This window comes from Aquarana catesbeiana, linkage group LG01 (assembly GCF_042186555.1).
Source record: "Aquarana catesbeiana isolate 2022-GZ linkage group LG01, ASM4218655v1, whole genome shotgun sequence".
Taxonomy (NCBI): domain Eukaryota; kingdom Metazoa; phylum Chordata; class Amphibia; order Anura; family Ranidae; genus Aquarana; species Aquarana catesbeiana.
In genome coordinates this window covers 374,463,053-374,607,231 of record NC_133324.1, presented here as the reverse complement: position 1 = coordinate 374,607,231, position 144,179 = coordinate 374,463,053, and the positions used below count along the sequence as shown (strand labels likewise).

Sequence of the window (144,179 nt, the reverse complement as noted above, 5' to 3'; positions counted from 1 at the left end):
TTTAATCGACAATACAATGTACCGCAACAGTGGCATGAACCAGGGGCGACCTATCCATTAAGGGCGTACGGGCACTGCCTCCCCCTATCCATGCGTCCAGCCTCTTTCAGGATGCTGGGCGCATGGATTCCAATGCGGGGTGGATTTTTTTTGAAGCACTGATTAGAGCCAGAGGCTCTAATAGGCTTCAAAATAGGGTGGGCTCGGGGCACAGAGAATGCGCTCACAGCCCACCCAGGTGTTTTACAACAGCGAATTAATATTCACTATTGTAACACTGATCCTCCTCCCGGGCCAATCAGGAAGCGGGTTTTGACACCCTTCACTTGATTGGCTGAAAGGACAGGCGATCCTATTGGATGCCTAGGAGGAGGGGAGGAGCCACACGCCGGAAGCCGCCGATGGGGGAGAGGACACAGAGCTGCTGCACACTGCCCGCCACCTACTATCTGCCTAGATGGGTTAAGTGCGGGACCAAAAAGCAAACAGCGCGAGGGGAAAGGGGGGTGGTGCTTGCCAGACGCTCGGGGGGGTGGTTGTTTGCCCCCCCAAAAAAAACACCAGCCGCCACTGGCATGGAATGAAGCCTCATTCTATGTTCACCCAAGATAGATGTATGGTAGGCATCAGCCTTTGTCATATTCCTTCATGAAATTAAATGAATAAAGCCGCAGCTTAATCACCTTGATTTAAAGAAAAGGCTTGCACGATATTACTTCGTTGAGGCACGGTGGAATGGTGGCATTAAGCCCCTCAATCTACAGGGTCTCACGTTGCAATATGGCCCGGTCCCAATCACCTCCCCTGGAGTCCTGGGGGACTACGCCCAGGACCATAAACTTAACTACTTGGGGATTAAATCTGGTGCATAATCCAATATGGCGGCCTACAGTGGTGAATATACCGTTTGTGGAATAATACAAGTGATCCCCAATATGTTGATGGAGCTCACAGATTGTTTTCCCCCGCATAGAAGAACTTGCAAGCACACATAATCAGGTATATGACTCCATTCGTGCCACAATTGGCAGGGGTACGTGATGAAAAAGTTTGCCATTAGGTAATCTATATGTGGTGCCTTCAAGCATCCAGGAACACCGTGGGCATTGACCGTACCGGAAGGTTCCGTGGGGACCAGATGGGGGACATGTGGTGATTTTATAGTGGCTAATGATTAACCGATCTTTAAGTGAAGTGGCTCTTCGAAAAACTAGCTCTGGGGTTGTTTTGACATATTTGTTAAGAATATGGTGATCAGTTAAAAGGTGCCAGTGATTCGATAAAATGGTTCAGAGTTGGCGGTGATGATTTTAACGGAATCAGATTGTTTTTATTTCAGGGTAGCATAAAGCAGAGAGGTTCTAGTACGAAGCACTTATTGTGGTTCCGCTTTTCATTTTTGTTCAGTGAATGCCATTTCCAGGGGAGGGACATACCCTTATAGTGGACAGTCAGTTAAGTTTTGCTGTTACCCATATACTGCTGTTATGTTTAAAGTGTGGATTTATTGACTCATGGCCCCTCCTCCTCCTCATGTGGGTTTGGGGTCTGGCACACACTATAATAAACTTATTGTGGTTCCCCTTAGATTTTCCAGATCTTGTGCTCCAGCTTATGGCTCTAGTTGAAGCCCACAGTTGCTTCGCTTGGCTGTGCAAACCATAGGGGATTATATGTACATTTCAAACCTTGTTCCCCTTGCCTGCCTTAACCTCCCTGGACCTATGCAAGTACTTTTGGTTACCTGAGGTTAGTCATCTAGGTACTTAGCTAATCTTCCCTTCCCATCCCTCCCTTTCCCTCCCTTCCCTCTGTCCCCACTTGTATTTGTCCCCCGCATCCGCCGTAGGGGAATACTGGCGGTGCTTCGACTCCGGCTGTGTGTGGGTCCATTGGTAAGTGGCAGTGCTTTCCCCTTGTTTCCTCCTTATAATGATCACTGTATATCATTATTTATTTATAAACCTTGATTACCATGTATATTCTGTTAATTCTTTACAGATAATATTCAATCAATACATGATTTGTGAGGACCCACTATACCTCTGTCCTACTCCTTGGAGTACATCAAGTAATAGTGACACACATGTATTCTTAGGATGTTTTTCCAAATAATGTTTTGGCATGTATTTGTATAGTATATTGTGGTGTGTTGGGATATCCTTATTTTATCTTTTGTATAAATAAAATTCAAACTTTTTATAATCCTTTTGTGTGTTTTGTCAAGATAGTCCATGCCTTTTTGCTCATGGGTGACCAGTTGGGGACTGGTCTCCATTCTTCAATTTCCCTTCAATACTTTTTGGATAATGGTACCTTTGAATGGTTTTTTACAGTATACCCTATGTGAGGCCAATCTTTCATTATCCTCTGGAGGTATAGTTAAGTGAGTCTCTATTGATATGTTTTTTGAGCTTTCCTCAGGACTTGTGAGCATGTGTCTATGTCTCAGCCACAACACAGGGTTGTCAGCATCTGTAAGATTTGAAATGCGTCAACCTTGCTGTCTGTGTGTGCAGTTGTCCTGCTTTTAACTTAAGGAAATAAAGAAGATGAGGTTTTGGCTATAAATTGATGTGTGCAGTCATCCATCTTTATTTTTGATATTACATGTTGTTTGACCTCCTCTGGTTCTTTCTCGGTGTGTTTTTAATTCAGGAGGCATAGAACTCAGGATATTCTGCAGTTCAGATTCCAGAGGCTCATCAGAACCCAAAAATTTGCCTTGGAGAAATCTGAGCTGGAGGGTGAGTTTGCCTTAGGAAAGGCTGGAGTGTGGATCAGAGAAGCCTGAGGGTTCACAATGTGGGTCTGTTAGTTACTGCCAGCATTATGTGAGACTTGATGTTCCTCCTGGCACCTGTATTTGACAAGGCATCTCGATACCCTGCTATTTGACATAGGCGCCTTCTGAAAAGAATCAGAGTGTGTCCAGCTGTCCAGTCTACTTGTTAGTTTTTGTGTTTCTATCTTTTCTGGGCATGAACTGACTGTAAGAAAAGAGAGCAGTGTAGGTATTGCCAGGGTTGAATTATTTATCCACAAGGAATCCTTACTCCTCCATAGTTCAGCCAAGCCCCCCATTTAGCAATATTTGAACCTAATCCTATGTTTCAGTATGAGAAAATAAAGTGGAGCTTACTGACACAATGTTAATAAATCTACAGATATTTGTCATAATTGCTTCTTTTGTAGTACAATATTGAATATTGATCTCTCACAAATGTGAATCTTTCAGCTTTTATTATAATCATATATTTAAAGTGGCACATTGTCAAGTTATTTTCAGCCACCAATGTCAGTGGCAGACGTATGTCCATAGTGCCTTTAATTTGTAACCAGGACCATAATACCAAATTACATATGGTATATTTTGCGATCTGCCAACAGCTTTACTGCAGCAGTTTTTTTTTTCACTGGATTCCTTATTGATCCTTGCAGTATATCTGTTATTTTTCCACTTATGGTAATTGGGTGAGAACACTGTTTGTTCTGCAGAGAAGGTTGTCACCCTGTGGGACACAGCAGTCATAGATAGACATGTAGCTTTAAATGGACTTTAACTCATTGCTGCTGCCCCTTTAAGAAGGCCTAAATGCCAGGAAGCAAATGTGGGCTTCCCAATCATGTGACCGCTGTGATTGGCTGTCATGGTGATCGCAGGATCATGAGCTCCTGATCACAAACTATGACCAGAAGTTGTCTGTGACAGCTCGGTAACTATACTGGGAGCACAGTAAGCATGCTTTCAGCAGAAAATTATGGTTCCCTTTGGAAGCATATGTGCAACAGTTGGCCCACCCATCCTAACACTGCATATAAATGCATATGGCTGCCTGGAACAGGTTAAATTAACCACTTGCTGCCCAAGACGCTTCTCACATACATGTAAAAATCTGCATTTTTTTACTAGAACATTACTTGGAACACTCAAATATTATATCGTTTCTGAAAGCAAAGGCCCTGGAGAAAAAAAATGGTGGTTGTTGGAATTTTTTTATGGCACATATTTGCACAGTGGTTTCTCAAGTGCAAATTTTCTGGAAAAATACAATTTCATGAATTTTACACACATGTTAGATACCTAATATGTCAGGCTTTAAAATTTTGCACGCCCATGGATTGGTGACACACTACAATACCTACAAATCCCCATAGGGGACTCTTTTAAAGCCTTTACAAGTTACCAGTTTAGACTTAAACAGGAGGTCTGTTGCTATAATTATTGCTGTCTCTCTGACAGGGCCGATCCTGGGCGGGTGCATGGGGTGCACCGCACCCAGGCGCAGCAGGGGGGGCGCCGAAATGCCAGAGTTCTCCCCTCCTTTCTCCTCTCCTTGTGTGTATCACACACATGCAAGCCCCGACTGTGTCTGCTCTCCCGCCCCACCAACGATATCATGCTCAGTTGGTGATGACAGAGAAGGAGGACAGAGGGTGCAGAACCGGTGGAGATGTCAGTGTCCAAATGTACGGAGAAGGAGGGGACACATATGGTCATCCAATCATCTGGGTGGCTTTTTGGAATATTCTTTCAACCCGGCCACTGATCCCCAGCTGACTGAACACTGAGGAACGGTAGATGTCTGGAGAGCCACAGGCCCTGCCCCATGTATGTGATTGGAGCAGTCATAAGCCCCACCCCCTGTGTCTAATCACTGCAGGCTCCTCTGGGTCTTACAAACAGTGATTGTTTGGAGGGGCGGAGGGCCGAGCTGGATCCCAATGTGCTTTACACCAGTTTACATGCCCGGGTGACATTTGAGGCACAGGGGATTTGAGTTCATGGTTAGGGGCCGAACAGGGTCTGAGTTAGTCTGGAGGATCAGAAGTTGAGTGTAGTGGATGTTAGTGTATATGAGTGTGGGTCTGTCAGTCTGGGGGGGGTGAGGATGTCAGTAGTTTGTGGTGAGGGGAGTCAGTCTGGGGTAGATGGGGGCAGGGGAGGTTAGTCTGAGGTAGATGGGGTGGGGGGTCAGTCTGGGGTAGGTGTGGATGGTCAGTCTCGAGTGGATAGGGGTGGAGGGTCAGTCTGGGTTAAATGGGGTTGGGGGTCAGTCTGGGGTAGATGGGATTAGGGGGTCAGTCTGGGGTAGCTGGGGGGCAGGGGGGCAGTCTGAGGTAGATGGGGTGGGGGGGTCAGTATTGAGTGGATTTGGGTGGAGAGTCAGTCTGGGTTAGGTAGGGGTGGTCAGTCTCGAGAAGATAAGGGTGGAGGGTCAGTCTGGGGTTTGTGGGGGGGGTCAGTTTGGGGTATATGGGGGTGGGGGGGTCAGTCTGAGGTAGATGGGCTGGGGGTGATCAGTCTCAAGTGGATGGGGGTGGAGGGTCAGTCTGGGATAGATGGGGTTGGTGGTGATTCTGGGGTTGATGGGGTTGGGGGGGTCAGTCTGGGGTAGATTGGGGCAGGGGGGTCAGTCTGAGGTAGATGGGGGTGGGGGGGTCAGTATCAAGTGAATGGGGTGGAGGGTCAGTCTGGGGTAGATAAGGGTATGATCCGTATAGTGCATGCTTTTACTCTGTATAGATGTGTAGACAACCATGTGAGTAATAATGTGTCCAATTCCTCCACCTCCCATGAGGCTGTTTTATTAAGAAAAAGGCTGACTCCTTACTCTGCTCTGCAGAAGATATGACTGTGCAGAGGAGGCAGAGAATAAAGGGGTACACTGTGAGTAGAGAGAAAAGGGGAGGGGGGCATGACAGCAAGGGGCACTGTGATGGGGGGTTGTGTTTGCTAGGGGCACTGCACTGTAGAGGGGCTGCAAATTGGCTGCTCAATATAAAATGCCCGGGCCTAATTTTTGGCCCAGTCTGGGCATGCACACACCACACAAGCTTTGGTCTGAAATGACCAGTGGCGCTGTAACAAAGTCCCGCCTTCTAGACCAGTTCCTGTGAGATAGACGGAACACTGATCCAATGCAGTGAAATTTTATCAGTGTGACCTGTATCATAGGAGCCGCGAGTCGGTCCAGGAGGTGGGACTTTGTTACACTGGCCGACCGGGCGATTCAAATCCAAGCTCTGTGACAGTAGGAGATCCTTGATGCTCTGTGTGATTCAGGGGGCACTGGCAGGCTGCAATTGTTGGGCACTGGCAGGCTGCAATTGTTGGGCACTGAAAAGCTGCATTTGATGGGCACTGATCAGCTGCATTTGGTGGGCGCTGGTAGGCTGCATTTGGTGGGCGCTGGTAGGCTGCATTTGGTGGGCGCTGGTAGGCTGCATTTGGTGGGCACTGGCAGGCTGCATTTGGTGAGCACTGGTAGGCTGCAATTGATGTGCATTGGTAGGCTGCATTTGATGGGCACTGATAAGGCTGCATTTGGTGGGCACTGGTAGGCTACATTTGGTGGGCACTGATGAGGTTGCAATTGGTGGGCACTGATGAGGCTGCGATTGGTGGGCACTGAAAAGCAGCATTTGATTGGCACTGGTAGGCTGCATTTGATGTATTGATCTCTTGTATCATTTCTGCAGTCGCTGACCATCTCTCGTATCATTTCCGCAGTCTCTGACCATCTCTTGTATCATGTCTTCAGTCTATGACCATCTCTTGTAGTATGTTTGCAGTCTCTGACCATCTTTTGTATCATGTCTGCAGTCTCTGATCATCTCCTGTAGTATGTCAGCAGTCTCTGACCGTCTCTTGTATCATATCTGCAGTCTCTGACCATCTACTGTACTATGTCTGCAGTATGTCTGGGGGCTCTTTCTAACAGACTCTCTAACAGAAGCCCTTTAATGGGCACTGATAAGCTGCATTTGGTGGGCGCTGGCAGGCTGCATTTGGTGGGCACTGGCAGGCTGCATTTGGTGGGCACTGGCAGGCTGCAGTTGGTGGGCACTGGCAGGCTGCAGTTGGTGGGCACTGGTAGGCTGCAATTACTGGGCACTGGTAGACTGCATTTGATGGGCACTGGTAGGCTGCATTTGATGGGCACTGATGAGGTTAAAATTGGTGGGTGGACCATCCCTTGCATCATTTCCGCAGTCTCTGACCATCTCTTGTATCATGTCTGCAGTCTCTTACCATCTCTTGTATCATGTCTGCAGTCTCTGACCATCTCTTTTATCATGTCCGTAGTCTCTAACCATCTCTTGTATCATGTTTGCAGTCTCTGACCATCTCTTGTGTCATGTCTGCAGTCTCTGACCATCTCTTGTATCATGTCCGCAGTCTCTGACCATTTCTTGTATCATATCTGCAGTCTCTGACCATCTCCTGTAGTATGTTTGCAGTCTCTGACCATCTCTTGTATCATGTCTGCAGTCTCTGACCATCTCTTGTATCATGTCTACAGTCTCTGACCATCTCTTGTATCATGTCTGCAGGCTCTGACCATCTCTTGTATCATGTCTGCAGTCTCTGACCATTTCTTGTATCATGTCTGCAGTCTCTGACCATTTCTTGCATCATGTCTACAGTCTCAGACCATCTCCTGTAGTATGTTTGCAGTCTCCGACCATCTTCTGTATGATGTCTGCAGTCTCTGACCATATCCTGTATCATGTCTAGAGTATCTGACCATCTCCTGTAGTATGTTTGCAATCTCTGACCATCTCTTGTATCATGTCTGCAGTCTCTGACCATTGCTTGTATCATGTCTGCAGTCTCTGACCATCTCTTGTATCATGTCTGCAGTCCCTGAACATCTCCTCTAATATGTCTGCAGTCTCTGACCATCTCCTGTAGTATGTCTACAGTCTCTGACCATTTCTTGTATCATGTCTGCAGTCTCTGACCATCTCTTGTATCATGTTTACAGTCCCTGACCATCTCCTGTAGTATGTCGGATGTCTCTGACCATCTCTTGTATCATGTCTGCAGTCCCTGACCATCTCCTGTAGTATGTCTGCAGTCTCTGACCATTTCTTGTATCATGTCTGCAGTCTCTGACCATCTCTTGTATCATGTCTGCAGTCTCTGACCATCTCCTGTATCATGTCTGCAGTCTCTGGCCATCTCTTGTATCATGTCTGCAGTCTCTGACCATTTCTTGTATCATGTCTGCAGTCTCTGACCATCTCCTGTATCATGTCTGCAGTCTTCTGGCCATCTCTTGTATCATGTCTGCAGTCTCTGGACATCTCTTGTATCATGTCTGCAGTCTCTGACCATCTCTTGTATCATGTCTGCAGTCTCTGACCATCTCCTGTACTATGTCTGCAGTATGTCTTTGGGCTCTTTCTAACAGACTCTCTAACAGAAGCCCTTTCTGTGTCCATTAGAGAGACACCCCCCCCCCCCAGTCCCATTAGTATACTCTGCTTCTCTTTCTGTATTTTGTTTATTGTTAAGAGATCGTGGGAAGATCCCAGGGTAATGAAGACTCCTTAGGGGAGCATCTCTGTGTTTGAGTCATTGCCATATAAACATTTGTAAAGGGGAGGAGTTAGTAAGATGACCAAGTCCACGTTGGGGCGCCAGAAATATTTTTGTATCCAGGCATCTATGACCCCTAGGATCGGCCCTGCCCTCTGACATAAATGGCAATACCTCACGTGTGGTGCAATCACCATTTACATATGCGCGTGGGACCTAGGTATGTGTTGGCATTTGCGCTTCAGCAAGGGGGGGGGGCACAATTTTTTAAACATTTTATTTATTTATTTTCTTACACTGTCTCAATCAATTTTTTATCAACTTTATTGCTATCACAGGTATTCTTTACTAAGAGACCCCAAATCTCTCCTCTGCCCTCAAAAGCATTTGATCAATCTGAGAGGTTTGATCAGATGCTTTACAAGCCAGAAACGACTTTTAAAGAACAAACTGAAACCAAAACCCAAAGTGACAAAATTGTTGTTGCTTCCGGTTTCATACATCATAGAGATGATCGGGGAATGAAAGTTCCTCCTTCATCTCTATGGTGTGCAGACCCGACTGGCCACTTCAGTTCTGGGCTCCCCAGTGGAATATGAGAGCCTGGCAAGGCGAGAGGTGGCCACCTATAAAAGTGATCCAGCAGCTAAATAGCTGTTTGGATCGCTTTTACATTAATCACTTCAATATTGGATACTTTCACCCCCTTCCTGCCCAGTCCAATTTTCAGATTTCAGCACTATCAGAATTTTAATTACAATTACTCAGGCATGCAACACGTACCCATATGACATTTTTATCATTTTATGGAGACAGATGGAGATTTTTTTTGTGGTATTTAATCATTACTGAGTTTTTTTTATTTTTTGCTAAATAAATAAATAAAAAAAATAAATTTGGGGAAAAAAGTTTTTCCTAGCTTCTGTTATAAATTTGTCTTCTTCACTGATGTGCGCAGATGAGGCTGCACTGATGGGCACTAATGAGGCTGCACTGATGAGACGGCACTAATGAACACTGATGAGCTGCACTGACGGGCACTGATGGGCACTGATGAGGTGGCACTGGTGATCAGTGCACTGTGAACCAATGTAAAAAAAAATTGTACTCACAGATCTGGCTCTCTTTCCATCACACATGGTCTCTGTGTGAGGGAAAGAGCCGCTAACAGGCAAAGACCTGTGTTTACATCTATGATTGCTTGTGATTGGACACAGTGATCATGTGGTAAAGGGCCACTGTGTTTGACCCTTTACCTGATCTGTGATCTGCTGTGTCCAAAGCACACAGTGGTCCCAGCAGGTTCTCAATTCGTTCCCCATGGACACCCTCCTAGAACTAGAGAATGTCTGTCACTGGTAGCATGGGTGGGAAATGGTTAAAGAGCACCGCTGGCCCCCAAAAAAACATACCAGAGTTACGACTGCAGCTGTAGCCATGACCCTGATAGAAATCATTGAAACCCGAGGACCTACGGGTACATCCATTTGCAGAAAGTGGTAGCTACAACAACAGAATAAAAAGGTTTAAGCCATATAAATAATGGTGACCATTGTAAGCACCTCTATTATTGATAAATAGTTGCGCACAAGTCCTGTAATTGAAACTTTTTCTGGACAGCTTGGCCTCTTAAAGAAAGTGGAAAATTAAAGGATGTACTGAGGTTCAACAGCTATGCTACAGCAGTGACTTAAAAACTGCTGTGTTACTTCTAGTGACAGGCTACAAAACATACAGTACATCATTTTTAGTTTTGCCTATCATTACACTTTAGTTAGTATAGTACTGTTTTATACAGATTTCTAACATACAGATGGAAAATAACGACCAGCTCTATTTCTGAATCAATTTTTCCTTTTTTTTGTTGCTATCGGCTTTCCCTATGTTGTGTTAAAATAACAGACTGGAGTACTGGCACCATCTAGTGCCCATATTATTAGAATACAGAGACAGCTAGAATATATAGGTAGATATACAGATACAATTGTACAACTAGTGCTTGAGTGAAAACATACAGTATAAGCAGACGAGAGTGGAAACATAGAAACATAGAAAAATGATCATTACTTACATCTTCATATCTTAAATTGCTTATAAAGCAAATACATTTTTTATCTTTCTGCATTCACAGGACAAAGAGGCAGCAGTGTGAGCCATTGGTTTCTGCTGCTATCAATCATATCCTATGAGTAGAGCACTGTGTGTGTCTAAGGATGCACGCAGCCTGGCTCAGGAGCAAGCCCACACGTATGCCCCCATAGTAAGCATCTTGCTACGGTGGCAGACAAAAAAGAAGAGGAGCTGAAAGCACCAGCGGGAGACCCCAGAAGAGGAGGTTCGGGGCCGCTCTGTGTATTTCCTTTGCACAGAACAGATAGGTATAACATGTTTTTTTTTTCTTAACATAACAAACCTTTATAACCGATTTAAGCTTAGAGATGTATTGCCAAGCTTTGATTCTGCTGTTTCCACCTCTAACTTTCTAAGCTGGGCCCACAATAGGGAGCTGCTACTGAAATTACTGATCCCCCATTCTTCTTCATTAGTAAACATATCTTCCACTTCCCCAAACTGCAAAGTGGGAGCAGTGAACACTCTTCTCACTGTGCATGTCCCTGAGCAGAGTGTTATTTGAGCTTAGGCACAATTACAGCCAAGCGAGGGAATGGTCCAACCTACCTACTGTGCATATGCAGTAAGGGGATACGTCACCACAAGGCACCTGCTATTAGGGATGAGCGGAACACCCCCAGTTTGGTCCACAGCAGAACATGTGAACAGGCAAAACATCTGTGCGAACGCGTCAACACCGTTAAAGTCTATGAGACAAGAACGTAAAAAATCAAAAGTGCTAATTTTAAAGGCTTATATGCAAGTTATTGCCATAAAAAGTGTTTGGGGACCTGGGTCCTGCCCGAGGGGACATGTATCAATGCAAAAAAAGTTTTAAAAACTGCAGAAGCAGTGATTTTAATAATGCTTAAAGTGAAACAATAAAAATGAAATATTTCTTTAAATATCGTGCCTGGGGAGTCTCCTTAGTCTTCCTGTAAAGTACCGCATCTTTCCCATGTTTATAACATGCCACAGCAAAATTACATTTCTAAAGGAAAAAATTTCATTGAAAACTGCTCGTGGCTGTAATGTATTGTCGGATCCTGGCAATATAGATGAAAATCATTGAAAAAAAAACGGCGTGGGTTCCCCCCAGTCCATTACCAGGCCCTTTGGGTCTGGTATGAATATTGTCACGGACACTGGCTGCAGGGACCTTTTCTGTCCACATTCACCCTATTATTTTTATTTGTTTTTATTTGGTATTGCTATATTAATCTTTTTTTTGTTACATTTTTGAGAGACTGTTTTCTTGGACTTGCCCAAAGACTATTCTTGGTAGTTAATTCTGAACAATGCATGATCCTTGAAAGAGCTGATCACATTGACCTGCGGAGATGGACTGTCAGGTCACCTAGGCTGTCTTAAGTGCTGTGTTAATTAACATGTTAATTATATAATTGTCTGCTAAGTTGTTGCTAGAAGGAAGGGGGAAGTATCCATGAGCCAGCCCTACCTCATTATCTAACCCCTTGTAATAAAAGTGTATAAAAAGGCTGTATTCTGCCCAATAAATCATTCAAGATTCTACAAGCTGTTTTCGGCTAGACTTGTATTCAATGCAGCTATAATAATATATCTCTCTGATGGTCAGACTGGAGGAAGCGGTATTACTGATGGAAGCACTCAGCGGAGTGTGGGATAAGATCCGTCACAATTGGTGGCAAGTTGTGGGATGCTTCCTTTTGCCTAGGCACACCCAAACCACCACCGGGACCCCCTGCTCCTAACAGCAGATGGAACATCACTACGCTAGACTCAAGCGCAGCACCTTGAAGGATCTCTTGGAAGCCTGTGGAAAAGTCTCCAGCAACAAATCCAAAGATACTCTCATCACCGAACTAATGGCCAGCAACCCACCAGCAGATACTTCAGAGGCGACAGAGTTCCAGCGTGACGTCCAGTGGCGACTGGCCTTGTATGGTACTTACCCCCCACAGGAGGTTATCAGTCAAGTGTTACGAGATGTGTCTGAGCTGCGAATGGCTGAACTCCAGCAGTACCAAGGAGCGTCAGTTATGTTCAACCGGGAAGCTCCAGCGGCCCGCAAAAAGCTACCCTATGTCGTCTTTCACATGTGTCAAGATGGGGAAGATTAGATGGATGTTTACCTGCAAATGTTTGAGCGGCAATGCGGGCTCTAAGGTGTCGATAAAGCAGATTGGGTCACGCTCCTTGTCAGCCGGCTCACAGGAAGGGCTGCAGAGGCGTACAATAATGTCCCAGACAAGATCAGCCAGGACTGTGACCGGGTAAAAGAAAGACTATTGGCTTGCTTCGGCATTACTCCAGAGGCATACTGTTTGAGGTTTCACAACCTCCGCCAAAAGGAGAGAGAGCCTTACACAGAATGGGCTCAGCAAATGACCCAAGCAGCGGAGAGTTGGATGACTGGGCGCCAAGCTGTTACTATGGCAGATGCGCTCCAGCTAATACTCCTGGAACAATTCTAAGATCATACCCCACTTGAAGTTAGAGACTGGGTAAAGGATTGGCGGCCAGTAACAGTAGATGAAGCTGCCACCCTAGCTGACCAATAAGTGGATTCAAGGCAGACTGTACAATCAGAACCTAAGACCGCAGCCCGGCATGTCCTCAACATTCCACGGAGCGTTGCCCCTCCATACCAGCCGTCGATTTCCGGTCCCACTCAGATACCATCTTCACGCGGGAAAGGGGACCTCTGCTACAGATGCAACCAAGCAGGGCATGTTAGGAGGTATTGTCCGCAGAATGTTTCCCAGGACGTGCGGAACAACAGGCCCCTTGGACCTTCCCAGGCTGCTGCACACTGTCTGGAGAGAGATGATGTGACTTGCCCAAGTGAGGAGAATATTGGAATTCTACATGAGGCAGACCCTGTGCAAGCTGCCGCTACAGATAATCGTTTGCACCATCGACAAGCCCTGTGGATTAATGGTCGGGCTGCCCAGGGAGTGCGGGACATGGGAGCTACTATTACCCTGATAAAGTCCTGGATGATAACCCCGGCAGAGCAGATGGGACGGTCTGTGGCTGTGCGGGTGGCCGGGGAAAATGTTATGCAGGTCCTCACTGCTAGGGTTCACCTTGATTGGGGTTCAGGGGCCAAAGAAGTGGAAGTTGGAATAATGCAGAACTTACCTGCAGAGGTTTTATTGGGCAATGATTTGGGACGTTTAAATTCAGCCTTCTCCCTGGATGTATCCCCCGGAAGCCTGCCCTGTTACAACCCGCCAGCAAGCCTGGATGAAGGTGCGCTCCCTCGAGGACGGGACCCAGGTAAGACCTGTCACCCCTGATCTAGACTGTACTACCCCAGCTATTCCTACCCCGACTTGGGCTTTTCCCCAAGACTTTGCACAGGCAACTCTCAGCGACACTGCCCTAGCTAGCTATAGGGAAAGAGCAGGATTGGACCCAGGGGGTTGGAGGGGGAGTGGGTAGAGTGGGTCCAGGGATTACTCTATCGGGTTACTGAGGGAAAGACAGCCTCCTATCCACCCAAGTGGCAGCTGGTGTGACACGGAAATATTGGCATGACCTGCTGCGCATTGGGCATGACATACCTCTAGCCAGACACCTGGGGATGTCCCGGATCCTACACCGTCTGACTCAGTCGTTTTTGGCCAGGGATTACAGGGAATATCCAACAGTATTGCAGGACCTGTGACACATGCCAGTGGGTGGGTAAGCATGGGGGGCCCACTGAAAGCTCCCCTATACCCTTTACCAATAATTGATAAACCAGTTAGCCGTATTGCCGTAGACCTGGTTGGACCATTGCCCCGACCTAGTCTTTCTGGGAAGAGATATATCCTTACTGTTGTGGATTATGCCACCCGGGACCCAGAGGCCATTCCCCTAGCAAATATCCACGCAGAAACCGTGGCTGATGCCTTGCTCCGGATCTTTGCCAGGATTGGTTTCCCTCGGGAAATCATCTCCGTCCAGGGGACCCAGTTCCCTGCTGAGCTCACTCAGCAGTTATGGAGGCTCTGTGGGATAAAGCCCCTACAGAGCTCTCCTTATCACTCCCAGACCAACGGACTGTGTGAGAGGTTCAATGGAACACTGAAACAGCTGCTTAGGACATTCGCAACCTCTCACAGAGATTGGGAGAGATAGCTGCCGCGCCTTCTCTTTGCTTATCGGGAGGTGCCGCAGGAATCTACCGGGTTCTCCCTGTTTGAGTTACTGTATGGGAGGCGGGTGAGGGGGCCCCTAGATCTAGTCAAAGCCCACTGGGAAGGAGGAATTGATCCCCAAGGGTCCTCTATCGTAGCATACGTTTTTGAGTTTAGGGACAGACTGAAGGAGCTCACGGACACTGTCCAAGAGAACCTTCGGGCTGCCCAAAGGCAGCAGAAATGATGGTGCGATCGTACTGCTCAGAACTGCACTCTGGAGGTTGGGCAGAAGGTTCTTGCCCTCAGGCCAACCAAGCAGGACAAGTTACAGGCCACTTGACAGGGACCTTACCGGGTTGTGGCAAAGCTCTGTGACACAACCTACCTAGTGGCTGAATGTTCGGATGAAAGAGTCCGACGGACCTTTCATGTGAACATGTTGAAAGCATACTGGGAAAGATCAGGAGAGGTAGCCGCTATATGTGCTCCAGCTGTGGAAGATTGTGAGAACCTTCCCCTGCTGGTGCTCCCAGAGCTAAATATTACTGCAGGGATAGAGACGATAAAGCTTGATGACCAGCTAGGGCCGACGCAGAGAGAGCAAGCTAGACAGGTCCTTAGTCAGAGAAGGGAAATGTTCTCCATAGTCCCTGGGTACACTACTATGGCAGTGCACCGAGCAGAGACCCCGGGACAACTGCCACTAAGACAGGCGGCTTACCGGATACCTGACGCAGTGAGAGAGGGAATGCGTAATGAGATTATGGAGATGCTTGAGTTGGGAGTCATTGAGCCATCCAGCAGCTCCTGGGCTTCCCCGGTGGTCTTTGTACCAAAGCAGGATGGCACAACTCGCTTCTGCGTAGACTACCGCAGATTAAATGAGTGCACCACCACTGACGCTTACCCTATTCCCCCAGGTGGATGATCTGTTAGATCGCATTGCTCGGGGAAAATTCCTGACAACCCTTGACCTGTGCAAAGGGTACTGGCAAATTCCTCTGGATGCGGAATCTATTCCCAAATCGGCGTTCATTACACCATTTGGCCTATACCAGTCTAAAGTAATGTCATTTGGGATGAAGAATGCACCGGCGACTTTCCAGAGAATGGTAGACCAACTCCTCGATGGCCTCCAGGACTATACTTGTACATATCTGGATGACATTGCGATCTACAGTGATACCTGGGAGGACCATCTGGATCACATGGGTGTCGTGTTAGACCGCATCAAGGCTGCAGGACTAACCCTTAAGCCAGAAAAATGCAGCATAGGGATTTCCGAGGTACAATACCTTGAACATTGAGTAGGCAGTGGACAACAACGACCCGAGCCTGCTAAGATTGAGGCAGCTGCCAAGTGGCCGACCCCCCCGTACTAAAACCCAGGTCCTGGCATTCCTCAGCACAGCTGGGTACTATAGGAAGTTTGTGTCGCAATATAGTTCCATCACTAAGCCCCTGACAGACCTGACTAAGAAGCACCTTCCCCAACAGGTACTGTGGTCCCCAGAGTGTGAAGCTGCCTTCCAACGATTAAAGAATGCACTAACTTCAGCTCCTGTTCTAGCTGCCCCTGACCCAACCAAACGTTTTTGTGTCCACACAGATGCCTCTACATTCAGGCTGGGGGCAGTACTGAGCCAAGTAGGACCTGATGGCAGTGAGCACCCAGTGGCCTACATCAGTCGGATGCTGCTACCAAGGGAAGTCGGTTATGCAGCTGTGGAGAAGGAGTGTTTGGCACTGTTGTGGGCTCTCAAGAAATTCCAACCTTATCTCTAAAGACGATCTTTTACGGTGCTCACCGATCACAATCCATGGCTTAATCGGGTCTCCGGGGATAATGGATGTTTGTTACGATGGAGCTTGGCCCTGCAGTCTTACAATTTTACCATCCAGTATCGGCCAGGAAAGCAGAATGGAAATGGAGACTCTCCCGGACAGCCCCAAGTTGTCCCGTGGTGGATCTAGTTGGGTCTGCTGGACTATAAGACGGGGGGGGGGGCTCACTGTCGCGGATACTGGCTGCAGGGACCTTTTCTGTCCACCTTCACCCTATTATTTGGTTTTGCTATATTAATCTTTTTTTTGTTACATTTTTGAGACACTGTTTTTTTGGTCTTGCCCAAAGACTATTCTTGGTTGTTAATTCTGAACAATACATAATCCTTGAAAGAGCTGCGGTCACATTGACCTGCGGAGACGGACTGTCTGGTCACCTAGGCTCACTTAAGTGTTGTATTAATTAACATGTTAATTATATAATTGTATGCTAAGTTGTTGCTAGAGGGGAGGGGGAAGTATCCATGAGCCAGCCCTACCTCATTATCTAACCCCTTGTGTAAAAAAGTGTATAAAAAGGCTGTATTCTGCCCAATAAATCATTCAAGATTCTACAAGCTATTTTTGGCTAGACTTGTATTCAATGCAGCTATAATAATATATCTCTCTGATGGTCAGACTGGAGAAAGCGGTATTACTGACGGAAGCACTCAGCGGAGTGTGGGATAGGATCCGTCACAAATATTAAGGGGAACCCCATGTCGAAATAAAAAAAATGGCGTGGGGTTCCCCCCCAAAATCCATACCAGGCCCTTTAGTAAAACAAAAGATTCGCCCTTGGACTTTAAATGAAGTGGGTACCGTTTCTGCCATTAAACTTAACAGTAGTAAATACAGTATATGGTTTATTCAAGTAAAATTGTTTACATGCATAGATAACACCAACAGTTGCCAAAAAAATATATAAAACAAGAAATATTGGTACATGGATGTAATAGCAGTCATCGTACTCGGGTATCATACTACCCGACTAGTTTCACGAGATCCAGCTCGCTCTTCAGGGGTGGGTGTGTGTAACATTGTACCTAAGATAAAAAAGTATATAGTTGGCAAAATGGCACAGTATTAGTTATAAAGGCACAGGGTAGGAGGGGTTGTGGGTCCCCATACTCACCACTGAGCTTGACCATGGCTACAGGTGTGCGCCTCCAAGATAGCGGCAGCAGGTGCCTCACCAGGGAGCTGAGGGGGCGAAGTCAGATGGAACCCCACCAGGGGCCAAACGGCGAGCAGGCATGGCATAGGTGTAGTGATGAAACCCTAGCTAACTCGTTAGTTCATAAAGAGTGTAGGCTGTAAACATAAGTATGTTTGTCAGGCATCTAAAGTAATAAAGTAGAATCAATAAGTACTAGTATAAAGATATATGTGCATGATATGAGAGGCCTGGACCCAAAGATGGTAGGGAACATGGAGATGGTAGGAAACATAGGATAACAGAGGGATACTAACAGGTGCAAAGATAGAAAAGGAAAGGAAGTGAAAGAGGTGGACTGTGATTGTGTAATAGTAGGGTAGTGATGTATCCCTAAAAACCTCATTAGTCCATAAAGATTATAGGCTATAAACATGAGTATGTTTGTCAGGCATCTAAAGTAGTAAAATCAATGAGTATTCACATACAGATATGTATATATAAGTAAAAGGCCTGGGCCACGGATGGTAGGGACATGGAGATGGTGGAAAACATAGGATAGCAGAGGGATACTAACAAGTGACAAGATGAAAAAGACGGAGAGGAAAGAGGGGTGAATTGTGATAGTGTAGTGAGATGTGTAATATCAAAAATAAATAAAAATAAGTGCTCAAAAAATAAATAAAAATGAATAAAATAAATAAAGCTATGTATGAGGTATGCAAGTATGCCTAAAGGTAACAAGTATCAAAAGGTGAAGATGGTAAATACCTGAGTGTGGTGAATATCTTGAATATAAGAGTAATAAGACACAGCAGGCAACCTCCACAGCTGTGTATGTCCTCAATGAAGAGTGAAATTAAAATGCAAGCCATGCCTGACCTCCAATTTAACCCCGGGAGAGCCCAGGAGGCTCCGCCCCCAACACCATGTGTGGATGGCTGACATGTGAGCACAGGAGGCGCCCACTGTCATAGGGAGGCACACAAATGCGGACACATCCCCCAGCCATCAGATGATATAATGCGTCCAGCTGCGCTGACGTCCGCAAAATCGCAGACGCCACACCTCCGGAGCCTGAACATGGTGCCGATGTGTAGGTGTCCCCATCCACCCGAAAGCAGATGGGGACAGCAGGAGACATGAAAAAGCCTCCCTTTGTACACATCGCAGCCCCCAATGCGAGACAGAAAATGCCAACGCCAACCAAAGAATCGCACAACAAGGAGCCAGGGTATAAAACAATACTGGGATAAAAAAATATATGTTGGAGGATGAGTAGCTAGTATAGCATCAAAGTGTAGAAGTTGTTTATACATGTATATACTGGCGGGGGTGACAACAGACCAGGTTTGGGCTAGTGGGTGTCTTCCAACCGGGTTCAATATAAAGAAAAAAGAGAAAGGTCTGGTGTCCCCAGTAACACACTTCCATCCCTATAACATATAGTAAAACAAAGGATTCGCCCTGGGACTTTAAATTAAGTGGGTACCGTTTCCGCCAGTAAACATAACAGTAGTAAATACAGTATTTGGTTTATTCAAGTAAAATTGTTTACATGCATAGATAACACCAACAGTTGCCAAAAAAATATATAAAACAAGAAATATTGGTACATGGATGTAATAGCAGTCATAGTACACGGGCATCATACTACCCGACTAGTTTCGCGAGATCCAGCTTGCTCTTCAGGGGTGGATGTGTGCAACATTGTACCTAAGATAAAAAAGTATATAGTTAGCAAAATGGCACAGTATTAGTTATAAAGGCACAGGGTAGGAGGGGTTGTGGGTCCCCATACTCACCACTGAGCTTGACCATGGCTACAGGTGTGCGGCTCCAAGATAGCGGCAGCAGGTGCCCCTTTAGGTATATTATGAGGAACCCCATGCCAAAATTAAAAAAATGGCGTGGGGTTCCCCCCAAAATCCATACCAGGCCCTTCAGGTCTGGTATGGATATTATAGGGGACCCATACCAAAATAAAAAAAATGGCGTGGGGGCCCCCCAAAATCCACACCAGGCCCTTCAGGTCTGGTATGGAATTTAAGGGGAACCCTGCACCAAAATTTAAAAAAAAATGGCGTGGGGGGGCCCCAAAATCCATTCCAGACCCTTATCCAAGCACGCAATCTGGCAGGCCACAGGAAAAGGGGGGATGAGAGACCCTGCCCCCTCTGCCCCCCTCTGTCACGTGACATCACATGACATTGGGGGGCAGGGTCACCCATTTACATCACCGGGTGGCCCCGCCCTCAGCTATATAACAAATGTCATTGTGAAAAGGCTGTAGTCGGCAGGAGTTTTTCCGTTTTTTTTTCTTGGGACTGTCGGCGCCGTGATTGAAGATGAATGGACATCTCGGGACACTTTTTTTATTTTTTAATAAAGGAATTGTCCAAAACTGTCTCCTGTCATTTTTACTTTTTTGACACTTTTTTTAGTGAATGTGTAGGGGTACAATGTACCCAAAACCTATTCACAAAGGGGGCCCCCCTTGTTAAAGGGGGCTTCCAGATTCCGATAAGCCCCCCTGCTCGCAGACCCCCACAACCACCGGGCATGGGTTGCGGGGAAGAGGCCCTTGTCCCCATCAACATGGGGACGAGGTGTTTTGGGGGGACCCCAAAGCACCCTCCCTATATTGAGGGCATGTGGCCTGGTATGGTTCAGGAGGGGGGGCACTCTCTTGCCTCCCCTTTTCTTGCAGCCTGCCAGGTTGCGTGTTCAGATAAGGGCCTGGTATGGATTTTGGAAGGAACCCGCACGCCATTTTTTCTTAAATTTTGGTGCAGGGTTCCCCTAATATCCATATCAGACCCAAAGGGCCTGGCAATGGACTGGGGGGAACTCACTCCATCGTTTTTTTTCAATGATTTGTATGTATATTGCTGGGATCCGGCAATACATTACAGCTGCAAGCAGTTTTAAATGACAGCAGCCTTACATAGTGTGGGGTGTGGACTTAGCCCCCTGAGCCATGATTGGACAAAGGCACCTTGCCTATTGGCCAATCATGGCTCTCACAGCAGAGCGCACTGTGATTGGCCAAAGCATGCAGGCCAGATGCATGCTTTGGCCAATCAGCAGCCGTCAATGCACTGCGATCTCGCAGTGCATTGACAGTCTCGCAGTGCATTATGAGGCATTCTGCGGGCGCTCGACTTTCCCGCGAAAGCCCTATAATGTTCTAAATTCGGTGAACACCTGATGTTCGACTCGAACTTACATTCAAGTCAAACATCGGGCTCATCCCTACCTGCTATTACCTTTATTAGTCAGGCTAAGCCCTATCAGGCATCCTTTTGTTCAAAGGGAGTGCCTTTGCACACCACTAAAATGCTCTCACTAGATAGAGGGTGGCAGCTGGTGGGCTTTGCCTTAAAGTCAGGGAAGTCAAACCCTAGTAAAAAAATGAAATTAATTCAGAGATGCCTACAGGAAATAAAGGTAGTACAAGGAGAAGGTGCCTTCTGGTATCTGTTTTTCAAGCTGGACCATTATTAGCTTAAAATGGCTAAACAGTTCACATTTTTTCCCAGTGACACAACAAGTGAAAATAATTGATGGTATGCCTTGGCCCTTAGAAGACATCCTTTGATGATGAAACGCGTCGGCTGGAGCATCGTACTGACGTCACCGTGTTCTTAGAACAAGGAATATCTGCCGGTTTGTGACATTTGTACATGCGCATAGTTACATAGTAGGTAAGGTTGAATAAAGACAATAGTCCATCCAGTTCAACCTGTGTAGGTGTACGTGTGTCAGCGTCTATAATTATTTCCCATATCCCTGTATGTTGTGTTCCTTAAGATGCATGGCCAAGAGTCTTTTAAAAATATCCATACTCTCCGCTGCCACCACCAGTTGTGGTAGAGAGTTCCACATCCTTATTGTCCTGACAGTAAAAAAACCCCTGTGCAGTTTAAGGTTAAACTGATTCTCCTCCAATCTCATTCTGTGGCCCCATGTCCTCCTACACTCCCTGATACTAAATTGTTTTTTTCCTACGCTTGGATTACCATTGAGGTATTTATAAATTGCTATCATGTCCCCTTCTCCAGCGAGAATAAATTTAGTGCTTGTAGTCGTTCCTTGTAATTGAGGTCCTCCTTCCCCCTTATTCATTTCATTGCCCTTCTTTAACTCTCTCCAGGTCCAGCACATTCCTTCTGAGGACTGGTGACCAGAACTGGACAGAATACTCCAGATGTGGCCTAACCAGAGTTTTATAAAGTGGCAGGATCATAGTTTTATCCCTGGAGTATATCCCCTTTTTTATGCATGCTAAAATTCTGCCAGCTTTGGTAGCTGCAGCTTGACATTGCATGCTATTTCTCAGTCTGTCATCTACTAGGACCCCCAGATCTTTCTCCATCCTTGATTCCCCAGAGGTTCTCCCCCTAGTTTGCATTAATGTATTTTGCCCCAAGTGCATTACTTTACATTTCTCCACATTAACCCTCATTTGCCATATAGTTGCCCACTCCATTATTTTATTCAAGTCTTTCTGTAAAATTTCTATATCCTGATGTGAATTTATTGCCCTGCTTATTTTTGTGTCGTTTGCAAAAACAAAAACAGCTAGAGATTGAGCTATTTATCCCATCCTCTATATCATTTATGAATAAATTAAACAGAATTGGACCCATGGCAGAGCCTTGGGGTACCCCACTTACCACTCCTGACCAGTCTGAGTACACATTATTTATTATGTTTACTTTATTACTGTGAGTGTATCTATATCTATTATATAAATAAGGTATCAATCTTTTATTGCACGTAGAGGCGTATTTTTTCTTTCTTCACATGGTTAACCATAGCTTGAGTCTTGGTTGACATGTTCAGTGGTGGACTCCGGATGATTAGGGAGCATTGGGGTCATAGAGTGACAGCCTTGGAGTGACCATATATAGGGTACATGACTTCTCTTGAGAAAGGGGGGTCATGTTCATTTGGTAAACAGGCACTTTCTCACACACTTGATGATGGTGACTGTTGGTGTTGAATTCATTTAAAGGAGCACTTTAACATGGATTTACTGAATTTGAGCCTTGGGACTTTTTTTTGGACTATTTAAAATTTTCTTTGATTTTTTTAAGGAATGTAATCACTGTTAACTGTCTTTTGATGAATTTTGGTCTTAATGCAACACTTTTTGTGTATGTTTGCTTTTAGCGCAGAACTTTTTTAGATACATGCTTAGTGGGAGGGATACTATCTCTTATGTGTTTGTAGCTTTACATATATTTAAATGTAAATGTGTAGCACCTTTTTTTCTTTTGTTTAAACTTATGATATGCACCTATGATTTTTTTCTTTTCATTTTTTGAAGTGGAAATCTTTTGTGATTAGGGCTCTGCCCAAAGGACTGCTTCAGGTATTCTCTTTAAAGCAGTGGTCTGCCCGCCACACGAAAAATTAAAAATCAGCAACTACAAATGCTGCAGCTGCTGACTTTTAATATATAGACACTTATCTGTCCAGGAAGCTTGCGATGTCGGCACCCCAGCCGATCCTCAGGTTGGCTGTTGAGTGCAGCCGTCGCCATTGCCGGTAAGGGAACCCGGCAGTGAAGCCTTTTGGCTTCACAGCCGGTTGCCTGCTGTGCATGCGCGAAGCGCACTGCACTTTCTAATTGGCTCGGCGGCAGAAGGAAGGAAGAAAGATGCCGAGCTTCGCCTCGGGGCACCGTCTCCGGAAGTGGGGAAGGGGGCCTGTCAAAAACAGGTCCTCACCCCCCCCTCCCCCCTGAAAGGTGCCAAATGTGGCACCGGAGGAGGGGAGGAGACAAATAAGCGGAAGTTCCACTTTTGGGTGGAACTCCGCTTTAATACATTTGTGGAAACTTCAAGCACTGTGTAAACTATATGGTTTAATAAATATTACTTATCAATAGGAAAATAGAGATCTTTGTTGATTTTATTGTACTATTTATGACATATAAATAACATTGACATATTTCAAGTTCGTTTTGATATTTCAGTAAGGGTAAAAGGTACCATTTAACAAAATTCTAATATGTACTCTTACTTAGGAAATACAAATTTCAGTATAAAAATATATATACAACTGTTGCAAGCAATAAAAATATTACATTAAAAATTAAGTTCAAGTCATGATGTTAACATTTGTATACATGCAAGAAGACTGTGCATTGATATAGGAATATTTTATTAGTCAGTCTATGCAAACGAGGAACAGTTAAAGGACGGTGAAGCTACTAGTTGGCAGCAACCAGACAATGAAGCCATACTGTAGTTCCCTGCAATGGTGACATTTGATAGACCATTGATAACCACCCTAAAAATGAAAAAGGCAATAAGATTAGTGAGTTCTTATGTCATTATTTCTAATTTATAAAACATGAAAGCCAACCAAAATATTTTGTTAGATTTAGATAGGATAGACATAGGTTAGAAACTCTGAAATGTAACAAAAATAGTAGCTATTTTTGCTCAAAACCACTTAAGGACCGAGCCTCTTTCTGAGATTTGGTGGTTAAATGTTAAAAACATTTTTATTTGCTAGAAAGTTACTTAGAACCCCCAAACATTATATATATATATATATATATATATATATATATATATATATATATATATATATATATATATATATATATAAACACCTTAGAGAATAAAATGGCGGTCATTGCAATACTTTCTGTCACACCACATTTGCGCAGCGGTCTTACAAGCGCACTTTTTTTGGAAAAAATACACTTTTTTAAATTCAAAAATAAGACAACAGTAAAGTTAGCCCAATTTTTTTGTGAAATTTAATGTTATGCCGAGTAAACTGATACCCTAAAAAATCTCCACAGGCAACGTTTAAAAAAATTCTACAGGTTGCATGTTTTGAGTTACAGAGGAGGTCTAGGGCTAGAATTATTGCTCTCGCTCTACCGATTGCGTCAATACCTCACATGTGTGGTTTGAATACCGTTTTTACGGGGCCATCTTCCCCTCACTCGTCTCCATACCAAGCCAGGGAGAGGACCCGATTGCCTCTGCTGCTATCGACGGCTCTGGTAAGCGGCGGAGGGCACCAGAGAGCGGCGGGAGGGGGGGGGCCTTTTCGCCGCTGATAAAAGTGATCTTGCGGCGAATCTGCACAGAAACCACTTTTATCTGAAAGCAGACTGCTCACTGAAGAAAAGGATACTGGGGTTATGGTAGCTAGCTGCTGCCACAACAACGATACCCCTCTTCAAAGTGCCGATGTATATAGGCATGAGCCGGTCCAGAAGTGGATAAAATAAAACGTCCATCCTAACACATAAGTCCATAATAAATATTCATATTTACATAAGTAAAAATTATATAAAGTCATTCTTAAACATGTAGTAGTTCCAAAGAAGTTAAAGGAGTTGTAAAGTCAGAAGGTTTTTCTATCTTAATGCATTCTTTGCATTAAGATAAAAAGCCTTCTGTGCGCTGCAGCCCGCCTCAGCCCCCCTAATACTTACCTGAGCCCCAGAATGGACACACAGAGCTTTAAATCGGCTCGGGTGCCCCCATAGCAAGCTGCCTACTGTGGGGGCACTCAACAGGAGGGAGAGGCCAGGAGCACAGGAGAAGGACCTGGGAAGAGGAGTATCCAGGCTGCCCTATGCAAATCCACTGCACAAAGCAGGTAAGTATAACCAGTGGCATCGCTATGGGGGTGCGTGGGGCGGACCGCACCCGTGTGACACCCAGCAGAGGTATGACACCAAGGGCCTCTGCTGGATTGCCTCCACCAGCCACTAACACAGTGGAGCAGGAGAAACACTCTGTCTCCTGTACAGGGGGAGAGAAAGACAGCAGTGCTGAATACACAACAGGAACTGCCAGTGTTGAACACCGGAGTTAACTTTCCAAGTTCACCAGCAGTTGATTGGTTGCCAGGTAGTCCTAGCAACCAATCATGAGCTTCTTAATATGAAAAATTAACTCCAGCAGCTCCCACCCTCTGTTCAGGGCTGCTCTGTCTCCTGCTCTGTATCCACAACCGCGAGTAAGGTAGGAAGGGGCAGAGCTGAGGAGGGGCTATGTACTGACACTATGCAGGGGTGCAGAGCTGGGGGGCTGTGTACTGACACTGTGCAGGGGTGCAGAGCAGGGAGGGGGACGTGTACTGACACTGTGCAGGGGTGCAGAGCTGGGGGGGGGGGGGGCGCTGTGTACTGACACTGTGCAGAGCTGGGAGGGCTGTGTACTGACACCGTGCAGGGGTGCAGAGCTGGGGGGACTATGTAATGACACTGTGCAGAGCTGGGGGGGCTGTGTACTGACACTGTGCAGGGGTGCAGAGCTGGGGGGGCTGTGTACTGACACTGTGCATGGGTGCAGAGCTGGGGGGCTGTGTACTGACACTGTGCAGGGGTACAGAGCTGGGGGGGCTGTGTACTGACACTGTGCAGGGGTACAGAGCTGGGGGGGCTGTGTACTGACACTGTGCAGAGCTGGGGAGCTGTGTACTGACACTGTGCAGGGGTGCAGAGCTGGGGGATCTGTGTACTGTGCAGAGCTAGGGGGCTGTGTACTGTGCAGAGCTGGGGGGCTGTGTAATGTGCAGGGGTCCAGAGGTGTGGAGCTGTGTAATATGCAGGGGTCCAGAGGTGCAGGGGTCTGTGTAATGTGCAGGGATGCAGAGCTGTGGGGAGGGGGGCTGTGTAATGTGCAGTGGTTTGGGTTGGGGGGAGGGGTTGCACAATGTAAAGGGGTCCAGAGGTGCAGGTGGCTGTGTAATGTAAAGGGGGGTTTCCTACATTTTACCCGCAGTTATAGCTGCAGTCCTATATTCTATTAGGTTGCGTGTGTTTTATGAATTTGCTGAAAGCGCACCAAAAGTCCTCCATGCTGCATCTTTGGCGCATTTTCAGAAAACCGGAATATATATTTTTTTGGGGGGGTGGGTGACACCATGTTTTACTGCACCAGGTGACACCAACCCTAGTGACGCCACTGAGTATAACTTGTTTATAATGTTATTTTTATTGAAAAAAATTAGACTTTACAATCACTTTAAGCTCAAGAGCAGGGGAAAAAAAAGTCTCCACTCTTTGTGTGCCTCCACCCATAAATGAAAATATTAATGACCACTGTTTATCCACTTTCAACAAACATCACACTGTGCACCTTGCCAGATTCTAAGATCCCACGTGCTGGACATATCCCCTGCATGGAAAGCAACTTGCTAAAACTTAATGTAGCCCATATCAATGCACCCCATCGTGGTTTTGTAGTTGACACTTTCTTTGTGGCAATGGGCAGATGTTGGGGTGCCACTTACGCAATGCACTTATGTAGGCATAATGCAGTACTGCCTATTGCTGTAACATGTGTGATAATGTGATTAATGTGATAATTCAATAATGTGACCTCGGCCATACACAGGCTTTGCACAACTCTGCATATAGTCATCATCCATTTAATTTTTGTGTGCTTAAACTTTTATATCATGATCCCAAGAGTAAATACTAAAATTCTAAATAAGTAAGCACATCAAATGAAGCTAAAGCCAAGCATGAGAAAGGTGGATTATTACCACCAAAACATACTATATGTATTTCTTTTAGAGAGTCCACTTCTGGGATTTCTTGACACTATAGGGGGGATTTATAGTACTAAAGCTAATGCACATATAATCTGATGCAGCTGTGCATAGTAACCAATTAGCTTCTAGGTTTTAGCCTTCGTTCACACTGAATGCCGGTTTGAAATTGTGCGAGTTCAGCTGATCCCGCACAATTTCAAACCTGCATTTCAGTGCAAGTTCGGGGGGGGGGGGGGGTTTGAAAGAGATCTGTGCGGGTTCATGCACAGATGTCTATCGAAATTGCCCCCGAAGGCTCCAAAAGTAATGTAGGAACTACTTTTGGAAATCGGTGCGTGGCGCCGCAAAATCGGCATCGCACCGATTGGGACAGTGCTGTTGCCAGCAATAGGCTGCAATATGGCATGTCAAAGCGCATGTCAGATTGCGCAGATGTTAATGGGGGCTCATTGTCAAAGCTTAATTGAACAAGTTGAAGTTAGAAGCTGATTAGTTACTATGTGCAGCTGCACCAGATTCTGTGTGCATCAGTTTTAGTAAATCCCCCCTTATGCGACACCACCATAAATTTTTTATGGTCACTACGGGTAGGCAGAAATCCATGTTCTGGGAGTATCTGCCCTCTAAAAGATTATATAAGACATCATTTGGTTCAACATTTGTAATGCTGAAATGGAAAGAATGACCTTTATGAACACAGTCTTTACCTACGTAATTTTTCAACAACATTTTATTTTTACTTTCCTGTGTTTCTTCACTGATAACAATCACTATTTGCTTGAGAGGACAAGCATCCTTATCATTGTGGAAAGCAAGTATTATCTAACTAATTTCACATACTTACTGTTTATATAAAGTCAAGCAGCAGTCAATTATTTCTGGTGAGCTAGCAGGCAAAGCTGTGGAATTGAGGAAGGAATTTTCTAATATATCCAAACATGATCCTTGTGCTACTGGTGCAGATAATATTCCTGCAAATGTCAGAAAAATTATAATTGGATAACAGCTAATAAAATGTGTATACATATAGACATAAAAATAGGATTTTTGACCTATTGTAAAATCCTTTTCTTGGAGATCACAAAGCCCTGGTTCACACTAATGCAATTTCCTATGCGTTTCAGAATAGTCCTGACTATGGTGTGGTGTGATGTGATTTTCATCTCCATAGAGTCTGATGAAAACTGCATAGAAAACACATGGGTGCTCAAAGACTATGCGATTCCAGTGAGCAGGCTATAGTGTCTTTCTGAGCTGATTTCCAGAGAGCAAGATGGAGAGAATCACAACTGCATCCACATTACATTGGAATCACACCTGAATCGCATGTGAACCTGCATGAAGTCGCACTGGACATTATCCTTGAAATCGCACTAAATACCTAAGTCAAATCACACCGGATAAGTGTGAACCTAGGATTGGCGACGCATGGTCATTAGGAATTCTGAATTGTATGAGCTATGCTGCTGTTTACAGGACAACTGGACATTGGTAAACAAAAATGCTGTTAGTCATCCAGGTAAAACCACTCGCGCTCACCTCATAACGTTATGTGGAAAAGCGGTAGAAGGATCTTAAAGAGAGAAGAGTGGGACCTGCGTCCCTCAATGGACTACAAGTAAACGATTTTAAGATAAGTCTTATTTTTTACTCATTCAGGCAGGGGGTCAGAAGGAATTCCAAGATGTATGGGATGTCAAAAAAAGCTGCCCAACAGGGGGGTGGGCAACACAGCAAACAAAATACTAACGAGCCCAAAAAAAACAACTAGGTGAAAAGAACTGGGAGCTCAAAGCACTGCCTGAAGGTACTTATATCCATAGCTGGCATCAGATGAGGTCTAAACATCTACCTGATAATTTGTAAAACTTATAGAATGTGTGAACAGATAACTAATTAGCATTGGTGTGACCCTGTAATTACGCCATGCCGACTTTAAGACTGAGAACTGAGCTATCACATGACCTCTGATTGCTCTCCGTTGTGCTCCTCCAGAGCTTCCTAATACCAGGCTGCAGGGGCAGATCCAGAGTCTAGTCTCGGGAGGGGCACTGCCAGGAAATAATTTTTTTTGCGGGTAATTTATCGGGGAAATTTGCTGGTGTTGGCGCCTCAATCATCCTGGCACCATGGTTATTATGGTGTCAGGATGATTGAAGGACATTATTTCTATTATTACCTTGTAATATAAAATGAAATAGTTCAACTCACCATAATGCAGAATCAGTGGGAGCCCTGAGTGTGTCACTTGCCACGTCACCTGCCACATGTTGCAGATTGTCACTTGCCACATCACCTGCCACACATTGCAGATTGTCACTTGCCACGTCACCAGTCACCAGACGCAGATTGCCACTTGCCATGTCACCTGCCACAAGTTGCAGATTGTCACTTGCCACGTCACCTGCCACACATTGCAGATTGTCACTTGCCATGTTGCCTGTCACCAGACACAGATTGTCACTTGCCACATCACCTGCCACAAGTTGCAGATTGTCACTTGCCACATCACCTGCCACACATTGCAGATTGTCACTTGCCACGTCGCCTGTCACCAGACGCAGATTGTCACTTGCCACGTGACCTGTCACAAGTTGCTGATTGTCACTTGCCACGTCACCTGCCACACGTTGCGGATTGTCACTTGAGAGATGATGTAATCTCTCTGCTGCCCGTGCCTGCAGTTCCACAGTGAGAGTGGAACTGCAGGGATGCAGGGTGGACACCGGGCGGTGAGAGATGATGTAATCTCTCTGCTCCCCTGCCCGCAGGCCTGCTGATTGGCCAGCCACCCGCTCAACTGCCGACTGGCCTGCCCGCTCACCCGCAACTTGGCGGGGGGGGGGATTGGCCCGTTTCCCCCCCTGGATCCGCCCCTGCCAGGCTGGCAAGGGGGGCGAGTGCAGCTGGCTCCAGCTCTCAGACATGTGCTGAAAGGCAGAGCCAGCTGTCAAAAAGGTAGCAGGGTGACTCCAAACAATGTTGTCGAGATTCTTCCCGAGCCTGGCAAGGTTCTGCCCCATCAGCTGATAGCAGGCTGTAGCCTGTTATAGGCTGACTCTAGGTCACAGGGGTACAAACGTAAATGTACTCCTGTAACTAAGAAAAGAAGTATGGTCATACTTCTTTGGCCATACTTCTCTTTTAAGCCTGTACTTAAGCTTGAAGAGTAAGTTACCCAAGCCACCTAGAAATGGTAGAAAAATAAGCAGTTTTCCCATAGGCCAACTGGAATGCTGAAAAGGTCAGTCTAAAAGATGTAGCTCAGAGATAAACTTGAATAGCTCATACCACATACAAGCAATGGAGCAAAAATTTTCCTTAGGATGTACCAGTGGAGGACACAAATGCAAATGCCTGATTAAGGCATTTGTAGGCCTCAGGACAGCCTTGTCTCTGCGTAGAATGGGAAATGGTTTCTTTGCAACACAAGGCCACTATTTCAGAAACTCCACTCCCAGAAGTGATAGGAATATAGAAGGCCACCTTGTGAATGAGAGTTGACAGAGAAATAATTATAATAGGTTCAAAGGGCAGTTTTTGAAGAGCAACAGAACCAGTAAAGGTTCCACAGAATCACAACTGGATGTACAGGTGGAGCTATATGAGCCACCCCCTTTACCATAAAGGGAGAGCAAACCAACCAAGAGTTGATCCAAACCAGATTGTAGAAAAATCAGGATGGTTTCCCATGGAGTCCTTCCTGGGATGAAACTGCCTTGTCGCAAACAATGTGAAGTGTGTTTTCCAAGTGTGGCAGACCCTGTGAAACGTGGGTTTTCTAGCTTAATGAGCATAGGAATAACTGAATCAAATAGGCCTCTATCCCTTGGGATGTAGGCTTCAACAGCCATGTGGTCAAAGCCAGTGTATGCATTACAGGGTGGTAAACGTGTCCCCTAGAACATCTGGGAGATCCTACAGGGTGCCTGCCAGGAGTCTGATGAAGTCTAAGTACCACATTCACCTGGCCCTGTTTGATACAATGATAATCTTCGGTATACCCGCCACTTTGATCCTTGAGCAGATGAGGCAGAAACTTCAGGAGGAAAGGCGTAGATTTAAATAAACAGATCCCACAGTCATTAGAGCATCTACTGCCATGACTAGGAGATCCTTGGATCTGGAAACAAACTTGCTCAGCTGGTTGGTGAATCCCCAAGGCAGAAGGTCCATGTCCATCCTTCCTCATCTGCAACAGAGTTCCTGAAACACTTCTGGGCGAAGAGTCCAGACGTTGTTGACTGAGGTAGATTGCCCAGCAATATTAAATGTGTCACAAGTCAGAAGCTGAACAACTTCTCTGAGCTGTGAAACTCATGGTTCCTCCCTGGCGATTGATGCATGCCACTTCTGTAGCACTCTCCGACTCTGAGACCGAATCAGATTACCTTGCAGTTGAGAAGTCCAGCATTAAGGCATAAGCCAATCTCTCATAGATCCAGAATGTTGATTGGGAAATGAGTTTCTCCAGCCACCAAATCCCCTGTACCAGGAGGGTGTCTAGGACTCCTCGCTAGGCTGTCAGGCTGGTATCAATAATGAGAATCTTCTAGACCAGTGGAAAGAAGGATTCCTCTGACTCCAGGGCTGGACCAGGGCCAGAGACAACCATGTCCTGAATCTGTGAATCCAGAGACTGCAACTGCTTATCTCACACAGAAAGAATGTTGAATTGTAATGGTCTGGAGTGGAATTGGGCATAAAGGTTTGCCTGGAAGGAGGTCACAATAAAACCAAGATGCCTCATGCAAAGTAAAGAGATGAACAGTTTCTGGACTGCAGAGCCTGGAATTTGTCTCAAGGAAGAAAGACTCTGGACTGAGCAGTATCTAGGAGAAAACCTAGATACTTCAAGCAATAAATCGGTTTGAGCGCTGACTTCTGAAAGTTCAGGCTCTATGTAGAGCTTGAAGAGTCTTTTGGACATTGACTGATATAGTCTGAGCCAACTGTTCTCTTATCTGTGCTGTTCTGATATCTCACAATGGGAACAAACCTGTGAGTGTAACAGAGCAAATAGTGCGGCTAGCGCCGTGGTGAATAATCAGGGTGCAGTGGTCAGATCAAAGGGAAAGGCTACAAACTGGTAGTGTTCTGTGGCTAAATTCTGGGTTGCTTTGATGTACTACAAAGGAGGGAGTGGGAGGTAGTTAAACCTAGTTGACCAACAGCTTTTCTTTGTTTTCCAGTATCTGATTTCCCTGTAGGCAGCAGTATGACCCATATATCTCAGAACTTGATTTGATGTTTCATCTTTTAATGAATGACTGATTGAAAAAGGGACATTTCTAATATTTACCAGCCTGGTTTGTGAGAAACACACAAAAAAGTCCCTGACCCCTTCACAAAATTCCACTGCGCTGAAGTGCATGATGCTGTTGCACAAACAAAAAATGTGTATGTTAGAAGACGCGTGGGAGTGCCATTAGCAATTAATGGTATTGCCGCTCATCTGCAAAAGGGCAGCACCTTTCTGTGCATAAGGTAAATATACTTAAGCGCTGATATGGGATGGTGATAGTACATAAAAAGGGGGGGGGGGAGCTGCAGCTATTCACAAGTGATCTGAACACCGATAAAAAATATTGTATATAAATAATAGTGCGCTAAACTCAAAAATGTATAAAATATAATACAATAGATGATGCAATAAATATGCAATGATAAAAATATATATAAAAATTAAAGTGCAATAGTCCACGTGCAAACAAATATAAAAAAACTTCAGTGATGAAAAAACGTGAATTCAAATATCTCCATTTTCCGTGACACACTCTGAAGAATACAGGTGATAAAGAAGATATTAATCACCACCACCTCTTTGTGCAATGCCTGCTCACCTCAAAGGAACACCCCTTTGGGTCTAATCACGCTTTTTTTGTATAATAATCCAGAAAATCAGACGAACAAGGCACGACAAACATCAGCTGTTTGGTTGAGGAAAGTTCTCCTCATCTAATGGCATCAAAATCTATAAAATTTAAAATGCCGGTTGCCTGGCTTTAATGCTCATCCTCTGGCTTCATATTTAAATCACTGACCCAGGAGAAGGGCAAATAACTGCCTAAAGCTTATACAAAGACTTTCAGTTTTACATCCTTTTGAAAATGCCAGTTTCTACCTAAAACTGCTTCTGCAGATACCGACACCTGACTCCAGTCTCTTCCCAGTCAGGTGTTGGTATCAGCAGAAGCAGTTTTAGGTAGAAACTGGCAAAATTTATACTTGCAGAATTTGCTGCCAATATATGGATCTTTGTCGCTCCTTGTTCAGCTGATTTTCTGGATTATTATACAAAAAAGCGTGATTTGACCCAAAGGGGTCTTCCTTTGAGGTGAGCAGGCATTGCACACAGAGGTGGGGGTAATTGATATCTTCTTTATCACCTATATTCTTCAGAGTGTGTCACGGAATATGGAGACATTTGAATTTACGTTTTTTCATTACTGAAGTTTTTTTTATATTTGTTTGTACGTCGACTATTGCACAATAATATATTTTTATCATTGCATATTTATTGCATCATCTATTGTATTATATTTTATATATTTTGGGGTTTAACGCACTATTATTTATATACAATACCTTTCTGTGCATGACTGGAAAGCACACGATTTTGCCTTAGTAAGTAAAAAGTGGGTTCAATTTATCTTATTTTAATTGTTAAGACAACATATGATATTACAATAATAATAATAGTAATACTAAAAAACTAAATAAAAAAACTACTGTCAGTGTTGTTGCCATATACATACATCCGTACACTTAAATCAAGATAATCTGCAGTGAAAAAAAAAAGGGGCCCATTCACACCTTTGCGGTGCACTATGGTGCTGTGTTAAGGCAACACATTTGTTTAACTGGGGTGCCAATATATTTATATAGTAAGTCTGGTTGATAAAAGACGCAAGTCCATCTAATTCAACCAATAAAATGGGAAAAAAAAATATATAATCATACAATCCCATATACACAATCCTATACCCACAGTTGATCCAGAGGAAGAAAACCCCAGCAAAGCATTAACCAATTTGCTCCAGCAGAGGAAAACATTCCTTCCTGATCCACAGAGAGGCAATTGGATATTCCCTGGATCAACTGTTAATTTACAGTTTTATTATGTACATTTAGGAAAGATTCCAAGTCTTTTTTAAAGCAATCTACTGAGCTACCCCAGAACATCGAAAACTGGACTTGACCCTTTTGTCACTAACGCAGTGCACTGCAATACACAGCAGTGTGTTACCCTGTGTTGCGGTAAGCTGCAACACATGTCTGTTTTCTTAGTGTGTTAGGTGCATGCTGCAGTGCCATGCAACGTGGTAATGCATGCATTATTGCAGCACAAAGCTGTGTAGCCAGCCTAAGTGTGTTTTAGTTTTATATGCAAAATGGACCTCTATTTCCTAACCACTTGTACAGTAACATTGATTAGTGGTCCTATTTGGCAATGTCTCATCTAATAGATCAGAGAGTGCCAGAAAGCAAAAAAATACTGAGGGTGGGGCTTTCTCATTAGAAAACCCAGCATGCTTGTCAAATACTACACTATTTTGTCAAAAGTATTGGGACGCCTGCCTTTACACGCACATGAACTTTAATGGCATTTCAGTCTTAGTCCGTAGGGTTCAATATTGAGTTGGCTCACCCTTTGCAGCTATAACAGCTTCAACTCTTCTGGGAAGGCTGTCCACAAGGTTTAGGAGTGAAACTATGGGAATGTTTGACCGTTCTTCCAGAAGTGCATTTGTGAGGTCAGGCACTGATGTTGGACCAGAGGGTCTGGCTTGCAGTCTCCAGTCTAATTCATCCCAAAGGGGTTCTATCGGGTTGATGTCCGGACTCTGTGCCGGCCAGTCAAGTTCCTCCACCCCAAACTCTCTCATCCATGTCTTTATGGACTTTGCTTTGTTTACTGGTGTGCAGTCATGTTGGAACAGGAAGGGGCCATCGCCAAACTGTTCCCACAAAGTTGAGAGAATGAAATTGTCCAAAATGTCTTGGTATGCTGACGCCTTAAGTGTTCCCTTCACTGAAACTAAGGGTCCAAGCCCAACCCCTGAAAAACAACCCCACACCATAGTTCCCCCTCCACCAAATTATTTGGACCAGTGCACAAAGCAAGGTCCATAAAGACATGGATGTTTGGGGTGAAGGAACTTGACTGGCCTGCACAGAGTCCTGACCTCAACCTGATAGAACACCTTTGGGATGAATTAGAGCGGAGACTGAGTGCCAGGCCTTCTTGTCCAACATCAGTGCCTGACCTCACAAATGTGCTTCTGGAAGAATGGTCAAACATTCCCATAGACACACTCCTAAACATTGTGGACAGCCTTCCCAGAAGAGTTGAAGCTGTTATAGCTGCAAAGGGTGGGCCAACTCAAAATTGAACCCTATGGACTAAGACTGGGATGATATTAAAGTTCATGTGTGTGTGTAATGGCAGGCAACCCAATACTTTTGGTAATATAGTGTATGTGGCTGGTATCTGCTGGAAAAAATGTTTATTTTGTAAGATAAAGATTTTATGCAAATAACTAAAAATATAAAACCTCAGTTTAAAAACTTGCAAACATCCTAAAATTTAAATTGAATTGACTAAGAGCTTAGAGTAAACCGGTTTCCACTGAAAGTGAACCTGTTAACGTTAAAGACAGCCCCTGCAGCATGGTATACCTACCTTTCCATCTCTTGCCAACCATTTCACTCATGACTAGAAGAAGCCCTGTGTAAACTCCAAGTTGACCCCCTACAGAACTTACAGAGTGCTAAGTGCCCCCATGTGATATTTTAATCAACCTTCTAGCTTCAGAAACAGAGATAAAATTGTAAATTGTAGACCTGGATATACTATCAAATATAAACTTCAAGGCTTTGTTTTACTTAGTGCAGAATTCTTCTTTTAGACAGTACCTGCAATACAAGCTGTCATAAAGCAAGCCACTGTACCAGCGATCATAGCTCTGATAGCACCTGCGGCAATGTCACCTTTTCTGCTAGGGGCCATGGAGCCTAAAACAAATAAGCAAAGCCAACATGAAAAAAAAATAATATCAAGCAATATGACATTTGGTGTATTATATGTCCAAATACTAAACAATTGGGCTGCAAATCATGCTTACAAGTTCTGTGATGTAAATTGGCCTTTAGGCTAGTATCACTTTGAAAATCTTTAACTTTATAGGATTTTTTTTTACACTTATCATTGTTTCTAAATATTAGCTCTTTGACTAATGCCCTGTACACACGGTCGGATTTTCCAACGAAAAATGTGTGATAGGACCTTGTTGTCGGAATTTCCGATCGTGTGTACACAAATCCGACGCACAAAGTGCCACGCATGCTCAGAATAAATAAAGAGATGAAAGCTATTGGCTACTGCCCCGTTTAGAGTCCCGACATACGTGTTTTACGTCACCGCGTTCAGAACGATCGGATTTTCCGACAACTTTGTGTGACCGTGTGTATGCAAGACAAGTTTGAGCCAACATCCGTCGGAAAAAATCCATGGATTTTGTTGTCGGAATGTCCGATCAATGTCCGATCGTGTGTACGGGGCATTATAGTAGAAGTGTTGTGCACACAAATTGCTCTGTACTGTAAACAATCTTTTTTATAGTAAAAAATGGCTGCCTCAAAAAAAGATCTTCCAACTAGCTGGAATATAACTTTGGCTGATGTCTCCTGTTCTGCTTAGTTGTTAGCAATTGTAAAGCAAATGCAAAGGTGTGATAGAGGATCAACACTCATGAAATAACAATAAAACGTATTTATTTATTTATTGCAGTTTATTCAGTTTAAAAACATCACAGAATATGTGTACAGATACTGCATTGCTGGACCATAATACATTCTGACCTTTTTAGATTCCCAACGCAAAAGACACAGAAAGTATTTAAATACTCTGTACATTTATTTGAACCCCTCTGCTCCTTAAAGTTACCCAATCAAGTTCAAGCTTCAAAGGAGACTAAGGTTAAATAAACATTATCACATAGGAGGGTAGTATTTCAAAATATTCAAACCACAACTTGTAACCTTAGTTTCACAGCATATGCCTAAAAACAAGAAAAAAGCAAAACATAGATGCAAACGACATAAACATCAAAATAAGAACAGACCTGTTGATGTATAGACAGATCATGTGAATAAAAATTGTATACTCCATGGAAACGGTTGACTTTTTCCTCATAATTAAATGGACAAACATTACATCTTGAGTCAGTTGGATAAAGGTGATATACTTGACCAAATAACACATAAAATTAATGTAGTATATTTATTTTTATGATCTAAATAACCAAATACACAGACTTGTCATATGGAATAAGTAAATACACTCCTGTATTTACCATAAAATTAATGAAATTACAATCCAGGGTTCAAGATTAGGAGCCTAGATTAGAACCTCCTTTGGTTCTATTAGAACCTAGTTAATCCTAACTAAGCCATCGATGGTTTGGTGTTATCTTTTATTATTGATATTTGTGGTGTTAATGTGCCAAGATCAATAGCACTCTCTAAGATCCTCATAAAAAAAATGTGGATGCCTCTGCATCTGGCAAGGGATTTAAAAAGATTGCCATATGATTTGAAATTAATAACACTGTAAAGCAGGCCATACATGGTGCATATTTATTTCCTGCAACCACGGGTTGCAGGAAATAGATTTGCATGATTCCCCCATCAACACAGACAGTGCTGACAGGGGAATCTCTCCTGCCCAGCTATAGTCTGCTTCCAGTGCAGGGGGGGAAGCCGTCCCTGCCGGGAGAAGACGGTAATTATCCCTAGCGGCTATAGCAGTCTCTAGCGATTATCGTAAGAGAATCAGTCAGGCTGGTTGTACCCAAGTTGATTGATCGATCAACTTGGTACATTCAGCCTGCCCATTAATGGTTTGAATCTCGGCCAGTGAGTGTCCAGGACTGGCTGGACCAGAAAGTTCAACCCAAGAGCTGGCTATTTTAATGCTAAAAGAAGCCTCCTCAAAATTGCATTGGAGGAAGAGGGTAGGTATTCAGATACCTCTATCAGCAGTTGGGGTTAACGTGCGTGCATCTACAAGCAGAATGAGACTGCACCAATTCAATGAAAAGTGTGTTAGGAAAAAGCCATTCTTGTCCAAAAAGAGCATGATTACAGTTTGCTATTGAGTTCATAAGCAAAGGCCAGACCTTCTGGAACAATATCCTGAAGAGTAATCAAACAAAGATAGATATGTTGGACAACAAAACAGTAGACCTCTTTGCCACAAACCAAAGACAGTATTTCAAGAGGAGAACCGCATAAGAACTGTGAAGCAAGGTGGTGGGAATGTTATGTTTTGGGGTTGCTTTGCTGATTCAGGGCTTCAAAGGGTGCTTGATAGACATGTGCATTCGTTTTCATCCGAATGCATTTTCGTCCAAATTTCAGGTATTTTCGTTAATTTCAGAATCCGAAAAACGAAAGATCCAACATAAACAAATGCTTTATTTTAGTTTTCGTTGCTACAACAGTTCGATATACATAGGAGATTCAACATGATGATGACAATAACAATCTGTGTCCATCAAACCTGTGGTCGAATGTGCCTAACCTTAACTCTATTAGTCCAAGATTATTCTACATAGAGAGAAAAGATTTGACATAGAGAGAAAAGATTCGATGTAGGGGAGAAAAGATTCGACGTAGGGGAGAAAAGATAAATAAAAAAATGATGATGATGAATGTTATTGGCTGATTGTAACCAAAGAGAAGGAGCAGTAAAATAGCTAGAACTAAGTACACACGTACTTTGTCTTATGGTGTCTGTTGAAAGTTCTAAGAAGATTTGACGGAGCAGGTAAACTATACGGCGTCGTACAGTTTAGCCGCTCCGTCAAATCTTCTTTGAACATTCGACAGACACCATAAGCCTTCAATGACAGATTCGACCTTAATTTGAATTTTCGGACGAATGCAATTTTTAACGAAAAACGAAATAAATAAAAACAAATTTCGGGAGTAACTAAATACATTTATTTTTCGGACGAAAACGAAATTCCGAAACGAAATATTTCAGTGTGCACATGTCTAGTGCTTGATGAGAAAGAATGTGAGGTCGTCTGTCCAAAAGCTGATGCTGAAATGAGTCTTTCAACATGATAATCTGAAGCATACTAGCAAATCTACCAAGGATTGGCTCAAAGAGTAAACAAAGGATTACAGACTAATCTAGTCATAATCCTGATTTAATTCTCATTAAAATTTTGTAGAAATTGTTGAAACAGACAGTTTTTGCAAGAAAACCCACAAAGATCTTGCAAATGAAGTTGCATGGTCTTCTTCTGAAGTTGCATGGTGATTTTGCAGGAAAAAGTTGTCAAAAAAGTCACTGCGTTTTTGTCAGATTTGTGGGCAGTTATACAAAATGCCTTCATAAAGTAATTTGTGAAACAGAGGTCAATATCAGCTTTTGATGCCAATGGAATACCTACTTTTTCACAGCACACTATTACACTATCTATTAAATTTTTTGTTAAATAAATGACTGAAAAGGCAATTTTTCTCTTGTGTTCTTATTGAAGAATATCACCTCTATCTGTAGGCACCGGTTGAATGAGGATCCAATGATGTCCTGTTCAGATATGTTGAAAAAGTCAACAATTTCCATGCGGTGTATCTAATTGTTCATATGATTGCATGTGTGAGTTGAATAGTCGCATTAGAAAGTGAATTAAACTATTATCTATTCCAGAAATACCTAATAATAGAAAATTATATCGAGGGCAGGAGGCGGAGCCTAGCAGAGCAGACATGCATTGTTAGAGCTCCACACCGCTGAGGAGAGAAGAGAAGGACAAAGCGGAGCCTGCAGGCTCAAAAGGTATCCATTTGAACCTTTTTGCCCCAGGGAACAAACTGTGAAAGTTTGGGCAGGAAATATGGTACTGGGAGGAAACCGTGGCAGAAATAAAAATCACCTCACAAAGAGCTCACAGGCACTCACTGCAGCTGAAGCAGCTCCAGTCACCTCACAAAATACAGCATCAGGGCACTCTCACAGACAGAAAATGTCACAGCAAGACTCTCCATTTGAGTCAGATACAGAACAAATCCTCTCACAAACTTCTCCACAAGCCTCCTCAGCATCCTCAGTAATATTATTACAATTTGAAAAGATGCTTCATAAGGCTTTAAAACAAACCTCAGACCAAATAACAAAAAGCCTAACCAAAGAAATAAGAGAGCTGGGAAACCGCACCGCAGCCTTATGCCGCGTACACACGGTCGGACTTTTCGTCTACAAAAGTCCAACGGACGCCGACGGACTAAAGCTGGCTGGTAATCCGATCGTGTGTGGGCTTCTCCGGACTTTCAGCAGACTTTTTCAGCCTCAAATCCGACGGACTTTAGATTTGAAACATGCTTCAAATCTTTACGTCGTAACTACGACGGACCCCGAAATCCGCTCGTCTGTGTGCTAGTCCGACGGACAAAAACCCATGCTAGGGCAGCTATTGGCTACTGGCTATGAACTTCCTTATTTTAGTCCGGTGTACGTCATCACGTACGAATCCGTCGGACTTTTGTGTGGTCGTGTGTAGGCAAGTCCGTTCGTTAGAAAGTCTGCTGCAAGTCCGCCGAAAGTCCGCAGGAAGTCTGTCGGACAGGCTGTCGGACTTTTGTAGACGAAAAGTCCGACCGTGTGTACGCGGCATTAGAAATAAAAATGGATGAAATTGAAATTACAACCCAAGAAAATATAACAGAATTGGAACAATTAAAAAAAGAGAATTTAATACTTCAAACTAAGCTCGAAGATTACGAAAATAGAGCCAGACGTTCAAACTTGCGCATAAGGGGAATACCTGAAACTGTGACAGACCTGCAATCTACTATTACTGCTCTATTACAAGACCTAAAGCCAGATATCCCTATTGAACGTTTAGAACTGGACAGAGTACACAGAGCCCTCACAGCCAAAAAGAAAGATGGACCCCCACGTGATATAATCACAAAATTTCATTATTACAGAACGAAAGAACAAATACTAATCGCTGCAAGAGAAAAAAAGGAACTTAATTTTCAAGGACACAATTATCAAATTTTTGCTGACCTATCCCAACTTACTATTACTAAAAGACGATCCATGAAACCCCAACTAATGGAACTGCAACGCCACAACATTATGTATCAATGGGGCTTCCCCTTTTCAGTCAGATTTAACTACCAAGGTACAATTTACAGAAGCAGATCAGCAGATGAACTACAACAAACCCTTTTAAAATTAAATCTGACAGAACCCACAAGCAGCAACACTCCCACACGCAGAAGAATGGCATCATCTTCACCTTCAGGCAGCACCCAGAAAATTTCAGAACAAAATGGGAATCATCATTCTCACAAAAGAGGCCGTTATGCCACATCATCCATGGACCAAGAAGATTCAATGGACTGACATCCTAATTCCTAATATCTCTTCATTTATTATACTAAGAGATGGTTCTCTATAAAAAACCTATATTTATAACTGAATGTAACTGCATTCTGATAGTCACACATTCCAGTTATATTTCTTATTACTTCTGATTCATATAGCCTTAGAATATATAAGTGAAATAAGGAAATTCTTGTTCAGTTATATATTATCAGGTAATAACAATAGATTTATTACTTTTTAGGACAAATATGTTCAATAATCCAGAAGTAATTTTCTTAAAACAAATATATTATTACCTAACTAGTTCCTAGAATTATGTTTTTGTTTATTCTAATCTGAAGCAATACAACCTCAATTTTATGAGTTAACATATCTAAACAGTTACATATGAATAAAATATGTAATTGTTTACTCTAAAAGGGTTAAAATCCCAAAATAATTCAAACTATCTTCATCAATACCAAAGTTATTAACAGTACCTTTCTAACTGAATTATTTAGCCTAGGGCAAGACTAACCATATACAACCACCCTGGAATAAATAATTTCAACAAAAACTATATTCTGCACTCCAATTAATGAAACATCATTTTGATGTCTTTTGACATAGCACTTCTCTCCTGTAAGCGGAAGATCCGTGTACCCCCATTAGCCCTCCTCATTCTCCCAACCATATTATGTGGGAGTGTGACGAAGGCACTTATTCCCCTGAGAGAGATATTTATTCTCTTTCACGGGTAAATTGTGATTACTTGCAAAAAATAATTTATACAATGTATCATCTAATCTCATATGTTTTTTGTTTACTCTTTACTCCAGAATTCACTGGTTTCTTTTCTATCTATTCATCTCTTCAGTCCACACAGGTTGATCTGCGCAGTCAGCTCTGCATAACAAAAAGTAAGTCAAAACTATTTGATCTATTGCCATGGCACCACTGAATATACTTTCCCTGAATGTTCAGGGAATAAATGTCCCTCAAAAAAGGACCAAAGCCTTCCGTACTTTCCATAACAAGAAGGCTCACATAGTAAGCCTCCAAGAAACACACTTCACCAAAGATTCTACTCCAAAATATATTTCTCCTTTTTATCAACAAATTTACACGGCTTCTGCCTGTACCAAGCAAAGGGGAACTCTAATTGCATTTCACCGATCCACACCATTCACCTTATCATCAGAAATTAAAGACCCAGAAGGTAGATACCTGATACTCATGGGTTATATAATGGATACAGCAATCACGTGATTTCCTACTATGCTCCTAACAAACAACCTACACCATTCCTCTCCCATATATTACAAGTGATTAATACACACAAAATAGGAACAGTGATAATGTGTGGGGATTCGAACCAGGTCCTCCTCCCATTTCTAGATAAATCACCTTTTACACCATCCAAAATAACCTCTAGATTACCTTTTTCTCAACTTCTTTCCAAATACAATCTGGTAGATTCATGGAGAGAAAGTAACCCAATGAAAAAGAAATTCACTTATTTCTCGCACCCTCATCAAACCTTCACCAGAATTGATCATATTTTTCTAACAATAGGAATGATACCAGAAATTATTGCATCAGATATAATTCCGATTCCGTGGTCTGACCATAATGCAGTATACACTACTATAGCCTCAGCCATACCAAAAGCGCATGACCCAACGTGGTACTTACCGGACATAATGCTGAAACACCCACTACATCAGATGGCCATTGAACAAGCTTTAAAGGAATACATATCAATTAATAATACAACAGACATCTCCCCAATAACACTGTGGGAAGCTCATAAGCCTGTCTTGCGTGGTACAATACAAAGACAAATGGCACTATTTAAACGGGAACGCAAAAATCTAGCAAAAAAACTAGAACTCAATTTTAATGCAGCCTACATATCATTTCAATATAATCCATCTCAGAGTACAAAATCTCATCTGGAAAAATCTAGATTGGAATACGATCTATTTCTCACTGAGTCAGTTGATAAATCCCTCAAACGCTCCAAACACAATTTCTACATGAATACAAACAAACCAGGTACATATTTGGCTCGGGCATTAAATTCAACTAACAAATCTTTCAAACCAATACGTTTGAAATTATCAAAAAATGTTTACACTTGTAATCCAGTTAAAATAGTCCATAAATTTCACTCACATCTCGCAACTTTATACAAGACAAACAATGAATTTAATCCTACAGAAGCTGAATCCTTCTTCTCAAAAATAACCTTACCTGAGTTATCTCAGAATCAAAAAAGCAGTTTGGATGAGCCTATAACTATAGATGAAGTTGCTAACGCCATAAAAGACCTAAAACTTAACAAAAGACCAGGCCCAGACGGCTACTCGGCTTTATACTATAAAACATTCTCAGAAATACTCTCTCCCATTCTCACTGAAACTTTTAACAAACTTCTAGATGGACATTCTTTTTGGCAAGAAACACTAATGGCAATTGTTTGTATGATCCCAAAACCCCTTTCTGATGATACTTCCTGTGTAGATTATCGGCCTATCTCTGTTAAACCTCGATATTAAATTATTAGCAAAAATAATAGCAAAACGCCTCAATAGCATTATAGGAAAATTAATACATAGAGATCAAGTAGGCTTCATGCCAAATAGACAGGCAGGCGATAATATACGCAGGGCAGTGTTATTGGCACATATTGCTAAAAAACGGAAAATCCCTTTATGTTTTCTATCTCTCGATATTAAGAGGGCATTTGACACAGTATCCTGGCAATATATGCAATATTCATTACAAAAATGGGGTTTTGGACCCCACTTTTTAACATGGATCAAAGCATTATATAATAAACCCAAAGCCTATATAAAATATGCTGGATACAAATCTGAAGCCTTTAATATCGAAAGAGGTACCAGACAGGGTTGCCCATTATCTCCCTTATTATTTGCCCTTATACTCGAACCCATGGCCCAATACATCAGAACAAACCAAACTATAACTGGCATTGAAGTAGGAGGTATTACACACAAATTATGTATATTTGCAGACGATATATTACTTTTTCTATCATCACCACAGGTCTCTGGTCCTAACTTAATACCAGCTCTTGATGGATTTGCAGCCCTATCCGGCCTTATGATTAATCCTAAGAAATGCCTAGTGCTTAATATTTCACTCACAAACATGGAATTGATCCCGGCTAGGGCTGCACTCCCATTCACATGGGCAGAAAAATCAATCCCATATCTTGGAATTCATTTAACAGCATCTCATTCTGACTTATTCTCAACCAATTATCCTCCTGTATTAAGACAGATCACAAATCTAATAAAACAATGGTCGCAACTTCCTTTATCCTGGATAGGGAAGATTAATGCAATCAAAATGACTATTCTACCCAAATTGCTTTATCTATTCAGAGTCCTCCCTATTCCAATTCCTTCCTATTTTTTGAGAATAGTACAAAAAAGAGCAACTTCGTTTATATGGGGCTCTTCTAAACCACGTATACCTATACACACACTACATCTTCCCAAAAATAAAGGAGGCCTGGGATACCCTAATTTTACTAACTACTACAGAGCAGCACATTTGGCCAGTCTGTCCAAATACCATGCAAAACAGGAAATCCCATTATGGGTATTTATAGAGGCTTCAGAAAATGACCCTCTATTAATATCAAATTTATTATGGCTTGATCCTAAAGACCGCTTTAAAATTCATAATCCCATAACTAAACACTTCTTATCTCTCTGGGATAAACTAAAAACCAAATATCAGTTACAATCTCCACACAATCCTCTCCTTTCTTTTATCAGAAATCCGGCCTTTTATCCGGCATGGATCTACCCAAATTCTTTTAAAGCTTGGACAACATCAGGCATTCAGACACTAAATGACTTCATAGCATCTAAATCATTCCTTTCATTCCCATCGCTTAGAGAAAAATATGATCTACCAAACTCTGAGATATTTAGATATCTCCAAATCAAAAATTTCTATACACCATTCCTAAAAGGGGATACACCATTATCCCAATTATCCATTTTTGAATCAATCTGTACAAAAGATCCATTTGCTAAAGGTACAATTTCATCACTTTATAATCAATTATATGGAGTAGCAAATCTTAATAGACCCTCTTACGTTCAGAGGTGGGAGGAGGACCTGGGACGAACTTTAGAAGACACGGACTGGTCTAATATATGGCTCACATCTAAGTCATCTTCACCCAACATCTTGGCACTGGAGACAAATTATAAAGTCCTAACTCGCTGGTACCTTGTACCTGCTAGAGTGGCAAAATATTCACCTAATACCTCAACTCTTTGTTTTCGAGGATGCCCAGAAATAGGCACATATTTACACATATGGTGGACGTGCCCAGTAATCCAAACCTTCTGGAAGGAAGTCTTCGTGATTGCATCTAAAATATTTTAAAAAATAATACAACCAGATCCATATTTAACTTTACTTAATCTAAAACCGGAATGGTTAACACTCTCTCAATTCAAACTTATGATCCAACTAATAACGGCTGCAAAACAAACAGTGGCCAAGGCATGGAAATCTCCTACATTGGTACTAGCAGAAACAATTCACAGAATGAATAATACAATGTCCCATGCTAAGATGGTAGCCATCGATCAAAATCAAATTCCAAAATTTGAAAAACTTTGGCATCCTTGGATAAAACAACAGTTCCTGTCAAATTTCAATGACTCTGTCCTGTTGCCATGGTAACAGATTAAATGACTTACAGAGACACCCATGCTAAGGCTTCAAAGAGAACTAAAAAGAATAATAAGCTGACGAACGGGACAACCTTGTGGACCATACCTCTACCTTTCAACCCTTTTTCTTCTTTCTCTTTCCTTTTCTCCACCTTACGATTAAAGCTCATTATCAGAATTTATTTGACCTATATACACTCTACTTGTAAACAATATGTATAGTAGGTATAAATCATTTAAATACCTACAAAAGTAACTAAGGAAATGATATATATCTTTAATTTAGGTTTACGTGAACCCAATGTTTAATATTTGAAATTTCATGATATTTACCTATATAAACCCTACTGTAAAACAATGAGCTTACTTTATAGATCCTTGTAAACTTACTTTATGTATCTTTATGTATCTTTATAACATTGTATACTCAATAAACTTCTTTTGACAAGGAAAATTATATCAACACGAATGCTTTGAAATTCCATCATATTTTGTGATCCTGTTCATTTAACTTTAGTCTCCTTTGGAGTTTGAATTAGGTGAGCAAGTACATACAAAGCAAGTTCACTAAACGTTAACTTGTTATTAGTTGGGCATTGTTAATGCCTATTCACTCATTCTTTTTTAAACAGATCCAACATGTAATTTTTTTCATGTTTAAAACAAAAAACTTGAATACATACTTAGTCCTCCAATTGTTATTCCCAAAGAGCCAAAATTTGCAAATCCACATAAGGCATACGTTGCAATAGTTTCTGATCTAATCTGTTACAAATAAGAGAACATGTGTCAAAAAACATATAACACTCTATCAATAGCCTGCTAACAAAATAATACCACGAAACATGAATGTTTCTAGAAGAAGATACATTGATTTTTACTTTCTTATTCTACACAATCAAACTTTTGATTTAAATGTGATATTGTGGCTATATATGGAAAGATTAAGTATAAAATGCAAAACAAAAAAATGAAAAATGATCCTTTTTACTTGATAATTAAAGCTTATTTATTTATTTTTTAAATAGCAAACATATTATACTTACCTGCCCTGTGCAGTGGTTTTGCACAGAGAAGCTTGGATCCTCTTTTCAGGTGCCCTTCCGGTGCTTCTGGCTCCTCCCCCTTGAGCAGTGCCCCAGAGAAAGCCACTTGCCCTGGGGCACCGCTGCGTGACCACTTCCGAGCCGCTGCTTTATGTGCCCATAAGATATATAGAGCCATGGCTCTGCCCCCTCCCCCACTCTCTCCTCATTGGCTCACTGGCTGTGATTGACAGCAGTCAGTGAGGAGGGAGAGTCCTGGGACAGCCGAAGCTTTCGTGAATATCGCTGGATCAGAAGGAGCGCAGGTAAGGATTGGGGGGCTGCGAAGGGGAGGTTGGATGCATGAAGGTAAAAAACCTTCAGCCTTTAGAACCCCTTTAGATGGCTATCTGTATGCTTACATATTGCTAATCAGTATAGTAGTATTGAACAAAAGTTACATTTATAAATATGGCAACACGCTCTCATTACATTTATTCAAAATTATAGAAAGATCCCACTTACTGACATATACTGCTTCACTCCATCAATGAATAGCGGCCCATTGTTCCTCCTCTTGGTAATCAGTCCAGCAAGGTATTCATATGCAACAAATTCATTAAAAAATGTCTTGTATCCTATAAGTTTGCCAACTATGAAGCTGTCCTCCCAATCCACACCCATCATGAAGGAGAATGGCATGAAGATATAGGAGCATATTACCTGATAAATGACAAGAACAATGTACAATGTTATAAAAAATAACAAAGTTAGCTTACTTAAAAGTATGAGGTTAGAACATGGAAATGCTGAAACATTTAAGCTAACAGTGAAAAATACAAATAAACATGAGTAAACCTTGCTCTAGAGTCAAGTTCCTTCCAATAAAGCTATTTAAATAACTACCTTTTGAATATAAGAGCAAGTCTCCAATTGATAAATGACTTAGAACACATTAACAAATTGAAAAAGAGACTTTTAGAAAGTAGTTGACATTTACAAGCCCCTCAGTCTGGTTTACATGCTATGGCGCTGTATCTCCTCACTTGCACATGTCTGAGTTCTGCAGTGGGAATACAGGGACATGGGGTCATGCAAGCATGCTGGCTTGTATCAAATAATGTCCAATTTGACTCAAATGTTGTTTCCCTATTTCCCAGGTTTATAATATGGTAGTGAGCTGTAAGGCATAAACTACATTTAAAGACCTATACAGGTCAGTCACAGCCTGTTAGATTCTTCTTTGGAACAGGTACACTATTGCATTTCATGAAATTATTATAGTATTTTTTTTTACTATGCCAGCCCATCTTTTTTCTATAGAAGCTGTCCTTTGAAGAAATGTTTGTAGTTTCATCCATTATCATAAATTATGTTTTTATATTGGAGATTCTACAGAACACATTTGCGCAGGGATGAGCAAATGTGTCTGGGAATCATGGTAATTGATTTACTAAAACTGGCACACACAGAATCTGGTGTAGCTGTGCATTGTAGCCAATCAGCTTCTAATTTCAGCTTGTTCAATTAGGCTTTGACAATAAACCCTGAAAGCTGATTGGTTTCTATGCAGAGTTGCACCCGATTTTGCACGCTGCAGTTTTAGTAAATCAACTCCAAGGGGTCAATCAATGGACCTATTGTAGAGTCTAAAAACCGCAAACTTAAATCTCTCTATTGAAGTCAATGAGGAGAATCCTAACAATTTTAGCAATCAATTCTGGCCACTTTCAATGCTAATAGGCAAGAGATTGTCAAACAAAAGACAAGGGGAACTAGACAGTGTCACTGTGGACATGTAAAAAAAAAATGATAGAAAATATCGGACAGTGGGGAAAAGATCCTACATTTTACAGGACTTTAAGGAAAACACCAATTAAAATACATGTTTGGTAGATGCCTTTAACCACTTGAATACCAGCCTGTAATACCCCTTCATTACCAGGCTATTTTTTCAGTTTTCACCGCTGTGATATTCTGACTGACAATCACCCTGTTATGCAACACTGTACCTAGATAGGTTTTATATACAGATCAAGCTTTCTTTTGGTGGTATTTAATAACCGCTGTTTTTTCAATTTTTTACTATAAAAGAAAAGACCACACATTTAAAATAAAAACTGTCCCACTTACTTTCTATTTCTAAACTAAAACTAAAAATGGCAGAAGAGTACAAAAAGCCCCAGAATGACCCAAGATGAATTTTTGGAAAGAAGACACCCCAAGGTGTTCTCATTTTTTACCACAATTTTTGAAAAATTAGAAAGCATGATGGTACTGAGAGGTTTAACAGGAAGCTTGAAAGTGGTGCACCAGATACATTAATGTAAAGGTCATACACAGGAAAGTGTAAGTGAAGGGGTTAATGTACTGGTCACATACAATGGCAGGGTGGAGATAAAGGGGTTATTGTTCAGATATGCAGGATAAGGGATGTGAAAGGGTTAATATACAGGTCACGTGAAGCTAGTACAGTATGTGTAGGAGAGGAGGGTGGCACAAATGGATTAAAATGATCCCTGTGTTACTGTTACTGAAAATTACTCAATCTCTCTCCTTCCCCTGTTGTAAGGGGAAGGGGAGAGATCAGCACTATAAAAAGTACCATGTGATCGCTGTCATTATTACCATGATCACATGGTACTAAGTACCTCAGATCGGCTTGATAAAGTGTCTCTCTGTACCAAGTTGTCTAATGACAGCTCAGTACACAATGATTATTCTAAAATGACATTATTTGCATGTGTAATAGATTTTTTTTTTTTTTACTCTTACATCATTGCTTGGCTTAAATTCAGCAGCAGCACCCCAATCTGATTAAATTTAAATGGAAAAATATTATTTTTTGGTAGTATTGGCTGTGACACCTAAATTTTTATTCAGCCATAATAGGCCTGAATTGACTGGTGGAGCAGCCATAAAAGATCTAAAAGCTATGTACTAAAATAAGAAAATAAGGCTTAACTTCATTCCAAATGGCCAGTGGCAAAACAGTTTCATAGTATATTTTGTGAGTTTCTTCTTTTGCAGCACCTCTTTTTATTGTCTTAAAAGTTTAATAAAATGTAAAAACAAAGTACACAAAACACTTCAAAACCACAACCCCACATTCTAGAGATGTTCTCTTTTTTCAGAGACAATAGTCAGAAATATTGTAAGTCACTGCACAATATATAAGCAGCTTTATTTGCTGTAAATTAAAATGGAGAGACAAGGCAGGATTTTTCATAAAATTAAAATTAGCTACCAGTTTTGTACATTTGCTGGAGAGTATGTAAAGCTTGATTAGGCCACAATGTAAGAGGAGATGTGGAGGAGTATTTATCTTGAAATAAACGTTTGAGTGTAATTTTTCAGAAAGACAACAGCTACAATTTGTTTTGAGTGGTGGAACACTGAAATAGGCCACAAACTAGGAGACACGGGGCATGACGTACCCTACAGAAAACATTTCAAATTTTGCAGTTGAAGCCCAGCTGCAGGAAAAAAAAGGTAGCCAACTAAAAATGGTCACTTGGGGATCAAATCCTGAGATCCTTGCTCAGGCATTTCATCATGAATGAGCCTATTTGCTACAAATTGCCTGCAGCTGAAGTTCTTCACGTGACTTCACGTCACTGAGGAAACATTGTGCCCTCAGTGATCTCACCCCACCCATTTAAACTCCCAAGGTTTCGGATGGGTAAAACATACTCCAGAAAGTCTGCCCATTTCCTCCTCCTCCTCAGTGCTGGCAACTCACACACTCTTCCTCCTTGTACTCTTCCTCTGCCAGCTGCATGACAGGGATGGAGACAAAGGTCTTTGCTAGCCACAAAACCAAGGGAAGCCCTCTTCTTCCTTCTGCTGCTCTGCCTCAAATGCCCAGTCTTACAACACACAGTATGTGCTCAAACAGGTACATCAGAGGAATTGTATAGCTTATCTTTGCATAGTTGCAGCTGACCATACTTTGAATGGTGATAAGATAGTACACACATTATGAATCAGGAGCCACTGAGGAGATGAAACCTCAGATTCCCAAAACCTGTCCTTGTGATGTATTTGCAGAAGTAATCATTTATGACCTGCTTTTGCAGGTGCAGCCTCTGCAGCATAGCTATCCATGAGGTCCAGTGCATGGGTGTATCGCATACCAAGCAGTTGCCAGGCAGCTGTGATACACTGACCGACAATTGTTTTACTATATATAGGAAAGAGGACCAAAAAAAAAGTTTCCCTTACTTGTCTTAAGTAGACACCTTAAGATTGATTTTTTTTTTGCCAAAGTTTTTAGAAATGTAGAAACATGCCAGGATTGAGAAGGTTAAAACATGGAGCAGGCTAATGATGCCCTAGATACATTAAATTTACAGGTCTTTCAAAGAGGTGTGAAGAAGTGAATGGGTATACATACAGGCAACATACAATGGGAGGATGGAAATGAAGCGGTTAATGTATAGATGTGCAGGCTGGGGAAGGTAAGGGGTTATTATACAGGTCAGATCAGGGACAGGATGGCATTGACACATACTGTAGAGGGTGATTCTGTAGAAGGGTGTGCAACAATGATTCCGGGACTAGTTGCTTTTATTTTTCATAGTGTGCTGGCTGTCATCAGCAACTTTTTTTTCATCTCAAACAGCGATTACTGTGTGTGATGAAAGTGAAAGCTGCTGCTAACCACAGCCAGTGTAAACAATGTGTGATTGTGGCTCTGTATGTTCATTCAGTAAGCTGCACTGGAGTCCAATGGACAGTGTGCTCACATTAGGTTGCTCTTGTGCTCATCAGATGGTTCACATGAGCACCTAAAAGGAGAGGCCATCTTAACTGCACTTTAGAAGACCTGTGAAACATAAGGTAGACAGTAAGTGGTTAACCAAGCTAGCATTAAGATACCGGGCATGAGGTTGGTTGGAAAACAATATTTTTCATCCATTCCAGCAGCTGGGAGGTGACACTTGCTTGAACAAGGATGCTGCTGGAGTGGGGGTTGGGGTTAGGAGTCTTATGACAAGGTTTAATACCATTCCTGGCCCTACTCAACGAGGCCCTGTGCTGACCCTTTTCCCTGCTTGATGTGCTGTAAGTTAAGCCTCCTAAACCCCTTTGTCAGACTTCTATAATAACTTTAGGCTGCAGATGTTTCAGCAGATGCTGACGGAGAATCTTGTGTAGTTAATGACAAAAAGGATGGAACAAAAAGGAAGAAGAGTTTAGGCCTTTTGCTGTTGACCTGCATAATTGATGTTCTTTTCCCCCAGAGATTTGTGGTGAAGAATCACGTGTCTCATCATGACTGTGATACCCATTTGATTAGTATATTTGCTACGCTTGGCACACTGCAGGCAGGGGTTACAAATCACTATGATGCAGATGGCAGCAGATGTGTTGAAAAAAGGCCCAGACTGTTGAACTATGTATGTGAAGTGGACCTAGAGATAGCAATGATCTGCACTTGTGGGGCAGTGACACCTAGTGGAATAGGATGGCTGCTTCTTCCACATCTCTGCAAACTGATCCTGCCTCTGGACAAAATCCCACTATGCTGCTGTTATGCCTCTTCCTCACTTTCTACCTCTATAATCACAGGCACCCAGGTTAATGTCTGCCACCTTGTTGTCCCCACCCTCCTCATCACTCAAGTCCACTTGGCAGTAAGATGAATCTGCATGAACATTGTTGATGGCAAAGAAAGGATTGCTGGGTTTATGCACTGAGAACTCAAGGGGGGTGCACATTAATAATAGCTCACCACACTGCAATTCATAGAAATGTAGCACAATACAGCATGGTATACCTCTGTATATATTGCTTTAGCAATGTACTGTATATCATTAGCAGTAAATATAATGCAGCGCTTCCACAATATTACCATATAACAATATTAACTGCTTCAGCCCCGGAAGATTTTACCCCCGTTCCAGACCAGAGCACTTTTTGCGATTCAGTACTGCATCGCTTTAACTGACAATTGCGTGGTTGTGCGACATGGCTCTCAAAAAAAATTGACATCCTTTTTTCCCTACAAATAGAGCTTTCTTTTGGTGGTATTTAATCACCTCTGCGATTTTTATTTTTTGCGCTATAAACAAAATAAGAGCGACAATTTTGAAAAAAACACATTATTTTTTACATTTTGCTATAATAAATATCCCCCAAAAATATATAAAAAAATAATTTTTTTCCTCAGTTTAGGCCGATATGTATTCTTCTACATATTTTTGGTAAAAAAAAATTGCAATAGGCGTTTATTGATTGGTTTGCGCAAAAGTTATAGCGTTTACAAAATAGGGGATAGTTTTATGGCATTTTTATTAATAATTTTTTTTTTACTAGTAATGGCAGTGATCAGCGATTTTTATTGTGACTGTGACATTATGGCGGATATGTCAGACATTTTTGACACATTTTTGGGACCATTGTCATTTATACAGCAATCAGTGCTATAAAAATGCATTGAATCCTGTGTAAATGACACTGGCAGTGAAGGGGTTAACCACTAGGGGGCAGGGAAGGGTTAAGTCACTACTAGGGAGTGATTTTGAACTGCAGGGGGGATGGGCTAGCTGTGACACGTCACTGATCTCTGCTCCCGATGACAGGGAGCTGTGATCAGTGACACTTGTCACTAGGCAGAACGGGGAGATGCTGTTTACATCAGCATCTCCCCATTCGTCCTCTCCGTGAGGCGATCGCGGGTATCCCCGCGGCGATCGAGTCTCACGGAGCTCCTGTGCATGCTGGCGGCGGCGCGCACGCAATGGCACGGCAGGAAATTCAAATGGACGTACCTGTACGCCCATTTGCCCAGCCGTGCCATTCTGCTGACGTACATCGGCGTGCGCCGGTCAGGAAGGGGTTAAAGGAGAAGGATGGTCAAAGCTTTTTTTGGCTATACTTCTCCTGTGGCGAGCAGCTGAAAGGCTGAGCCAGAGACTCCCGCCCCCTCCACAGTCCAGCACTCCAGTGAACGCTGGAGGGGCAGAGCAGGGAGCCAATTACTGACAGTCACCAGCTTCAGTGCCTTGAAAAAGTATTCATACCCCTTGAAATTTTCCACATTTTGTCATGTTACAGCCAAAAACGTAAATGTATTTTATTGGAATATTATGTGATAGATCAAAACAAAGTGGCACATTCAAATTTTTTTTTACAATTAAATATTTGAAAAGTGTGGTGTGCATTTGTATTCAGCCCCCTTTACTTTGATAAAATCTAGGGGAACCAATTGCCTTCAGAAGTCACTTAATTAGTAAATAGAGTCCACCTGTGTGTAATTTAGACCCCTTAACATGGAGGCGCTTTTTAGGCACTTTAAAGCTAAAAAAAAAACCCTGAAAAGCTCACAAAAACCTATTTCCAGTAAAATCAATGAATGCTTTCACACTGGGGCAGTGCGCTGGCAGGGATTAATGGAAAGCTCTTCAAAAGCACCTGAAAAGCTCTTCAAAAGTGCTCAGTGTTTTGTTGGCAGTTTAGAAGCGCCTCAGTGTGAAAGGGGCCTTAATCTCAGTATAAATACAGCTGGTCTGTGAAGCCCTCAGAGGTTTGTTAGATAACCTTAGTAAACAAAAGCATCATGAAGGCCAAGGAACACGCCAGACAGGTCAGGGATAAAGTTGTGAAATTTAACTGCTTGCCAACCAGCCACCGCAGTTATACTGCGGCAGAATGGCTGGGCTGTGCAAATCCCTGTACCTGTTCGGCGGTCCCTTTAAAGCCTATAGCAGGCCCGCGGTACGTGGCCAGAGCTGATGCGTGTGGCCGGCGGCCGCAATGTCCTCGGAGAGCCTTCTGACAGCGAAGTAGAGAGAGATCTGCTGTTCCTAGTGACCAGGAACAGCGATTTCTCTCTACTCCCAGTCAGTCCACTCCCCCCACAGTTAGAAACACCTACCTAGGGAACACTTAACCCCTTGATCGCCCCCTAGTGTTAACCCCTTCCCTGCCAGTGTCATTTATACAGTAATCAGTGGCTATTTTTAGCACTGATCACTGTATAAATGTCACTGGTCCCAAAAGTGTCAAAAGTGTCTGATTTGTCCGCCACAATGTCGCAGTCTCGCTAAAAAATAACTGATCACCGCTATTACTAGTAAAAAAAAAATAATAATGCTATAAATTTATTCCCAATTTTGTAGACGCTATAGCTTTAGCGCAAACCAATCAATATATGCTTATTGAGATTTTTTTTACTAAAAATATGTAGAATACATATTGGCCTAAACTGATAAAGACATTTTTTATACTTATTTTTTTGGGGATATTTATTATTTCAAAATTGTCGCTCTTTTTTTGTTTATAGTGCAAAAAATAAAAACCGCAGAGGTGATCAAATACCACCAAACGAAAGCTCTATTTGTGAGAAAAAAAAGGACATACATTTTGTTTGGGTACAGTGTCGCATGATTGCGCAATTGTCAGGTAAAGCGACGCAGTGCCGTAATGCAACAAATGGCCTGGTTATTAAGGGGGTAAAACCTTCCGGAGCTGAAGTGATTAAAGCAGGTTTAGGTTATAAAAAAAATAATCCCAAGCTTTGAACATTCAACGGAGCACTGTTCAATCCATCATCCGGAAATGGAAAGAGTATGGCACAACTGCAAACCTACCAAGACATGGCCCTCCACTGAAACTTACAGGCCAGGCAAGAAGAGCATTAATCAGAGAAGCAGCCAAGAGGCCCATAGTAACTGTAGGGGAGCTGCAGAGATCTACAGCTCGGGTGGAAGAATCTGTCCACAGTACAACTATTATTCGTGCACGCTACAAATGTGGCCTTTATGGAAGAGTGGCGAGAAGAAAGCCATTGTTGAAAGAAAGTCATAATATGTCCTGTTTGCAGTTTGCGAGAAGCCATGTGGGGGACACATCAAACATGTGGAAGAAGGTGCTCTGGTCAGATGAGACCAAAATCGAACTTTTTGACCTAAAAGCCAAACGCTATGTGTGGCAGAAAACTAACAATGCACATCATCCTGAACACACCATCCCCACTGTGAAACATGGTGGTGGCAGCATCATGTTGTGGGGATGCTTTTCTTCAGTAGGGACAGGGAAGCTAGTTGAGTTGATAGGAAGATGGATGGAGCCAAATACTGGGCAATCTTAAAATAAAACCTGTTAGAGTCTGCAAAAGACTTGAGACTGGGGTGGAGGCTCACCTTCCAGCAGGAAAACGACCCTAAACATACAATGTAGCTACAATAAAATGCTTTGGATCAAAGCATATTCATATTATAATGGCCCAGTCAAAGTCCAGACCTAAATCGAATTGAAAATCTGTGGCAAGACTTGAAAATTGCTGTTCAGAGGCTCTCCATCCAATCTGACAGAGCTTGAGCTATTGTGCAAAGAAGAATCGGCAAAAGTGTCCCTCTAGATGTGCAAAACTGGTAGAGACATCCCCAAAAATACTTACAGCTGTAATTGCAGCAAAAAGTGGTTCTACAAAGTATTGACTCAGGGGGGGCGGATACAAATGCATGCCACACATTTCAGATATTTGTAAAAATAAAATTGAAAAACATTTATCATTTTTTTTCTCCACTTCACAATTATGTGCCACTTTGTGTTGGTCTATCACATGAAATCCTAATAAAATACATTTATGTTTTTGGTTGTAACATGACAAAATGTGGAACATTTCAAGAGGTATGAATATTTTTTCAAGACACTGCATCTACAGACTGAGGACCGAGAGCTGAGAAAACAGCAATGTTTGATCGCTCAGTTCTCGATCTTAGAGATGGCGGGGGACAGCTGCAGCTGGGATCAGTTCTCCAGCCATCTAGGGGAGTATTTTTTTTTTTTTTTTTTTTTTTAATGATTTCCATACTTCCCTTTTAACATAATAACACATTGTGCAAAATAACTCTAAGTTGTCCAGTGAAGTCCAAGTATAACACTGTGTGCATCAACACCATGCAGAAGTGATCTTCATGTGCAAACCCATCACTGGCAATTAGAAGGCTTACCAGAATAAAAATACAATCCCATAATTCTAGTTTGTTTTTTTAATGTACCGTATATACTTGAGTATAACCCGAGTTTTTCATCACATTTTTTTGTGCTGAAAGTGCCCCCCTCGGCTTATACTCTAGTCACTGCTGTCTGCCTACCTGATCTCCGTGTCATGCAATCAGACAGGAGCCATTCCAGTGTACAAAAGCCACGCCTCCTCCTCGTCCGTGATAGGAGAGCACTCAGTCTCCCAGCAGTGAGTCAGTTTTCAGTGTTCTGCCTATCACGGACGTCCTCTCGTCCTCATCCCACGGACGAGGATGTCCGTGATAGGCGGAACACTGAACAATGACTTAAATAAAAAATTGCGTTGCGCTTAAGTGTATAGCAAAAGATGAGAATACCAAACTTCGCATAAATAAATAAAAATAAACAATAAAAAACAAAAATTATATGTGTTTCCACGCAAATTTATACACAATTCTTCCTAAGTGCAAATGGGTATATAGATATTATTCCAATCCACACTTATATATTACTGTGCACACAGTATTTATAATGACTGGTGAGAAAATTAATGCAAACGTGCAATAACTCACATAGAGTGCAACATGCAAATATTCTATTGAAAACAAAATTGGTTTACATAAAAGTGCCCAGTGATCCTTAAAGCAATTAATGCAATCTTTTTCGGTGAGATATCACCCAAACAATTCTTATAATAGTGTCCACAATATTCAAGATAATATTTCTGTGTATGTCCGTGACCAAACGAGATATCACATCTTAAGTTATCCAACGTGTAGAATTCAAACCATGCTGTGATGCGCCTCAGTGACCCCCCCAAAGTGATTGCGCTCACCTTAGAGCGTGTGACACAGTGATTAACTGTGTCAAATCACGCTGTGTAGCCACCCCCTGGGCTCTGTATAGCAAGCTAGATGCGATCTCCAGTTTGGGTTAATCTGGCTCCATAGACATCATACCACAATCTGTTTTTATTTAATAAAAAGCCTCTTCCCACAAAGGGATACTCACATTTCCGTGGTGCTGTTGTGCACCAAACAATAAAAGTTCTTTAAAAAACGCCGATCGGCGTGCTGCGGGGTATAAGCTTCTCCTAGCTCGGCTCTATGCTGCTCACTCCATCCTGGCCCCTCCCCTACGCGTCTTCGACACAGGGAGTCACGTGTCTTCATCAAGGGGATTCCTGAAGACACGTGACTCCCTGTATCGAAGACGCCTAGGGGAGGGGCCAGGACGGCGTGAGCAGCATAGAGCCGAGCTAGGAGAAGCTTATACCCCGCAGCACGCCGATCGGCGTTTTTTAAAGAACTTTTATTGTTTGGTGCAGAAAAGCAACAAGGAAATGTGAGTACCCCTTTGTGGGAAGAGGCTTTTTATTAAATAAAAACAGATTAACAGTATTACGCTATATAGTCTCTTTTTGTTTTATGGTATGATGTCTATGGAGCCAGATTAACCCAAACTGGAGATCGCATCTAGCTTGCTATACAGAGCCCAGGGGGTGGCTACACAGTGTGATTTGACACAGTTAATCACTGTGTCACACGCTCTAAGGTGAGCGCAATCACTTTGGGGGGTCACTGAGGCACATCACAGCATGGTTTGAATTCTACACGTTGGATAACTTAAGATGTGATATCTCGTTTGGTCACGGACATACACAGAAATATTATCTTGAATATTGTGGACACTATTATAAGAATTGTTTGGGTGATATCTCACCGAAAAAGATTGCATTAATTGCTTTAAGGATCACTGGGCACTTTTATGTAAACCAATTTTGTTTTCAATAGAATATTTGCATGTTGTACTTTATGTGAGTTATTGCACGTTTGCATTAATTTTCTCACCAGTCATTATAAATACTGTGTGCACAGTAATATATGTGTGGATTGGAATAATATCTATATACCCATTTGCACTTAGGAAGAATTGTGTATAAATTTGCGTGGAAACACATATAATTTTTGTTTTTTATTGTTTATTTTTATTTATTTATGCGAAGTTTGGTATTCTCATCTTTTGCTATACACTTAAGCGCAACGCAATTTTTTATTTATATCTTTTTGCACGGCTATGAATACATGAACTGCGTTTGCTGCTAGATATCTACATCTGTGTTTGGTATTTCACTGGGCATTGAATTATTGTGTCTCGCAAGACGTTTTTGCCTTTGTACTGAACAATGACTGCTGGGAAACTGAGTGTTCCGCCTATCACGGACGAGGACAAGATGCAGGCGCGGCTTTTGTACACTGGAATGGCCCCTGTCTGATTGCATGACACGGAGAGCAGTTATGCAGATCGGCACAGGGAGGCTGCAATTAACACAGGGAGGCAATGCGGATCGGCACAGGGAGGCTGCAATTAACACAGGGAGGCAATGCGGATCGGCACAGGGAGGCTGCAATTAACACAGGGAGGCATTGCAGATCGGCACAGGGAGGCTGCAATGGACACAGGGAGGCAATGCAGATCGGCACAGGGAGGCTGCAATTAACACAGGGAGGCAATGCAGATCGGCACAGGGAGGCTGCAATGGACACAGTGAGGTAGGCAGATTGGCACAGGGAAGCATCCAATGGACACTGAGGCATGCAGCTGCAGATGGGCATTGTTGACCCTCTTTTTCCACTTACAGTAGCTGCTGCATTTCTCACCCTTGGCTTATACTCGGGTCAATAAGTTTTCCCAGTTTTTTGTGGTAAATTAGGGGCCTCGACTTATACTCGGGACGGCTTATACTCGAGTATATACGGTATATCGTCAACGATCTCACCCTGAAAACACACTGTCAGCTGTCCCTATCTACTCCAAGGGGTCCATGTAAAAACATTGCCATGAAAATGTGTCAATTATACAGGCGCAATAATTCTTCACTGAAATTTGCCTTATACAGTTGCTTCCTAGAATTGTCAGCGCCATCTAATGCAGTATTATTTCTTATTTAGGCTCCATGCACACTAGTGTTTTTTTAAGCTAAAAAAAACACTGGAAAAATGCTGGTAATAGCTTTTTGTAGTAGCGCTTTAGGAGCGTTAAGACCCCTTTCACACTGGGGCGTTTTTCAGGCGTTTTTCAGGCACTTTAGCGTTAAAAAAAGCGCCTGTAAAGCGCCTGAAAGAAGGCTCATCTGCAATACCAATGTGAAAGCCCGAGTGCTTTCACACTGAGACCCCTTTCACACTGGGGCGTTTTTCAGGCGCTTTTAACGTTAAAAAAAGCACCTGTAAAGCGCCTGAAAGAAGCCTCATCTGCAATCCCAATATGAAAGCCTGAGTGCTTTCACACTGGGGCGCTGCGTTGGCAGGGCGTCAAAAAAAGTCCTGCAAGCAGCTTCTTTGCAGCGCTTTTTGCCACCGGGCTGTGTGTGCCAATGGCCCGAGCCCTTTCACACTGCCAGCGCACGAAAAATGCCCCAGTGTGAAAGGGGTCTTAAGCGGCGCTTTACCAGCGTTTTTCGGGCGCTGGCAGTGTGAAAGGGCTCGGACTTTCACATTGGGATTGCAGATGAGGCTTCTTTCAGGCGCTTTACAGGCGCTTTTTTTAACGCTAAAGCGCCTGAAAAACGCCCCAGTGTGAAAGGGGTCTAAGAGCATTTAAGAGCATTAGGGTTTTAGTAGCATTTTTGCAGTAAAAGAAAAAAAAAGCTAAAAAAATGCTATTAGCATTTAGGAACATTTCTGCTGGAAAAACGCTCCAAGAAACTCTACAAAAACTATTTTTTTTCTGCTCCTAGACGCTGAAGATCAAAATATGCTAATAGCCTAAAGTAGTGTGCATGAACACAGGATAACACTATTTAGCTTCTAGGAGCAGAAAAAAATGCTAATAACAGCTTCTAGGAGCTTAAAAAAAACGCTAGTGTGCATGGAGCCTTAGGTGTTTCAGGAAAAAATACCTGTGTGAATGATTGACATATTCGCACAGCAAATCTTTTATACATAGACATATTAGGCTGGGTACACACTTGCTAAAAGTTGGCAGGTTCAGCAAGAGCTGGCTGACTTTCGGTAATGTGTGTATTCTTCTCTGCCTCTGTCGACCGGTCATACTGGAAGACCAGTATTTGATTAGCTGCAAGCGCTGATCAATGTATTCTGGTAGGAGGGTAGTGTTGATTCAGGGAGGTTTTTTTTCATTCAATCTGCTGATTGAACAAAAAATAACTGTGTGTTTTCTCAGCTTTAGTCTCCACACACTCTGCAAAAGGCTGCTGGGAATGATGACTTTTATAGGGAGAGGGTCGGCACCTAAGAAAACAACCATTGTTGACCCTTCTTAGCAACTTGGCCACAGTTCAAAGGCCAGGCTATACATTATTAGTACATTACAGTGTAATTGGTTCATGTTAGTTCTTTGTTTTCCTGAACAGCAAACAACTTGAGTTCATGTTGAACTCATGGTTAACCTAATCTCAAAGCTCATCCTTCATGATAACATTTGTAGTAGTGGTTAATAACCACTTCAATACCAGGCACTTAGACACCTTCCCGCCCAGACCAATTTTCAGCTTTCAGCGCTGTCGCAATTTGAATGACGATTGCGCGGTCATGCTACACTGTACCCAAACAAATTTTTTATCATTTTGTTCCCACAAATAGAGCTTTCTTTTGGTGGTATTTGATCACCTCTGCGTTTTTTATTTTTTGCGCAACAAATAAAAAAAGACCGAAAATTTTGAAAAAAAACAAGTTTTTCTTTGTTTCTGTTAAAACTTTTTGTAAATAAGTACGTTTTCTTCTTCAATGACGGGCGCTGATATGGCTGCACTGACGGGCACTGATATGGCGGCACTGATGGGCACCGATGAGGTGGCACCAATGAGGTGGCACTGATGAGGTGGCACTGACGGGCACTGATGATGGGCACTGATAGGCGACACTGATGGGCACTGATAGGTGGCACTGATGAGCACTGATAGGTGGCACTAGTATACGGCACTGATGGGCACTCATAGGTGGCACAGATGGGCACTTATAGGCGGCACTGATGGGCACTCATAGGTGGCATTGATGGGCACTCATAGGTGGCATTGATGGTTACTTATGGGTGGCACTGATAGATGGGCACTGATGGGCACGGATGGGCACTGATAGATGGGCACTGATGGGCACGGATTGGCACTGACAGGTGGCATGAATGGACACTGATGGGTGGCACTGATGGCACTGCTTGTTTGCAGTGATGCCCCTAAGGGTGGCATTGCTGGGCATCACTGCAACATAATGGTGCCAATCAGTGCCCATTTGTGGGCACTGATTGGCACAGATTTGGCACACTGGGCACATGTGGATGGCCATGGGGTACATACCTGGCCATCCACATGTTGCCCCTTCCCTGTTGGTCCTAGTGGCGATCCCTGGTGGTCCAGTGTGGTGATCTGCGGGGGGGCTGCGCTGATAAACAATCAGCGCAGACCCCCCCTGCCAGGAGAGCCGCCAATCGGCTCTCCTCTACTCGTGTCTGTCAGAAGCGAGTGAGGAAGAGCCGATCAACGGCTCTTCCTATTGACAGCGTGATCAGCCGTGATTGGACACGGCTGATCAGGTGGTAAAGAGCCTCCGCCGGAGGCTCTTTACCAAGATCGCCTCAGCCAACATGCCTCAGCGCGCCCCCAGGGGCACGCATCGCGGCGATCGGTGGAGCGGTGTGACACACCGCTCCACCGATCGCCGCGATGCGCGCCCCCGGGGGCGCGCTGAGGCATGTTATCCTGCTGGACGTCATATGACGTCCAGTCAGGATAACAGAACCACTTCCCGGACGTCAATCCGCTATAGGGCGGGCGGGAAGTGGTTAAAAATGTTATACATTAACCGCTTCAGCCCCACAAGAATTTACCCCCTTCCTGACCAGAGCACTTTTTGCGTTTCGGCACTGCGTCGCTTTAACTGACAAGCAAAATTGACATCCTTTTTTTTTTCCCACAAATAGAGCTTTCTTTTGGTGGTAATTGATCACCTCTGCGTTTTTATTTTTTGCGCTATAAACAAGAAAAGAGCGACAATTTTGAAAAAAAACGCATTATTTTTTACTTTTTGCTATAATAAATATCCCCCAAACATATATAAAAAACTATTTTTTTCCTCAGTTTAGGCCGATATGTATTCTTCTACATATTTTTGGTAAAAAAAAAATCGCAATAAGCGTATATTGATTGGTTTGCGCAAAAGTTATAGCGTCTACAAAATAGGGGATAGATTTATAGCATTTTGTTATCGTGACTGTGACGTTATGGCGGACACATCGGACAATTTTTACACATTTTTGGAACCATTGGCATTAATACAGCGATCAATGCTATAAAATTGCATTGATTACTGTAAAAATGTCACTGGCAGTGAAGGGGTTAACACTAGGGGGTGCTAAAGGGGCTAACTTTGTTCCCTGGGAGGTGATTCTAAATGAGGGGGGGAGGGGACTGACTGAATTGACGGATCGTGGTTCCTCGCTAATAGGAACACACGATCTGTCACTCCTGTCAGAACCGAACAGGGAAGTGTGTGTTTACATACATACACATACACTCGTCCCTGTTCTGTGTCTCCTGGTCATGATCACCACGAGCATCGGCACCCCCACTGTGCAGCAGGCGCACGCCTGCAATCCAGACCTCGCAAGATCACGTACAGCAGGGATATGCAATTAGCGGACCTCCAGCTGTTGCAGAACTACAAGTCCCATGAAGCATAGCAAGACTCTGACAGCCACAAGCATGACACCCAGAGGCAGAGCATGATGGGACTTGTAGTTTTGCAACAGCTGGAGGTCCACTAATTGCATAACCCTGACGTACAGTAACGTGATTTCGCGCAGGGGAGCCAGCCTGCCGCAGTAAAACTGCGGCGGCTGGTCCGGAAGCGGTTAAACAAACCAAAATAAGCATTTTTCAAAAATATTTGTGTCAGCTCATTTTATATTAATAATACACATCTAATAATAACTATACACGTGAGGGAAATAATAAGCTAGTGGGTCCCAGGAAAAAAGTGTTAAAATGAAAGTGTTACGAAACCCACAACAGTAAAATAAGTTTGTATAAACATTAAAGTATGCTTGTTATATTCAGGGTGAAACCTAAGGGGTTAATTGTGCAAAAAGGCTGTTTTATATCCTGTCTTCTCTGATCCTCCCCTTCTTCCACTATCCCCAATCCATCTCCTGATAGTACAGAGCCTTTAGAGTCACTCTGCACATACATAGTTTGGTGAGTTTTTTTTTCCTTGGGTGAGTGCATGTGATCAGCACTGTCCAGACAGAGGGTCAGGGTCAGGGGTCCCACAGCCTCATAAGAAAGTCAGAGGAGAATAAAAAACTTCTTCTACACACTTTAACCAGACACTGATAGAAGTCCCAAGACTGCTATAAAGTATATTGCTGTTGAAAAAAGGTATTTAGCAGTTTTTATTTACTAAAATAATTGCACTTCCATGTTCTGTGTACTGTGAGAGACCAGATATAGTGAATGCAGGGTCTTTAGGTACATTAACTGAGATCTTTAAAATAAATTTCATGTTTAAAAAATAAAAATTCATTAAAAATGCATTAAACATTTGTGTCAGCTTGTTTTCCAATAATAACAAAATACATGAGGGATATTTGTCTATGATATAATAAGCCAGAGGGGCCTTAGAAAATAGTGTTACAATTATATACATTAAACCGACATCTGTAAAATTAATTTACAACTAAACACCTAAGCCCCATACACACTATTTGATTTTCTGCAGACTTTTGTCTTCGGATTTACCAAAACCATATAATATGAGGTCAAACCTTAAGAGTTTCAATTTGTATGCAATCAGACAGGCCCTTGCACTACATGGTTTTGGTAAATCTGAAGACAAAAATCTGCAGAAAATCTAATAGTGTGTATGAGGTCTTAAAAATACAGTTTTCTTTTATTAAATAAACTCACTTTGATTTCATAACTGTACCTTAGACCTCTTTATATACCATAGTACAATTCTTACCTCAAAACTCAACTGTGGATAATCAAACATATTTCCCAGCCAGGAGAGGGCAGCATTGAAAAAGGCTAGAAGTGAGAGGAAAGCCATCAAATTCACTGCTATATTTGCTACCAAAGGGATTGATGCAGAAGCTCCTTGACTTGCAGCTTCCAGAATGTTTCTTGCATCCCTAAGGCAAAGAAGCCAATATCAGTATTTACATACAGTATGTACCAATTATTCATCAAAATGTAAACTACATATCATCAAAAGCAGATTCTCCTGGTGATGAATTCTGACGCATAATGCAAAGAGGTTTACAGTGCCGGATGAGATGGGTGTGCAGCAAATGAAGGCTTAAATGTTGACAGATGAGAAGTGGTTGGGAGGAGGGGGTAGTATTACAGGAGATGTCACTTTTTATAACGCCAGACAAAATGTTTTTCATAGTTTTGGATAGAGTGCTATAAAGACTAGAATACTTGTCAACTTTTTGTACTGTCTGAGGCCTCAGGGAGATTTCCCCTCACTTCCTGTCGTAAAAATGATGTTTTCACTCAAAAAGGAAGTGAGAGAAGCTCTCCAAAGAAGACAAAGACAGCAATAAAAATGACGATGGTTCATGGAATCCCCTACTCTGCTACAAAAATGTATATGTTTTGCAGTCCGTGTTCCTCTTGGAATTTTTTCTACACTTTCACAGCTGGTGATAAGTTGCAAATATTTATTTTTCTGGTAACCTTTTCACCAGTTTATTAGCTATATTACCAGGTGTGAGTATAAATTATACAAAGGATTTTTTTTACAGTAAATGATACATACTAAATATACTGAGATTTAAAATAACGTGTTTATAGCTGAAAGTGTCACCAAATTCAAAAAGGAAAGATTTTAAAAAAGGCCCTAATAATAGCTTTAATGTTTTTTGTGCCCTTTGTTTAGGGCTAAAATCTTTATTAAGAATATTTTTTGGTAACTTCCTGGTTAACTGTTGGTGGCAACAATCAGCAGGCTCATATCACCACTGCCACCAACACTGCATGCTCCTCTTCTTCTAAACGCCCAATTAATCTCTCTGCGGCTGGTTTGGGGGCAGGGCAAAACTAGAGTCGGTCACATGTACTGTGATGTCCCTCAGCTATTTCAGGCTCTCCCCCCCAAGCCATGCAAAGAGGATTGGAGCCATCAGTCAAGTAGTTGATCAGACCCCAACATGTGGATATGTGACTGGCTCTGGTTTAGCCCTGCCCCCAACCCGGGCCGTAGTGAAATTAATTAGGGGGATTAATCTCTACAGTAAGCTGTGTGTACGCACAACTTACTGTAGATGAAATCCCCTAATTTCTCTATGCTCTGGCTGGAGGCAGGGCTAAACCAGATCCAGTCATATGTTGTGTGATGTCCCTCATCTTTTTTAGTGCCTTTTAGGCCTTGTGAAGTAGACTAGAGCTGTCACTCAAGGATGCCTTAGGGCAGATCCGACCCTTGACTGACAGTTTCACTCTACTTTGCATGGCCTGGGGGAAGGACCTGAAAAAGCAGAGGTGACATCACAGGACACACGACCTGCTTTGGCTTATCCCCGCCCTAAGCCCAGCTGTGCTGAAGAAATAAAAAAATAAAATAAGGTGACCCAATTTAAACAAATAATAAAAAGGTATTTATCAATGAATTATAAAAGTGTTAACTCTTGTGAATCAATGGATGCTTGTGTGCCCCATCATTTAGATGGAGCACTACTGCCAGGTCTCAGAATCATTTTAAAGGGATAGTTAACCTTTACCACAAAACTGCCTATTCAAATAAGGGGCATCTGTAGATAAAAATAAACTGTGCAGCTCTGACTAAAGTTAAATAAAGCCCTATAAAGCTATAGGTGTAGGTAATTTACATACTTTATGAAGCCTGACTGGAATACTCCCAGGATGTTGCTAAGTACTCCCAGGATGTTGCTAAGTGAGGCCTAGTCAACACCACTCACCTCCACCATCACAGGAGTGAGCTCTCAAACGCTGAGCTCCGAGCTACTGCATCAGGAGAGAGAGAGAGTATGTGAGGGGGTTTGAATCAGAGAAAGAGCTCACTCCTGTGATGGTGGAGGTGAGCAGTAATGACTAGGCCTCACTTAGCAACAACCTCGGTGTACTTAGCAACATCCTGGGAGTATTCCAGTTAGGCTTCATAAGATATGTAAATAGCCTACACCTATAGCAAGGGTATTATTCATTTTAAGACAGAGCTTCACAGTTTGTTTTAATCTACAAACATCCCTTATATGCTTAGGCAGTTTTTTTGTAAAGGTGAACTATCCTTTACAAAAAGTTGACCACAGACTTCAGAGGGCAGTCAGGTTTGCATGCACAATCCAACTACCCTCAGGCATCATTGCACAGATGGTAATGCTTGGTTTGTTTCAATGTTTAAATGATTAAGCGGTTGCAGATGTTACCTGTATTTACTTATCTCAAACAATTGTGTTTTGGACAGGTTTTCTGCTCCCCCACACAGTACCTGGTCAGCGGCTTTGGGGAGTGCCATGGACATGAGGTTGTCAATGAATGTGGAAAATTACTAGACTGGTTGATTGTAATGTTATTTCTATGGGTACCTTAAATATAATGTCAAATCCCTGTTTTCAGAATATCTGCTTCAGTTATACACTTATGATTTCCTATGACATGCCTCTTACCCTTTCTCCAGCTGGAGACCTTGTTTCATATTGATTTTTACAGTCTCTGTTTCTGGCCAAAATAACTTGGCTACAGCAAGTGCTGCTGGTGCAGACATGACAGAAGCGGTTAACAAATGTGAGGACGACACCTGCAATAGACCAGAAAAACTATCTTTGTTGGTTGATAGTTAGTTACTTGAAAACAATTTAATACAATGATACAAGCATTATCCTTTTACCATCATGAATATCTCTACAAATGGTCTTTTATTATTTAGATTGTCCTTTTGCTTTGATTTGGACTTTGAGTTATACTGTATGTCACAACTGAATCTTAAAGCTGAACTTTACCCATAACAACTTGCTTCTTGCCAGAGGCTGCCATTTTGCTGAGGCACAGAGCCCCCAAACAGCAGTAAGACCCCTTTCACACTGGGGCACTTTCAGGCGTTTTAGCGCTAAAAATAGCGCCGGTAAAACGCCTGAAAAGCGTTCTCATATCTCCCCAGTGTGAAAGCCCGAGTGCTTTCACACTGGAGCGATGCGATAGCGGGACATTCTGAAAGCAGCATCTTTGGGCGGTTCGGGTGCAGTGTATACACCGCTTCTAAAACGCCCTGCCCATTGACATGAATAGGCAGTGCTGCCGAAGCGCCTGCAATGCGCTTCAGCAGTGCCGCAACACAGGTGCTTTTAACTCTTTGTTCGGCCGCTAGCAGGGGGTAAAGGCGCCCTGCTAGCGGCTAAAAAGCGATGCTAAAACACGGTAAAGCAGGTCTTAGCGGCACTTTACCGCTAACACGCACCCAGTGTGAAAGGGGTCTAAATCATAAAGTGGAATGAAACCCATCGATTTAACAGTTTCAATTTCCTGGAATGGATTGCTTAACATTTGCTTGTGCCCTCAACCAAACTGTCAAACCATCAAATGGCTGGTATTATAACTGATCACATGTGCAGCACTTTGGCAGTTGTAGTTTAAACAGAAGCCGTTTCCTTGGCTGTAAAGGATAGGAGGGTTTAATTCTGCTTTAGGGTCCTTACATACGGGACGGATCCGTGATGATCTGCCCCGTGAACATCTTCTTGCTCAGCGGGGTTCGCTCCATTGATTCCTGCTGAGCCAGCAGATGACAGTGTGCAGGGACCACCCTGTCAGATCTCTGCTCTCCCCTATGGGGGGATCGGATGAACAGGGACCGTCTGTCAATGTTTATCCGATCCACTCTGCAGACGGATAAAAAAAATAGGATTTTCCTCCGTCTGCAGAATCAGACCATAGCGGGACGGATGATATTGGGCGTCAGCGGATGTTCATCCACTGACACGCGCTATCCCATAGGGATGCATGTATGTCCGTATTTCATCCGAGAACAAATGCATGAAATATGGACATACTGTCCGCACGTGTGAAAGGGGCCTTAGGCCACTTTCACACATGCCTTCAGTTTGTTTAATCAGTTCAGTCACGTTTTTTCAAAGAACGGATCAGTTTACATTAGTTTTTACATCAGTTCTTTACATCCACTTAACCACTTGAGTCAAATTTTTGGTTTACATTAGAGCTGTACGATTCTGGATAAAGTGAGAATCACAATTTTTTTGCTTAAGATAAAGATCACGATTCTCTTACGATTCTCATGGCGTAAAATCATCTTTCACATTATACAAAAAATGTTTTCAGCCTGAAGTGATCAGGACTTAATTTTCTGACTAAAGTTCCACTTTAAATAAAAAAAATGGAACTCCCTATGCATAATATTTTAAAAGAATCACTTGTTTAATTACTGCTACATCCATCACCACCCCTTGGAAATACTGCAGACTATACCTACAATGTTCTAAAGGGAAATTGTAATGTATAGTAACCTTTCAAAAGCATAAGTCATGCCGAAGAGCAGACACCCCAAGATGCCTGATATTACCTTTGCTATCCAGAAAACATATCTCTGTGTCGTGCTTTAGGCTAGTTTTACTTTATTAAACATTTAAAATTTGCTATTGACCTGACTTTTCTGACTTCTGAGGAAGCCCAACCAACTGCTTATATAATGGGTGTATCTGTGTAACAGGACTTTACTATTTAGTATGACTTCTAAAAGGGAACTCATGTTAGCACCAGGAGGAGAGTTGTAGCACCCAATATTTACTATAACAGTTTTCAGTCTAAATTTTGTTAGGCAAAATAATGACTCTGCTGCCCCTATTTCTCATTAAAGGAATGTCCTATGCTTTCTTTCAAAGGGAAGGTGTTACATCTTGCCCCTACATCATGGCCCAGGAAATCTTCATCCTTCTGGAAAACAGGTCCCATTCCACTAGCTCTGGACTTAACTTTTTTTTCACACCCTCTGCAAAATTCCTCCATCCCCTTGGGTATACTTTTTATCCCTTGCTAAGTTAAGTTAATGCACAGAAAGAGCCACCTAGCAGCCTGTGGATGGAACTAATGGAACTACTATAGAAAGGGGATGTACACCCTGTTACAAGCCCCAAGAATGATCTTCTAATTACCCTCCCTGCTTCCTGCATAACAGTTGTTAAGTTAATCAGAGGCATATGTAGTGTATCACCTTTATGAGTGAGAATGCTTATAGACTTGCTCTGTCATAGACATCAAGCAAACCCCCCTCTCCTGCAAACCTTTGACCCAACCCTAAGCTAACCATAACCTAATCCCAAATGCTCATTTATTCCGTATTACACCTTTATCTGGTGCGGGAAGAATCAGTACCAAAAGCCATCAGTCCCATGTAAAATAACACAGTTCTGGTGCGGAAAAGTACTGATTTGCTATATAACTGTTTTTTCCCCTATTTATTTGTCTTTGGTAATTGTTAGAATGCACAGTATGATACCTACTTTTGATATTATTAGTAAGAAAAAAACAGATCTTAACTGTAAAAAAGAGGAGGATTTCAAAAATAGTGCCACAAAGTTAATCTTTATTAAAATAGAGGCCATCTTGGGATATTTGCTTGGGAATGTAATATTGTATGTGATATGTGATTTACCATTCTGCCTGCACCATCCCTTTACATCTTTGGTACTCTTTTTACTCTTATAGACATTTTGTCAGTTTTTGGTATATGACCATCTGGTACTGGTGCATTGTCTTAAAAAATCCTAATGAAATGTATTATTATTATTATAAAGGACTTATATAGTTGCAACAATTCCATCAGTTTGCACGGCACTTTACAATAAAATAGAAAAAAAGGGGATCACTCCCATTATGTGTTAAAACCGAATATTTTATTCAGAAGAATAAAATCAACAGACATGTACTGTATAAATAGCACTGGAGTAAAAATATACTACTAAATCTTCAAAGGGGACATGCATTGTCGACTCTGCTAAGCAAAATAATTAGAATTTTTGGACATTAACCCACTCACTGTAACTGAATGCCAATACTCACTCCAAAGGAAATGTATGCTCCCAGCACACTCCCTGCAATGGTAGCAAAACCAGCAGTCATCACAGCATGGATTTCTGATTTGGTTAAATGTTCCAGGTATGGCTTTATTAAAAGTGGAGATTCAGTCTGAAAACGAAAAGAAGCACCAGTATTATTGAGTAAACATTTCTTATTCAGTAGTTCACCACATTGATTGCAAATCTACTCTAGCAGAATCTGGCACATAAAGTGTTAAGTAGGCAAATTACACTGGAGCAGATTATAAAATACTTCGATATTGATGAGCTCGGATGCTGTGACTTATGTAAAGCCACTTCAGTTATATTTGGAGCAAGCTGTAAAAATAATTAGCATACTGCTCCCCAGGACCTTGGCAGGGGAAACTTCTTTTCCTCTATCATGGCTCAGGAGTCAGACTCCTTGGCGTTCCACAGACTGTAAAACTTGCCTTTTAATTTTTTCTTTCATTGTTAATTGTTTAAATCTTCTGCTTGTGGTAAAAAGATCATGATAAGGCATGATAGCCACATGCCAATTAGAATAAATGAATTATTTTGATCAGGACTATTTTAAGTCTAATAAGGGATTTTTCCCTTGGCTTTTTAGCTAGGTTTTCAATGTCTATATATTTATAATGGGAAAACCTCTAAAACCTGTATATTGAGCTCAATATTGCAAGTTTAAATATTTAACTGTGATAATGGTGCAAAAAAAGAAAAGAAAAATGGTGCAGGTTTGTGACCTGGTCTACAGGCTCATATAGTACGTAAATACTTCCCTGGAGAGAGGTTTTGGTTTACTACAAAATGAGTGCTAATATTGTTTTTATTTATTGGTTGTTTTTGCCTCTTCCAAAACAGGCTGCTGTTAAGTAAATCTGAAAAAGTTTGTGGCCTCCCCAAAATGATTGGTATGTCTTTCGGTTCTTTTGATTTGTAACAATATTAGTGTTTCCATCAATCAAACATTATGATCTTTTGGGTTTTCTCAATAAAAGCTGCAATCAGGTTAATTAATCAACAGACATAACACTTTTATGTTTGTTTTGTCCTATTTTACCACACAATGTAATAGATCATTTCTTGACCTCCTTCAATTCAAATGTTTAAACTCGTTGGAGGCAGAAAGGCCACACAGAAGCTTAGAATAGTTACAGCAGAAAAAAAGACCAAGTGGCCCATTGAGTATGCCCCATTTTTCATATACATATAAACATATATATATATATATATATATATATATATATATATATATATATATATATATATATATATATATATATATAACATTTATTTTTATGTGTTTTAACATTTTTGTCAGAGTGTAGATCTATGCAGCCGCCCATAATACACTTGACTTGTTTGGCATGTTTACAGTACAGGTACACAGAAATGCTATATCCTTTAAATCTTATGGATATATATATACTTGACTGGGTGCTTGGCAGAGTTTGGTCTGTGACAGCCATTCAGGGGTTGGTGGCGGTTAGCTGTGAGTACATGGTCAGGTATCAGACCCTACCCAGTTGATCAGTTTTAAAAGAAACCTACGGTAAGAGAAATACAGAAGCTTCCTCTGCTGATCTTATAAAAATGGCATTTGCTGTGTTTGTGTCAATGACATCCATTTGAAATCAGTTTGAGATGCATTTCAGTGCATTTCACTTGCAGCTGACCTCTGTAGGACCTACATTTGAAATCCTTTAAGTGGGCTTCACTTTGACATAAATTTGTATGGGAATGCAAACCTGTTCGAAGTAAACAAAGTGATCTTTAAAAGCCCATCAGCACTGGCCCTTTCAGTATTCTGCCCTCTGGCACTGACCTGGAACATGCATGTAGATCATGAAATTCATAGTGGAGTTAGAATTTGCATACTTGTTTAAGGTAGTGAAGAACTATTTTAAGCATTGGGTCAGCCTGACAGCCAGGGAACTGGTATTTTAAAAAGGAGAGGTCAACAATGCAGTCTCAATACTTAATTAGTACAGGTTTTCTTTAAATGTGATGTAAATGTTACATTAAAGATAAATAGGTAAGATGTAATAAATTATTTAAAAAATAACCACAAATGACTTACCTGGCCCACAAAAATATTCCCTGCTGCAACTAGGGATTCTGTTGGAGTCGTTGCCATAGTTATTTGCATTATCCATCCAACCTTCAAAAAGAAAAAACAATTAAGCTGATTTTATTCAATTTTTCTATCAGCCCAGAATAACTGCAGTTCATATATATTGTTAGGAATTTACTAAGACTGGAGCAGCCAGAATCTGGAGTAAATGTGCATGGCAGCCAATCAGCTTCTAGCATTCATTTTTAAAGTTTAACCTGAAGTTAGAAGCCTATTGGTCACTATGCTCCCGATTCTGTCTGCTCCCATTTTAGGTAATTCCCCTCAATGTAAATTTACCCCTACCCAGTCTTGGTACCAGAATCCAGGTGGCACTTACAACACATTACCATTAGAATAGAAATTTTACAAAACAACTAAATGATTTTCTGAAATGTGTGACCATTAAACATTTTAATTTACCATCGTCCTAAGCTTAAAGTATAAGGTAATTAAACTGAACTAAATGTTCCTCCAGAAAAGATATACAGCTAAATAACAGAAATGAATATTCACCTTTTTAATGAGCCATTGCATGAAGCCAAGAAAATATAGCATTGACATGACCGTGCTGAAGAAAATAACAATTGGTAGGACCTGTGATGACAATCACAAAACAGAATAGTAAGTTATGTTTTGCTCCATGTACAATATGTCATCGGCTTTAGTATAAAGGAATTTGTAGTCTTTTTAATAACTTGTTTTTTCAAAGATAGTACAAAGATTCATACATATATGAATCTCAAAATGTATAGCTACATTTTCACATTTCAGTTACGTGCTTACTCATTTGGAAATAACTTTGTTATGATACAGAAGTAATACATATATTGCTTCAGAATAATATTGCAAAAGGAAGTTAAAAATTAAAAAGCTAGCTTTCTCTATGACCCATGATTTTCAATGGCTAATGTTACTACAGATATACAATAACAATTTTATTCTGACAATTTTTTTCTGTATCATGGCAGTAAAGTTATACTTTAGGTCCAAAGTTTGGCAAAGTTACATTTTATGCTGCCACAAACGAAAAAATAAATACAATTGTATTAACTGTTTAAAAAATATATATACAATCTGTGGAAAACACTAGCTATGTAGATAGATAAAGAAGTACATTTGGTATGCTAGGGATAACAAGAGGATAATACAAACGAAAAAAGGAGGATTGTATAAGTCTCACCTTAAAAGCAAAAAAATGATCCAGATACTTCTCACCAAATACAAATTTTGACCCTGTATCGGAATATTCCAAGAAGGTCTAAAAATGATGAATAATACAGTTTATACGAAGTATACTTAGATGTTCTGATTTAAGTGCTTTTAATTTCACTTTTTACCATCAATTGATTTATGTAACACAATATTAGGTCAGATTTGCATATCTTCACTTTTTAAAGATACACTCCATTCCAAATGTAAAATAAGCCTTGATGTACATGCAGGTATGTTAATTACAGCATCATTGTAATGTCTTACATCCTTTTTTCTGTAACCTGGTGATCTGAGAACTGCTGCAGGTCATATAGGAATTCTGCTCCCAAACACTCCTACTATAGGCTTCTTGCTGTCTCTCTCATAAAAAAATGAGTTACATTGTTACACTGTGCATATGTTGGCCTTGGGATGTATTGCGTTGCTATATTTGTATTTGTTCTAGAATGGGAGAGTAAAATAAATAGACTTTAAGGCTCCGTTCACATCTAGGCGTTTTTGGGTGTTTTTCTGCTGTAAGCCTCAGATCTAAAAACGCCCAACAATACAAATTCCATTCATTTCAATGGCCCCTGTTCACATCTGAGCGTTCTGTCGCTTATAGCAAAACGCCCATCGCTCAAAAAAGTACATGAGCTTTTTTTTTTTTAGCAGATTACAAGCATTTTTATTGCTTTTCATTGGTGAACTTTTGAACTTCAAAACGCCTGTTCAAAAAACGGTGCAAAAACTCTGCAATAACGCCAGAAATACGCCTGTAAAATAGCAATGCCTAGATGTGAACAGATCCTAAAATCTATGTGAAAATATTGTATATACAAAGTACATATATTTGGGGTTTATTTTGTTTGTATAAAAGTGTTGCGTGAGCTGACATGAAACTAATTAGGGCGTTCACTCAACCCCTTCCCATCTCAGACAGTAAACTTTCTCATTGAGTTCATAAAGTCTAAAAGTTCTTTATACTGTAATGTTTCTTAATTAAGATCGCAATATAGGAAAGAACTTTGCATTAGGTATACACATATTAGTATACGTAATATTTTTTTCAGGTGATAGATAAAGTTATATGGTATTGTGTATATTGTTACACACACTTGGCAATCCCCATCCCCCTAACTTTTGTAAGATGCCAGCATGCGCTTAAGAGACCCCTTCTAGGGAGAGTTGAATTTCAGAAGTCACCTCTGCCTTTCCTTATGTAGGAAACAAAGCCAGCCTTCCCAGACAAGGTGATGGTAAGAAGCTGCTCCTCGTAGAGAATTTCAAGAATACACCTATACTTTTTAACACTGTTTTATATTTTGTATTAGAATATTTATCCTGTAATCGTATGCTGTTTTATTATTAGATCCATTATGATTTATGGATAAGAATGGAATGATTTTTCTATTTGAATATATCTCACCAATAGTTATTTCTGTAAATGTACAGAATATCAATATAATCTCATTCTAACAAACCCAGGACAAATGTGGTCTAATACAGCTTACAAGTCCTTCAGTGTGCTGGTCGTATTAGTTTACATCTTTTAGGCTTTTTCAGGTGTAATAAAACAGCAAATATATGCCTCTAATAATGGATGGGTTCTTACAATAAAAAAGAACATCACCTTCCTGCGGTTAAAGTGGTGTTAAACCCAAAAGCAAACATTTATTATTATTTTGCAGCAATTACCAATTGTTAGATGTGATGGTTGCATTCGTTTTCTTTTTTAGGCTTTCTTTCTTCTATTTTCATCTGGTAATCTGGCAAGTAAGTCTGTTATTTTCAAACAGAACAAGCTTTCTTGCTTATTTAACAGTTAAGAGGGCTGAGACAAACCATTTACTACTGACAGGGGTGCGTACAAAGATCAGTTTTATTTATTTATGTGAAACCTTTATCCCAAAAGGAAAAAAAACTGTTTACGATAACTGCTTTTAAAGTGTTAGAATATTAAAATCCGCTAGTACCCACCCTCCCAGACTAATAATTCTGCTGTCAAAATGTGCCCCCTGTTCTCCTTCATCCAGAGTGGGGGCAATCTCATACAAGGAGGTGTGTTACTGGCCAGATCGCAAGGTGAATGCAGAGGGAAAAAAGCCTAAAAAAAAAAATGCAGCTACCACATCTACGCTGCAATATTTTACATTTTTGGTTTTGGTTTTAATGCCGCTTTAAATTTGTTTTTAATCCCTTTCCACCTTTAGTGCTAGGTTATGCTCAGAGTTATGAACTGACACTGAACTCAATCTGAACTGGAGCACCCAGTTTGTTACCTACTCCTGACTCCTGCACTACACCCCTGACCTCTATACTCATATTGACAAGTGCATTATACACAGTATCTCACAGAAGTGAGTACACCCCTCACATTTTTGTAAATATTTTATTCTATCTTTTCATGTGACAACATTGAAGAAATGACACACCTCCAAGACGACCACTGCCTTGCTAAAGAAGCTGAGGGTAAAGATGATGGACTGGTCAAGCGTGTCTCCAGACCTAAACCCTATTGAACATCTGTGGGGCATCTTCAAACAGAAGGTGGAGGAGCACAAAGTCTCTAACATCCACCAGCTCCGTGATGTCGTCATGGAGAAGTGGAAGAGCTCCAGTAGCAACCTGTGAAGCTCTGGTGAACTCCATGCCCAAGAGGGTTAAGGCATTGCTGGAAAATAATGGTGGCCACAATATTGACACTTTGGGCCCAATCTGGACATTTTCACTTAGGGGTGCACTCACTTTTGTTGCCAGCGGTTTAGACATTAATGGCTGTGCGTTGAGTTATTTTGAGGGGACAGCAAATTTACACTGTTATACAAGCTGTATACTCACTACTTTACATTGTAGAATGTAATTTCTTCAGTGTTGTCACATGAAAAGATATAATAAAATATTTACATAAATGTGGGGGGTGTACTCACTTTTGTGAAATCATGTAAATTATATTGTACATTACATACTTCACGTACTGACCAAAGTGTCCCTTACTATTTTTATTACAGTCTTATTTAAGGAAGGCTCAGACAAAGTGTTAGCATGGATAATAAAATGGACAGTACCTCAAGAGTAAGGGACAAAGAGGTAAATCAACTAAAGAAATTAAAAAGAACATTATATGAACAGCAACTAATAGACCCTTGGAGAATTCAGCACCCCAGCACAAAGGACTACACATTCTACTCAACAGTACACAAAATTTACTCCAGATTGGATTACATCATGGTCGAACATAGAAACTTGGAAGAAATAGAAGAAACAAAAATAGGCATAATAACCGCCTCAGATCACAGCCCAGTAACCTTGAGAATGAAAATAAAAGGAGAAGTCGTTGAAAGGGGTCCATGGAGAATCAACGAAACTTTATTAGAAGACAGTGAGACCGAAAAAAGCATCATAGAAGAAATTAAAAGATATTTTGAGGAAAACGATACACCAGAGGTATCGAAAGCAACAATATGGGAGGCGCATAAATCTGTTATTAGGGGCAAGTTAATAGCCATAGGGGCAAGAAAAAAACAGGAAAGGAAAACAAACATGCAACAAATAATTAAAGAAATTTATGAATTGGAACGAAAACATAAAAATCAAGTAAACAACAAAATCTTCGGCCTACTATCTCAAAAGAGAGAGCAATTAAAAGACTGGATGGAAAAAGAAGAAAGGAAGGACTACAACAGAGTAGTACAAGAAAAATATAAATGGGGTAATAAACCAGGAAAATACCTAGCAAATCTGGTAAAAAAAAAGAAGTCTTTGAATTACATTGAGAAGATCAAAAATGAAAAAGGAGAAGTGGTAAATAAAACTACAGATATTGCGATAACATTTCAAAAATACTTCAGCTCCCTTTATGCAATAAAAGGACAGGAAAGTTGGAAAGAAGCGAATACAAGAACAAAGAAGATACAAGAATATTTAAAAAAAGCAAACTTACCAAAACTAAAAATAGACCAACTAGAAGAATTGGAAAAAAATATTACGCATGAAGAGGTAAAACTGGCATTAAAGGAAACTCCCGTAGGAAAAAGCCCAGGACCAGACGGGTTTACGGTCAAATACTATAAAAAATTTGAAGAACAGCTGACTCCAAAACTATTAGAATATATGAATTCCTTAGGGGAAGATGAAGAAATAAGAAGTGAATCGTTATTAGCTCATATTACAATACTACCAAAAGAAGGGAAAGACAAAGTTAACTGCTCAAGCTACAGGCCAATAGCCCTATTGAACGCCGATACGAAGCTGTACTCCAAGATCCTGGCCACTAGGATAAAAAAACTAATCCCACTGTGGATCAACCCGGACCAAACTGGTTTTGTCCCGGGGAGAGAGGGGCGGGACAACAGCCTAAAATCATTATTGATGTTGCACAAGAAGGTGCAGAATGAGACCCCAGTTCTATTCCTGTCATTGGATGCAGAAAAAGCATTTGACAGGGTAGACTGGGGTTTCATGATGGATACATTGCGGCAATTGGGTATCGGGACAAAAATGATGAAGTGGATAACAAATTTGTATAATGGCCCGACAACAGTCGTAAAAGTAAACGGTAGACTCTCTCCAAAAATTAAGATGCAGAACGGAACACGGCAAGGCTGTCCACTGTCTCCACTATTATATGTATTGGCTTTAGAACCACTATTAGCAACACTCCGAAATAACAAAGAGGTAGAAGGAGCGAAACTAGGAGGAAAAGAGCATAAGATCGCTGCTTACGCGGACGACATCTTGATGTACGTATCCAACCCAAGAGTGTCACTCCCAAACATACTGAAAGAAATTAAAAAATACGGAGAACTGTCAAACTTCAAAATGAATCCAATAAAAACGGAAATATTAAACATAGGTCTAGAGAAAAAGGAAGTTCAGTTTTTACAAAAAGAATTCCCATTCACTTGGGTAAAAGAACTAAATTACCTTGGAATTAAAATAACTCCTAGAGTCGAAAAAATTTATCAGGCAAACTTTATTCCACTGATCAATGAGGTCAAAGAAGAAATGAAAAAGTTAAGAATACAGCCACTTTCATGGATTGGAAGAATAAATATGTTTAAGATGACGATATTACCTAAAATAAACTACAGATTACAGATGTTACCAGTAAAAATCCCGCAGAGCTTTTTTAAAATAATTAAAACAATCCTGCTAAAATACATATGGCTTAATAAAAAACCAAGAATTAATTACACGCTGATCACAAGGAAAAAGGAGCAGGGAGGTCTTGCCGCTCCAGATATAAGTAGGTACTATAAAGCCATAGTTTTAACACGAATGTTAGAGTGGACAAATGAGAAAACTGAAAAAAAATGGGTGGAAATGGAAAACACAATAAGTGGAGCCACACTACATAAGAATATTTGGATTCCACGGAAATATAGAATATTGGACACCGACACGCACGAAATAACAAAAAATGTATTTAAAATTTGGGACACCATCCACTTAAAGAATGAATGGAAATATAATTCACCACTATTAGCACTCACAGGATCGAATCTCTTCACCCCTGGGAGGGAAATATTTGAAATCCAAGGAATAGGTAACCCACAACTGAAAGATATCACTAGAAATGGTAAAATAAGAACACGAGTAGAAATAGAGGAAAGGAATGGATGGAAGATGAATGAATGGAAGTATACTCAACTAAGGCACCTAGTAAGCACAATACCACACCCACTGAGAGATGAAACAAAATTAACTGCACTGGAAAAGCTATGTAGCAATGAAACACCATTAAAAAACGGAACATCAAAAATTTATAGTATACTGACAGATTTGGAAGCACAAGAAAGACCAGAATATATAAATTAATGGGAAAAAGAAATGAATTTAAAAATAGATAACCAAAAAGTGGAAAAAATGATAGAAATGGGATATAATAAAGCTTGGGACATGAAGACTATAGAAATGAATTATAAACTAGTATCAAGATGGTATATGACCCCAGTAGGAATACACAGATTCCATCAAGATAGAACCTCCTTGTGTTGGAGAAAATGTGGCCAAATAGCAACGATCACACACATATGGTGGGAATGCCCAATAATAATGGAGTACTGGAAGGAAGTGTTAAATAACATAAAAGAAATAACTGGAGAAGAAATAGAACAAAATATTTGGACTTGCCTCTTCCATATCTACAATAAACCTAAGAAACAATATAGAAAATCAATAATACCTAACCTCCTGAATGCGGCCAAGGCCTTAATTCCCAAGAATTGGCTAAAAAGTGGAAAACCAGACATTAGAAACTGGCTAAAGGAAATAGATTATCACTACAAAATGGAAGGAGGAGAGAAAGGGGATATTAGTAGATGGGAAAGTTGGAAAAACTACAAAGTCTCGGATATTTATTTAGATAGGATAAAAGAAAGAATAGGTGCAGAGCCAAGTGGATAAATAAACAACATAAAGGAACGGACCAGACATAGGGGAGGGGGAGGGGGGGGCGAGGGGGAGGGGGGGCGGGGGGAAATAAGAGGGACTGAGAGAGATTAAGATAATAATAGGGTTTATAATTATAGAAGGCGTTTTGTCGTCGGTTGTTAAAATTATTTAAGAATATCCTAGAAGGGAAAAATAATAAAGATGTGACAGAAACAATCCACAATGATGTGAAAAAGGAGAAGAGATAAAGTTTGACACATAAAGTTGAAATAATGTCTCTCGGAAAACTTTCGCTGAAGTGGATAAGAAAAAAAAAAAAAAAAAAAAAGCACATGGAATCATTACATGTCTGTGAGGCTCTCACATGTGGCACAACAATTAAAGAATATTTTCTGGGTACTGCTGCATATGTGTGCAAGCAAGTTTTTATTTAACCATGCCTCTTTAGGCCCCTTCCCACTGCTAACGAAATGTGTTAACACCTACCAGTGGCGGCTGGTGCTCAAAATTTTTTTGGGGGGGCACAAACAAACTAAAAAATTCCGAAAAAAACCCCATCAATTGCAGCCTCAATGTACCATCAAACGCAGCCACTGTACCATCAAACACAGCCACTGTGCCCATCAATTGCCGCCACTGTGCCATCAAATGCAGCCACTGTGCCCATCAATTGCTGCCACTGTGCCATCAATTGCCGCCACTGTGCCATCAAATGCAGCCACTGTGCCCATCAATTGCCACCACTGTGCCCATCAATTGCCACCACTGTGCCCATCAATTGCCGCCACTGTGTCATCAAACGCAGCCACTGTACCATCAAACGCAGCCACTGTGCCATCAATCCAATTCCTGTCCTTTCACCCCTCAGATCAGTCCCAATTCCTGCACCATCAGACCTCAAATCCTGGTATATAGCATTTCTCACAAATCCTGGTATATAGCATTTCTCACAAATCCTGGTATATAGCATTTCTCACAAATCCTGGTATAGAGCATTTCTCACGAAGCCTGGTATATAGCATTTCTCACAAATCCTGGTATATAGCATTTCTCACAAATCCTGGTATATAGCATTTCTCACAAAGCCTGGTATATAGCATTTCTCACAAATCCTGGTATATAGCATTTCTCACAAATCCTGGTATATAGCATTTCTCACAAATCCTGGTATATAGCATTTCTCACAAATCCTGGTATAGAGCATTTCTCACGAAGCCTGGTATATAGCATGTCTCACAAATCCTGGTATATAGCATTTATCACAAATCCTGGTATATAGCATTTATCACAAATCCTGGTATATAGCATTTCTCACGAAGCCTGGTATAAAGCATTTCTCACGAAGTCTGGTATATAGCATTTCTCACAAATCCTGGTATATAGCATTTATCACAAATCCTGGTATATAGCATTTATCACAAATCCTGGTATATAGCATTTCTCACGAAGCCTGGTATAAAGCATTTCTCACGAAGTCTGGTATATAGCATTTCTCACAAATCCTGGTATATAGCATTTCTCACGAAGCCTGGTATATAGCATGTCTCACAAATCCTGGTATATAGCATTTCTCACAAATCCTGGTATATAGCATTTATCACAAATCCTGGTATATAGCATTTATCACAAATCCTGGTATATAGCATTTCTCACGAATCCTGGTATATAGCATTTCTCACGAAGCCTGGTATATAGCATTTCTCACGAAGTCTGGTATATAGCATTTATCACAAATCCTGGTATATAGCATTTCTCTCAAAGCCTGGTATATAGCATTTCTCACGAAGCCTGGTATATAGCATGTCTCACAAATCCTGGTATATAGCATTTATCACAAATCCTGGTATATAGCATTTATCACAAATCCTGGTATATAGCATTTCTCACAAATCCTGGTATATAGCATTTCTCAGGAAGCCTGGTATATAGCATTTCTCACGAAGTCTGGTATATAGCATTTCTCACAAATCCTGGTATATAGCATTTCTCACAAATCCTGGTATATAGCATTTCTCACAAATCCTGGTATATAGCATTTCTCACAAATCCTGGTATATAGCATTTCTCACAAATCCTGGTATATAGCATTTCTCACAAAGCCTGGTATATAGCATTTCTCACAAATCCTGGTATATAGCATTTCTCACAAATCCTGGTATATAGCATGTCCCACAAAGCCTGGTATATAGCATTTCTCACAAATCCTGCACAATTACCCCCCTCCAGTCTGCACAATTACCCCCCGTCTGCACAATTACCCCCCCAGTCTGCACAATTACCCCCCCAGTCTGCACAATTACCCCCCCAGTCTGCACAATTACCACCTCCATCTGCACAATTACCCCCATCTGCACAATTACCACCCCGTCTGCACAATTACCACCCCCGTCTGCACAATTACCACCCCCCATCTGCACAATTACCACCCCCCCCAGTCTGCACAATTAGCACCCCTCGTCTGCACAACTACCACCCCTCGTCTGCACAATTACCACCCCTCGTCTGCACAATTACCCCCGTCTGCACAATTACCACCCCCCATCTGCACAATTACCACCCCCCTGTCTGCACAATTACCACCCCCCGTCTGCACAATTACCACCCCCGTCTGCACAATTACCACCCCCCATCTGCACAATTACCACCCCCCATCTGCACAATTACCACCCGATCTGCATAATTACCACCCTCCCAGTCTGCACAATTACCACCCCTTGTCTGCACAATTACCACCCCTTGTCTGCACAATTACCACCCCTTGTCTGCACAATTACCACCCCTCGTCTGCACAATTACCACCCCCCAGTCTGCACAATTACCACCCCCCATCTGCACAATTACCCCCGTTTGCACAATTACCACCCCCCATCTGCACAATTACCACCCCCCTGTCTGCACAATTACTACCCCCCATCTGCACAATTACCCTGTCTGCACAGTTACCACCCCTGTCTGCACAATTACCACCCCCCATCTGCACAATTACCCCCCCATCTGCACAATTACCCCCCTGCACAATTACCACCCCCCCTGTGTGCACAATTACCCCCCTGTCTGCACAATTACCCCCATCTGCACAATTACCCCCCATATGCACAATTACCCCCCTTTCTGCACAATTACCACCCCATCTGCACAATTACACCCCTGCACAATTACCGGGGGGGGTAATTGTGCAAGGGGGGGTAATTGTGCAGACCAGGGGGTAATTGTGCAGACAGGGGGGTAATTGTGCAGACAAGGTGGTAATTGTGCAGACGGGGGATTAGTGTGACTGTGTGCGGAGCAGAGGGGCAGCTCATGTGCCGCGGCCACATACAGACTCAGCGACTGAGTCAAAAAGAGAGAGAGAGAGACACAATGACCCTGACACTACATACCTTACCAGAAGCCGCGCCAGCAGGAGTCTGAGTCAGTCAGGCCTGCTTCTTCCACACACCACGTGCCCGGCTCCATCTCAGTCCACTCCTCCACTCATGCCAAATACAGTGAGCCAAGAGACCGGAAGTGACACGGTGCCGCGAAAAGCACCGCGCACCGTCCTCCGGTCTCGGCCATTAAAATAAAAGAACAGGAGCTGCTGCAGGCAAATCACTGGAGCTTGGAGAATGGGGGAGTGTGTATCTCTTGCGCCCTGGACACTCCCTATACGTGGTCAAATCGGCTTCCCATAGACCGACCGGCACCCGGTCACTCTTAAAGTGACCATTTTTTTTGTTACAGAATGGGGGGGCGCCCAAGCGCCGACCTATGGATGGGCCGCCACTGAACCTACTGCTTGCCATGGTGTGCTGTACGCACTGCATTCATTCTCTTGTTGGGGTGTCCAAAGGTGCCCTAGGTCTTTTATAATACTAGCAACACCCCTGGCTCTGAGACCCATTGCATTGTTTACATTATTTCTTGATGTGATGTCCATGCAGATGCAATTTAATCCTATCCCATAGACTTTTTTGGGGTTGCCATCTGAAATATTTCCAGGTAACATATTCGCCCATGTTCAGTGACTGAACTGGAAGATGACAGTCAATGCATATGTGCTTAAAATAGAGAAGAAACCAGAAGGATGCAAGGGTAATATGTGTTTTGTTTAGAGTTCCATCTACTACATATGTTTGGCAAATAACACAGTACTTTTTACCCTCTGTCCAAGATCAAAAAGCCATGCCTACCATGATAAGCCATGACAAGTATCCACAGAACCCTTTTGAGTGGTTGCATAGAAATGTTCATTTGTTTGTTGTTTCCTCAAGTCATTTTTAGGGCTCAGAACTACTTAGCAGGTACCAGGGCCGGGACAATGGGTGGACGGCAGGGGTGGTTGCCCTGGGCGCAATGGTTTACTGTAGGGGTGGGGGCACCTTCCTTCTGTTGTAAGGTTGACAGGAATAGTGACAGCAGCAGTGATTTTAATGGCAAGTGACTACTGGGTGTAGGATCCCCTAAGCTTGCACATCCTGAACGGAGGAGGGGGGCACAGTTTGGCATCTTTGCCCTGGGCACTGGATGACCTTGTCCCGGCATTGATAGGTACTACACAAATAGCAAGGATAACTTGCCACTATGTTGTGGCAGTGTTGAATTGTAAGTCTGTTAACTTGCTACACATTTTCACTGGCGAGTTGTACACTTGCAGAGCACTTGAAGCACAAGTTCTAGTTGACACTTTTCCAATTTGTAGCAAATTTGCGTGGCAAGTTTCTAGCAAGAGCAAAGTTGCAGTGCTGAGTCTACAGCAAGAACTCTGCAAGTCTACAGCATTAAATTTAGCCACAGTGACCCTTACGGCAGGATAACTATTGCACAACATAACTGAACCAGAACGTGCAGCAGATTTGCAGAATGTTTGTAAAGAAAGTTTATCTGGAGCCATGCAATGTGGACAAACGTGTAAAGCCTAGCAAGTCTAGCAATAGCTTAGCAAGTCATTTTAAAAACTTGTAGCACAATTGCTTGCTAGCTGGGTACTGACAAACTATATCTAAAATAGAAATATTTTGGCTGGACTTCCTCTTTAAACAAATTGTATACAGTCAGTTGTAGAATGTGCACTCAGTGACATGGGCAGATGCCACATAGTGGAAGCCTCCAAACCTTGGGTCTAAGTTGTCACAAACCAGTGGTGTGGAAGAAAAGCTAATTTGAAGAAAGCAACTCATTTTGCACAATTTCTTGAGCAGACTTCTAAGACATCTGCATTGTTTTCCCTTTTCACGAAACAATTTTATTATGCAGTTTCATATAACTGTTGGGACGGAGATAATGTTATCATATTTTTATTCTGTGTTACTTCTGCTGTAAAAATATATATGAAACAGGTATAACTGGTCTTCTTTGTTTTACTTATATTTTTGCAAAGGTCGGTTGTCAATTTCCTACTAGGGGGTTAAGCATTAATGGATTTCTCAGAATGAATGTAATTTTACTTGAAATCATACATAATATACATTACATGGGAAAGTCTTGTATGTTGCTTATTAAAAAAAAAGTAGAAGGGTGGACACAGGGGCGTATCATGAAAGCAGCAGGCCCGTGTGCGAGATAAAAAGTGGGCTCCAAGCATCATAAAAAATAAATGCGTGCCACGGGGAGGTGTAGGGGGGTGTAGTTTAACCACTTCCCTACCCGGCCATAGTAAAATGACGTCCACAGATGGGATCTCCCATCCTGGGTGGACGTCATATGATGGCCTGGGCTTCCCGGCCGTCTAGGGGGCGCGCGCGCGCCGCCGCGTTGCTCAGGACCCGGTGCGTGTGCCCGGCGGCCGCGATGTCCACCGGGCACCCGCGATTGCCCGTTAACCGGGCTGGACTGTGGATCTGTGTGTGTAAACACACAGATCCACGTCCTGTCAGTTGAGAGGAGACCGATCTGTGTTCCCAGTACAGAGGAACACCGATCGGTCTCCTCCCCTTGTGCGTCCCCTCCCCCTACAGTTAGAATCACTCCCCTAGGAAACATTTAACCCCTCCTCTCCCCCTAGTGGTTAACCCCTTCCCTGCCTGTCACATTTATACAGTAATCAATGCAATTTTATAGCATTGATCGCTGTATAAATGTGAATGGTCCCAAAAATGTGTCAAAAGTGTCCGATGTGTCCGCCATAATGTCGCAGTCACGAAAAAAAATCGTGTTCGCCACTATTACTAGTAAAAAAAATAAATAAATAATTTTTTTTTTAAAATGCCATAAATCTATCCTGTATTTTGTAGACGCTATAACTTTCGCGCAAACCAATCAATATACGCTTATCGCAATTTTTTTTACCAAAAATATGTAGAAGAATACGTATCGGCTGAAACTGAGGAAAAAATTAGTTTTTAAAAAAAAAAAATTGGGATATTTATTATAGCAAAAAGTAAAAAATACTGTGTTTTTTTCAAAATTGTTGCTCTTCTTTTGTTTATAGCGCAAAAAATAAAAACCGCAGAGGTGATCAACTACCACCAAAAGAAATCTCTATTTGTGGGGAAAAAAGGACGTTAATTTTGTTTGGGTACAACGTCGCGCAACCGTGCAATTGTCGTTTAAAGTGCAACAGCGCTGAAAACTAAAAATTGGTCTGGGAAGGAAGGGGGTGAAAATGCCCTGTATTGAACCGGTTAATAGAGTCTGAGATTACTTACAAAGTGCAGAATGTGGTAATGTTAAATCTGAGTGCAGAGTGTATGGTGGTGGGAGGCTGCATTTGACAATGCCTAGTCTATAGATCCGGCCTCTGCTTCCACTTGTGTTTGTCAAATTAAAAAAAAGTCCCAAAGCTACCGGCCTGTTACCACCACTTGGGATCCAGAAATGTGCATTTTATCTTTGGATGCTTTCTTACTCCTTGTGGGCAGAATGTGACAGGGCACAGTGGGCCCCCCTGCCCTTGGGCCCTGCGTGCACCGTACACCCTGCACATGTGGATGATATGCCACTGGGTGGACATTAATAATATTATTAATATTTATATAGTGCCAACAGTTTACACAGCGCTTTACAACATAAGGACAGACAGTACAATTACAATACAATTTAATACAGTAGGAATCAGAGGGCCCTGCTCATTAGAGCTTACTATCTAGGATGGAGGACCAGGGGATACAAAAGGTAATAACTGTGGGGGATGAGCTGATGGAGAAAATAAATGTACAGTTGTAAGGTGGGGGCAAGATAGGCCTCTCTGAAGAGATGAGTTTTCAGCGATTATCTGGACATGGGTGGACATCTGAATTACAAATTGGGTTGTGTCAACAGATTTTGTAGATCACCAATGGAACCATAATTCTATAAACAATATGTCTAAAGTTGGAAGCTTGGATAGTTTAGAGTTAGGAACCACATTTTGGCCTTGATGTGGCAGTGTTCTTTACAAGTATTTGGAAATATGTGCAAAAAAAACAATGTTTTTAACCTTCAGGTTGAAAAACTTTAAACTGGCTTTTTGTGCTGACTAGCTAAAGGTTTGACGGGGAGTTTATGTATTGTACTGTGGATTGTTCTGCCTGGGTTCACCTTTCCATTTGCTAGTTAAACATTGATCTGAGCAGCTTCTATTGGTACTTTGTTAGATTTAGTACAGATACACTGGGGGCCTTCAGCTGCCATTATCGAGTCTGGGTTTCCGATTTGTTGCTGTACTTTTAACAATGAAAGATCAGAAGATATAGCCCCAGCACACCAAGGATCTCCAATATTACATCCAAACAATTTTTTAAAACGATCACATTCCAGCATAAAGTAGCAACGTTTTCGGAGCCCTGCAGGACCCCTTCCTTCCTAAGGCATGTGACGCCACATCTTTTTCTCTGCCATCTTTGTTCAAGCATCATCAAGGGTCACTATCTACTTCCTGGACTGGACAAAGATGTTGATCTGCAGCTCAATGACTGTTTTTGAATGATAAAATTAAAGCTTTTCTGAAAATGTATACTGTTGCTGCATATTGGGGCATGTTGAGAATTTATTCATACTGACTAGTGCAGTTATCTAGAGGCCCACCTCTCAACAAACCTGTGCTTAATAGGGAAAAGCAGCAGGTTTGTTTTTAATGTCCCTACTCAAGCAGAACATACTGTTTCTTTTGCTTACACCCAGTGCTGTATCTTGGCCTAGGCCAACAAGGCCCAGGCCTAGGGTGGCAAAAGCCGCCCCCCTGCATGAAAAAAAGCCCTCCTGACTCCCGCTTCCTGCACATATTCAATCCCTGGCTGCTGGCAGCTTGCTGTAGTGCGGCACTTATGGGCTATATTAAACGTACTTGGCTGGGTAGGGTGGAGGAACTGGCGCCCCCATAGAGCATCCGGTGACTGCCCCTCCCCATAGAGTCGCCGGTGACTGGCCCCACCTTCCTGCTCGCTCCTCTAAGTACGTGATGAATGAACGGCGGCCGTGGGGTGATAACGACGGTGACTGAAGGGTGGCCCGGGGTGACAGTGACAGAGAGCAGCATCATCCATGGATGAGCAGAGTGCCGAGCACCCCCCTCCTTCCGAGGACTGGCTGGAGATGATGATGGAGAGGAGCTTCACTGATCTGGAGGAGAAGCCTAAGCAAAAGTGTGAACAAGATATGGTGAAAAATACTCCTGCGCTAGTGAAATCGTTTGCTGTAAAACAAAGGTAGTATTGTAGTCAGAGATAGGACTGGGGGAGATGATGGAGCGTGTCCCGCTGCCTTAGCTGACCAGGGGTGGTCTGGAAAGGACTGTTTAGTAGGAAGTGGGTGGAAGGCGCGTGATCAGACGCTTACATCAAGAAATGTATGGTTTATTTATGTAAAAGAATACAGACATATAGTCATATAGATATAAAATCATACAAATACTACATGAGGAGAGAAGCCTAAGGACAGGTATGAATAAAGTGTTCTGTGCCACAAATGTATTAAATAGGGATGTCCCGATACCGATACTAGTATCGGTATCGGCACCGATACCGAGCATTTGCCCAAGTACTTGTACTCGGGCAAATGCTCCCGATGCTTCCACCGATACCTGGAAGTCAGCTGTGATCGGCGCATGGGGGAGATACAAAGATTCTCCCCCAGCGGCTTTCAGCTGCTTTAGTGACATACAGCTGTGATCGGTCACAGCTGACTGTCACTGCATCTTCCTCCGTGCCCCCTCCGTTCCTCTGTGCCTCTCCGCTGTCCCCTGCATTCCTCTCTCCTTATCTGTCCCTCTCAGCTGTCCCCTCCGTTCTGCTCTTCTTATCTGTCCCCTCCGTTCTGCTCTCCTTATCTGTCCCCTCCGTTCTCCCCCTCCGTTCCTCCGTCCCCCTCCTCCTCCTTCCTTTGTGTATGGAGAGAGTCAGCTGACTCTGTCCATTCACATAACTGAAACATTGTAATCTCCTGTGATTACAATGTGTCAGTTTATGAATGGAGAGAAGCCGCTGTCTCCTCTCCATTCATTCTCAGTGCAGCTGACGCTGCAGAGAAAGGGACTGGGGAATCTCTATCCTCTGTCTCTTTCTCTGTCTCAAGGGGGAGATATCAGAGGTCTGTTAAGACCCCTGATATCTCACCAAAGCCCCCCAAAAGGGCTGATTAAAAAAAAAAAAAAACAATAAAGAATAAAAAAAATATTATTGTAAAAAAAAAAAATTGTAAAAAAAAAAAAATAACACACACATACAACGTTCACCCAGTCCCCCCCCCCCCCCCAAAAAAAGCAAGCACTGTTAAAAAAAAAAAAAAAAAAAAAAAACTGTCACGTGACATTAAAAACAAAGTATCGGTAATCGGTATCGGCGAGTACTTGAAAAAAAGTATCGGTACTTGTACTCGGTCCTAAAAAAGTGGTATCGGGACAACCCTAGTATTAAACAAACTTTGCAGTACATTCATTTTCACTGAATATGCACTGTACTGCACATTGATTTTAGCAAGTGCAAAGTGCTCCATGCATGCTAAAATCAATGCAAACTCATTAAACAGTGCATATTCTGTGAAAATTAACATACTGCAACGTGCTCAGTGCTATAATCCATACGCAATTAATATACAACTAATAAGCTGTGATGTTGATGAGGCGGCACACTTAAGGCGGCACTGATAAGGCTGGACTGGAGGGGACTGATGAGGCTGCACTGGAGGCGACTGATGAGGCCGCACTGGTGGGGACTGATGAGGCCGCACTGGTGGGGACTGATGAGGCCTGCACTGGTGGCGACTGATGAGACCTGCACTGGTGGCGACTGATGAGGCCTGCGCTGGTGGTGACTGATGAGGCCTGCACTGGTGGGGACTGATGAGCCCGCACTGATGAAGCCACACTGATGGGCACTGATAAGGCTGCACTGATGGGTACTGATATGCTTCATGTTAATGTTGTTAAAGTTGTTGTTAATATTTATTTTTGGATCCTAATTCTGCATAAAACATTTAACAGTGTAATTTCATGAGATAATTTAAGATCGGACTTAGGGGCGGGGCAGGGTAGGGGCTGGGTGAGGAAAGTGGTGGTGAGTAACTCTTAAGGCCTGGCTAGTGGCTCAGGACTTGAAATTTTGAGGCCTGCATTGTACATTCACATCAGTCCCTGCCCTCAAGGAGCTTACAAGTAGGCACTTGGTATCCACTTTTAATGTACAGAGAGGAAAAGGTGGAGCCTAAAGAGGAAGGGGTGTGGTTTACAGATATGGTGGGTCTTAAACAGAAAGGGGTGTGGGAGGTGTAGCGCAAAAAAATGGTGGTAATAAACAAGAAGTTCATCATAAACATACAAATTCTGGTAAATAGATAAATTAAATAGTCCATCAAAAAATTCAGAAGTCCATCAGAAATATTCAGAAACTGAAGAGAAAGAGCCATCACCAACACCCAATATAACTGACTCTTACCGCCAGCACTTTGGATATACACAGAATGAAGATGTATAGTTGGTCAGATCCACGCTTCATACGGGTCACTGCGTTACAGAGGTCCCTCTCACACTGACCGCCCAGGTGTAATCAGCCCAATCTCAGTAAACACTTGACTAAGCAGAATGCTCCCAAAGGTATAGCATGGCGGCCACATATGTAGAAATGGAAGAAACACTCTCATTGTGCAGACATCCGATAAAGGGGTCAATTTACTAATATAAAACAGTATATAAAACTCACATGTATTGAATGAGATACAAGCAATCGGAAAGCGTCCAGAGCTTCCTACCAATGAGATGGCAGCCACTCCCATGTCCACAGCGCTACGTCAGGCATCCCTTGTGCAGCCCGACGTTTCATCACAAACGTGCATCTTCAGGGGAGTAACCATGATGTGTGACTTTGCCGCTTGTAAAGGGGATAGATGTGAAGAAAATGGATATTGTTTGCGTTCAATATGGAAGAGATGACCTATTCCCCACAAATGAACTCCAAAATGCAGCAACATGGTCAGGTCAACATGGTCAAGTGGATTTATGAAGCTCAGACTTACACCCCATTCGGTATGAACTTGAATGGGATTTTAACGGATTTATTAACAATGGCTAGAATCCCTCGTTTTGCGGGCTCTTTTGGGACCCATATATATATATGATATAGCATGCATTTATACTAAGCATGCGTTTCACCATAGCCCATGATTTATGTAAGGTAGGGTTACTCACTATTTTATTGAGTCTGCTAGTGGTATCATTGTTATTCTTTTTATGGAATTTATGTTGATTTTGAGTATATTTATGTGTTGTTACTTGTATCTACCACAAGAGGTCGCCACTCTATAAGTCCACACGCACGTACGATCCTTTCCCAGAGTAGATGTTTTGGGTATTTTTGAGAATTTTTTCTTGTAATCCATCGATCTATTAATTCAACCTTTCTGATGGTTTATTACCTAAGAAATTTGGATACTAATGCCTTTGCATGGTAGTTATATTCCAGTTTTGAGTTAGTGGTCAGTTTCGCTGTTTGAGCCACATCACATCATTTTAATTTTAAACTTATATATGTTATGTGTTGCGGAGCCACATATAATGTTTGTTTTTTGGCTTGTGAAACACATTTCAACTAAATAATGCTACTATTTTCCGGGAGGCTTGTCTCCATAGCTGGGAGACTGTTGCTTCCGATCTGTGGAGTGCAGGGCATTTCCGGCCAGTGCGGCCGGATCTTTGATCTTTAATCTACTTAGCTTCTAGCTCTTCTTCTTAGCTCTATGGAGCGCAAGCTTCATTTGGCCCTTTGTTTACGTCCGTATGTTCCGGTCTTTGGAACGCACGTCATTTCCGGTTGCTGCGGTTCATTGGTGGGGAATAGGTCATCTCCGCCATATGGAACGCGAACAATATCCCTTTTCTTTTCACATTTATCCCCCTCATAAGCGACAACGTCACACGTCATGGTTACGCCCCTGAAGATGCACGTTTGTGACGAAAGGTTGGGCTGCACAAGGGACGTGGACGTGGGAGTGGCCGCCATCTCATTGGTAGGAAGCCCTGGACGCTTTCTGATTGCTTGTATCTCATTCAAAGCATGTGAGTTTTATATACTGTTTTATATCAATAAATTGACCCCTTTATCGGATGTCTGCACAATGAGAGTGTTTCTTCCATTTTCTACAAATGTAGCCGCCATGCTATACCTTTGGGAGCATTCTGCTTAGTCAAGTGTTTACTGAGATTGGGCTGATTACACCTGGGCGGTCAGTGTGAGAGGGACCTCTGTAACGCAGTGAACCGTATGAAGCGTATGAAGCGTGGATCTGACCAACTATACATCTTCATACTGTGTATATCCAAAGTGCTGGCGGTAAGAGTCAGTTATATTGGGTGTTGGTGACAGCTCTTTCTCTTCAGTTTCTGAATATTTCTGATGGACTTCTGAATTTTTTGATGGACTATTTAATTTATCTATTTAATAGAATTTGTATGTTTATGATGAACTTCTTGTTTATTACCACCATTTTTTAGCGCTACACCTCTTACCCCCTATTTTCCTTATTGCATCCAACAATATTGTGTTAGCAGCTATTTATATTTTACATTCTTTTAAGTTTAGCGCAACAAACCCCCTTCTTTAGAAAGGGGTGTGTCCTTAGCAGGAAGGGTGGGTCATATTTAAATTAAGGGGTGCACGAGTTTAGTAAGGCCTAGGGCAGCACAAAACCTAAATGCACCACTGCTTCCACCACCACTCTATTCATTCAATTGCAGCCAGGAAAGAAAGATTGCGTAAGCTCTCAGTTGCTCTAGCTGGGGCTTACACAGGGCTGAGGTTTCTTTCACTTCTGTGACAGTGATGGTGCATGGTGAGTGAAAGGGGAGAGGTGAGGAAAAGAAAATTTTGTCCATTTCTATATAACTGGAGGTATTGAGTATTTTCTCTGCTCCTGGCTGCTGAACAGATCAGTGGGGAAGCAAAGTAAAGATAAGCATATGATGTTGTTGGGAGGGCCCTGTGTGGGCAAAGAACAGGTTTGCTTTAAAGTGCATCTGTGCCTAGACTAAGGATATTTAGGTATTTACATATTGATAACAAACAGTAAAAGAGTTTTAAAATAAGCCATGACTGACCTATCAAGCTGCATGTGCTGTAAAGTAATTTATCCACTGAGGTTTACACTGGTGCGACAAACGCTCCAACATTGGGAGCTCATGTCGCATGACATGTGAAAATCCCTATCCCTAAGTTTCCCTATGGGAGCCGTCTTAACTGGTCCGACACAAGTCGTCCGACTTTGAAAATGCTCCTTGTACTACTTTGGTCCGACTTTGATCCTACTTCAGCCCATTGACTATCATTGAAGTCGGATCAAAGTCGGATCGCCATCTTGCATGATCCGACTTTAGCATGCGACTTGTGCACTGATGATCTTGAGGGGGAACTCCACACCAAATTTTAAATAAAGAACCAGCATGGGTTCCCCCTCCAAGAGCATACCAGGCCCTTCGGTCTGATATGGATTTTAATAAGGGGGCGCCCAGATCCCGGCCCCCACCCTATGTGAATGATTATGGGGTACAACGTACCCCTACCCATTCACCTGGGGAAAAAAGTGTCAATAAAAAAAAAACACACTACAGTAGGTGACTGCGATATTGTGTCAATCTCGCCGCATTTATCGGCGAGATTTGACACCTGCGAGCCCCGTCGCAGGAGCCAGTGCCGAGATGGCTCACTCATCGGGAAAGGAAAACTTTTTTTTTCCTTTCGGGATGAGTGACAGGCAGTGCTGACAGCTGTCTGGTATGAATCCTGAAGGGGAACAGCGCGCCAAATTTTAAATGAAAAAAACGGCGTGGGTTCCCCCCCAGGGGCATACCAGGCCCTTAGGTCTGGTATGGATTGTAAGGGGAACCCCCTATGCCGAAAAATCGGTGTGGGGGTCCCCCCAAAATCCATACCAGACCCTTATTCGAGCACGCAGCCCGGCCGGTCAGGAAAGGGGGTGGGGACGAGCGAACGTCCCCTCCTCCTGAGCCGTACCAGGCCGCATGCCCTCAACATGAAGGGATGGGTGCTTTGGGGGAAGGGGGCGCCCTGCGGGCCCCCCCACCCCAAAGCACCTTGTCCCCATGTTGATGAGGACACGGGCCTCTTCCCGACAACCCTGGCCGTTGGTTGTCGGGGTCTGCGGGCGGGGGGCTTATCGGAATCCGGGAGCCCCCTTTAATAAGGGGGCCCCCAGATCCCGGTCCCCCACCCTATGTGAATGAGTATGGGGTACATGGTACCCCTACCCATTCACCTAGGGAAAAGTGTCGATTAAAAAAAAACACACTACACAGGTTTTAAGAGTAATTTATTAGGCAGATCTGGGATCTTCTTCTGACTTCTGGGGGGGGGTCTTCTTCCGACTCCTCCCGGTGTTCCGCCTCTTCTCCCAGGTCCCTCCGCTATCTTCTTCCAGCTCTTTTGCCAGCGGGGGCCCGGTCTGCTGCTGCTGTCTTGTCGCCACTGTCTTGTCGCCGCTGTCTCGTCGCTTCTTCTCTTCTTCCGATGTTGGCACGACGCTTTCTCCGGCTGGAATGCTGTGTGCGAGCTGCGGAGCCATTTATATAGGCGGTGACCCTGCCCCCTTATGACGTTACGGTCCCAGCATGCGCAGGGACTCTGGCGTCATAAGGGGGCGTGACCCCAGAGTCCCTGCGCATGCTGGGACCATGACATCACAAGGGGGTGGGGTCACCACTTATATAAATGGCTCCGCAGCTCACACAAAGCATTCCAGCCGGAGAGACCGTCGTGTCAACATCGGAAGAAGAGAAGAAGCGACAAGACAGCGGCGACAAGACAGCGGCAGCAGACCAGGCCCCCACTGCAAAAGAGCTGGAAGAAGATAGCGGAGGGGCCTGGGAGAAGAGGCGGAACACCGGGAGACATCGGAAGAAGACCCCCCCGAAGTCGGAAGAAGACCCCGCAGCTGCCTAATAAATTGCTCTTAAAACCTGTGTACTGTGTTTTTTTTATTGACACTTTTCCCTAGGTGAATGGGTAGGGTTACCATGTACCCCATACTCATTCACATAGGGTGGGGGGACGGGATCTGGGGGCCCCCTTATTAAAGGGGGCTACCGGATTCCGAGAAGCCCTCCGCCCACAGACCCCGACAACCAACGGCCAGGGTTGTCGGGAAGATGCCCTTGTCCTCATCAACATGGGGACAAGGTGCTTTGGGGTGGGGGGGCCTGCAGGGCGCCCCCCCTCCCCCAAGGCACCCATCCCCCATGTTGACGGCATGCGGCCTGGTACGGCTCAGGAGGGGGGGCGCTCGCTCGTCCCCACACCCTTTCCTGGCCGGCCGGGCTTCGTGCTCAAGTAAGGGTCTGGTATGGATTTTGGGGGACCCCCACGCCGATTTTTCAGCGTAGGGGGTTCCCCTTACAATCCATACCAGACCCAAGGGCCTGGTATGCCCCTGGGGGGGAACCCATGCCGTTTTTTTCATTTAAAATTTGGCACGGCGTTCCCCCTCAGGATTCATACCAGACAGCTGTCAGCACTGCCTGTTGCTCATCGCGGAAGGAAAAAAAAGTTTTCCTTTCCCGATGAGTGAGCCAGCGCGACATGCACAGTACCCTGTCGCAGAGAACCAGCGCGATGGTATCGCGCTGGAAACACAATCTCGCGGTCAGGTACTGTAGTCAGGTTTTTAAAGTAATTTATTAAGCAGCTCAGGGGGTCTTCTTCCGACTTCGGAGGGGCTCTTCCGACTTCTCAGTGCTCCCCGGCCTCTTCTCCCGGTCTCCGGTTCTTCTCCTGCTCTCCGGAGTCTTCTGCCAAGCTCCTCCGCTATGTTCTGCTCTTTTGCCTGCTCTTTTGCTAGCGGTGGCCCGGTCTTCTCCGTCATCTTCTTCCCTCCGGTCCTCTGTTGACACGATGCTCTCTCCCGCTGTAATGCCGTGTGTGCGGTGCGCAACGACTTATATAGGCATGGGGTGTGGTCACCGGGTGATGTCACCCAGTTATCCCGCCCCTTATGACGTCACGGCCCGGGGCATGATGGGACGGTGACATCATAAGGGGCACTCTACTATTAATATAGTTGTAACGAGCCCCTGCTCGCTTGGTTCCACTCTCCCGACACTCCTCTGCTGCTATAGAATCGGATTGCAGATCGCAACGTCTGATGGTTCAGTCATCGGATGCTCCGGGATTAGAATTACAGCTATGTGCCATTCGAATCCAGTTGTGATAGCTCAGAACAAACACCAGGCAGGCTGTATGTAAGTTCAAACAGGGATCTCTTTTATTGAGAGGAATACAGGCTCTTTTATACAGTAAAAGAGGAGGTGCATGTGCTCATATTACTCTGAACATACACCTGTGACCAGAAACCTAATTAACATGGGCTAATTAACTAATCCCTTTAGACAGCCTAGATGACTCAGTCATGACCTTTAGGCCAGACTGGCCGTCTTGTAGCTCAGAAAACATAATTAACATCATCACAAATCAACACAGAACTCTTCTTCACACAATAGCAGAGTTAATTAACACAAACAACAATGGGGATCTAATGACTCTTAGATCCCATACTAGACTTATTTACAATACACATTCTAGCAGGCAACAGACAGACGGTTGGAGTTGATGACACCAGCATCTCCTCACAGGGTGTGTCCCAACAGTATGAATCAGTCTTATCAGCAGGGGGGCTGCTGGAGGAATCCCCCCTCCCTCTACAGGGACACACATCCCAAATGACCACAGTAAAGAGTCCACAACAGAATGAGACAACATACAATATATACATATATACACGATTGAGTCCGATTAGTACAGATCAGACTGGATTTCTAATTCACCTTGCAGAGTATTGTTCCCTTAAAATCCAGGGCCCATAATCTGTTGGCAAGAAGCTTGCGTTCAGTCCCCTCCAATAGCCTCTGTCCCGGGTGAGTCTATCACAATAGTATACATTCTATGCATTCACATATCAGGGACACCTATTAGCAAAACATATGTCAACAAAGAACAAACCCCTGCCACACCCCTGTTACATGGAGAAGCAATACTATAAAAAGGGTTGGTTAAACCCATAAGTGCATTTTTTACCACTTCAGTTTCTTTATACTTTTAAAAATTACAAATGCAACCATTTAGAAATTGGATTAACCTCCCTGGCGGTTTTCCTGAGTGTGGCTCGGGGTTAAATTTCAGTACCATTACCAGTAACCCCGAGCCTCGGGATTGCATTGCAGGATCCTGGTGCAGGTTACTTATCTTATCCCCAGGATCCTGCGATGTCCCCCCCGCTGTGTCTGCGGGCTGTGTCCTCCGCCCGATGCCTCTGTGTGCTGCGCTTTGTTCCCTGTGAGCGTCGCGACGCACTGGGGCGGAGCCCGGCGGCAAATTCAAAAAGTACAAAATTCATAACACATAAAGTACACTGTAATCTTACAGATGACATTACTGTATGAAATCATTTCACATCCCTTTTGTCCCTAGTGCTTTGTCCAGTGCCCTGCATGCACTTTTATATTATATGTACTGTTCTTTCTGCCTGGAAACTTGAGATTGTCCATAGCAACCAAAAAGTGTCCCTTTACATCAAAAGTGGTTTTAGACCAGCTACAAAACAGCGATAACAAATTAGAACACTTGCAGAATTGAGCGAAAGTGAATCGTGGGGAAATTAATTTTATTATTATTATATTATTATTTTTTATATTTATTTATAGTTATTCATTATATTATAATTCATGATTTTGTGTTTCAAACTTTATCATACCCGGGATATCTACTAGACTCTTGTTTGGACAGATTTAAGTGTGTTATTACTAAGAATTACAGGCCTACAATATAAAACGCCAAATTTCTATGCAAAACAATTGTACCGCTTTGAGTCGCAAAAATCATACCGCCAGGGTGGCTACAGGCATGGCATTGTGTATACACTTTTGATATTTATGTTTATACAGATGTAGACATGAGACCAAAATGAGGGACAAATGAGGAGGAAAGAGGGACAGAGGGACTTTGTTCCAAATGAGGGACAGTCCCTCCAAATTAGGGACAGTTGGAAGCGATGTATTCTGACTAGTATTTGCAGATGGTTTCATATATTAGACCTTAAACAACAACATATAAGGGGAGACAGGCTGCTTGTTCTTATATTTTCTTATCACCCTTCACTGCTAAATAGCCACATAAACAATCTCGCCTAGCGTTTGTAGTTATAATGAGTTCTTAACATTTGCATTGCCAGTAATAAACTCTATACACTTATAAGCTCTTACTTGCACTTGTATCCCAAGCCAATCAAAGGCTTCAAACCCTGGCTTTGTTCTTAGAATTAAAAGTCCTAGAAGGAACTGTAGTCCAATGCCCCAAAATACCTGTCGCCAGTTAACCTAAATAAAAAAGTGGAGTTATGTAGCAATGTTTTAATATAAAATACAATTAAATGTCATCATAGTTCGTATCAATCACTTTGCAATATAATATATAATATATGTTATGTCTATCTCTCGCCAGTTTCCTGTCAGACCAGATGCTAGTACAAGCTAAGGTTGATATTTCTTCACTAGGGTGTGTGTGTATCTAAGGAAGAGATAGAATTTACTTTCCTGAAGGAGCCATATGAAACGCTAAGCTGATTTTGCATTTCTTTTTTATTGTGCTGAAGTTTAGGCCTGCATCTGGTAAGATAGGGATGACAAGATAATAACTTGTCCACCTCTATAATTAGAGGCGGACAAGTTAGTATCTTTATTATATGCGTTTATTTAACAATCTGTTAATAAAACTTGCCAGAAGCATCAGAGCCAGGAAATCCATGATTTTTGCTGTGTTTGCCAAAAAATTTAATATATTGTGACAGAAGAACTGAGAAAGCCTGTTTGGTGAGCCAAGGGTGTGTTGTCTATATGATTTAATCAGTGTTGATTGGGCCACTGCTATAATTGTTCCTTTTAGGGAAAAGAGCTGCCTTCACAAGGCCTTTCAGAATTCTCGCAAACCTTGGGGAAAGTTGGAGCATATTGCTCTGCAGAGAGACAGTGGGGCGACAGCTTTGACAATAAAACTACCCATTTGAGGCTTTTTTCGCTAATAGATAGCTAAAGGAAGGTTGCTGTCCTCACAAAACACACACAAATAGATAGAGAGATAGTGGTGTGGCAAAATAGGAAAATGTTTAGCTTCCAGAAAACAGCCGTTGGCAATTGTTAGGAGAGCTTGAAGTGAAGCCTTTTTTTTAAGTCTAATAAGTGTGTGTGTGTTGTATGTATGTATATAGATATACAGTATATACAGTGCTTTCATAAAGTATTCAGACCTTCACTTTTCTCAATTTTGTAATGTTGCAGCCTGATACTAAAAATCTATTTTTTTTCTTATTATTTTACACTCAGTATCCCATAATCAAACAGTGAAAGCAGAACTTTGAAAATGTCTGTGAATTTATTAAAAATAAAAAAATAAAATACCACATGTACTTAAAGCATTTGTTAACCCAAAAATAAAGAAATCCTGTTCCCTTAAATCATGTTATGCAGCACAGCGCTTGTGCTGTGTAATTTGGCCCCCTCTGTATACCCTAAAATACCTGGCTTATCCTACCTGGCTATACCCTCCCCTCTGCAAACAGACTACGAAAATCATGGCTGCTGAGTCCCTGATACCGTGGTCTATTTGCGTGATTCCGTCAGCCGCAGCTCTCCTGTCTGCAGCTCTCCCTCTGTCTGTGTCCTCTGTCCTCCTCCCCCATCCCCTCCCTGCTCGTACCTGCGCCCGCCTCCGCCGCTCCTGCTGATCGCAAATCTGCTATTAAATGGTGCCATCCACCCTATACCATTATAAGATGTTTCCCTGTGCCTGTCTACGGTAAAAATCTGCCCCATTGTACCTGTATGAGCGCGGCTCCCGCCGCTCAGCTGACACATGGCTCTCTCTCTCCTCTCTCCCCCTCCTCCCCGCCTGACGTCAGCGGGAGCAATCGGCCCCACCCACTGCAAATGTGAGTCGGAGGGAGAAGGAGGAGAGGAATTAGCTGTGCGCCCTGAGCGGAGTTCATACAGGTACATCCAGGCAGTTTTTTTTACAGAACACAGGCACAGGGGAACTTCTTAAAGTGGTACAGAGCAGATGGCAGCATTAGGTAAAAGTGGGTTAACAACCACTTTAAGTATTCAGACCCTTTACTCTGTACTTTGTTGAAGCCTCTTTGGCAGCAATTACAGCCTTGAATCTTTTCGGGTATGATGTGAAAAGCTTTGCACACCTGCATTGGAGGATTTTCTGTCATTCTTCTTTGCAAATCCTCTCAAGCTCAGTCTGATTGGATGGGGACCATCAGGGAACGGCCATTTTCAGGTCTTTCCAGAGATGTTCAGTAGGGTTCAAGTCAGGGCTCTGGCTGGGCTACTCTAGGACATTTACAGAGTTGTCCCTAAGCCACTCCTGTGTTGTCTTGGCTGTGTGCTTAGGATTCGCCTCAGTCTGAGGTCCTGAGCGCTGTGGAACAGGTTTTCATTGAGGATATATCTGTACTTTGCTTCATTCAGCTTTCCCACAACCCCCACCAGTCCCCCAGTCCCTGCTGCTGAAAAACACCCCCACAGCATGATGCTGCCACCACCACTGTTGGGATGGTATTGGGCAGATGACGAGCGGTGCCTGGTTTCCACCAGACATAACATTTAGAATTGAGGCCTAATAGTTCAATCTTGATTTCATCAGACCAGAGAACCTTGTTCCTCACAGTCTCAGAGTCCTCCGGGTACTTTTTTGCAAACTCCAAGCAGGCTTTCATGTGTTTTGCACTGAGGAGAGGTTTCCGTCTGGCCGCTCTGCTATAAAGCCCAGAATGGTGGAGGGCTGCAGTGATGGTTGTCCTTCTGGAACTTTGTCCCATCTCCACACAGGATCTCTGGAGCTCAGTCAGAGTAACCATCGGGTTCTTGGTTACCTCTCTTACTAAGGCCAATCTCCCCCGTTTGCCCAGTTTGGCCAAGCCACCAGCTCTTGGAAGAGTCCTGGTTATGCCAAATTTCTTCTATTTGAGAATTATGGAGGCCTCTGTGCTCTTGGGAACCTTCAGTGCTGCAGAAATGTATTCATAGCCTTCCCAAGATCTTTATCCTGCAATAATCCTGTCTCTGAGCTCTGCGGGCAGTTCCTTTGACCTCATGACTTTTGCTCTGATACAGTATGTGTTGTCAGCTGTGAGGCCTTTTATAGAGAGGTGTGTGCCTATCCAAATCATGTCCAATCAATTTATGTAATTTACCACAGGTGGACTCCAATCAAGGTAGAAACATTTCAGCAACGATCAAGAAAAATGGGAGGCACCTAAGCTAAATTTCAAATGTTGATGCAAAGGGTCTGAATACATATGCCAATGTGATGTTTCAGTTTCTCCTTTTTCATACATTTGCAAACATTTCTAAAATTCTGTTTTCACTTTGTCATTATGGGGTACTGAAAGTAGATTAATGAGAAAATAATTATTTTAAACAACTGTAGTATCAGGCTGCAACATAACAAAATTGAAAAAAGTGAAAGGGGGCCTAAATACTTTATGAATTCTCTCTCTCTATCTCTCTCTCTCGTTCATTAAGTTCATTTTTCTTCCTCTTTAATGTACACACAGCACCCCATATTGACTGTAAAACACAGAATTGTTGACATTTTTGCAGATTTATTAAAAAAGAAAAACTGAAATATCACATGGTCCTAAGTATTCAGACCCTTTGCTGTGACACTCATATATTTAACTCAGGTGCTGTCCATTTCTTCTGATCATCCTTGAGATGATTCTACACCTAAGAGCACAGTGGCCTCCATAATCCTTAAATGGAAGACGTTTGGGACAACCAGAACCCTTCCTAGAGCTTGCCGTCCGGCCAAACTGAGCTATCGGGGAGAAGAGCCTTGGTGAGAGAGGTAAAGAAGAACCCAAAGATCACTGTGGCTGCGCTCCAGAGATGCAGTCGGGAGATGGGAGAAAGTTGTAGAAAGTCAACCATCACTGCAGCCCTCCACCAGTCAGGGCTTTATGGCAGAGTGGCCCGACGGAAGCCTCTCCTCAATGCAAGACACATGAAAGCCCGCATGGAGATTGCTGAAAAAAGGCCTGAAGGACTCCAAGATGGCGAGAAATAAGATTCTTTGGTCTGATGAGACCAAGATAGAACTTTTTGGCCTTAATTCTAAGCGGTATGTGTGGAGAAAACCAGACACTGCTCATCGCCTGTCCAATACAGTCCCAACAGTGAAGCATGGTGGTGGCAGCATCATGCTGTGGGGGTGTTTTTCAGCTGCAGGGACAGGACGACTGGTTGTAATTGAGGGAAAGATGAATGCGGCCAAGTACAGGGATATCCTGGACAAAAACCTTCTCCAGAGTGCTCAGGACCTCAGACTGGGCCAAAGGTTTACCTTCCAACAAGACAATGACCCTAAGCACACAGCTAAAATAACGAAGGAGTGGCTTCACAACAACTCCGTGACTGTTCTTGAATGGCCTAGCCAGAGCCCTGATTAAACCCATTTGAGCATCTCTGGAAAGACCTAAAAATGGCTGTCGACCAACGTTTACCACCCAACCTGACAGAACTGGAAAGGATCTGCAAGGAGGAATGGCAGAGGATCCCCAAATCCAGGTGTGAAAAACTTGTTGCATATTTCCCAAAATGAATGACTCATGGCTATATTAGATCTAAAGGGTGCTTCTACTAAATACTGAGCAAAGGGTCTGAATACTTAGGACCATGTGATATTTCAGTTTTTCTTTTTTAATAAATCTGCAAACATGTCAACAATTATGTGTTTTTCTGTCAATATGGGATGCTGTGTGTACATTAATGAGGAAAAAAATGAACTTAAATGATTTTAGCAAATGGCTGCAATATAACAAAGAGTGAAAAATTTAAGGGGGTCTGAATACTTTCCGTCCCCACTGTATATACACACGCAGTATATACAGTATATGCACCCCTCACATTTTTGTAAATATTTTATTATATCTTTTCATGTGACAACACTGAAGAAATTACACTTTGCTACAATGTAAAGTAGTGAGTGTACAGCTGGCTACAATGTTCAAATTGGGCCAAATGTGTTCAAAAGTGTCAATATTTTGTGTGGCCGCCATTATTTTCCGGCACTGCCTTAACCCTGTTGGGCATGGAGTTCATCAGAGCTTCACAGATTGCCACTGGAGTCCTCTTCCACTCCTCCATGAGGACATCACAGAGCTGGTGGATGTTAGAGACCTTGCGCTCCTCCACCTTACATTTGAGGATGCCCCACAGATGCTCAATAGGGTTTAGGTCTGGAGACACGCTTGGCCAGTCCATCACCTTTACCCTCAGCTTCTTTAGCCAGGCAGTGGTCGTCTTGGAGGTGTGTTTGGGGTCGTTACCATGTTGGAATACTGCCCTGCGGCCCAGTCTCTGAAGGGAGGGGATCATGCTCTGCTTCAGTATGTCACAGTACATGTTGGCATTCATGGTTCCCTCAATAAACTGTAGCTCCCCAGTGCCGGCAGCACTTATGCAGCCCCAGACCATCACACTCCCACCCACTCCCACGCTTGACTGTAGACTTTGTACTCCTCACTTGGTTGCCACCACACACGCTTGACACCATCTGAACCAAATAAGTTTATCTTGGTCTCATCAGACCACAGGACATGGTTCTAGTAATCCATGTCCTTAGTCTGCTTGTCTTCAGCAAACTGTTTGCGGCTTTCTTGTGCATCATCTTTAGAAGAGGCTTCCTTCTAGGATGAGAGCCATGCAGACCAGTTTGATGCAGTGTGCGGTGTATGGTCTGAGCACTGACAGGCTGACCCCCCACCCCTTCAACCTCTGTAGAAATGCTGGCAGCACTCATACGTCTATTTCCCAAAGACAACCTCTGGATATGATGCTAAGTTCTGAGTGGAACCTGTCCTGTTAAACCGCTGTATGGTCTTGGCCATCGTGCTGCAGCTCAATTTTAGGGTCTTGGCAATCTTCTTATAGCCTGGGCCATTTTTATGTAGAGCAACAATTCATTTTTTCAGATCCTCAGAGAGTTCTTTGCCATGAGGTGCCATGTTGAACTTCCAGTGACCAGTATGAGGAAGTGAGAGATATAACACCAAATTTAACACACCTGCTCCCCGTTCACACCTGAGATCTTGTAACACTAATGAGTCACATGACACTGGGGAGGGAAAATGGCTAATTGGGCCCAATTTGGACATTTTCACTTATGGGGTGTACTCACTTTTGTTGCCAGAGGTTTAGACATTAATGTGTGTTGAGTTATTTTGAGGGGACAGCACATTTACACGGTTATACAAGTTGTACAATCTCTACTTTACATTGTAGCAGTGTCATTTCTTCAGTGTTGTCACATTAAATATATAATAAAATATTTACAAAAATGTGAGGTGTGTACTTACTTTTGTGAGATACTGTATATATATATATATATATATATATATATATATATATATATATATGTTGAGATACTAAAGTCTATTTTTTTCTATAAATGAAAAAGTTTATACTTACCTGATCCGTGCAACTATATTGCACAGAAAACATCCTTTTCTGCTCCTCAGGCAGTCACCCGCTGGTGATATCAGATTTTCCCTGTTCTGGGTACCTCCTCAGCAAGCTGTGTGCTAAGGAGGCACCTGTGTGTGTGGGCTCTCAAGCTGCGCTGTGTGCATCCATAGACAACAAAGTGCTGGTAAGCCCACCACCTCCTCACAGAAGGTTGACTGACAGCAGCAGAAGCTTATGGCTCGGCTGCCCTCAGTTTCACCTGTGAAAGCAGGAAGGGAGGGGAGAGGTGCTGGAGCGGGGACAGGAGTCAGATGAGTGTTGGAAGGGTTGTAAATAGAACAGATATTGAGGTATCTCTTACCTTAATGCAGAGAGTGCATTGAGGTAAAAAAACTTCAGGCCCTAGATCCATTTTAACTACTCATTTAATGTAGGGGACGGTAAAATTACTTTACTTACCCGATCCTCCACACTCCTGGCAGACAGTGCTCCCCCATGCTCCAGTGGTGAGTTGTCCTTAAGCCGCGTACACACGAGCGGAATGTCTGACAGAAAAAGTCAGACGGAAACTTTTCATCGTATATTCCGATCGTGTGTATGCCTCATTGGACTTCTTATTTTCGAAAATTCTGACGGACCTAGAAATAGAACATGTTCAAAATATTTCCGACAGAACCAATTCCTATCTGGAAAAGCGCTCATCTGTATGCTGTTCCGAAGGACCAAAAACGATGCATGCTCTAAAGCAAGTACGAGACGGAAGCTATTGACTACTGGCTATTGAACTTCCTTTTTTCTAGTCCCATCGTACATGCTGTACGTCACCGCGTTCTGGACGGTCGGACTTTGGTTTGACCATGTGTAGGCAAGACCGCTTGAATGGAATTCCATCTGGGTTCGGAGTTTATTCCGACGGCAAAACCGGTCGTGTGTATGTGGCATTTGGCTTCCTCACGTCCAGTGCAGGACCACAAGCCCTTCATCAGTTTTTATGATGTCTGGGGACCTTAGACCACCAGAGCGTGGGAAAGAAGAGTCTGTAGGGACAGGTCAAAAAACACAGAGAAGCCTGCAGGAATGAAGGATCAGGTAAATAAATCTGCTTTTCCAAATCCCCTAGACTCCTATTACCTATACTGTATAGGGCTGATAAAAAAGTTCTGTGTAAATCCTCTACTTCAATCTGATCTGGTCCAGTCACACGATGCAGAAGCTCCAGCTCCCCATGTGTCATACCCTGTTTCCCCGAAAATAAGACCTAGCATGAATGTCGGTGATGGCTGCAATATAAGCCCTACCCCCCAAATAAGCCCTACCCTGTTTCCCCTGAAAATAAGCCCTACCCTGAAAATAAGACCTACAAGGACTTGGGCTTATTTGGGGGGTAGGGCTTATATTGCAGCCATCACCGACAATCACGCTAGGTCTTATTTTCAGGGAAACAGGGTAGAACATACCTCCCAACATTTTGAGAGGGGAATGAGGGACACCTACTAGCAAATGTATGTAGGCATAGGACACATCCCCTGTCACACCCCCCTTAAAGGAGAATTAACCAAAAAAAAGGTTAATCAAATCCACAAGTGCTTTTTTTTACCACTACTATTCCTTTAAACTGACTTTCAAAATTCTCAAATGCAAAATGCAGCGATTTAGAATTTGGATGAAAGGTTAGCACTGGGAAATACTTTTTGAAAGATAAAAAGTGCCATTTTTATACAACTATATGGGTCTGACCAAAATAAGGGACAAATAAGGGGGAAAGAGGGACAGATGGACATTGTTACAAATTTAGGGACAGTCCCTCGAAATCAGGAACAGTTGGGAGCCATGCATAGAGCTCTCGACATTGGGGTTGAATTTCAGGAGCAGTGTATATTAAAATATACAATAGGTACTTTAAAGTGGAAATAAAGGCTACATACTGCATGTAGTCTTTATTTTCACTTTAAGTTAGCTATTCCATATTTGAATAGCTTTTAAATAGCTTTTAAAATAAAAAAAAAATAATAATTTGTTCCTTTTGATTGTAGTGAAAGGATCAGTTTTTGTATATTTCCAGAAATTTGTTCCATACCTTAGTTGGGTGTTTAGAGAATATGAACATTAGGAGTATATACATCACAAGACCACCAAAGGAAATCAGTTGATTGCTTCCCATTCTTGCAGTGTCAAAAATAAGCCACAATATAATGCCAGCGACAAGGCTTAGCCATATTACCCTAAGGATAAGACAGTAAGTGTAAAATTCAACATAGCCAACAAAAATAAACTTTTTACGATAATAGTAATTATAGAGAGCATACTACAGAGATTCAAACGGAACTAAACTGTATCTGAGGACCACAAATTGAAAATGCCATTTAATTCACGTTTAATATTAAAAACAAAAATAAACTTTTTACGATAATAGTAATCATAGTAATCATAGACAGCATACTACAGAGATTCAAACGGAACTAAACTGTATCTGAGGACCACAAATTGAAGACTCCTAGGATGTATGACATAATTTGCCAAGGCCTGGAAATCAGGAAGTAACTGAATAAATGTAAACAAAACAGTTTAAAACAAGCAAATATGATATACTTTCCTGTCTATGTATTAATGCTAGCAGTATAAAGATTAAAATAGGTAATATTGATTAAAAGAGTTTAGTTCCACTTTCAGTTGTGCATGTGGGCATTGATTGTGTAGTAATCATAAAAGGTAAACCCAGCAATAATATTTATTTACCATTTCATCCAAAACCATTGTTTCTTGAGGAATGCTCCAACCGGTGAGAAGAATGTCACAATTTTGCCTTCATATCTGTCAATAAATAAATCCCAGCATACGAAAAAGATGACCAGTATAGTAAGTACAAAGAGAGCTAATGCTCTTCTGAAGTTCAAGCTGCAAGCTGCAATCACCAATGCCAGGAGACCTAAGGAAAACACAAAGAGCGCTTTAGAACACACAGAATTACCATTCACATTTTGAAACAATGACTGAAACAATAGAAAGAATTGTCATATAAGTAGCAACCAAATAGTCGCTATATCCAAAAAAGAGTTTTCTATTCACTGTTCACTTCTAGGTCATGCAATGTGAAATGTTACTGCTATAGGTCTTAAAACTCTCCCTGACCACCTAGTGTTTCAGGTATGGGTGTTGCATCTAGACATGTGCAATGCGTTTCGTAACAAATCGAAATTCGGCAGAATTTTGCATCTTTCGGACATTCGGATGCATCCGAATGTCCGAATAAAAAAATAACGAATTTCAACTAATACGAAAGAAATTATAGTGAATATAACGAATGAATTCGACATGATTCGGTAATTCGTTAAAGATCTAATGAAGCAAAAGGTCATCTCAAAGTAAATCTTACAGTCCTATCAGCTGATTCATTTTGTCCTGGAGGTTGGATTACTGGCAAAGTGCATTCCTGAGAACTGAGTGAGAAGGGTGTTGTGTTGTATTTGAGCAGAGGAGAAGAGATATTGTCATTGTGTGTGTTAATAGATTCAATAAACAAACGACTTTCCAAACTACGAATCATTATCACAAATCAATATACATACATAAATATCGAATTTCAACTAATATGAAAGAAATTATAGCGGATATAACGATTGAATTCGACATTATTCAAGATTCAGTATAACGAATGTCGACACTCTACGAATAATAACGAATTATCGGAAAACAAATTAACGTAACATAATGAATATAACAGAACGAAGTTATGTTTTTTACGAATGACAACAAACCAAAACTAAACAAAATTTCCCGTTGTGCACAAGTCTAGTTGCATCCTCTTAATATTAAACGAATAAGGAATTCAACAGGGAGATTGGGATTCCCCCATGAGGACATAGCAATTGTTTAGCTTGAGGAAATCCAATGCAAACATCTCTGAGTCCCTGAGAGAGAAAAAAGGGCCAGGTGGTTTAAGGCTCCTGAATCTATCAAACACTAAGTTATTTATTTTGGGTGGACTGATCCTTTAAGTATGTACAGGCCTATTGCCAGTTTTATTACAGAAACAACACGATCAGGTAAATGAAATATATATACTGTTTGTAAGTATCGTGTCTTGCAAATCATTCTCTTGCTAGGAATGATATCTTTGAAACTGTCTAGCTCAGTGGTATTATATGCTTACCTGCCAACAAAATGCTATAGATGACATACTTCATTATAGTTTTATGTTTCCTGTAGAAGGTACATGCAGCATCATATTTCATTTCAAAGCAACTGTGAGGAAAGATTTAAGGAGATGAAAAAGACATAAAGTGAACAGTGTTGACTTTGCGGTACCTATAAATGTTACCATGATGGTTATGCTTTGGCAATTGCTCTCTACTCTGATACAGGCTTACAGGTGCCCTGTGTTTAAATACAACAGTGCTAATACTACTAAATTATCATTAGAGATATCTGCATCTGCTATATCAATGTTTTATCAGCCTATTTTGATGTGGAGCTCTTGGTTTACTTCCATAGTAGAATATAAGAGCAGAGGGAAATCAATTAAAAAACATCTACCCAACCATAAAAGTCCTGTTCATACCAGTGCGTGACTATGCATTTTGAGATAAACAGCCCATTTGTTTGGACCAATAGGAAACCCAATGATCTTCCAAAACTCCACAATGCACTAAAACTGGACATGCAGCATTTTTTTAATGCAGTGCACTACAACACACAGATCACATTCAGCATTGTAATGAGCTAAAACGCAAGTGCATTGGGGAATAGCATCGTACTGTGCCTGATGGGTCACTTTATGATGTAGTACTGCATTGTAATTGCTGGAATCCATGCTTTTTTCCACATGGTACCACAACACACTAATGTGAACAGGCCCTCAGTGTTAAATATAATTTTGTAGTTATTCAAACTTCTTTATTGTTTGCACTTTGAGATTGTCAAACCTTCTCATCCTTTCACTCTCTAAGAAGAAACGTGCTCACCTGACTGTAGACAGTCGAATCATGACTACACAAAGATTGCATTCTAAATTTTATAGGCCACTGCGCTATTTAATGGTTGCACAGAAAATTATTATCACTATACCAACCTTTTCGATGCAACTGCTCCAAGGAGCCACTTACTGAATTGGAAGCCTCAAATCTGTTTATTATTTGATCCAACAAACAGACCAGTCCATCCAAGGTACAAAACACTCTAATGCGCTTATGAGTAAGGTCTTTATTAAATTAAATTTGTTATTATGTTTTGTACCTTGAATGGACTGGTCTGCTTATTGAATTGGTTTATAAACAGATTTAAGGCTTTCAATACAGTGAGCAGTTCCCCTTTGTTCTTTTGGAGCAGTCATGGAGTCTACTGTAGTGGCTGACAACTACAGGGAACCAGCTCCTGTCATTGGTGGTGGTGTGGGAATCGAAGCTTGCAGGGAAGTACCTGCTATTTTTCTACTTATTTGATGCAGACAAAGTTACACAAATATTGGTAGCACATGACTTGGAAGCAAATGGAATGTTTTCAAAAGAGAGCAAATTTTCTGCCTGAGTCTTAAAAAATTACCTTTTGTTTAAAACAGACCTAGCCTCCAATCTATTTTTTCATGTTAAGTGATGTGCTAATGAATCCATAAGTATAATTGTATTTGCTCCTTAAAGAGCTCATTTTTCTTTCTCTGCAGTAGGATGGCACTGTCTTTGCTCAGGCGACACCCAGGCTCAAGATTTATTTCCCAGTCGAGGATACTTGCCAAAGGAAGACATAATCATATAAATCCAGGTGTAATTGCACAGCCCAGTCCCCTGCTGCAGCTCTTCATCTTGAGAGCTGCCAGAAAGTTACAATGCCTCAATAGTCCTAATATCAGTGGTCACTGGAGTGTGGGAGTATGAGGAATGCTTTCCTCCTCTCAGCGGTAGACTGACAACAAAATTCCTCTAATATGCTTTTCTCATGCCTAGGTACTAATATTTGAACCCAAGAAGTACTTTTCAATTGCTATACATTGAGAAAGTATCTTTTACTTAGATCTTTGGCTATTGTAGTTACGGTATATTTGATAAATAAATAGTTTACCTCTTATGTTTTGCATCTGTATCATCATATTTAGCCCGAGGCATTGAACTGTCTTCTAGCTAAATGGAAGATCCAAAAAAGTGATAAAGAATCAATAAAAGAAATTCTAAATACGCTAATAAACATTTTAAATATTAATGAGGTTTGTAACTACAATTTAGAAAGACATCACAAACAATTTCTCCATATTGTTGTCACAAGCTGTCTGTATTAGGTTAAGGATCAGTAGTTCTAGCTTGCATATGTTATAGATCCACATGTTCAGTATTACTTTGAAGTCACTTTTCATGAAGACTGCACAAATACACAATACTATAATGATGCAACTGGATTTACATTTCAATCTACCTAAATTATAATTAAACAAATTATGTTCAAGGAGGAAAGTTACTTTCTTCCCACACATGAGCTAATTACTGAATCTACTTAGTGTTCTGTGTAAGGGTAGTACAAAACAAGCCATCTTAACATTGGGTATATGTGTGTAATTGACTTGGGGGATGCTTTCATGAGAATAAGGGCTGCAGTGTCAATGCTGCCACACAAGTATGTCCTTACTATGTAACTGACTGCCCAATTTTTATCTCTGAAGCTCATTATTGGTGGGCAGAAGTCATTATCAGCAATGGAAATGTGCAGTGAATTGATATACAGTAAACTTTCTGCCACAAAACTTTTCTGGGGACCTTTGAATCATGCTAAATTTAATGATGATTTAACTCAGAAATACAGGATAGGTGATTGTTGGTGATTAAATAGCATTCAAAAGTTCTACTTTAAAAAATGTACTCATATTATTGGCTCATCTTACCTGACTTATAATGATAGAATCTTTATTTGCATGCTTCCTGTCTTGGAAATCATTATTGTTAGGTGTGTCCTTGTATTCAGAATCATCATTCTAATAAGAAAAACAGGTTATGTGTACTATTAACCATTTGTAAAAAAAAATATAAAAAATATAAACGCAATAAGCTGTAGCTGAGTCTTTAATGGAATGTAGATCATAAATTCCCTAACAGTTCTAGAATTTGAATGTCCAGCAAAAGTTTTTCTAATTTATAGTTTTAGAGGTTGGTGTGGACTGCCAGAATGGCAAAGTGTTAGAACCTCTGTCATGCTTTTACTCCTGTTAGGGAAACCTCCTCTTACTCAGTGGTCCCACAAAGGGACACAGATATCAATAATAATGAGATCCCCCCACATCATGTCTTTGTAACTATCATCAATGGGATAGGAAGTAACAGTTGGTTTGACCCTTGCTTGCTCTAAAACTATATATGTATATATTTATATTTATTTGAGCTGCTGGCGGGCAGGATTGTGAATGGTGTGTATGTGTAATCTAGGTTTCTCACACAGATGTGGTGGAGGGGTTTATGGCTGATGTGGGATACACAAACAATTTGTATCAGCCCGGCCTCTTTTCAAAATACGATGGACTGCATTCTTTATTAGCCCCTCAAAAAGGATATGCTTAGGCATAGCTAGAATATGTTTTTTTTTTGTCTTGACTAGGATTCCCACCTACAGAAGATCCTGGCAGTTCAAGACTTCATTTGTAAGGCTTGTTATCAGGCAATCCAAAACAATGCATGATAGGTATGGGAGGAGCCTGGAATCTGGGCTACAGCATTGGGCAGGGATGGTAAATAGCATTGCGCAGGGACCGTAAAGCCTTCAATAGGCAACACTGTTACTATAGCAGCTTCACTTACGGCCCTCACTAAAGGAGTCTAGTCCTGAATTGAATAAATAGTCAGAGAGAGCTTTTCAAGAGCTGAGGGTAGTATTGTGTAAGAGATCAGTGTTAACCACTATTAATTTCAGTCAATAGTTGCTTGTACAAACTGATGCCTCTGACGTTGGTCAACCAGTAACATACCTCAGCTGAACACTAACCTCTTCAGAGAGGAACTATTTATTAGTGTAAAGGAAATGCCTGGCTATGAAGTGGGCATTAGAGTCAATAAGCTACAGGTACTCCTGACTTAATGACCAGATCCCGTTCCAATAACCAGGTCGTTAAACAAATTGGTTGTTTTATTTTACTGAGAAACCATTTTGAAAAATACCCCCTGACATTTCTGGCTGTGGCCATCTTGAGTAAGAGCAGATGATTCATGTAGCATTTACTTCCTGGAATCCATCTGCCCCCAGCTTAAGCATGGACTGAGCTGAGAACCCCCCCTCCCTTCCTATAGACTCCTGGGAAGTATGACATCATTTACCTAGGCCTGGAAACCAGGAAGTAACTGAAGAAATACAAAAAAAGTTTAAAGCAAGTAATTATGATATACTTTCTTATCCATTTACTAATGTTAGCAGCATGAGGATTAAAAATAGTGATTGAGAGAGTGAAAGTTCCACTTTAACGTGTTTGTAGTATTGCACTGCAATCATGTGAACCTGGCCTAAAGATTTACCTATTTTCTGAATGGCCTGGAGAGTGTTTAGAACTCTTGTCTTTTAGAAGTAAAAAATCAAAAGACCCACACTCTGACCAATAATAGCAGCAGCACCTATTCAAATCTGAACACCGGACTTAACCAATAATATAAATAAACAACAAGTGCACTTACCCCTTTAAATTTCATACAAGCTGACAATTAGCAAATACGTGTGATTACCAATATATGACCTTATTAATGAAAAAAATGTACTTATCACATACATAAATGCAATTATAAAATGAAACCACTGTGCTAGTGCATAAATAAATAAATAACCCAATCATAAAAATTATGAAGTCCAGGAAAAGTTCAGATGCACAAATCCAAAAAGTGTGAATAATTTGTGAAATAGTCTGAAAAAAGTCCCAATTCCAACAAACTAAAACTCTGTGAAACAGTACTTCTCGGTAGGGAAAATTCGCTCTAATGGTCCAACACTGGGATAAGACTAGTCATGCAAGGCAGCTTACCAGATATACTGGTTTCAACAAAGGAGGTCTCACGGTGCTTATACAGTATATCACAAAAGTGAGTACACCCCCACATTTTTGTAAATATTTTATTATATCTTTTCATGTGACAACACTGAAGAAATGATACTTTGCTACAATGTAAAGTAGTGAGTGTGCAGCTTGTATAACAGTGTAAATTTGCTGTCCCCTCAAAATAACTCAACACAGCCATTAATGTCTAAAGCTTGCAACAAAAGTGAGGAGATGTCCAAATTGGGCCCAAAGTGTCAATATTTTGTGTAGCCTCCATTATTTTCCAGCACTGCCTTTTACAGTAATTTTGATTAAACTTGATGTTAAAAGTTGTTCTTTTGTGACCTTAGGTGTACCCATATGGTGGACTCATTAAAAAATTAGGAAATATGTATGACTACACAGTGATAATCATACCACTATTCATAATAACTCTTTCTGAGTCAGTAATTCATAAGTCAGTCGTAGCTATAAATATCAAATAAATCAGCAACTGCAACCTACAGTGGAATCACAACACTCATAACTTTTTACTCCCACATTACAAATACACACCTCACCTCTAGGGATAGGAGGAATTGCCACAATTTTTAAGCCTGTAAATACAGTATACTGCTCCATATATAGACAATTCCTGTTGTGCAAAGTCCAAATCTCAAGAATTCAATAGAATAGAATAAAAGCTATAGTTAGCAAAATAAATTTGTTATAAACATAAACATAAGATATCATCAAAAGAACAATGTATAATATGCCAGTCACAATTAACTAGTGGAACTGTAAGGAGAGGTGTTAGGGTTTCCGCGAAGCAGAAAGAGTGGCTTTGTCATGCTGCAGTACTAGTTCTAGTTCTGCTTCATGTAGTTAGATTTCTCTCTAGCACTTGAGCTAGATCACCACGTAAATAAAGCCCTTACTCAAAGTAAAGCATCTGTCACTTTTGTTGGAGCAGAGACTTTCATGGTGCTTTTGCTCTGCATAGGCTGACCTCTCATAGATTGTTCTTCACAGTTGCCCTGCAGTTAAAGTGTGCCTAAACCCAAGAAAAATATGTAATATAAAGAAGTATACCAGACTTTGGAAGCGGTGGCTACATTCATATTATTTTTTACAGGCCAATTTTCTTTTATTTTCACTAAGGGTCGGTTCACACTGGGGCGACTTGGGATCCGACTTGTACGCCCTCAAGTCGCCCCAAGTCGCCCCAAGTCGCTTTGCATTTAGATTATCATGGTAGGCAATGGGAGCGTCTTAATTGACACTACTGAAGTCGCTCCGACTTCAGAAAAGGTTCCTGTACTACTTCTATCCGACTTGTAGGCGACTTGTACCCATTCAACTCAATGTAAGTCGCCTGCAAGTCGGATCTCTCTGTAAAGTCAAGCGACTTTGCAGGGAAAACCCCTCCCCCCCCTCCCTCCCAGAGAGGTGATTGGCCACAGGCGAAGTCGCCTGTCATGGAGGCGACTTCAAGTCGCCTCGTAATTTGCCGAAGTCGCGCTGAAGTCGCGCTAAAGTCGCGCTGAAGCCGCGTTGAAGTCGCGGTACAAAGTCGCGCTGAAGTCGTGTTGCCCCAGTGTGAATCGAGCCTTAGTAAACCTGCCAGCAACACATTTCCTGTCCTAGGGTGACAACGCTAACTCACTGTAATGTACCTGGGGGAGCAGCATTGTAATGATAGGGCAGGAAGTATATTAAGGCCACAGAACACCCCCCCTTACACACTCCTCTTCTCTGTAACGGTGGAGGGGGTGTTCTGTAGTGCAAACACGCTCCTCGATAACACGTTTGAGATAAGATTGCACAGGACACTGGACAGAACTTTTTTACACTTATTGAATAGATATAACACAATCGTTTTACTAGTATATAACAAACCAAATAAGAAAAGTTCATTGTTAGCATATACTTTAAAAGAGAAGTTCAGGATTTTTTTTTTAAGAATCATATTTACCTAGATGCTGCATCTGTCCCCCGCCGGCTCTAAGACTGAGAACTGAGTGATCAAACACCGCTGATCGCTCCATTCTCAGTGCCTTGTGAGCAGAGAGCTGGTGACTCTGCTCTGTTTCAGCCTGCTGTCTGCTGAAAATGGGTCACAGGAGTGCAGAACAAACAGCACTCCTGTTATCCGCAGGATAGTTTTGGCTGTACTTCTCCTTTAAGTATTTTAAGTACACAGAGCAGGTTTGGGAGCGAGAACTCAGCGGGGGAAGGAGCCAGGACCGCTGGCGAGGGATCAGAAAAGAGAAGGATCAGGGCTGCTCTGTGCAAAACCATTGCAGATGCAGAGTAGGTAAGTATAACATGTTTGTTGTTTAAAAAAAAATCTTTTACAATCACATTAAAGTGTTTTAAGTGTACTTTAAGTATACAGGCATAGGATGAGCTCTACTATTGAAGTGACGTGCATGTTTCAGTATCTATTCTCACTTCTATAAATTAACGTAATGATGCATCCCTAGTGGCATCTTTCTTGCATAAACACAAATATAATCTTTGTGTAGCCCCCAGACATTAAAATGCACCAATAGAATGGAATGTTGGCAGTAATTGAGTGTTTGTCCACTTGCCTAAGACTTATCATAGCTCACTACTACTACTACTACTACTACTACTACTACTACTACTACTATCAATCATGGGGCCCCACAGCAAGATTTTGATGGGACTTTTTTGACAGTGTTAATTGTGACAATATGTGTCATTGATTTTAACATAAAGTGTGTGTAAATCTAGGACAGCCAGTAGAAGAGCTGTCAGCATAGCTGAACTACTAGCAACCAGTGCAAAAAACTAATGCCGCGTACACACGGTCGGACTTTTCGTCTACAAAAGTCCAACGGACGCTGACGGACTAAAGCTGGCTGGTAATCCGATCGTGTGTGGGCTTCTCCGGACTTTCAACTGACTTTTTTAGCCTCAAATCCGACGGACTTTAGATTTGAAACATGCTTCAAATCTTTACGTCGTAAGTACGACGGACCCCGAAATCCGCTCGTCTGTGTGCTAGTCCGACGGACAAAAACCCATGCTAGGGCAGCTATTGGCTACTGGCTATGAACTTCCTTATTTTAGTCCGGTGTACGTCATCACGTACGAATCCGTCGGACTTTTGTGTGGTCGTGTGTAGGCAAGTCCGTTCTTAAGAAAGTCTGCCGCAAGTCCGCCGAAGGTACGTCGGAAGTATGTCGGACAGGCTGTCGGACTTTTGTAGACGAAAAGTCCGACCGTGTGTACGCGGCATTAGAGTTGTAGTAGCAAAAATAATAATAATAACTGTTATGTTTATGATGAATTAATACTGTTGCACATAATTACTTTATAACCCTAATAAAACATTATTTAGCTATTTCAGGACCAGCATTTTACACCCTCTTCCTGTCCAGGATGTTTTTTTCAGTTTTCACTGTTGTGACAGTTACTCACAACATTGTACCCAAATGCATTTTAAATATATTTTTTTGAAACAAAGCTTTCTTTTGGTGGTATTTAATAAATGCTGTTTTTTTTTTTTTTTTTACCATATAAAGGCAAAAAGAACAAAAGATGAGCAGTGGGAGGGAGATATCGCAGACATCAGAAATGCTTAAGATACAGAGTGCAGGAGTCAGGAGTGTGCAATGCACAGGTTGAAGAGGTAAGGAGTACACATTGCACAGAGTACAGGGGACAAGAGTATGTAACACACAAAGGACAGTGGTCAGGAGTGCATAACACTCAGAGTGAAGGGGTCAGGTGTAAGTACCACACAAAGCACAGGAGTCTGAAGTGCACACAGTGAAGGGGTCAGGAGTGTGTAAACTACAGAGTACAAGGGTCAGGAGTGCATAATGCACAGAGTGCAGGGTTAGAAGTTTGTAACACAGAGTACAGGGGTATTGCACAGTCAGTAGACAGAGAAAAAAAATAAAAACCTCTCTCCCACATCCAAATGCCCCTCCCCCCAGTACACATCCCTCCTTCTGTAAGCTAAAATCCCCCCACCGTATAGATCACCCTCCTACTCCCACTAGTACAGATTCCTTCCCACACCACTGTTCCCCCCAAGTATAGCTCTTTCCCCCCAACTGCAGCTCGCCTCCCACCCCTCCAGTACAGCTCTTCTCCCTGGTACAGCTCTGCCCCCTCAATACAGCTCTACTTCGCCCTTTTGTACAGCTCTGCCCCTTCAGTACAGCTCTGCCCCCTCAGTACAGCTCTACTTTGCCCTTTTGTACAGCTCTGCCCCCTCAGTACAGCTCTGCCCCTTCAGTACAGCTCTGCCCCCTCAGTACAGCTCTTCCACTCTCCATAAAACACACTTGCCAGACCAGGGCAGCTCAGAACAATGGAATGCCTCTCTCGGCTGCATCATGTGACGGAAGCAGCACCTGCTTTGGGTGCCCAGGGTGGGTGCCAGTAGTAGCTACTATGCTGAGGATGCTCTGGATCCTTTTAGCCTTCCCCATCTCGACACCCTATATAAACTAAAATGCCAGAGCAGTACAAACACCTCTGAAATCGCCCACTTTTTAGAAATTGGACACCCTAAGGTGATATCATTTTTTTGCCAAATTTTTTGGAAATTAGGAAACATAATTTTAGGTGGTTAAAAACAAGTAGTTCTAAAGGCTGAAGGTTTATTTACCTTCATGCATTCTATGATGTGAATGAGTACAAAGTGAAGCACTGTGTACATAAATGGCACTGTGAGCACTATTGTAATTTTATTAATACAATCTTGCATACATTATAAAATAAAACATTATCATAACATATTTCAAACAAATGACAGGAATGAGATGATATTCAAAGGACACTAGCAAGATGAAATGTCCACAGGCAACATATAAGCTTTACATATTGGCAATCTGGGATTTGCCAATTAAAGCTAGAAGCGGATTGTTTGCTATGGGCAACTGCTCCAATTTATGCCTGTGTATTACATGCAATTGCTTTGCCAGTACACAAAACCATAAAAAGAAGTAAATAAATTAGCAAAAGCACTGTGAATATTCAAAGCATTGTGTTGTGGACGCAAATGTATGAACGAGCACTCTGATCAGTATATATATCAATATTTCAGCCAACGTAAGCAGCCAGAACAAATTTTCAACATCTATCTGTATTGTCAAGAGTAAAACTATTTGCTTTGAAGAACAGATACTAAAAACATTGTCTGTCTACATTTAAACATTTTTTTTTTTTCTCTCAGTTCATGACCACTGTATGAGCACATTACAGTGCATCTGGAAAGTATTCACAGCGCTTCAATTTTCCCACATTTTGTTATGCTACAGCCTTATTCCAAAATGGATTAAATTCATTATTTTCCTGAAAATTCTACAAACAAAACTCCATAATGGCAATGTGAAAGAAGTTTGTTTGAAATCTTTGCAAATGTATTAAAAATAAAAAACGTAAATCACATGTACATAAGTATTCACAGCCTTTGCCATAACACTCAAAATTGAGCTCAGGTGCATCCTGTTTCCACTGGTCATCCTTGAGATGTTTCTACAACTTGATTGGAGTCCACCTGTGGTAAGTTCAGTTGATTGGACATGATTTGGAAAGACACACAGCGGTCTATATAAGGTCTCACAGTTAACAGGGCATGTCAGAGCACAAACCAAGCCATAAAGTCCAAGGAATTGTCTGTAGACCTCAGAGACAGGATTGTATCGAGACACAGATCTGGGGAAGGGTACAGAAAAATGTTTACAGCATTGAAGGTCCCAATGAGCACAATGGCCTCCATCATCCATAAATGGAAGAAGTTTGGAACCACCAGGACTCTTCTTAGAGAGGGCCACGTGGCCAAACTGAGCAATCGGGGGAGAAGGGCCATAGTCAGGAAGGTGACCAAGAACCCAATGGTCACTCTGACAGAGCTCCAGCATTTCTATGTTGAGAGAGGAGAACCTTTCAGAAGAACAACCATCTCTGCAGCATTCCACCAAGCAGGCCTGTATGGCAAAGTGGCCAGATGGAAGCCACTCCTTAGTAAAAGGCACATAACAGCCCCCCTGGAGTTTTCCAAAAGGCAGCTGAAAAACTCTCAGACCATAAGAAATAAAATTCTCTGGTCTGATGAAACAAAGATTGAACTCTTTGGCCTGAATGGCAAGCGTCATGTCTGGAGGAAACCAGGCACCGCTCATCAACTGGCCAATACCATCCCTACAGTGAAGCATGGTGATGGCAGCATCATGCCGTGTGGATGTTTTTCAGTGGCAGGAACTGTGAGACTAGTTAGGATTGAGGGAAAGATGAATGCAGCAATGTACAGAGACATCCTTGATCCTGGACCTCAGATTGGGGCGAAGGTTCATCTTCCAACAGGACAACGACCCTAAGCACACAGCCAAGATAACAAAGTAATGGTTATGGGACAACTCTGTCAATGTCCTTGAGTGGCCCAGCCAGAGCCCAGACTTGATCATCCCTGATTGACCATCTCTGAAGAGATCTGAAAATGGCTGTGCACCGATGCTCCCCATCCAACCTGATGGAGCTTGAGAGGTCCTACAAAGAAGCTACCCAAAAATAGGTGTGCCAAGCTTGTAGCATCATATTAAAAAAGACTTGAGGCTGTAATTGGTGCCAAAGGTGCTTCAAAGTATTGAGCAAAGGCTGTGAATACTTATGTACATGTGATTTTTTTTGTTTTTTATTTTGAATACATTTGCAAAGATTTCAAACAAACTTCTTTCACATTGTTGTTATGTGGTATTGTTTGTAGAATTTTAAGGAAAATAATGAATTTAATCCATTTTGGAATAAGGCTGTAACATAACAAAACGTGGAAAAAGTGAAGCGCTGTGAATACTTTCTGGATGTACTGTATATTAAGTCCAAATGCCTCATCTCCTACAATTAAAACAGGCTAATGTGGGCCTTCACAAATTGCCATTGTAGATTTTCCTCCCCATGGCGGCTGAGGTGCAAAACAACATAAAATCACTTAAAATGTAATAAGCACCAACATCAATGGTTAAAAAACTTGGTTGGCATCCCCCAAGGGAAACATCACATTAGAAAAGTAGAAGCATGATTGGGAATGCAGAAGCATTTTGACCCTCATATGCTTTCTGTCCCTATGCTTTCAGTCCCTAAGACACTACCAGAAGACATGCATCTTAATATGTATAAATTAGACATTAGTGTGTATGAGGCCTAAAAGCAGCTGGAGAGGTAAATACTCTTTTACTGCTTGTTGAGAATATGTAAATCATTTGACATTCATAGCGTGAGCACAGAGGCACTTTAAAATCCATGTCTACATACATTACTGTTTCCTTAAAAAGTGTGTGATAAAGGGAATATTCTGGTTAGCCGTTCCTCTTCTAGCATGCACAGAAGTGTAACAGACATTTAAGGACAGTCAGGCTCTTAGCTTTTGCTAAATAGTCATGGCAGTCTCCATGTTTATCTTTAAATAGTAAAATATTATCTGGACATTTTTAACCCTATCAAAAACAATCATTTTTTTGTAGAAAATACTTTTGAATTGTGGTGATTACTATAAGTTTCCCCAACTACTATATACATTTCCACAACTGCTTTTTGTTTCTTGAAATGTAATTAGTGGTTATGGTTACCCTGAGTTGAGCCTGGGACAAATTTTCATTACAGAATTACATGACTGGACAAGACACAACACCTCAATGTTATGTATAACAATTTGAAACAAAAGTAACATTGTTAAAAATAAAAAATAGTTTTCTCTTCCTTGTGTGTTATTTGGCATGCAATAAGCAGCCATTGTTGAACTATGGCCACATTGTTTAAGGTATTGCTGGTTATGTAGGTTTTTAATTAGGACAGTCTGCAAGAAAGAGTAAAAAAGATATTAATTTCAACTGCCTGCTCTTCACAATCCCTGCTTTGCTGCAGACAGTAGAAATATGTCAGCTCGGTTTTACTAAATACTAAATACTACTTTGCATGAAGAAGAACCTTTGTCAAGTTAAAGCTGAATTACAGCATAACAGATGTAGCACCCTGATGTTTAGGCAGGGTGGCCATTACATTTACCTGCCAACAGTGCACATGCGTGGGAGCTCCAAGATGGCTGCCTGAGCCGGGAGCTCCGCATCACCCCTGCCCCACGATCCACATAGCGGTCAAAGCACCCCCCCAAAATGGATCTCAGACAGCCCATCTGTCCTCCAGACACTACCGGTACCCCCCTGGAAGGCCGGACCGGCCGCCAGAAGCGATCTGGGTCCGGAACTTGACCGAGCAGGCCGCGGCAGGTGTACCAAGGTGGCCACCGGCATTTCATCAGCACAGTCACACGCGGCCTACGGGGAGAAACAGCAGGATTTTAGGCAAGTGATTTCGCCAGCCACACTGACTTACTCCCAGGTGGCCCAGGGTACACCACAATGCCAGCCAGCTCCTTCCCCTGCCTCCACTGAGTCCCTGCTGAGCAGAGCAGTGGAGGAGTATAGCCTGTCCCCAGCAGGGCCTGCTCCTCCATTTCTCCAAGCAACTCCCTCTCCCTGTATGCAGGATCAGGACCAGTCCTCATCGCACGGAGGCCTTTTTCACAAATTCTCTGCCTTACTGGAGAGGGGTCTGGCTAACACAGTGGCCCAGATCGCCAGAGACATTAAATCGTATTTTGCCAACCTCGGTTCCAGAATGGAAGCAATAGAAACCAAACTGGACGTTACTGTTTCACACACCAACCAGAATGCTGCCCATGCCAGGATAGACGACCTTGAGAACAGGTCCAGGAGATATATTTTCCAAGTCCGAGGTCTCCCTGAAAACATCACGGATATCCCCCCAGCAATTCAGGACCTCATCAAGGAGCTAATTTCTAACACGCCCCCCCACCACCTAGAATTGGACAGGGCCCACAGAGCCCTCGGTCCCCCCAAGGATGGATGGTTCCCCGAGGGATTTCATAATCAAGCCCCACTTTTACGCTGTAAAGGAGGAAGTTATGAGACAATCCCGCCTCAAACAGCAAGTCACTTGCCGAGGACACCAAATTCAAATATTTTCAGACTTGGCCCCCTCGACCATTCAAAAGTGAAGAACCCTTAAACCGCTCCTACCGTTGTGGTCCCAACAGGACATCAAATATCGCTGGACCTTCCCATTTGGAGTGAAATTCACCATCCAGGGCAAGGCGTATTCCTTCTCCTCCCTTCCAGAAGGGGAAAAACTCTTCCTCTACCTTAAGCTGATTTCCCAGGAAGCACCCATGGAATTTTCTTCGGCACCAGGAGGATCCACCAAACCCCCCCCCCCGGAAAGTCCAGTTTCCCCACTCTGGAATAAAGGCAAGAAGTCCAAAGATGGCAGACCTCCGTAAGCTAATCCTCCACTAACCTAATTCTTCAACTCGCTCTCAATAGGGCATCCCACTTCGGGATAATAATCCCCTCTGTTGTTGGAGCCTAGGGCTCTAGGCGTTCTTCTGTTCTCGCCTTCTCTCAAGAATTCAACCTAAAGAACTGAGATTCAATGAACTTATCGATCTCAGGGATCTTTGGCAGGACCCAGTTCAGGGTTCTGAACCAGGTGACTGCAACAACAACAAAAGGCTAGCTTCACCCGGGGGAGCCCCCCTGCCTTCCTCATCTCTGAATAGGAGGGGTAGGGCACAAGAAGATGATCTCTGTAGAAGAACTGACCACAAGCCGGGCACTTTGACCTAAGTGAACTCTCAACGTTTCCAATGATTATTAGAAAAGTTGACTTTACGCTGTGTTAGTTTATTACTACTTAGTTTAACTTAGAAGCAAGGGTCAGGGGGTGACACCTTTGCGCCTCCACTCATACCACAGACGAGGTTCTGCTCTTCTGTGGTATGAGCCTTGCAACCTCTATTAGAGGCTGCCGGAGCCAAATTGAGGGTGACTAGCGGGGCTTTTTCCTGTCGGTAGTCGTTCGTCTTCCCAAAAGACGCCGCTTTATGTTTTTTTTCATTCTCTTCCCCCTCTCCCGCCCTAACCATTTTTCTTTTTCGAGCCACTCAGCAGGTATTACGGAGCTCCAGACATCAACACTGGACCAAACAAAGCTTTGTCAATGTCCGGGGCCCCTAAAGAAAAGGCTTCTAAGGGTAAGTGTCGCCTTCCTCAACAGCATTCCCACCCCTGACCAAATGTCTGTGGTGAGCACGACAGGCAAGGATCCTAGAGTAGCCTCACATAATGCACAGGGTATGAACTCCCCCAGAAAACGCAGAATAGCTTTTGAAAATTACCGATCCCTGAAGATAGATATAGTCTTAATCAAAGAGACACACTTTCCGATCCGATACAACCCCAAATTCCTCCACTCTACTACCCAACAGCCGCAAACAAAACCAAAGGAGTAGCGATACTGTTCTCTAAGAATAGTAAATTTTCTTACATCTCTGACCACAGAGACCCTGAGGGTAGATATATCCTAGTCAAGGGTTCTATTGAAGGTAACATTTACTCCATAATTTCCTACTATGCCCCCAATAAAGGACAAACTAAATTCTTCCAATCTCTCCTTAAAACCTTAATGCCTCTCGTGGAAGGCAAGGTCATCTTCGGAGGGGACTCGAACATAGCTTTCGACCAAGGACTCGACAAATCGAAACCCCCCCATGGCCCAACTGACACGCCCCACCAAAGCCAGCTTGAACATAGCGAAAGCCCTTCACTCACACGGGCTGGTCGACATATGGAGGGAACTTAATCCATCAAAAAGAGACTATACCCACTTTTCAGCCCCCCACCAGTCTTACGCCAGAATAGACCATATACTGGTACCCCCCTCCCTTATTCCATTGACATATAACGCGAACATAAGAGACACTGCCACTCCATAGTCCTACTCTACATGCAAAACTCTCTCACTAGGCCATCGGGTTCGCACTGGCGTCTGAACGAATCCATCCTGAGTGACCCCATTAAAACCACTGAAATAGAGAACTCACTGAAGGAATATTTCCTACTCAACAACGTAGAAGACATCTCCCCCGAGACCCTCTGGGCTGCCCACAAAGCTACCATTAGGGGCAAAATTATCAGCATTACAACTCAAAGAAAGAAAGACTAATAGACATCACAAAACTCGAAAAGACTTTTGCTGCCCTAAAACTCCGACACAAGAAGAACCCCTCTAAAGCCCTACTAGACCAACTTGATGCAACTAGTCTGGAATTGAATTTAGCCCTCACGGTAAAAGCGGAGAAATACATCCGCTGGAGTGGAGCTAGATATTACCATCAAAAAGATAAAATAGGTCCAATGCTGGCCTCTAAACTATCCCCGCGACCACGTACCCTCTTTATTCCCAAGATTAGAGTAGCTGGTAATCCTCCTTCAGCTGACCCCAACAAGGTACTAGAAGCCTTTCGGGACTTCTACACCAAACTTTATAGCATGTCCCCCAGGAATAAGGACCCCTTAATATCCGTATTTCTTCGTGACCTACCGATACCTACTCTATCTGCTGAACACAAGGAAGTTATGGAGGCGTGCATCTCTGTTGAGGAAATAAGGGAGGTCATTAAAAACCTCAAAACAGGCTCGGCTCCTGGACCAGATGGCCTATCCGTGCCATACTATAAAGCCTTCGTTGACATGTTAGCACCTCACATGGCAAAATTCTTTAACACGAAGGTACAGGGATCCCCCTTAGATCCTTAGCTCAATACCGCCTATGTAACGGTAATTCCTAAACCAAATAAAAACCCAGAAGAAGTAGAGAATTATAGACCAATCTCCCGCATAAATAACGACCTCAAGATCTTGACGAAAATAAAGGCCAACCGATTATCCTCCTTCATGAATCGGTAAGTCCATAAGGACCAAGTAGGGTTCATCCCAGGTAGACAGGGGCCGGATCAAATCAGAAGGGCCATTGATCTAGTCTCCCTTCTATAAGCAGGATGGGATGGGGGCCCCCAAACAGGAAGGGATGCTCCCATCCTTAGATTTACAAAAGGCCTTCGACACAGTCAAATGGCCTTACCTATTTGCTTTACTGGAGAAGTGGGGATTTGGAAATCGCTTCTTGGGCATTCTACACTCCCTCTACTCCAATCCATCTGCACTGATTCGCCTCAGTGGACATCACTCTAGACCCTTTAACATAGCACGGGGCACTAGACAGGGATGCCCCCTATCCCCATTAATATTCGCCTTTGCCATAGAGACACGTGCAGTTGCGATTCGTTCCAACCCCAATATCCAAGGAATTTCATGTGGACCCCAAATACACAAATGCGGCCTCTTCGCAGACGACATGCTTTCGTAACCTCACCTATCACATCCCTCCCCAACCTTTGTAGACTCCTAAATGACTTTGAAATGGCGTCAGGCCTCAGGGTTAACTATGACGAATCCCATGACCTCAACATATCTCTGAAACCAGCCACAGTAGAGACGCTGAAAAGCTCCTTTAAGTTTAGATGGAACGTCTCGTCAATAGCATATCTTGGGATTCACCTCACCTCCAAAATTGCCTAACTGTACCCAGCGAACTTTCCACCCACTTACCAGAAACTTGAGTTGGAGCTAAAGACCTGGACCAATAAAGAACTATCTTGGCTAGGGAGGATCCATTCAATAAAAATGACACTTCTCCCCAGACTGCTATACTTATTTAGAGCCATCCCGATAAACCTAAGGAGGGACCATTTGCAACCCCTCCAAAGGAAAGTCAACATCTTTATCTGGGGAAGAAAAGGACATAGATTGCCCAAAAACACTCTATACAGACAGCGTACACAGGGTGGACTAGGGCTACCAAGATTACTTTGGTACTATCAGGCGGTGAGAATTGCCCAACTCTCCATAGTATTTTCCAGAACGGAAAAACCAGACTGGTTCCAAATAGAAAGACAGTCGGTACCCACCTATACTCTTAACTATTTATTATGGATTCCCTCTAGGGAAAGACCCCCCATACTCTCGACGATCCTTTCACAATCCCTCACCCTTTTGGGACAATTTGAAAACTCAACCTTCCTTGACCTCTGACTGCCGTCCCCTGGCCCACATCTTCAATAACCATGACTTCGCTCCTGGTCAAGATATAAAATCCTTCAAATGGTGGTTGGACAAGGGGCTGTATCGGATCGGTCACTGCTTCACAGCAACAGGCCCAATAACTTTAAAATTCTGCGAACAACAACTGGAAATCCCGAGGGGGGAACATTTCAGGTTTCTCCAAATACAACACTTTCTCCACAAAATATGGAAAGGGAAACCCATCCCACCTAGATTCACTCCATACGAGTTATGGTCAGGACAAGCCACGAATCAGAGGGCTGGAATCTCTGTTATCTACCAATCACTTGCTCAGCAGGCAGGCAAAACCCCTTACACGACAGCTTGGGAAAATGATCTCCAAATTCAATGGGATCTTGAAAAATGGCAGATATCCTTTTCCAGAGCCTATGGGGGATAAAGAATATTTCCTTAATAGAATCAAACATCAAAGTGATGACCAGATTATCTCACACCCACTAAATTGGCCCACATGCTCCCCTCTGCTAACCCCTAGTGCTTCAGGGGATGTGTACTGAATGACACTATGGCCCACATATGGTGGGAATGTCCCAAAATCAGATCATTCTGGAAAAGGATGTTTACCCTAATCCAAAAAGTGACGGGGCTACAGTTACCCAGAACCCCCGCAGTGGCCCTCCTGAATGTTAATATCCCAGGGGCTTCTAAATGGAATCGCAAATTAATCCACTTCATAGTCCTGCGCGCTAAGCTAACCATTGCCAAGGCCTGGAAACAGCCCGGGGTATCTTTCACAGCTGCCAAGCGCCAAATTTCTTGGATGATGTCTCAGGAGAAACTGACCAGTGTTCTGCTGGACTCCAAAGCTCAGTTCGAGTCCACCTGGGAACCCTGGGCCAATCACGTGGGTATCTCCCTCATCCCTGGGATACAAACATAACAAGTAAGCGTCAATACTTCATCTCCTACCCAATGCCTGGTGAGTGGCTCCTCGACCTCTTCCCTCTCCCCCCCTCTCTTCTACTTCTTCTATTTTAGTTTTTGGTTTCACCCAGCTTGGGTATGATGTGTCCATATAATACGTACCATATATCAGTAAAGTACAAGTGCCCCCAGATTCAGGTGTTAAAACCACCCCCTAGGGGCTTTAAGGCCAAACGCACTTCCCAACTTAACACATGTGGTGCTCTATTCCTCCCAATAGATTTTGCCTTGCTCCGGGGGTCTTGGGGGGGCTGTCTCAACATAGTATGATCCCATTAGGGGTGTCGGGGGGCTCCCCGGGGCTACTGGGGCCAGGTATCACAAGGCACGAGTATCATGAGGTATCCTCTAAAGAGCCCCAGAATGGTTACTCTCAACATACCTTGCATTGCTTTTCACATCTTCCATAGAATATGCCCCTTCCATGCCTACTAGAAACACTATTTGTTATGTTATATTATGTTATGGCGCATTGTAACTCGTCTTTATGCATTGATTGTATCTGATTTTTTGTTATTGAAAATACCTAATAATAATACAAACTTTGAAAGTAAATTTACCTTCCAAGTGGTACTTGCATTTGCCAATTGATAGGAGGTCAACTGATTTCACTCTAATTCTGGAATTGCTGCATTTCTCTCTTTTGTCACTATATGACCAGGTATCTGGTGGCATTAGATAAGACAAGGGCATTGCAAGGACAGATTATGAATGAATGGTGTCTCAGCCAATGGACCAGGATTTTCTTGGGTCCCTTGGCCTGCTGGGAGAGCCTATTTATTTAGGTGGAGTCAGGTGATTGGGGTTCTGTGACACCTGGACGCCTGTCTGGGTTGGGTGATGTGTGTCATTTTGCCCCGGGCTGCTAGGCCAATAACCTGAGGCCTATCCCGGGTACAACTGGCTGCTAGGTTGTCTGAGGGCCTATCCAGAAGCAAGACAGCAGCGTAGGGTTGGGATTGCGGATTGGAGTCCAACCAGAAGTAATGGTTCTGCTGGCCGGAGAACCTGCTGTGGTCAGGGGTTGAGGGGAAGCTGTCGCCACTAAGAGACCATACACCTTATTACCAGGGACCACTGTGAGTAGATGAAGCAAGTACCAGAGCAGTATTCTCATCAACCGAGGACAGTGAAGAATTGGGAAACTTCAGCAGATGTCAATCCAGGGACCCAGCCAGTGGAGGCCCCAGCCAGTGGAGGTGACGCTTGCAGAGCATTATAGTGCACCAAGCCAGGGACTAAGCAGGCCAGTGGGGTGACAATTGAGGAGTATCGGTGAGTGCCAAGCTAGGGACCCAGCAGGGACACGGAGGTGACGCTTGAAGAAGATACTGAGAAAGAAGATTGGAAGAGCTCAGGGGATCCAGTGGCAGTGGATCAGCAAGTCTATTGCTGCATACAGACGGTCGGAATTTCTGTAAAAAAAAGTGTGATGAGAACTTTTGGTCGGATATTCCGACCGCGTGTATGCTCCATCCAACTTTTTCTGTCTGAATTTCCACCAGCAAAAAATTGAGAGGTGGTTCTCTATTTTTTCCGATGGAAAAAGTTCTTGACGGAAATTCTGTTCGTCTGTATGCAATTCCGACGCGCAAAAAAACACGCACGCTCGGGAACAATTCGACGCATGCTCGGAAGCATTGAACTTAATTTTCTCGGCTCGTCGTAGTGTTGTACGTCACCGCATTCATGACGGTCGAAAGTTCAGAGAACTTTTGTGTGACTGTGTGTATGCAAGCCAAGCTTGAGCGGAATTCCGTCGGAAAAACCATCCAAGATTTTTTCGACAGAAATTCCGCTTGTGTGTACGGGGCAAAAGTGATAGACTTGGAGCTCAGTTGAGTGAAGATCAGAGAGATTGTAGATGCAGTGAAGAAGTTCATTACAACCTTTGTTAGAAACTGTTTCAAGATTGTTGCCATAGTAGATCAGGTGTAAGCAACCTTTGAGAGGTGGAGATCTACATGAACAAAGTGAAATAGATCAAAGGTCACGGGTGTTTGGCCACCTTATTTTTTAAGAAATGAACTAGCAAGGCCTAGATAGTAAGGAAAACTTAGCAAAATATAATAAAACAAATGTTACTTTTAAAAAAATATAATCTTACACTGCTTTAAAAGTTGACAGTATAATTCAGTAGAGCAGTGGACGGTGTCAGTAGGGCAGTGAACGTTGTCAGAGCACTGGATGGTGTCAGTAGGGCAGAGGTTGGTGTCAGTAGGGCAGTGGATGGTGTTAGTAGGGCAGAGGTTGGTGTTAATAGGGCAGTGGATGGTGTTAATAGTCAGTAGGGCAGAGGGTGGTCAGAATTGTTTTATTTTTAATATGTTATTTTTTTACAGTTTTATTTGAAATATCAGGGGTCTAAACAGACCCATGATTTCTCACTTTTGGAGACAGAGAAAGGGACTGAGTTCAGACATTCTCAAGCCCCTTTCTCTGCAGCCTCAGCTACATTGAATAGTGAATGAATGGGAAGTTCTCTGTGCTGAGCAGCAGTTTACTATGCTTCAATTATGAATGAACACAGCGAGGCATTGGTACCAGTAAATGCAGCCCCTCCTGTCCCAATTTCGGGGCTGGCAAGGAAGGATCCTGGTCTACCCTTCACCTACCCACGATTGACGGGTAGATCACGACTCAACTGGTTGCCGACCTCCACTGTATGACCTTTTATAGAGCATTTTTTTTCAGCCAGTTTTTGGTGTAGGGTGGATGGTGTATACCATGCTTTTCTTCCTTCCCCACAGCCTCCTGTCCACACAGGCCACACTTTGTTTCTTTCACCATGAAATCTGTTGATCTTATTCACTTTGTCAAATCAGTGAGTTCAATAATCCTGATCTGCATACTTGTTCTGAATCAGTGACCCATGAGTTATTAAAGCAGCAGAGTTAACATGACAGCCAAGCAAATACTGTGTTGGTAGAAGTTTCTGAATTGAATAATGTTTTATATAAGTGACTGAATAACATTTAGCAGTTCTAGGCTGCAATTTGCTATTTTACAAGAAGCTGAAATAGTCTATAATTCCTTGTAGTATTCGTATTGAATACAGGAACATTTACTATAGAATTAGCAGGGCAATCTGCTATGTTTGCTACTTGGCTGGGAAATCTTGACTTTAGCCAGGTGCAAAAACATTGTGAATATTGTTAATGGTTATCCAGATTCACTAATCAGTGAAGGTGTGAATATAGGATTAGCACATTTTGTAATTAACTACTAGCTTTTATAAACATTATCAGCCTCAAAGGCATAAGCTCACATCTCTGCACATTCGCAACCTGTAGAGAAACATGGCACACTTTAGCAGACGTGCATAGACACCATTAATTCCTAAGGGCACCTCCATGCATCAGCTGCAGCGTTGCGATTTCAGGTTTGCTAAGCTGCATGGTGCCTTCTGAAAAGGGTCAAGGACCATTAAAATGAATAGTCTGCTCTACCCAAGATGTGCACACACAGAGATGTCAATGGAGTATTAGAGGGCATTTACTCTTTGCAATGTTTATCAAATTTTTTTGCATGGGAAAATATAGAATGTTAGGTATATAAGCAGGTGCTTTCAAGAGGGTTCTGAGTTAGCCTAGGTTCAGACTAGTGTGATTTCAAACATCGCATGTGATTCGCACCCGCAATGCAGGAGCGGATCACATGTGATGTCTGAGCAATGTGAGTTCAGCCATACAGTTTTATGGCTGAACTCGCATTGGATACGCACAGAAAATGGTGCAGGGACAGTGTGAACTGTAATGGCGCTGGTTCCTGCATCGCACTAGTGTGAACTTAGGCTTAATGTTTTTTTCTTGCTGTGTTCATGCCCTGAAGGTAAGCAGGCCAACCAGGTGCAAATTGTTAGAATGTCTTCTAGCTGCACTGTGTTCCCAGGTTGACCTGCTGAGTTGGTGGTTTTTTAGAGAAGGAAGAGTTAACACTGCTGGCCAGGTTTTCCTTCTCTTTTTCAGAAGGTTACCAACCCCTGCAGGTCATACCATACTATAAATAGGGTTCACTAAGTGGCCTAGAAGCTGTTGTGGAAAGCCTGCCAAAATTTAGCTATTACTCTGTCGGAGAGGATCAGCCCCTTGAGGGGGTGGTGGGAGTCCAGTTAGGGTTTCCAGTGGGGTCTGGAACCTGTCGACCCTTATGGACTTTTAGCTTCCAGCTATGGACCTACTGCTTTGTGAGTAGGGCTGCACAATTCTGGAAAAAATGAGAATCACCATTTTTTTTTGCTTAGAATAAAGAACACGATTCTCTGTGTAACATTATCTTTCACATTATACAAAAAATTGGGCTAATTTTGCTGTTTAGTTTTTTTTTTAACTCATTGAAGTGTATTTTTTCCCAAAAACAGACCGCTGTGCAAATACAGTGTTACATAAAATATTGCAACGACTGCCATTTTATTCTCTAGGGTCTCTGCTAAAACATATATATAATGTTTGGGGGTTCTAAGTAATTTTCTAGCAAAAAATACTGATTTTAACTTGTAAGCAACAAATGTCAGTAAAAAGTTTTAGTCTTTAAAGTGGTTGTTAACCCTGTTACACCGCTTTTACCTACAGTAAGGCTTACCTGTAGGTACCATGAATATCTCCTAAACTTGCACAGTTTTGGAGATATTCACTGTATGCATGCGATGCATACTAGTTCATTATGCCTTTGTCTTGCAGGTCTTTTTTTGGGGGGGGGGGTTCTCTGAGTTTACAACCACTTTAAGTGGCTAAACTGCCCTCATTTACAGACCAAAGTTCTTCCCTTTGATCTAAAATAGGGGTCTCCAAACTATGGCCCACCAGTTGTTCAAGAACTGCAATTCCCATCGTGCCTAGTTGTGTCTGTGAATGTCAGAGCTTTACGATGCCTCATGAGACATGTAGTCTCGCAACAGCTGGAGGGCTATAGTTTGGAGATCCCTGATCAAAAAGAACCAAATGTTACATTGTTTATAGTTATCGCTCAGCGCTAAGCAATGTTGATAAACATTTTTATTTTGACAGCTGCGAGTGAGCAGAAAGGCACGGCACTGTTTACATAGAATTGTAGAAATGCCGAATTAAGATCGTAAGGGGGGTTGAATCGAGATCACGATTTTTTACGATTAATCGTGCAGCTCTACTTGTGAGTATATTTACTGGTTCATAGACTTTAAAGGGATTGCTTCTACCTCTTGTGGATTACTGCCTAAATGGACTCTTGCCTTGAAATAATTGCTTTTATGGACTTTGCCATCTGCCTAATTTACAGTTTGTTTATATCGGTACTGGAGAACTGGGAAAGTGTGTGGAAGAAATCCTTGTCTCCTACTTCAGCAAAAAATCTGTATTTGATCTAAACTGCCTGGTCTGAAGTCACTAAAGGAGTGCATGCACAGCGTATCAAAAGAACAGGGCTTACAACAAGGGGACTGAAGTTAAAGATACAGTACAGAGTCTAACTAGCAGAATTCTGTCCAGAGGAAGGTAGAGTGCCATTGCTAATGACTACCATATTTGTGACACTTGCTTAATCAACCAACCAGCCAGCCAGGAAATGGGTGACATGGCAAAGGTGACCAATATTCTGGTAGTGAAGGGGTGTTATGCTTGGCCCCTTATTAGTGGCCAGTTCCCCATATACTAGGACCGCCCCCTTGACACAGAGTACCTAGGGACCTAGCCTGGAGTCACTGGAAAGAGAGAGATACAGAGAGGGCCCTGGGAAGGAGAAAAAGCTTGGAGTTTTGGAGAAGTGTGTTTCCTGTGTCCGATAACAGCATTTACTCTCCCAGTGACAATGAGGTGGCATAAATGCTGAGTTAGGGAAGAGGCCGGTACATGCTCTGCGGACTGGTTTAGAAATGCTGCACAACAGGAAGGAGAGGTGTTCTCTAACAAAAGTTGTCTCCAAAGTGCTCAGTGTTAACAGCGTAAAGAGTATGGCCACTGATTACAAAGAGTTAACTGTGCTTGCTTCTAAATTCTGGAGTCCTGCCTTAATGTTGATTTTCATATGACCGCAGCTGCTGTCTGTGATTCAAGCATTAGTAAGTGCAATTCTACACTGTCCCCACTAGGGCACCTTAAGCCCCACCCACAGGTATAGTAAACTGTCCAGTGTTACAACTTGCTAAGAGTACCTGTGTTTTTACAAAAGGTTTAATCAATGTAAAGGAGCTGATTAATGACTGACAGCAACAAAATATAAATCTATTGCATATTAACACCTTTCTTGACATGTTGTTTGTATTTAAAGGGTAACTCCACTTCTGTGGCAGGAAAAAAAGAACAAAAATATATATAAATCATAAACAATCATGACACAAGTCATATTGTAATTAAATGTTATTAAAATGGCCTTTCCTTTTTTAATCTGCAGCACTGTAGATTTCTGTTAATGCAATGCAATATGGCTACCTGGAGGTGTTCTGTACGCAGAATGTGTACAGAATACCCTCCAGAAACATAATTTCCTGCTTGTGTGATTGGCTCACTGATTTTCCCAAAATTCTGCACTAAGATACAAGTCAGATTTCAGGCATCCCCTGCAACAAAAATGTCATTTTTGGTGAAATACTCCCAATAGGAAATCACATCTAAAGGGATGCAGGCCCAGCAGCTTTTCTCATTAGAGCCCTGCAGGTGCAGCAGCTGATTGATGACTATGAAACCACTCCTATTAGATTCACCACACGGACACAGACAAACACACAGGGATTTCTGCAGAATAGCAAAAGGTAGGAATCTGCAACAAAATTTGTTAAAAATCCTTGCAATGTACATAGATCACCCAGAGGGGATTGTTTTTTTCCTCAACTTTAACTGAAATGGAATAAGTATAGCTTACGAATTATTTATTAACAGGGTTTGCTAGTGTTACAAGAATTTTATTTATTTTCTAACCGTAACCTGTGCAACAATAATGACAGCTGACATCTAATTGTTTGATATAGTCAATATCCCAGATTTTTAATATAAAACATTTGACAAGTAAAATATCACCCTATTTCATGGCTCAAGCTTAGTATGCTAGGGCTTAGAATCATCAGTTTAGTTATTTTTTACATTATCATTATCATTTAAACCATGGAATGCACCAAGATCAATGTCAGTGTCTTTTTCAATAGTTAGTAATATTGTATTATAATAATTTAATTTATGTATTTGTTTTTTTTTTTTAATAGTACAGTGGTCAGGGCTGCTGTTAGAATTCATGGGGCCACATACAGTCTATCTAACATGAAAATATCAAATTATACTTTTGCTAAAATGCCAACGCCGCGATGCTATGCTTCGGAGCCATGGCAGAAATGATAGCCTCATGAATCAAGACCCATGCAATTGAATAACGCTGCTCTGCAAGAGCCCCACAACTGTGTGCAAAGCATGCAGTTGCAGTCCACTAGTTCAGGGACTTTCTCTCCGATCATGTACCAGGATTTTACCTGGCACATGATTGGATGACTTTATTCACTCCAATTAATGAATTTTCATATTTTTCACAGTTGACATGGGAAGAAAGTATTAATAATAAATCAAGCTTCTTAGCCACAGGCAGGGGCGTTGCTAGGGGGTGGTTTTTGGGGATATAGCCCCGAATCTGAGGCCAATAGCCCCGAGTCTCTGCAGGGGTCCCCAAGGGGAGGGGAGGCTCTCTGGGGACCCTTATGTAAGTGGGGGGGCTCTCTGGGGACCCTGATGTAAGGGAGAGGCTCTCTGGGGACCCTGATTTTAAGGCCTAGGCTCTCTAGGGACCCAGATTTAAGGGGGAGGCTCTCTGGGGACCCTAATGTAAGGGGGCCTCTCTGGGAACCCTGATGTAAGTGGGGGGGGCCCTCTGGGTACCCTGATGGAAGGGGGAGGCTCTCTGAGGACTCTGATGTAAGGAGGAGGCTCTCTGGGGACACTGATGTAAGGTGATGTAAGGGGGGGCTCTCTGGGGACCCTGATGTAAGTGGGGGTCTCTCTGGGTATATATATATATATACACCCACACGTATATTACTGTATATACATGTGTATGCCCGCCCAAGCGTATGACTTTCTTTACTACGCTGCTATGGGCTCTAGCCCCAGATCTTTTGTAGACCTAGCAAGGCCCCTGGCCACAGGAGAGCCCCAGGTAAAGTGTATATTGACCCACGATTACACTTACCGTTATTGAATTATTTCCCCCTATACATACAGTATCTCACAAAAGTGAGTACACCGCTCACATTTTTTGTAAATATTTTATTATCTTTTCATGTGACAACACTAAAGAAATTACATTTTACTACAATGTAAAGTAGTGAGTGTACAGCTTGTATAACAGTGTAAATTTGCTGTCCCCTGTGTGACCCAACACACAGCCATTAATGCCTAAACTGCTGGCAACAAAAGTGAGTACACCCCTAGGTGAAAATGTCCAAATTGGGCCCAATTAGCCATTTTCCCTCCCCAGTGTCATGTGACTCATTAGTGTTACAAGGTCTCAGGTGTGAATGGGGAGCAGGGGTGTTAAATTTGGTGTTATCACTCTCACTCTTTCATACTGATCACCAGAAGTTCAACATGTCACCTTATGGCAAAGAACTCTCTGAGGATCTGAAAAGGAGAATTGTGGCTCTACATAAAGATGGCCTAGGCTATAAGAAGATTGCCAAGACCCTGAAACTGAGCTGCAGCACGGTGGCCAAGACCATACAGTGGTTTAAAAGAATAGGTTCCACTCAGAACAGGCTCCTGCCATGGTAGATCAAAGAAGTTGAGTGCACATGCTGAGCGTCATATCCAGAGGTTGTCTTTGGAAAATAGACGTATGAGTGCTGGCAGCATTGCTGCAGAGATTGAATGGGTGGGGGTCAGCCTGTCAGTGCTCAGAGCATACACCGCACACAGCATCAAATTGGTCTGCATGGCTGTTGTCCCAGAAGGAAGCCTCTTCTAAAGATGATGCACAAGAAAGCTCACAAACAGTTTGCTGAAGACAAGCAGACTAAGGACATGAATTACTGGAATCATGTTCTGTGGTTTGATGAGACCAAGATAAACTTATTTGGTTCAGATGGTGTCAAGCGTGTGTGGCGGCAACCAGCTGGGAAGTACAAAGACGAGTGTGTCTTGCCTACAGTCAAGCATGGTGGTGGGAGTGTCATGGTCTAGAGCTGCAGGAGTGCTTCAGGCACTGGGGAGTTACAGTCCATTGAGGGAACCATGAATGCCAACATGTACTGTGACATACTGAAGCAGAGCATGATCCCCTCCCTTCAGACACTGGGCCACAGGGCAGTATTACAACATGATAACAACCCCAAACACACTTCCAAGATGACCACTGCCTTGCTAAAGAAGTAAAGGTAAAGGTGATGGACTGACCAAGCATGTCTCCAGACCTAAACCTTATTGAGCATCTATGGGACATCTTCAAATTGAAGGTGGTGAAGCGCAAGGTCTCTAAAATCCACCAGCTCTGTGATGTCGTCATGGAGGAGTGGAAGAGAACTCCAGTGGCAACCTGTGAAGCACTGGTGAACTCCATGCCCAAGAGGGTTAAGGCAGTGCTGGAAAATAATGGTGGCCACACAAAGTATTGATACTTTGGCCCCAATTTGGAAATTTTCACTTAGGGGTGTACTCACTTTTGTTGCCAGCGGTTTAGACATTAATGGCTGTGTGTACTTTACATTGTAGAAAAGTGTAATTTCTTCAGTGTTGTTACATGAAAAGATATAATAAAATATTTACAAAAATGTGAAGGGTGTACTCACTTTTGTGAGATACCAGATACAATGCCTTCTCCTTTATTGCCCTTTCAAATACATACATAATTTTTTATGATCCTGACAGTTTTCTACAACCAGCATTGCTTCCTGTCTTCACTTTGCACTTCATATTAAGACTGGGAACAATGGCAGATGCACCGTGTGCCTGCTGCCTGCAGACTGACCAGCCCCCAGGCTTTAATGAGAGCTTTATAGTATTATAAAAATGTAGGGTCTTATTAGTTATTTTGTAAATCTGATCAATATAAGTATGCTGCTGCAAAACACACCCCTGCTAACCCCTTTGCTTGGGGTTGTTTTCATCTCCAGCTGCTACAGAAAGAGCGGGACAAGTGGGTTTAAGCAGTCAATCACAGCCTGCATAAGTAGGGAATGCAGCAAAGGATGACTGGACACATAGGGGTCGATTTACTAAAGGCAAATAGTTGCATTTTTTCTTCATACTTACCTGTAAAATCCATTTCTTTGAGTACATCACGGGACACAGTGCAGCCATATACATTACTACGTGGGTTATACGCCACCTTCAGGTGAATGGACACTGGTAGAATAACCCAAACAGGAAGTCCCCCCTCACATACAGGAGGTAGCGTGAGGAGAAAAAAAAAAAGCTGATCGCCCGTGGCTGCGAGAGGGACATAGGTCCCGATTGTGGAGAGGCTTCTGTGCGCACTAGCCTCACCTACCAGTGCCCACCAGCGCCACCTACCAGTGCCCACAGTGCCACCCATCAGTGCCCACAGTGCCACCCATCAGTGCCCACAGTGCCACCCATCAGTGCCCATCACCAGTGCTGCCTATCAATATCACCTACCAGTGCCCATCAGTGCCACCTACAAGTGCCTATCAGTGCCACCTATCAGTGCCCATCAGTGATATCTATCAGTGCCATCCATCAGTGCCACCCATGAGTGCCACTCATAAGTGCCATGCACCAGTGCCACCCAGTGCCTTCTTATCAGTGCCCATCAGTGTCATCTTATCAGTGCCCATCAGTGTCGTCTTATCTGTGCCTATCAGTGTCGTCTTATCTGTACCTATTAGTGTTGCCTTATCTGCGCCCATCAGTGCCCTTCAGTGCAGCCCATCAGTGCCCATCAGTGCAGACTCATCAGCGAATATCAATGAAGGAGAAAAATTATCCCGTTTGCAAAATTTTTTGACAAACTATTAAACATGTTTTGTTTTTTTTCAAACATTTTTGTCTTTTTTTGTTTGTTTAGCAAAAAATAAAACCCCAGTGGTGATTAAATACCACCAAAAGAAAGCTCCATTTGTGTGAAAAAATGATAAAAATTTATTTTGAGTACAGTGTAGCATGACTGCGCAATTGTCATTCAAAGTGTGACAGCGCTGAAAGCTGAAAATTGGTCTGGGCAGGAGGGGGGTTTAAGTGCCCAGTAAGCAAGAAGTTAAAAGTGACTATCCACCTTTTCAGACACTGGCGGAAAAAACTGAAGTACTTCCTGTATGTGAGGGGTTATATAAAGGGGGGGGGGGGGTTTCTTGTTTTGGTTATTCTACCAGTATCCATTCATCTGAAGGTAGCATATAACCCAGGTAGTAATGTATATGGCTGCTCTGTGTCTTGTGATGTATGAAAAAGAAAAGCTATTGCACCTGAATTTTCCTTTAGCTTAGTGAGTGAGCTGACGCTCTGTTGACTTCCATCGTCCAATCAAGTGCAAGTAAAAATACAATTTAAAGAAAAAATTTCTCACACTATTTTTGCACATGGTTGGGCATTATTTGGAAAGTGAGTTTTCACCACATTCACCATGCTAAGGAAAAATTACCCTGCAAATTTTAAATCCCCTTGCAATGCAAACAACCTTTAGTAAATCAACCCCACAGTATCAACAAAATAATGACCAACGCAGCTTTGTCAATTCAGCAGTTTGCCTTGCTTCACACTATGAACCACATATGAATTGCACAGTAACTGCATCCCATTCCAGTGCTAATCACATGCAATTCAGAGTGGTGCGATTTAAGCCCATTTATTTTGAATGGGCTCAAACCGCACTGTATCTGTACCAAAGTTGTGCATGCACCAATTTTAGAACTGCACTGCAACCGGATCACATGGTCAATTTGTACCATGTAATCCAGTGCAGGCAAATGCACTGCATTTGCGACCTGTGTTTAGGGTGTCATTAAGATTGCACTGAGCCCTACTGCAGATAGCAAGGGCAATGTGATACGAATGCTGTGTGGGAAACGCGCACAGAGTTCAGGGTTTCTGCACCACATTTAAGTGTGAACTTAGGCCCAATGAGTTTTAGTTGTCCCAGGGCTTTTCTTGTTTGAGGGGTGAAATGACCTCTCAAAATGCCCCATTAGTGTATTGTTTAGCTACAATATGCTGATTACAAAAAGGAGGTTTCCTTCATCATAAATAATTATTTCCTAAATGATCTCTTTACAGATATACAGCATAAACATGATCCATCGTATACTGTATATTTGTATAGTTCTTTCTTGAGAAGAGGTCACTGGAGTGCTGCAATTCCAAATATTTGTATTTTTCTGCAGATCACTAATTAACCTAATCGTTCAAAACAAGAATCACTATATTTAGGGCATATTCCATTAGTGAAAGTTCACTAGATCATTTGTTTGCAATTTAATATTTGCAAAGCACGTTGTAATGTTTGACTAACTGCTCACTGCATGTCTTCCATTCTGCCCACTACATTTTCAGTATCTGATTTACAGTTATTGTTCTCTGATGTTTACCATGAGTTTCAACATTGCTGATAGAACCTACTTTGTATTTTTTTGTAATAAAGTCACTTAGAGTCACGAATTACATAGCACGAAATTAAGATTGCAGGGGCATTATTTTGGAAACACAAGTATATTTGTTAAGACAGAGAAATAATTACTGTACACATACAAATGGGAAATGTAACTATTCAGAACAGAGTCATGAATTTAACTCTGACACCTACAGATTATTATTATTATTATACGGGATTTATAAAGCGCCAACAGTTTGCACAGCGCTTTACAACATTAGGGCAGACAGTACAGTTACTATACAATTCAATACATGAGGAATCAGAGGACCCTGTTCTTTACAGATGCTTGCAAATATTAATAAATAGCTACCTGCAACCTGGAACAAGAAAAATCTGGGGTGTTTTAAGTGTAAAATATTAGCATTGACAGAGAAAATCAAGTTCCAGCCCTCCTGCTATGTCTGCTTTCTTACTGACCATCAGTATTGTGGAATGGGGTAAGAGGGGCTGGGCTGATTTCGTTTTCCTGAATGAACTAAACAATTGCACCAAAATGCACCAAAATTGCACCAAAAAATTGCACCAAAGCAGTCTACCAATGACTGCATTGATTTCCTACTGAGAGTTTTATATGTTTATTGACATGGTGGTATGGATTTACTTAAAGGCTGGTAGATGCATATTTACTTTAAGATATGAATGTTTCAATCAGGATTCAAAAATGCACAATAAAATGGATCATATAAAATGGATCATATATATTAATTTAATTTATGATAAAATAGACACTTTGCAGTCTTCTTGTTGGTAACAAAATGTACCATACAAACATGCCTGCATATATAAGATTAGATAAACTCATGTAACTATACCTAAATATTACAATATAAACTATAATACACACACTTCACTGTAAAATTGACACTCTAATTGTGCTCTCGTTTCCTATAGAATGTTTCATGCTGACATGTCTGCCTATGTGAAACTGACATAAATAACAATAAACTACAAAACTACAACAGAGAAACAGGTGTATATATATATATATATACATGGGGGTGGGGGAGTACAATATAGAGTATATTATTCATTATCTGCAATATTTTCTTTTAAATCTTAGGTCATACTTAGAAAACATTGTATTTTTATTTTTTTCACTTTCAATGACTGCGTTCAGATGCATACAGCACACTTAATATACCCCCTCCCTGTTCCAGCAGCACATGGTACAGTGACATCATTACACACAGTGCACACTTCTCTACTAGAGGATGCAAGGCAACTCTTCTCCTTGGTAAGCTGACCCATTTGGCAAAAATGATGAATGTACAAGTCGTGACAAAGAGCTGGCAGCTTGAAAACACGAGAGCCTTTGGCATTTTATACAGATCTATTGTATCCATTATATTTATTATTGTGTTGCTGGCTGACAAAAAAAACAACACACACACACACCTGTTTCTCTCTTGCTTAGTATACTTGTACATTTACAAGAAAGGTAACTTAATTTTAATTCATATTTAATACTTAATCCAGCTAATTAAACGTGCTAGTTTGATATTATACAATCAAAACATATTATTTTACAGCTTGATAGAATAACAATATCTTCATTTTCTATAATCAGAATATATGTATAGATTGACTTACCTGAAAGGCAACATTGCTAAAGCCATTTGCCCCAGCATACGTTTTCTCTTTGAGCTCCATGTCTCTGACAGCAGCTTTCAGTACAGAAAAGTAAATGTCCAGAGCAAAGAAGTGATTGTTGCATAAAGTGAGGACAGAGGTTTACCTGCCTGCAACCACTCCCAGCTTGTATTCTATTCCCCTGCTCCACCTATTAAGAAGCATAATTGCTCACTCTCAGACAGATTGCCAAATAATGTAAATTGGCTATTTGCATATAAAGATGGGAACCAGTGTGTCATGATTTCTTTTCTCGGCTGTAAAAAGGATTTCATTTCAATAGTCACGTACAAGTGAAAAGGTTTGCTTACAACTTGTAACTTGTAACTTGTGCAAATGATCACTTTCATCACTTAGTGGTTTTCAACAGGGCTGGACGTTTCCAAATAAGGAAATTACACACTTGTGTTCACACACACTATAATGTAATCAGACCACACAGAATATTATCTATGAATCCCTAAATGTCGAAAAGGTCACTGGTGATTCAACATCCACCCCCCCCTCCCCCAGCATCTATCCATTAGACCCCTTTCGCACTGAGGTGCTTTTCAGGCGTTTTAGCACTGAAAATAGCACCTGTAAAGCTCCTAAAAAACCGCGCCTCTCATGCTTCCCCAGTGTGTAAGCCCGAGTGCTTTCACACTGGGGCGGAGCGCTTGCGGGATGGGAAAAAAGTCCTGTAAGCAGCATCTTTGCGGCGGTGTGGGAGCGCTGTATACAGTATTCCTAAACCTCCCCTGCCTATTAAAAATGACTGGGCAGTGCATCCGAAGCGCCTGAAAAGCCTTTCCGAAGCGCTGCAAAACGTGCGCTTTTAACCCATTCTTCGGCTGCTAGCGGGGGTTAAAAGCGTTTTACCGCTAATGGACCCGCTGCCACAGTGTGAAAGGAGCCTCACATTTTTGTAAATATTTTATTCTATCTTTTCATGTGACAACACTGAAGAAATGACACTTTGCTATAATGTAAAGTATATATAATAGTGTAAATTTTCTGTCCCCTCAAAATAACTCAACTCACAGCCATTAATGTCTAAACCGCTGGCTACAAAAGTGAGTACACCCCTAAGTGAAAATGTCCAAATTGGGCCCAATTAGCCATTTTCCCTCTCTAGGTGTCATGTGACTCGTTAGTGTTACAAGGTCTCAGGTGTAAATGGGGAGCAGGTGTGTTAAATTTAGTGTTATCGCTCTCACTCTCTCA

The 144,179-nt window shown here is 42.2% G+C and overlaps 1 protein-coding gene across 1 annotated transcript; it reads right to left on the bottom strand.

Annotated features, from left to right (window-relative positions):
* Positions 1-23,690: 23,690 nt before the first annotated feature.
* Positions 23,691-143,127, bottom strand: SLC28A3 (solute carrier family 28 member 3). Its single transcript, XM_073633577.1, has 18 exons — positions 142,935-143,127; positions 112,723-112,812; positions 111,912-111,970; positions 110,011-110,102; positions 108,597-108,786; positions 107,938-108,082; positions 99,594-99,707; positions 74,538-74,615; positions 73,871-73,951; positions 73,322-73,402; positions 71,243-71,368; positions 67,840-67,970; positions 65,172-65,340; positions 47,746-47,943; positions 46,879-46,960; positions 35,996-36,094; positions 27,921-28,047; positions 23,691-23,836 (listed from the first exon to the last, which is right to left on the bottom strand). Exons 1-18 carry the CDS (start codon positions 142,992-142,994, stop codon positions 23,719-23,721), a joined length of 2,040 nt encoding a protein of 679 aa, XP_073489678.1. The 5' UTR covers positions 142,995-143,127; the 3' UTR covers positions 23,691-23,718.
* Positions 143,128-144,179: the final 1,052 nt, after the last annotated feature.

Coding starts and splice junctions, on each gene's coding strand:
- SLC28A3 (XM_073633577.1), bottom strand. CDS start 142,994: ATGGAGCTCAAAGAGAAAACGTATGCTGGGGCAAATGGCTTTAGCAAT. Junction 73,952..74,537: donor ATCATTTTTTTGCTTTTAAG/GTGAGACTTATA, acceptor TTGTCATCACAG/GTCCTACCAATTGTTATTTT. Junction 23,837..27,920: donor TGCTTGACTTTATATAAACA/GTAAGTATGTGA, acceptor TTTCATTTTTAG/GGTGGTTATCAATGGTCTAT.